At 34.0% G+C, this 144,179-nt stretch overlaps 2 protein-coding genes across 2 annotated transcripts; both read left to right on the forward strand.

The window, feature by feature from the left end:
- Nucleotides 1-35,698: 35,698 nt before the first annotated feature.
- LOC134690164 (uncharacterized) lies at nucleotides 35,699-76,892 on the forward strand. Its single transcript, XM_063550141.1, has 4 exons — nucleotides 35,699-41,137; nucleotides 72,429-72,500; nucleotides 74,003-74,024; nucleotides 76,594-76,892. Exons 1-4 carry the CDS (start codon nucleotides 35,699-35,701, stop codon nucleotides 76,890-76,892), a joined length of 5,832 nt encoding a protein of 1,943 aa, XP_063406211.1.
- Nucleotides 76,893-82,706: 5,814 nt separating this feature from the next.
- Nucleotides 82,707-105,101, forward strand: LOC134691311 (uncharacterized). Its single transcript, XM_063551762.1, has 8 exons — nucleotides 82,707-83,210; nucleotides 83,759-83,865; nucleotides 93,635-94,088; nucleotides 95,481-96,256; nucleotides 97,382-97,418; nucleotides 98,233-98,501; nucleotides 99,637-99,664; nucleotides 101,596-105,101. The coding sequence occupies exons 1-8, from the start codon at nucleotides 82,982-82,984 to the stop codon at nucleotides 101,982-101,984; spliced, it is 2,289 nt and encodes a 762-aa protein (XP_063407832.1). The 5' UTR covers nucleotides 82,707-82,981; the 3' UTR covers nucleotides 101,985-105,101.
- Nucleotides 105,102-144,179: the final 39,078 nt, after the last annotated feature.

Consider the following 144,179-nt stretch of genomic DNA (forward strand, 5'->3'; position numbering starts at 1 on the left):
AGTGGCAATGGGGGAAGGGTGACATCCGCTATTGCTTGCAATGGCAATTCTAGTTATGGCACCCTCAACGGAGTTGGGGTGACGTATTGTTATTCTACGTTTCTTTTTTTTTTCTTATTATTTTTCTTCCACCGATTTTGTCCAGCTTATTTCTCGGAATCCAATGGACCAATATTGGTTAAACTCTTCTATAATAAGGACCACCATAATAAGTTGTGCAGTAGACTTTTTGATGTGCATGATGTGCACCGTTACCATGGAAACTAAAAAAATGTAAAAAAAAATCAAAATTCCAAATCTTTCATTGTAAGACCCTACTTGATGAAACTTTATGGAAATGTTCCTTGGTAGGCCCTGATGTACCGACAATATTTAGAAATTCCAAAATGGCTGCCATTGCCATGGAAACAGGACGAAAGTTTAACATTAGCCCTATGGGAAAATACATAAAAGCTGCATTTTCTTGAAGAATAAAGCATCAATCCCAATGAAACTTTATAGACATGTAACATGGCGTGTACCAATGTGGCACCTGTCTTTGGAATTTTAGAAATGGTACCCGTTACCATGGAAATAGCAAAATTTTCAAAAATTTCAAAATGTTCCAAAATTAATAAAACTTTACAACATAGTTTATACACATCTGTATATGCGGTCTTTGACTTTGGATTTTTACAAAATGGCTGCTGCTCACCTGGCAATGGGGGAAGGGTGCCATCCGCTATTGCTTGCAATTGCAAATCTAGTTATATTTATTCTTCCACACTTTTTTGTCCATGCTATTTCTCGGAATTGGCTTCAACAATATTGATGGAACTATACCATAATGTAGACAAGAACATTCTATAGTGCAGTGGGGTATGGCACCGTCAAGATGGCTGCCGTTACCATGGAAACGAAACAAATGTGAAAAAATCCAGTTTTTTGTTTTTGTGAACTATTTGGATACTATTTAACTCAGAATCATTATATTTTAATACAATGTAGGTGCCCACTATATACAGGTGTTGGATGATTTTGGCACTCATTGGAACTACTATGTTGCCATGGGAACAACACCAAAAATTTCAAAATTCTCAAAATGCTCCAAACTTCAGGAAACTTCTCAGTAATGATGAGCAACATTGGAAGATGTGGAATTTGGCGTTGGAATTTCCAAAATATCTCTTGTTACCATGGAAACAATGCAAAAAGGTCAAAACTTTGAATTTTCACAGAACATTCTAGAACATTAATGTTTAATAGGCATTAAATGGTATATGATTGTATATGATTATGGAGGGACACAATTGCAGCGGGGGTTTGACTTTGGAATATTCAAAATGGCCGCCGTTACCATGGAAACAGCAAAAATACAAAAAACTTCAAAATGGTTCAAATTTATTGAAACTTATAACAAATGTTGCTCAGCTAATGTACACTTGACTTTTGAGTTTGGAATTTCCAAAATGGCCGCCGTTACCATGGCTACCGCTCACCTGGCAATAGGGGAAGGGTGCCATCCGCTATTGCTTGCAATCGCAAATCTAGTTATGTCACCCGATCGACAATGTCGGGTGACATATTGCTTTTCTTATGTTTCTTTGTTATGGCACCCTCAACGGAGTTGGGGTGACATATTGTTATTCTACGTTTCTTTTTTTATGGCACCCTCAACGGAGTTGGGGTGACATATTGTTATTCTACGTTTCTTTCAACGGAGTTGGGGTGACATATTGTTATTCTACGTTTCTTTTTTTATGGCACCCTCAACGGAGTTGTGGTGACATATTGTTATTCTACGTTTCTTTTTTTTCTTATTATGTCACCCGATCGACAATGTCGGGTGACATATTGCTTTTCTTATGTTTCTTTGTTATTATTATTATTCTTCCACCTTTTTTTGTCCGTCAGGTTTTTTGGAGTTAAAGGGAACCAATGTTGATGGAACTCTACTATAATGAAGACCCCCATCTGAAGTTGTGCACCTTGCTATGGAATGGTAAAAAATGGCCGCCATTACCATGGAAACGGAACAAATGTGAAAAATTCTACTTTTTAGTTTTGGTGAATATCTTGGAGATGCTTAAACTCAGAATCATTATATTTTAATACAATGGAGGTGCCGGCCATATACTGGTTTTGGATGATTTTGGCAATCATTGGAACTACTATGTTGCCATGGAAACTGCACCAAAAATTTCAAAAATATGAAAATGCTCCAATTGTTTTGAAACTTTAACATAACGATGAGCAACTTTGATAGATAAGAAATTTGGCGTTGGAATTTCCAAAATGGCTGCCGTTACCATGGAAATAATGCAAAAAGGTCAAAATGCTCCAATAACGTCTGGGTTTGGTGAATAACTTTGTTATCCTTGAACTTAAAAACATAAAATTTGTATACAATGTAGTTATCCACTATATACAGGTTTTTTATGATTTTGACAATCATTGGAACTACTATGTTACCATGGATACAGGATCAAAAATTTCAAAAATTGTAAAAATGGTCCAAAATTGATGAAACTTAATATGATTGGTGACTGGCAAGTCTGGATGAGACTTTTGGAGTTGGAATTTCCAAAATGGCCACCGTTGCCATGGAAACTGCAGAAATGTCAAATATTTTCAAAATCCTCCAAACTTAATGAAACTTGATATTATGATTAACTGGCAGGTGAAGATGAGACTCTTGACTTTAAAATTTTCAAAATGGCTGCCGTTGCCATGGAAACAGAAGAAATGTGAAACTTTTGACATTGCTCAAAAAATGAACTGAACAGTTACAGAAAGATATATTGTAATGCATTGACCTGCATTCACTGTTAAATTGTTTTCAAATGGATGCCGCTTAGTGGCAATAGGGGAAGGGTGACATCCGCTATTGCTTGCAATGGCAATTCTAGTTATTATTATTTTTCTTGCAACCAATTTTGTCCAGGTGATTTCTGGAAATCCAATGGACCAATGTTAATGGAACTCTACTATAGTAAGGACCCCCACATGCAGAGTTGCAGTAAGCATGGAATGGTTCAAGATGGCTACCGTTTCCATGGAAACAGAACAAATGTGAAAAAAACCTGTTTTTTGTTTTGGTGAACTGTTTGGATACTATTTAACTCAGAATCATTATATTTTAATACAATGTAGGTGCCCACTATATACAGGTGTTGGATGATTTTGGCACTCATTGGAACTACTATGTTGCCATGGAAACTACACCAAAAATTTCAAAATTCTCAAAATGCTCCAAACTTCAGGAAACTTCACAGTAACGATGAGCAACATTGGAAGATATGGAATTTGGCGTTGGAATTTCCAAAATCGCTCTTGTTACCATGGAAACAATGCAAAAAGGTCAAAACTTTGAATTTTCACAGAACATTCTAGAACATCAATGTTAAATATATTCTAGAGACATTTTAATGGTATATGATTGTATATGATAATGGAGGGAAAAAATTGCAACGGGGGTTTGACTTTGGAATATTCAAAATGTCCGCCGTTACCATGGAAACAGCAAAAATACAAAAAACTTCAAAATGCTTCAAATTTATTCAAACTTATAACAAATGTTGCTCAGCTAATGCAGACTTGACTTTTGAGTTTGGAATTTCCAAAATGGCCGCCGTTACCATGGCTACCGCTCACCTGGCAATAGGGGAAGGGTGCCATCCGTTATTGCTAGCAATTACAAATCTAGTTATGGCACCCTCAACGGAGTTGGGGTGACGTATTGTTATTCTACGTTTCTTTTTTTTCTTATTATTTTTCTTGCAACAAATTTTGTCCGCGCGAGTTCTTGGAATCCAATGGACCAATGTTGATGGAACTCTACTATAATAAAGACCCCCATGTGAAGTTGTGCACCTTGCTATGGAATGGTAAAAAATGGCCGCCGTTTCCATGGAAACTGAACAATTGTGAAAAAATCTAAATTTTGGTTTTGGTGAACTATTTGGATACTATTTAACTCAGAATCATTATATTTTTATACAATGTAGGTGCCCACTATATACAGGTGTTGGATGATTTTGGCACTCATTGGAACTACTATGTTGCCATGGAAACTATACCAAAAATTTCAAAAATCTCAAAATGTTCCAAACTTAATGAAACATCACAGTAACGATGAGCAACATTGGAAGATGTGGAATTTGGCGTTGGAATTTCCAAAATCGCTGTTGTTACCATGGAAACAATGCAAAAAGTTCAAAACTTTGAATTTTCACACAACATTCTAGAACATCAATGTTTAATTTATTCTAGAGACATTAAATGGTATATGATTGTGGAGGGAAATAATTGCAGCGGGGGTTTGACTTTGGAATATTCAAAATGGCCGCCGTTACCATGGAAACAGCAAAAATACCAAAAACTTCAAAATGCTTCAAATTTAATGAAACTTATAACAAATGTTGCTCAGCTAATGTAGACTTGACTTTTGAGTTTGGAATTTTCAAAATGGCCGCCGTTACCATGGCTACCGCTCACCTGGCAATAGGGGAAGGGTGCCATCCGCTATTGCTTGCAATCGCAAATCTAGTTTCTTATTATTATTATTATTTTTTTTCTTGCAACAAATTTTGTCCAGGTGATTTCTTGAAATCCAATGGACCAATGTTGATGGAACTCTACTATAGTAAGGACCCCCAGTTGTAGAGTTGCAGGAAGCATGGAATGGTTCAAGATGGCTACCGTTTCCATGGAAACAGAACAAATGAGAAAAAATCCAGTTTTTTGTTTTGGTGAACTGTTTGGAAATGCTTTATCTCAGAATCATTATATTTTGATACAATGTAGGTGCCCACTATATACAGGTGTTGGGTGATTTTGGTGATCATTGGAACTACTATGTTGCCATGGAAACCACCAAAAATTTCAAAATTCTCAAAATGCTCCAAACTTCAGGAAACTTCACAGTAACGATGAGCAACATTGGAAGATGTGGAATTTGGCGTTGGAATTTCCAAAATATCTGTTGTTACCTTGGAAACAATGCAAAAAGGTCAAAACTTTGAATTTTCACAGAACATTTCAGAACATCAATGTTAAATTTATTCTAGAGACATTAAATGGTATATGATAATGGAGGGAAAAAATTGCAGCAGGTTTTTGACTTTGGAATATTCAAAATGGCCGCCGTTACCATGGAAACAGCAAAAATATCCAAAATTTCAAAATGCTTCAAACTTAATGAAACTTTGCAAAAATGTTACTAGACATCTCTAGATGCACTATTTGACTTTGAAATTTTCAAACTGGCTGCTGCTCACCTGGCAATGGGGTAAGGGTGCCATCCGTTATTGCTAGCAATTACAAATCTAGTTATGGCACCCTCAACGGAGTTGGGGTGACATATTGTTATTGTTCGTTTCTTTTTTTCTTATTATTATATTTATTCTTCCACACTTTTTTGTCCATGCTATTTCTCAGAATTGGCTTGAACAATATTGATGGAACTATACCATAATGAGGACCACTATATGAAATTGTGCAATCGGGGTATGGCACCATCAAGATAGCTGCCGTTGCCATGGAAACGAAACAAATGTGAAAAAATAATGTTTTTTGTTTTGGTGAACTATTTGGATACTATTTAACTCAGAATCATTATATTTTAATACAATGTAAGTGCCCACTATATACAGGTGTTGGATGATTTTGGCACTCATTGGAACTACTATGTTGCCATGGATACTACTCCAAAAAATTCAAAAATCTCAAAATGTTCCAAACTTAATGAAACTTCACAGTAACGATGAGCAACATTGGAAGATGTGGAATTTGGCTTTGGAATTTCCAAAATATCTGTTGTTACCTTGGAAACAATGCAAAAAGGTCAAAACTTTGAATTTTCACAGAACATTCCAGAACATAAATGTTAAATTTATTCTAGAGACATTAAATGGTATATGATCGTGGAGGGAAAAAATTGCAGCAGGGGTTTGACATTGGAATATTCAAAATGGCCGCCGTTACCATGGAAACAGCAAAAATATGAAAAACTTCAAAATGCTTTAAATTTAATGAAACTTATAAGAAATGTTGCCTAGCTTATGTAGACTTGACTTTTGAGTTTGGAATTTCCAAAATGGCCGCCGTTACCATGGCTACCGCTCACCTGACAATAGGGGAAGGGTGCCATCCGCTATTGCTTGCAATCGCAAATCTAGTTATGGCACCCTCAACGGAGTTGGGGTGACGTATTGTTATTCTACGTTTCTTTTTGTTTTTATTTTTCTTCCACACATTTTTGTCCAGTCTGGAACTCTCATATGAATGGCCACAAGAAGATGGAACTATACCATATTGTTAACCACCAAATGAAGATTTGCTTTTTGGGGGTGGCACTTTCAAGATGGCTGCCGTTACCATGGAAACGGAACAAATGTGAAAAAATCCAGTTTTTTGTTTTGGTGAACTTTTTGGATACTATTTAACTCAGAATCATTATATTTTAATACAATGTAGGTGCCCACTATATACAGGTGTTGGATGATTTTGGCACTCATTGGAACTACTATGTTGCCATGGAAACTACTCCAAAAAATTCAAAAATCTCAAAATGTTCCAAACTTAATGAAACTTCACAGTAACGATGAGCAACATTGGAAGATGTGGAATTTGGCGTTGGAATTTCCAAAATCGCTGTTGTTACCATGGAAACAATGCAAAAAGGTCAAAACTTTGAATTTTCACAGAACATTCTAGAACATCAATGTTTAATTTATTCTAGAGACATTAAATGGTATATGATTGTGGAGGGAAAAAATTGAAGCGGGGGTTTGACTTTGGAATATTCAAAATGGCCGCCGTTACCATGGAAACAGCATCAATACAAAAAACTTCAAAATGCTTCAAATTTATTGAAACTTATAACAAATGTTGCTCAGCTAATGTAGACTTGACTTTTCAGTTTGGAATTTCCAAAATGGCCGCCGTTACCATGGCTACCGCTCACCTGGCAATAGGGGAAGGGTGCCATCCGCTATTGCTTGCAATGGCAAATCTAGTTATGTCACCCGATCGACAATGTCGGGTGACATATTGCTTTTCTTATGTTTCTTTGTTATGGCACCCTCAACGGAGTTGGGGTGACGTATTGTTATTCTACGTTTCTTTTTTTTCTTATTTTTCTTCCACACATTTTGTCCGCGCGAGTTCTTGGAATCCAATGGACCAATGTTGATGGAACTCTACTATAATGAAGTCCCCCATATGAAGTTGTGCACCTTGATATGGAATGGTAAAAAATGGCCGCCGTTTCCATGGAAACAGCAAAAATACGAAAAAAATCAAAGTGCTCCAAACTGGAAGAAACTCCACAGGATTGGTAACTGGCATGTGCTGATTTGCAGTTTGACTTTGGAATTTTCAAAATGGCCGCCGTAACCATGGAAACAGCAAAAATATATAAAATTTCAAAATGCTTCAAACTTAATGAAACTTTGAAAAAATGTTACTTAACATCTGTAGATGCACTCTTTGACTTTGGAATTTTCAAAATGGCTGCCGCTCACCTGGCAATAAGGGAAAGGGTGCCATCCGTTATTGCTAGCAATTACAAATCTAGTTATTATTATTATTCTTCCACCTTTTTTTGTCCGTCAGGTTTTTTGGAGTTAAAGGGAACCAATGTTGATGGAACTCTACTATAATGAAGACCCCCATCTGAAGTTGTGCACCTTGCTATGGAATGGTAAAAAATGGCCGCCATTACCATGGAAACGGAACAAATGTGAAAAATTCTACTTTTTAGTTTTTGTGAATATCTTGGAGATGCTTAAACTCAGAATCATTATATTTTAATACAATGGAGGTGCCGGCCATATACTGGTTTTGGATGATTTTGGCAATCATTGGAACTACTATGTTGCCATGGAAACTGCACCAAAAATTTCAAAAATATGAAAATGCTCCAATTGTTTTGAAACTTTAACATAACGATGAGCAACTTTGATAGATAAGAAATTTGGCGTTGGAATTTCCAAAATGGCTGCCGTTACCATGGAAATAATGCAAAAAGGTCAAAATGCTCCAATAACGTCTGGGTTTGGTGAATAACTTTGTTATCCTTGAACTTAAAAACATAAAATTTGTATACAATGTAGTTATCCACTATATACAGGTTTTTTATGATTTTGACAATCATTGGAACTACTATGTTACCATGGATACAGGATCAAAAATTTCAAAAATTGTAAAAATGGTCCAAAATTGATGAAACTTAATATGATTGGTGACTGGCAAGTCTGGATGAGACTTTTGGAGTTGGAATTTCCAAAATGGCCACCGTTGCCATGGAAACTGCAGAAATGTCAAATATTTTCAAAATCCTCCAAACTTAATGAAACTTGATATTATGATTAACTGGCAGGTGAAGATGAGACTCTTGACTTTAAAATTTTCAAAATGGCTGCCGTTGCCATGGAAACAGAAGAAATGTGAAACTTTTGACATTGCTCAAAAAATGAACTGAACAGTTACAGAAAGATATATTGTAATGCATTGACCTGCATTCACTGTTAAATTGTTTTCAAATGGATGCCGCTTAGTGGCAATAGGGGAAGGGTGACATCCGCTATTGCTTGCAATGGCAATTCTAGTTATGGCACCCTCAACGGAGTTGGGGTGACATATTGTTATTGTACGTTTCTTTTTTTTCTTATTTTTATTCTTCCACAAATTTTGTCCACGCTATTTCTCGGAATTGGTCAGACCAATGTTGATGGAACTATACCATAATATGAACCGCCATGTGAAGTAGTGCAAGAGACATTGGAATGGTAAAAAATGGCCGCCGTTACCATGGAAACTGCTAAAATACAAAAAAAAATCAAAATTCTAACTCTTTCGTTATAAGAGGCAACCTCTTGAAAGTTTATGTAAATGTTGGCAGTGGTGCCCTAAGTTACCAACAATACTTGGAATTTTCAAAATAGCTGCTATTGCCATGGAAACAGCAAAAATGTCCAAAATTTCAAAAAAATGAAAATGCTGCAAACTAGACGAAACTTTACAGGAATGGTCACTGGCATAAGCAGAGTTGACTTTTGAAGTTGGAATTTTCAAAATGGCCGCCGTAACCATGGAAACAGCAAAAATTTCCAAATTTTCAAAACGCTTCAAACTGAATGAAACTTAACCAAAATGATAATTTGCATGTGTAGATGCACTCTTTGACTTTGAAGTTTTCAAAATGGCTGCCGCTCACCTGCACTAGTAACCCGAATTTAACTTGATCGGACAAAAACGTGTTAACGCTGTTTAAATGAAATTAATCGTCATTTGATAAAGATTGACAAAAATTAAAAATCATTTTTAATTTATTTCAATGCATATCAAATCATTTTAATGCCAGTCAAATAGCTTCGCTTGCGGTCGTTCAATTTAATTCAAGTTGGCGGTAAGTTACGTCAAACAAATAGGCCACGCCCCCGTTAAACTATTTCAAACTGGTATCAATTCGTTTTAAACCGTGTTGCGACCCGAGCTTTTAACAGGTAAACCACTCAAGCAAAACAACATCGATGTATCTTTCGTTTATTTGTTTCAAACTTTATCGACTTATATATATAAATGCGTGTATTCTTATTAAAGTAATATACTTCACAATTTAAACAAATGAATGATCAATACACGTAACATATAAGGAATTTAAATAAAAACAATAAAATATTGGTGCACGGTTTAAAAAATTCAAAACTTGTGAATCTGTTAAAAATAAAATAGTTAGATGTTTAACATATTTTTAATTTGAACGAATGCAGTAGATCTTTATCTCACATATTCGTTTCAAAACTTGCTGAGTGCTATGAAAACTTGTGAATGTAAGTAACGTATGGTCCATTGCAATGACTTACAAACTTTAGGTATTCCTGTATATTTCCGTTTCTCTTTTTCTGTCTTACTATAGAGTACTCGTTAATTAAATATAGAATACACGGAAATTAAAGTATCTTACAAAAATTATTTATTTTTCACATAGTTTAAATCGATGTATCTTATAGTTTCGGTCAACAACAAATATTCCCTAGCTGTATATTGATATATGAAATAGCTTGTAATAAAAAGAATGTTGTGTTAAATAATAAAATGAATGAACATAATGTTAACATTTGTTGAATTTAATAGACAGTTAAGTCTTGAACAACATTGCAAATAAAGGAACAGCTCAAAAAACTTTTAAACTGTGTCAAATTGTAATATCGGTCACTGACGCGAAACGGGCGTTAATTGCGGACAAGCAGCACATTACGGTAATTGTGAATTGTGGTTCCGATCCTGTAAAGGGATTATTGTGCTGTCATTCACCGTGACATACAAAAACTCTTGTAAATAAAAATATATTCGGTATATATGAGATAAATTTTAGTCTGCGATAACGATGGGTTGGTTGATTTAAGTTTTACGACCTTGACTTGCTCTAAGTCGACATTCTCTTACGTCTAATGCATTTTATTTACGTTTAGGGCATATTATATAAGTCTACATACCAAATTGAAATCAACATAAACATTATTAAAATAAACAAGAATGGAAAAGAAACAATTATGCACTGTTGCTCTGATATAATTTTTATTAACTATATTTTAGCGGTAATGTCCAAATTAAAAACTAATTGTCGTACAAAAAAATAATTTATCTAGGTGCTTTCGTTGAAGTTCGCGTTACATATCAAAATGAATGTCATTGGTCGGAACGTTTGCAAACTTTCAATCCAGGTGTTCTCATCGAGGTCCGCGTTCATTTTTCAATTCAATACACAATATTTCATCTAGGTGCTTTCGTTGAAGTTCGCGTTACATAGTAAAACGAATTTCATTGGTCGGAACATTTGCAAACTTTCAATCCAGGTGTTCTCATCGAGGTCCGCGTTCGTGTTTCAATTCAATACACAATAAGAAGTCCAATATGGTAAAAAAAAAAGAATTTTAAACTGAAATTGAACAAAAAAGAAATAATAAAAAATATAGTCTATAATATGTAAATATTTATTTAAGAAAGCTAACAATAAGATGAAAGAAAAATATGTGATGCTTAAGAACATTGATCTGGGCCGTAACAGCCTTATGTTGGAAATTTTAAAACAAAGTTGAAACAAAGGCTTGTCTTCATATCAAATTGTTTTCACGGCCAATTTCTTGCAAGAAGCAAACTCCCATTACTTCAGTGTCGCCCCTGCATGTTTTTGCGTGATCCATGCATGTTTCTGATTTACTTGTCTTTTGTTCATTTACTGTCCTACTGTATGGCTATAGTCTAAGTGTTAATTGTCATTTGAAATACTTTAAACTTGCTTATACTGGTTGGTTCCACGTGAATCTTATGATAATAGTTCATGCATAAATCACCGGAGTTTGGTACACGTAAAATGCACGTAATTTTTAAAAATTACATTGTTAAAATAATATCTTTTTTCTAAAATTTAATTGAAATCATTAAAAATACCTTCATATTTTTGCAAAGTTCAAGTGAAAATAACATGAAAAATTTCACGTGTGATTCATTTGAATTACTGAGTTTTTTACTCCATCATTTAAGGCAATGGTGGTGTCGTTGCTTCATCCATGCAGAAATAGAGTACTTTAAAAATATGATTCAGTAAAAAGTTTTATAATTGCTCGGTTTTTGATGGTTGTTTTACGGCGGTACGTCTAAACACTGCTAAGGACTCCTTAGTGCACTAAGGACTATACAATGCCACTAAGGACTAGAAAGAGTACTGTTATACGTGTTATTTTTACATATTATGTTAAAGATTGATATTTAATGCATAAATTTCAAATTTTATAGAAAATTATCATAAATAAAAAAGATATTCAACATTTTCTAGGCACCTGCCCATTTTTCTTTGATATACCGAAAATCAATGAACCGATTGACACGTGCCAAATAATATAACAACTGATTAAACAATCATATATTCTTTAATCTAAGCAATAAACCATTGTATCGAAATGATTAATACTTGATTATTTTAATAAAATGTGTTGTTCTTATTTAAAAGTTAAAATTATTAAAAGGACAAATAATTTTGCTTTTGTTTCATTTATTTCCCGACATAGTTATTTGCCATAGGTTTTAATGTTGATGTGCGCCTAACTAATAAGTAAGAGTGTGGTCAGCTTGGTAAAATGTTTATGTGAGAGACATGAAGACAAAATGAATATATATATTTATAACTTTTTTGTTTTTATTTTAATTCCGACAAAGATGCGTTACAAATGGCTTCACTAAAACATGAGTAAATTCCGAAAAAAAAAACCCACCCTATAAATCATGATTTTTATTTGTCCACTTTCTATTATGAATGTTCCACAGTGTTTAGTACATTATTTACGAATAATTTCCTGCATTTGTCAATTTAAAGTAAAAGATATAATGTTGACAGAAAAAGAGAGTGCTTTGTAAAAATTACTCACTGTTGAAGGCCGTATGGGTAACTTAAAGTTATTAATTTCTGTGTCAGTTTGTCTCTTGTGAATAGTTGTCTCATCACCAACCCGGTTTTTGGACAATGAATAGAAGTTAAAAGCTACTACAAACTTTAAATTTGGAAGTACCCATGCAGCAGCAGTAAGAAAAACATGCTACAATGCCGGACCCAAGTCCGAATAAAGGGGTAGGGAAGTATAATTTTTCATTTAACTGGCACAATCGTATGTTTTATTTTTGGCGCAAATCATACCATCTAATTTTAAAACATGTGGCGCAAACGTAACATTTGAGAAAAAAGTTGTGGCGCAAAAGGACGCATTTTTGGCGCAAACGGATATCTCCCACCAATCCTACCACATCATTTTTTATATTGGTTGCAATTTTTTTTTATCGTATTGAAGTCGTATTTGTCCAGAAATATATTGCTCAAACGTGTTCTTCATATGATAATAAATTTTGAAAATGAACCATTATAGCATACGCACAAAAAAATAATTTCTGTTCAAATCCGTCTGTTTACTTGTAGCTGGCATTAAATAAGTTTGGTTACATGTAGTAATTTTTTTTATCAGATGGTTTATTTTTGTCCTGAAATACATTGCTCAAACGTCTTCATATGTAAATTAAAAAAACAGATAAAATTTTGAAAAAGTACCATAGCAAACGCACAAGGGTGGTTGCATGTAGTAAAAAGTTTATTTAAGAAATAATTCATGGGGGCTTGAATATATCGTTATTTTACCACGGGTTGGCCCTTTATGACAAATATTTTACCCTGAGCGATAGCGAGGGGTAAAATATCGGCATAAAGGGACAACCCGTGGTAAAATCTAGATATATTCAAGCCCCCATGAATTATTTCGATTCTAATAGGACAAATACGGCAATTTTTTTGGATTGAAGCGCTCTAGGTGGAGGCCATTATTTGCCGTTCCCACAAATTAACGCACGTTTAGATTGGCGTAAAAGAACGGAGGAAACAGAATAAGTGACATGCTCAAACTATTTACAACACTTATTTAGATAGATTAGGATGAATTTTAATGATAACTTATTTATATGTCTTATATGTATATAAAAAATGGGCTTATACCACATGTTATCATCGTTTGTTTACGTTTCATTGTTGTGATGATTTTCGATATCAAAAGCGTGTATTTTCCCGTAAAATGCTTAAATTATAACGTCATCATTCTATGACGTCGGGTACATCATTCATAAAAAACCATATGACGTGGGAGTACGATCGGAACAGCCAATGCAATATATTCATATTTTACCACGGGTGTGTACTCAAAGCGTTTGAAGGACGTCATGTTAGAATATCTTATTGATTACGTGTTGTCCAGTAATACATTGTATAACGTCTCCATATAAGAAAATAAATTTTGAAAAGTGCACCACAAGAAACAAAATAATGTGTTTCGGCTCCATATTCGCCCGTATTCTGTCATTTATTAATATGAACATCAAACTAAAAAACCTTCATTAGATATAATATATTGTTCTGGAGACAAATTTACTAGTTTCAAGAAATAATTACAAAATACACTTGAGAAAAAAATACTTCTTCATTCTGAAAAAAACACATTAATAGTATTTCAACAACAATTCATTTTTAAAAAGTATCCAACTTTACCAATCTTGTCCATTAAACACAACAAATAGCATGATTCCCGTGTAATCAGTAATGTAATTTGACACGTGTCAAACGGTTCATTGATTTTCGGCACATCAAAGAAATACGGGCACGTGTCTGAATAATGTTGAATATCTTATTCATCTAAGATTATTTTTCTACAAAAATTGAAATTTATACATTAAATATCATTCTCTACCATAATATGAAAAGAAATTACATGTAACAGCACCCCATCTAGTCCTTAGTGGCATTTAATAAGTCCTTAGTGCACTAAGGACTCCTTAGCAGTGTTTAGACGCACCCGTTTTACGGTCAGTGGCAAATAGTGCATGCATGTTCGAGACGATACAATACAAGCTCAGCAAGTCGGACAAACATTGCAAATTGTATGCAAAATTTCACAAAGTTCAACCGTGTCATTTGTGGAAAATTATTTACGAAACAAATCATGAGATCATACATGCATTCTTTAAGTAAACCAAACTGCAAATGCGAAATGTAAAAGGTCCAGTTTGAAATTCCACATGTAGGAGTCTGCGTGCCTTTTATATTTTATCAAAACGTCTAATCCAGCAACCTGTCATGAACAAAAAATAAAGGAAATCAAGACGATATGCGCACCTTTAATATGAGTACACTTTAGTAACACCAGGTACATAATTTAAACCTGAAGCAAAAAGACAGTACTCATTCTTTTTAATAATAAGCCGTATAAACCCTATATGTATACACCAAGTGCGCGATTGACGTTAGAACGGACACGGGTGAAACAGTATGAAGATACGTGCTCTTTTAGGATATTGGTGACAAAACATATTTTTGAATATGCAGTTCATATAATGGAATGGTAGTTTTGAGATATAAAATGAAGTACCAATGTAAGCAAGCTAACATTTCCGTCATTTTGTATTTGGTAGAAAGTTGATTAATTGTCAATTTTACCGCACCTCCTTATTTCATTATGGTTGAAATTTTCTCCAGAAGAACAAAAGTATTAGGACTTAAACAAATATGTACTAGGAGACTGAAATGTTACTGTGCTAATTATACTTTCCTTTTTAGGGAACCGTCGTTTAGTAAACTGACTACATGCAAATTAGAATTAAAAAGCTACTCGTCCAATTAGCATTAGTCACAATTTGCTTGGTGTTTTTGGTTTTGATGTCCAACAGTAGCTATCTTATAAATTGCATATCCCATATCTCTATTCATCATTCTAACAACAGACTGGTGTACAAATAACATGTTACATATATATATATTTTATTTTATTAGTACTTCTACTTTTTATAAATAAAGTCTCATGTAACCCCATTTCCATAATTAGCAAGCGGTAACGTATATATTTCTTTTTGTCTAAACGTTCGTAAAATTTGTCGATTTCTTTGAAAAAATTAGAGGCAATGATTTAAATTTTAACAACTAAAGTTTCAAGTGACGGTTGTAAATTGTAGGATTGATTGTTGGTTGCTTAACGTCCAGTGGCAAATATTTCCTGCATGTTCAGGACGAGAACAAGTTAACACTAACTTGAATACAATACTAGGTAGGTTTTGTAATAGAGCCGATCCGGGAAGATGTTTGAGAAAAATTTGAACTGACACTAGAAAATGAGGGTATATTATGAGCAATATGCCCCTCATGGCCTAAAAAGGCAACTATGTTAATGCTCTCTCAGTCGTTTTGTCTCCGAATTTGTACATGTTCATCATTTGCAACTCAAATCGCACACAAAAAAAACTTCACTACCAGCGAGTTCCCATGCAAGCGGAAATTAACACAAATAGAAAATCTAAATGATTTCAAGATCTAGCTATTTCAGTCTCTTTCTGCTATTTGAATACTAATACGTCAGTGCTTGTAAATTTCCAGAATTTTTTTGTAACGGAACCATTCTTACTTAGTGACTAAATCCAGTCCCAACTATTAGCTTGCGTTTATAGACGCAAGTGGATACTTGGGACTGGCTTTAATCAGACTCTAACGGGACCTGATTTTTTTTTTTTTTTTTTTCCGAATAAAGTTGCTTTGTATTTTCAGCCTACGGTAACCTTCTCAGGCCTGATTCCGATGTAACTGTATGTCCTGTGTATAGACTTGGTCTAGCTAGCACTTTATTTTTAAAATGTTTCCGAAACTATAACGGATTTATGAGACTGTTTACATTTGGAACACATAGAATGTTATTCAGCAAAATAACCAAGTTAAACCACTTTTTTACATTGAATTTCCATACTAACAAACTATTTTCTGTTTGAGTTTCAAAGTCTGCTTGTATTGTACTTTTTCGCCTTATTCTATCCGTATTCTCATCCAAATAAATTTCCTTTTTCCATTTTGCCCGAGCGGTGATTTTGACGACCATTTTAACACGAATTAATAGTTGTACGGATTCCCGTTTTTTTATGCATCATCCTAAGTTTCGATAGATACATATAAGATTTCTATTTAAAAAAAAATAATTCATGGGGATACGGCATGCATCATGAAAAGTATTTATTGCAAAATAAACTAAGAATGAAATAAAGTGATAAAACTCAGTCTGTTTTGCATAAGAACATATAGATAAATCGTGCAGATGCTTAAATATTAAAAAAAAGCAGAATATAAATTAAAAGTATATAGTAATTCATTTTTAAAGGTTAAAAATTAGCAGAAGAATTGCTGAAACACGACAAAGCAACCTATGTCAAAAAGTTAACCGTTACGTATTGCATAAAAACTTTCGACACTCTGCATCTAGAAAAAGTTACCATAAACATGTCAATTCAAATATGACGTCCTTATTACGCTTTGTTAACAAAGCCGTGTTCTAATGAGCACAAAAAATATGTTTGACACATGCGCACGTACTTTTTTATTAACATTATTTCCATCGATATCCTTTAAAATATTTACATTCAAGCAGCTAACATAAACTTTTATTATATATTTTTATCAAACAACATATATTTACCTTGCTCGTAGTTTTTAAACTTTTCAAATATGAAATGCAATAAACAGACTCCTCTCGGAGGAAACGGGAACAGCAAAACAGGCTTACGGTATTTTCGTACGCTTACGCTCAGTGTAAAATATAGACAAATATAATGCCTACCCATGTTAAAATGAGCATAGAGCATGACATGAAGGAATAATTTCTTAAATAGTTTCCAAAAATATTTTTGTTTGTTATTTAATCGCTTTGTGATTGCAGAACCTGCTGCATTGGCTTGTATGTGTGAACGTTATTCGATAACGTCAGGAACGATAACTCGTGGCGTAATGTCAACTAACTGTCAAGACAGACGCTTTTATAGAAAATAAAGGAATATGGAGTAAACGTATACGGAACCAGTAATCGCACACAAAGTCAATGCTTAACAAAAATACAAATAATTAATGGTCAGCGTTTTTATTCCTGTTCATCTTTATATTCCCTAAAGGGTCTTCAACAATGAAAGATTCACTTGTTAAGGGATGACATCAAAAGATCGATGTAGGATAAAAAAAACTTAAATCAAATAGTTTTGGGGGGGATCAACTTTGCTGCAAGTTTTGTTAATCTAAAATCGATTTTACATATATCCCTATTGGTCAATCAATTTTTACCAAATTAAGTTAAGAGGGGGGGGGTGTGGAGGTCAGTAAAAAACCTATGTGAATTCAGTTTTGTATCCTTCATTGAACTTTCGATGTCGTCCCTTACCAGAACAACAAAAAAACACTAGCTAAGAGTACTTAAGTTACTGACAGCTATAGTTCAAACTCTTACGTTTGAAGTCTTTCTGTCCATCATCCCGCAATCGTTATTTTTGAAGATCATATAAGTGAATGAATAATTCGATTTTCTGCCTCAGGACCTGCGCATATATGAAATACTTAACACTGAACATTGAACCTGGTTGTAATTTGCAATTTTTATTTGTAATTTTTCCTCACTAGGTAGGTGAAATTATGTATAACATCAAATGTATTGTAAATTGCGAAAATGCATTACGAGCATATTCTATAATTTTAAGTTTGAATTATAAAGAGTTTATTTTTTTTCAAATATTGAATACGCAACAAAATCTCTGTAATTTTATCCATGTATTATTTATGTTTATGTTAAAGGCGTTTGATTGGATATTAGTTAAAGGTAGGCGTGGTTTTCGGTAACTTTCCTCCAATCAACTGGCCTATTCGACAAACATGTGTGCGCTGATGCGTGCAAACTGGCTATTGTAACGGCACATGTCTTACATCAGAATCTATCGTGCGTGACCAATGTTTATTGTAAAATTTCTTGTCATGTGAGCAAATTATCAGACATACAAGTTCTAAAGGTTACAACTTGAATTTGCTTTTTGAAAGATTATTTTCGGCAGTGCCCCTGATATACGATGTAAAGTGTTTAAGAAAAACAAGACTTTAAATGAAGGATGCATATTACCAGAGAATATAATCTGGGACTATGCCAGATATTATACATGTATTTTATGGCTCGGATATTAACAATAAAATGTTCTGAAAAAATTAAGTGTCCGATAATTTGAATTATCTGATAAAGTTATCTCGATCACTGTCGACAAAATATTATTGCATGGATGGTAAACTGATTTTTATTTCTAGACATGGTTTGTGACTGTTATAATAGACAACTATATGCATTCTGGTTTACGTTTACAAAGAACACACTATACATTTTTCTGAAATATCAATCCTTTTTGGACAGACTTGCTTTTTCCTTGTATTTGTAAAAAATATAAGACGTTTCATTTTATTTGAATACTTCAAAAGTTGCTTCAAAATACTTTAGGCCTAGGGTCAATGACTTCCCCCCCCCCCCCCCCCCCCAAAAAAAAGTAGTAAAATAATTGTATATTTGATTTGAATAATTGTTTTAAAACGTAATAGAAATAAAGGTCAGCCAAACCCAAATTCAGCAATAAGGAGTGTCATTCACCGGTTTTAATTTCTTTTACCGGTTTTGAACTTCTTGTTTTGTTCAATAAATAATAGTAATCTTCTTATCTTGTTCAATAAAAGATAGTCAAATTTACTTTCCATACACATGTTTGACTTCCTAAATAACACTAGGAAATAAAATTTGTCACAATTTCGCTTTTGTCGTCTGCTCAAGTTAGTTTAATTTGGTATTGTAATATGCACATGAGATACTTGTCACTGAACGTTTAACAAACAGTAGCTATCCACCAATCCATCAGTGATTTTGAAACACAATTTTGTTAATTTGAGCGTGTCAACACCTAGTCTAGTAGTGATTTCGGTTTGTATGACCATACAACATATTTATATATTAGTATTACAGTAAGTTATTGTTTCATTTTACATGTTTACCATTGATAACATCAAATAAAATGTGTTGCAGGTTGAACTAAACCATAAAGGAAGGATCTAAAATTTAAACTATGTATGTTTAAACTATTATGAATGCGGAGTGGGGGTATTGCACGATAGCCTCAGTAGTAGTATGATACTTTGATATCAAATGGACTACAGTAAAAAAGTTGCATTTACTACCAATCCATGCACAATAGTAAGATGTATGTTCCTGAGCGTATTATGGACAAAGAAAAGGGTTGTGGTGTACTTTAAAATTTTGAACTAAGTATGGTAGAATGGTTGCCATACGCCTTCATATTACAGAAACCACCAGCGTACACTACAGCATAATTACGATTTCAGTTGTTATAGTTCACACACAAATTAATTGGGCTAGTTTAATCTCCTGCATGGTTTATTCCATTGGCAATCATATTCAAGAAAATTCATATTCTGTATGAAGCTTGATTGAGCCGTAGATTCACACAGATACCGATCATAGTTATCTTTCCTTCATTTACATAAATGAATGTCGGGAATTCGGAATATGGCAGTTATACATGTATCCTCAGTTTATATTTATTTTGAAGCATTATCGAACTAATACGACTTAAATTTCTCTTTAAAATTTTCTTTGCACTAAATATCTAGTAAATGACTTTACATGGGAATAACTTGGGGTGTATTCATGTATACTGGTATGTAATGATAATAAAATGAAACCAACAGCACTATTTGACGAAGACGAAATTAAGGATTGAAATTTAACGTCCAGTGACATATATTACAATGATGTCGAAACAGAACTTGAAATTGACAATAGGTATTCCGTCGCTTTTCCAAAGAATTCACGCTTAGTTGCGATTTCACGTGCTATTTTGAAGAGACATGTTTTGTCGAAATGCACATCTGGTGCAAGAAAATTGGTACCGTTAATTTTATTACAACTTCGGGTTCGCATTATAGTTATATTTGTACAAAATAACTAACAATAAAAAAATTGTGATGATTTCTTTAAATGTTCTTGAACGTTCTAGTTTTAATATAAATCTGTGATTTTTCTTTATTCGTACTTTCGACGAAGCAAAGCAAGTTCGATCTAGACCTGGACAATTTGATGCATTTAGCAATATTCAATCGTTGTACAAATTTATTGTAGAACATGTAGAAAATCCGTCTTTTTCGGATAAAAAAAATCTACTTTGTTAACTCGGATCGAAAACTTACAATATAGTTTATCCTATTGAAACATGAACGCGGACTACATTGAGAACATCTTGGATTGAAAGATTGCAAATCTACTGACCAATGAAATGCTTTAGATTTAGAACGCAGACCTCAACGAGAACACCTAGATGGATAACACACTGTAATCTTTAGACCGTCGAACAGATAGCGATAATTCCAGACTTCTTCTTCTTCTTCTTTTTCTTTTAGTTCAAATAAGGTCACAATATAGAAGAATACAAAGTCATACTGCCAAGGAATTGTATATTAGGAATTGTTTATCTACAATCCCTTGATGCTGCTGTACATGCCTGATTGACAAAGATTTAATAAAATTGAATTATTTATAAAAATGTGTATCACAATTTAAGTGTTTCTATATTAAGATTGTAATTAAAAATATGCATTTTATGTACTTGTTTTGGTTTGGATTTGTTTATTCAAAGCTCGCGAGAACAGCTGATCTCTTAAGGCCGTAACAGTGGTGGTAGATATTCACAGATTTTTTTTACATAAAAACACACTATTACATATTCATGTGACAATAATAATGTGTCTGTTTTTTAAACCAATTTAGAATTGGTGTATATATGTCTCCGCTGATAATAATTCTATGTTAGATAAACATAATTATTTGGAATTAAAAGTTGTATAGATACAATAAGTACATTTTCAAAATCATTTATTTATTTAGGCTTGATGAAGATCTACATGATTTAACGAATAAATGTAAGAAGATGTGGTGTACTTGCCAATGAATTAGATCACCGTACAGCCTTCAACAACGAGCAAAAACCTAACCGCATAAACGTTTATATCATTTCCCAAAATTACAAATATGAATTCAAACAATTCAAACAAGAAAACTATCGGCCTGATTGATGTACAACACTTATAGAAAAATATATACAAAAACGACAACCACTGGTCACTGGGGATTCAAACCATATGTCCCAATCGAAAAATAATTTCGTCAAACAAACGGGAGTTCTTATCTACAGAACAAAACCTGGATCCGCCATTGTACAGTCTCCTGGCTAGTATACCTGTAGGATAGTCAAAGATAATGGCGTTAAACAAATATTTTCTTTATTTATGCTTTTATTCCATTCAGATCTTCAATTTATCGATTGATTAATAAAAAAACGAAGCAAATATTTTAGTTAATCTACCAGTACTTAAATGTCAGTACGATCTTTCTGATAAGATTGTAAGACTATGTATTGCTATTTGGCTGTGAAATTTGGAGATTTAGTTTTATTGATGCATTAGAAAGTTAAACTTGAAAAAAATCAACCCTAGCTTTATGGTTTATGGAGAGCTAGGCGCTTATCCTATGTCAGTATATGTGGAACACCGTATGGTATATTGTTTGGTCTAACATTGTAAACAGTTCTGATAGTAAACTATATAGATATATTTATAAACTCAACGTAGATGGTGGATTTACTTAGCTATAGAAAGTGGAAGATTTTATGGTATAGCAAGAAATAATAGAATATGTACTTTTTGTAAAAATGATATAGAGGATGAGTTTCATTTCATCCTCAAATGTCCACGTTTTCAAGGTTTTAGAACAATTTATATGAAGCCATTGTATTGGAAAAAACCGTCGATGTACAAATTTATTAAACTGATGAGTACTAATAATGTAAAAGAATTGTGTAATTTAGGTAAATTTACATTTAGATCTTTTGAGCTTAGATCCGAAATGTGAAAATAATGTTTGTTTATTCTACAACACCTTCTGCTGTCACATAGTGTTTATGTATGTATTATATGTATTATTGCTGTTGATATAATTGTATACCTATAGTTTATATAGACTTTGGTAATAAAGATATATACTTTCGATTGGTTGATTTGTATCAAAAATATCTTGAAAAAATATGGATTTTAAAATATTTGGTTAAATCAGAGTAACTATAGTTTTAATCCAAACTATTAAACAGATTGTTTTATCATTTTCGGCAGACTTGGAAATCAGAAATGGAATATTCTCCAAAAGTATTATGTTTAAAACTGTTTAAAGAAAACTTGGAATTTGAAGAATATTTAGACGTATTACGTTATAAAGATAAGATAACGTTATGAAGGTTTAGAACTGAAAATCATCGGTTACCTATAGAAACCGGTAGATGGCGTAGAATTATGAGACAGGAAAGGTACTATGTACTTTGTAACTCTCAAGAGATTGGTTGATATATTTCACTATATTTTAAACTGCACAACTCTTACAGAAAGTAGAAGACCTTTTCTTATACCTAACTATGTAAGCAGAGTAAATGTTTCGAAATTGGGTACTTTATTTATTTAAAAAAATGTTGTGTTTTGAAAATTTTGTGTAAATTAATTTGAATCATATATAAATAAAAGTATGTTCTCAAGTCTGATCACCAATCGCTCATTCTTGTTGCTCGTTTCAAGTTGTGCAAATTGTCATACGCAAAATCTGTATGTTAATATTATATGTAAAAATATCTTTCTTTTTACCGTTAATTTGGTTTTATAAGAAATAAAGAATCTAAATTAAATAATACAATTAATTTTATTTAGTTTTTTGGATTAAATTACCTTAAATTAAAGGATGTGAAAAGGTATATAATTGTAACTTTTTCAAAGTTCAAGTTGATCAATTATTGATTTAAGTGAATAAATCAAATTTATTTTCTCGAGGAATAAATCAAATCAGGAACATATATATTGTAAGGTATACTGTTCCCAAATTGAATAGTATACAAATCATAGTAATAATTATTCATCAGCGAAAATGATAGTATTTGTATTGTGTTTGAAGAATCGTAAAAGTGTTTATTTTCTAAATTCTATTTATTCACTCGGACATCGTAGAGTTTAAAATTATTTTTTTTACCATATCGGACTTCATATTGTGTATTGAATTGAATCACGAACGCGGACCTCGATGAGAACACCTGGATTGAAAGTGTTCAAATGTTCCGACCAATGAAATTCATTTTACTATGTAACGCGAACCTCAACGAAAGCACCTAGATAAAATATTGTGTATTTAATTGAAAAATGAACGCGGACCTCGATGAGAACACCAGGATTGAAAGTTTGCAAAAGTTCCGACCAATGACATTCATTTTGATATGTAACGCGAACTTCAACGAAAGCACCTAGATGAAATATTTTATTTGTACGACAATTAGTTTTTTTTAGACATTACCCCTTATATATAGTTAATAAAAAATATATCAAAGCAACAGTGCATGATTGTTTCTTTTCCATTCTTGTTTATTTTAATAATGTTGATGTTGATTTTAATTTTGTAGGTAGACTTATATTATATGCCCTGAACGTAAATATACGTGGTTTTTTTTAAATGCATTAGACGTAAGAGAATGTCGACTTAGAACAAGTCAAGGTCGTAAAACTTAAATCAACCAACCCATCGTTATCGCAGACTAAAATTGATCTCAAATAAACAGAATATAAGTTCATTTATAGCAAGACTTGTTGTAAGTCACGGTGCATGACAGCACAATAATCCCTTTACAGATCGGAACCACAATTCACAATTTTCGTAGTGTGTACTTTTCCACAATTAAGTTATAACGCCCGTTTCGCGTCAGTGACCGATATTACAATTTGACACAGTTTTAAAAGTTTATTGAGCTGTTCGTTCATTTACAATGTTGTGTGCAAGACTCAACAAATGTCAACATTATGTTCATTAATTTTATTATTTAACACATCATTGTTTTTATTACAAGCTATTTCATATATCAATATGCAGCTAGGGAATATTTGTTGTTGACCGAAACTATAAGATACATCGATTTAAACTATGTGAAAAATAAAAAAAAATTGTAAGTTACTTTAATTTCCGTGTCTATATTCAATTAACGAGTACACTATAGTAAGACAGAAAATGTGAAAAGGAAATATACAGGAATACCTAAAGTTTCGTAAGACCTTGCAATGGACCATACGTTACTTACATGTCACAAGTTTCCATAGCACTCAGCGAGTTTTGAAACGAATATGTGAGATAAAGATCTACTGCATTTGGGCAAATCAAAAATATGTTAAACATCTAACTATTTTATTTTTAACAGATTCATAAGTTTTGATTTTTTTAAACCGTGCATCAATATTTTATAATTTTTTTATTTACATTCCTTATATGTTACGTGTATTGATCATTCATTTGTTTAAATTGTGAAGTATATTACTTTAATAAGAATACACGCATTTATATATATAATTTTAAGTCGATAAAGTTTGAAACAAATAAACGAAAGATACATCGATGTTGTTTTGCTTGAGTGATTTACCTGTTAAAAGCTCGGGTCGCAACACGGTTTAAAACGAATAGATACCAGTTTGAAATAGTTTAACGGGGGCGTGGCCTATTTGTTTGACGTAACTTACCACCAACTTGATTTAAATTGAACGACTGCAAGCGAAGCTATTTGACTGGCATTAAAATGATTTGATATACATTGAAATAAATTAAAAATGATTTTTAATTTTTGTCAATCTTTATCAAATGACGATTAATTTCATTTAAACAGCGTTAACACGTTTTTGTCCGATCAAGTTAAATTCGGGTTACTAGTGCTGGCAATGGGGGAAGGGTGCCATCCGCTATTGCTTGCAATGGCAAATCTAGTTATTATTATTATTCTTCCACCTTTTTTTGTCCGTCGGGTTTTTTGTAGTAAAATGGAACCAATGTTGATGGAACTCTACTATAATGAGGACCCCCATCTGAACTTGTGCACCTTGCTATGGAATGGTTAAAAATGGCCACCGTTTCCATGGAAACGGAACAAATGTGAAAAATTCCACTTTTTGGTTTTGGTGAATTATTTGGAGATGCTTTAACTTAGAATCATTATATTTTGGTACAATGTAGGTGCCCACTATATACTGGTTTTAGATGATTTTTGGCATTCATTGGAACGACTATGTTGCCATGGATACCACACCAAAAATTTCAAAATTATCAAAATGCTCCAAATTTAATGAAACTTCACAGTAACGATGAGCAACATTGGAAGATGTGCAATTTGGCGTTGGAATTTCCAAAATATCTTGTGTTACCATGGAAACAAGACAAAAATGGTCAAAACGCTTAAAAAAACCTTAAAAAGTGGCATTTACTTCCTTAAAATGGTAGGTCAAATCCATTGTAACTCTGCTGGTATGTTCCCTCCCATGTACCAATGTGGTATCTGCCATTAGAAATTTGGAATGGTCTGTGTTACCATAGAAACCAGCCAAAATGTTAAAAATTTCAAAAATTTCAAAAATGCTCAAAAAGTAATGAAACTTAATAGGATTGTTGACTGTCAAATCTGGATGAGACTTTTGGAGTTGGAATTTCCAAAATGGCCACCGTTGCCATGGAAACTGCAAAAATTTCAAAAAATTTCAAAATGCTCCAAACTTAATGAAACTTAATATTATTGTCAACTGACATGTATAGATGAGACTTTTGACTTTGGAATTTTCAAAATGGCTGCCGTTGCCATGGAAACTGCACAAAAGTTAAAAAAAATTATAATGCTCTGTATGTACTAAAAAATTACAGAAAGAAACTGCACAGAGATAATATTATGTACAACTGTGATTTAAATTTGAACACTTTGTCAAGGTGAGTATGAGTATTAGAGTGCTTACTATTAAATATAATAAATATTTCTGAGTTCAAAGGCCAATAACTCAAACAATAATATTGATGTTAATGATTTATTTGTGGACAAATATCCATATGAACATGATTAATTGTGCAAAATAACAACCAAAATAGAATGATTATAAAAAAAAATGTCAATAATAGCTTCATTGCCTAGTTGATACATAATCATAATTGAAGAGCTCAGACAACACTCGAAAACAAATATTAAAGAACAGTATTCCAATGTCCCTGGCCTGTAAATAAAATTTTCAGAGTTCAAAAGGCAATAACTGTTACAAAAACAATGGTCCAGGACTGAAATTAAAGATTCACAGAAGAAATACCAAAATACAATTGAGATATAAATCTAAATAAAATATGTTAATTTTCAGAGTTCAAAAGGCAATTACTGTTAAAAATAATGTTATATCACTGAAATTAAAGATTCACAGAAAAAATACCAAAAGGCAATTGATTCACAGAAGAAATACCAAAAGGCAATTACTGTTATAAAAATAATGGTATATCACTGAAATTAAAGATTCACAGAAGAAATACCAAAATACAATTGAGATATAAATTTAAATAAAATATGTTAATTTTCAGAGTTCAAAAGGCAATTACTGTTACAAAAATAATGGTCCATCACTAATACATTGTAAAGCATCAATCCTGATCAGAAATATTTTCATCAGATCTTCTTTCTTCCTCTGATTTTAGTTCCTGAGACACTGGACACTCTGTTTTAGTTTTTGTAGTTTGTTCAACCATTTGTTCTGTTATATCTTCAAACGACAACTGGGATACTCTCTGTTTCAGCTTTGTATTTTCTGTTTGTAAATCTTTAATTTTAACTTTCAATTCGGTAAGGTGGTGCATCACTGAAGATGTTTCTGCTTTTGCAGACACCATCTCTTCAATAATTTCTTTTATTTCTTTATAAAACATTTGCTGCAGCTCAACAGTTTCTGCAGATATCTCATTGAATTGTTTGTTTTTTATCCACGTATCAATTGCAATGCAACTTTTTGTTCCATTGTGTTTTAAATGTTCTAACTGATGAATTATTCTCATTAATTGGCAGTTGATTGTTCATCTGGAAAAGAATAACTATTTAATTAAGGTCACTGTAAAAAATATTTTGGTTTCAAAATCATACCTAAAAGTAGACACAGTGAGTAGGTAGGTTTGCAGGCATAAACATGCATATTTAAAGATGTGTGTTTGCTTTTAAGGGTATATATAGAAATGAACATTTTAAATGGCATTCAAGGTTTTCAATAAACATCAGACATGGTATGCAGTCATGGAACTTAAGTAGTTTTTTCTAAGAAATTGTTATTCCTCTTTTTTAACCCAATATTTAGCAAAGTTGTATGCAGGGTAATTGGCTTGCAAAGACATGGTAGGCAGTAATACTCATTACGCATGTTTTCTGTATTCATGGACGGATTTTGCCTCAACGACTTGATAAATACTTTCATTGGCCATCAAATTAAACATTAATGCTATTTTAAGATTTATAAATTAAGCTACATGTACATGAAGTATAAAGTTATAATTATCTGGTTTTGTATTTTTTAAAACTATGCAACAAAAGAATAGTATGGATGATGTGACACTCGTATTAATCTGACACATTAACTCAAAAATAAACATACCCTGTAAAGTGTGTGTTGACATGGTTGAGGTCATTGCAACAATCCCTGTTGTGTACTTTCTGAAAATAAATATCTAAGTTTTAAATCGAATCCATACTCAGCCTTACTGAAGTAAGCATTTCAGTTGTACACCCTCTTTGAAAATAAAAACTAGAGGCTCTAAAGAGTCTGTGTCGCTCACCTTGGTATATGTGAATTTTGGGGCCCTTTATAGGACACAGAGGCATGATGATTAATTTATTGTGGAAAGAAGAGAAGCGACACCCAAAATTAGGTCTTCTCGTTTAATAGTATAGATATTCAAGATAATAACCCAAAACAGCAAAATTTCCTTTAAATAATTACCAATTTAGGGGCAGCAACCTAACAACGAGTTGTCTGATTCATCTAAAAATTTCAGGGCAGATAGATCTTGATTAGATAAACAATTTTTTCTCTTGTCAGATTTGGTCTAAATGCTTTGGTTTTTGAGTTATAAGCCAAAAACTGCATTTTACCCCTATGTTCTATTTTTAGCAGTGGCGGCCATCTTGGTTGGTTGGCCGGGTCCAAAAACACAATTTTTAAACTAGATACATAGATATTGGCCAAGTTTGGTTTAATTTGGCCCAGTACTTTCAGAGGAGAAGATTTTTGTAAAAGTTAACACCAGACGACAGATGACGGACGACAGACGCCAAGTGATGAGAAAAGCTCACTTGGATGATTAATTTATTGTGGAAAGAAGAGAAGCGACACCCAAAATTAGGTCTTCTCGTTTAATAGTATAGATATTCAAGATAATAACCCAAAACAGCAAAATTTCCTTTAAATAATTACCAATTTAGGGGCAGCAACCTAACAACGAGTTGTCTGATTCATCTAAAAATTTCAGGGCAGATAGATCTTGATTAGATAAACAATTTTTTCTCTTGTCAGATTTGGTCTAAATGCTTTGGTTTTTGAGTTATAAGCCAAAAACTGCATTTTACCCCTATGTTCTATTTTTAGCAGTGGCGGCCATCTTGGTTGGTTGGCCGGGTCAAAAAACACAATTTTTAAACTAGATACATAGATATTGGCCAAGTTTGGTTTAATTTGGCCCAGTACTTTCAGAGGAGAAGATTTTTGTAAAAGTTAACACCAGACGACAGATGACGGACGACAGACGCCAAGTGATGAGAAAAGCTCACTTGGCCTTTTAGGCCAGGTGAGGTAAAAAATCAGTCAACAATTACTGCAGTTATTGCATACATTGTGCATTCCAGTAGAACCTTATAAAATTATGTAAAATTTATAACATTTAAAGACCACAATTTGTGTCTGGTATTAAATAACGAGTTTTGGGATGTTCTTTTTTTTCACTAATAAGTGTTGATATTTGTGTGGTAAACATGGTAAAAAGCAAATGGTCTGGATAAAACAAACATATGAAACTTTTTGGATTTTTCACTTTGGCTATATCAGATACATGTATATGTACAAGCGTTAACAATGGACATGATCTATATGTAGTAATTAATTTTCAAACGTACCAGGATTATAATTTAGTGTGCCAGACACACGTTTTGTCTACATAAGACTCATCAGAGACGCTCATGTAGTCTGTATGCAGTAAAATGGTCAATATTTGATGGATATTTTGTTTATATTTGTGTTAGTCATGTTAGTGTTATTTTGGATAAAAATATGTTTTATTTAGAGATAGAAAATTTAATGTTTGTGTTTTGTAAAAAAAATATTAACATGATTAATCTGTTAATTTTTTTTTTTACGAAATACAAACATTAAATTTCTTTCATTAAATATTTTTTTTTTTACCAAAATAATCGCTTCCTGCTCTGTTTGAGCTAGGTCTCCATCTCAAAGACCATACTTTGACCTACATGTATATTCATGGTATAATTGTTTACATTTCTAAATTTTGACTAGAATGGAAAGTTATCTCATTGGCACTCATTCCACATCTTTTTATATCAATTTAATATGATTCCGGTGCATAGGGTATTGACTTGGCTAAGACGGTATTGGATCCATTCGCCATATTTACATATTCACCAGTTCATTGTTAATTTGCTTTATAAGTTTCTCATTTCTAGACTTATATATAGATAAGACGGCTAGTTATCCAGTTTGAATGGTTTACACTTGTAATTTTTGGGGGCCTTTATCGCTTGCTGCTCTGTTTGAGCAAGGGCTCCTTCTTTTAAGGCCATACTTTGACCTACATGAATATTCATGATATTATTTACTTTTCTAAATTTTGACTTGGAGGGAAAGTTATCTCATTGGCACTCATAGGACATCTTCTTATATCAATTTGATAATATGAAAATGGTGCATAGGGTATTGACTTCGCTAAGGCGGTAGCAGGTCTGTTTGCCCTTATTACATATTCGCCCTGGGTCCGGTGCCCTAGGTTAACTCCCCAAGTTGAAAAAAAAAATATCAATATCAATATTAGCATGATTATGGCATACAAATTTTTATAAACTTAATCAAATGTAAAAAAAAAAATCAGGGCTGATGGACCCTGGGTGAAAATATATCTGGGCAATCAGTTCAATACTAGGGTGAACATGAATCAGAGGGAACAGACCTTTACACATAGTCGGTTAAAGAGCTCACCAGAGCTCATGTTTTCTCTGTTATTATGTATATACATGTATTTGCCAACTCTAAATAAAATTAACTTACTTACTTACTACACTTTATAATGTGCAAACCATGTTGAGTGCTTTGACTTGATCACTTTGATACATTCAACCCATGTTTGGTTTGACACGGCAAAATAAAAAAAGATATAATAGTCCTTTGACACCTTATAACTATATTTTTTTGGGACTACCTGTGACCAGGTGAACCTCCCCCTTTTTATTGGTACACCAAATCAGAAAGCTGTGTTTACACATGACTGGGGAAGATCAACTGCAATAGTATATGCCTTTTTCATTTTCACCCGAGTAACATGGTGGATGTTGTTTAATTGTTTAATTTAGCAATATGATACACTTACAATACTGTGAATGGAGGATCTTGTGCAGTTTCAGATTTCCCGGGAACATGCGCGGTCTTGGCTCCTTTCGTCCCAAACCCAATCCGTATCCTACACGTTCGCCTCTAAGTCCGTTCGTACCCTACACATTCGCATTCAATTTCATTCAAATACGTATAAATGAAAATGAAACATATCATAAATCAATACCATTTGGGTAATTATTATGCTGAAATGTTTTTTGAACAATTTAATGATAAATTATCTAATATTAATTATAATTTATGTATGATTACTGCTACTTGCTATTTATACACTGCACAATTTGGTATTATTGCCGTGTGTTTGAAAATCCCAATCGTTGTATTTACTAACTTATAGGTAAATACTGCATGTATTTCCTTTATAAGATTAAAACAAAATAGATTTAAAATAAAACCGAACGATAATTGTTTGCAACACCTTAATTATTGTTAATTCAGGTAAATTTCATCTCATCTTATATTGGAACAATGAAAAAAAAAAAAAAACACACACACAAAAAAAAAACCACATAGCAATTCATTTACCAAAAAATAGTGTCTTTATATTGTCTATTATCTATATTGGAATATCATTTTTTTTTTAATGAAAAATGACGTGTTCTGTCGGTTAAAAATGTCCTTTTGAAAGAGAAATTTCAGAGGACTTGCAGCTCATTAAAATCAGTCAAAGTTCATCATTTATTCCTTGAGGGGAGGACGGAAACTTCCATACAGAATTGATAACTCTCAGATCTGTTCACACTTAGGGTCTATTTGTTGTTGCGATGTACAAGTACCCTGCCACGTACACTCCGTGTAGTATTTGTATCTATCTGATGAGTTAAGCCTTTTCCAATTAATTTGTATAGTACCTTCTTATGTTGTACTGTTACACCACTTGCACCATGCAGGTTAGGGTAGGGTTAATTGGGATTCCGTTAATTGTTTAATCCCGCCATGTGATGTATGTATGTGCCCGTCCAAAGTCAGGAGCCTGCAATTTATTCAGAGGTTGTTGTTTGTTTATTTGTTTTTCGTTTAATTTGTATATAAATCAGATGGTTAGTTATCGACGGCTTGAATTGTTTTACATTTTCATTTCGGGGACTTTTAGCTGATTATGTGTTCGGGACTATAAATATCATTGAAGGCTGATTTATAGTTGTTAATTTCTTTGTCCTTGTATGATTCTATTTTGGAGAGTTGTCTCAATGTTAATCATACCACATCTGTTGATGAAAGAATGTATGAAAAGGCAGTATATTTTTTCGTAAATGGACATCAATCAAACGATGAATAAAACAATTCGGTCGCTTCTGTCTGTGAAACACACATCAACATTACAGTATCTACTTCGCCTTATGAACAGTCTAAATAAATTAAGCAGACACATTAGGTTACAATGAACAGTTTGATTTAAAATAACCACCTAGCTTCTTCCCTTTTTTTTCAATTAGCAATTAATCCCTCCTCTCAGTCACGTCGAACCTTTTTTGAATGTACAGATCGATGTCTAAAAACGTAGACATCCAAGTGTGGTCACAATCGGGACTTTGAAAGTTAGTAATTCCTTCTTTTCATTTGTGCTTTCAATTTCCTCTCAATCTTGACATGCCTGTAGTAATTTCAACAGGAAGTAAACCAAAAATAAATCCACAAATCAAAAAGATCAGGTTACTTCTAATTGGGTTATCGGGAATGCCAAATTTGAAATTCCTGCCCTTTGTATGTGTTATCAATGTCTTGTCATCCTGATCATGCATGTACCAATTGCCACTTGACTTTAAGAAACCAACAAATCTACAAGTTAAATCAATCTGGTCCCTTCCGACTTCATTCAACTTACAGTAAAGCCTCTGTCTAATTACGGGTACGGAATGTATAAGTACACACTCACGTGCAATAAGAAAAGTTTTCTTTGATGGCATTGACACGTTCCTTACTTTTCATACAATAATTTAAACAGTTCATTGAGTGAGGGCGTCTTTTTGGCTATACAGCCGATGTCTCAATGTGCAGCCACGTACTATAGAAATGCATACATGGAGAGTTGTCTCAATGTCAATCATATCACATCTGTTTATAAAAGAATGTATGAAAAGGCGATATATTTTTCGCAACTGGACATCAATCAAACGATGAATAAAACAATTCGTTCGCTTCTGTTTGTGAAACACACATAAAAAAAAATAGAGTATCTTTTTCGCCGTATGAATAGTCTAAATAAATTAAGCAGACACATAAGTTACAATGAATAGTTTGATTTTAAAATAACCACCTTCTTCCCTTTTTTTCAATTAGCAATTAATCCCTCCTCTCAGTCACGTCGAACCTTTTTAGAATGTGCAGATCGATGTCTAAAAACATAGACATCCAAGTGTGGTCACAATCGGGACTTTGAAAGTTAGTAATTCCTACTTCTTGTTTGTGCTTTCAATTTCCTCCCAGTCTTGACATGCCTGTAGTAATTTCAACAGCAAGTAAACCAAAAATATATCCACAAATCAAAAAGACCAGGTTACTTCTAATTGGGTTATCGGGAATGCCAAATTTGAAATTCCTGCCCTTTGTATGTGTTATCAATGTCTTGTCATCCTGATCATGCATGTACCAATTGCCACTTGACTTTAAGAAACCAATAAATATACAAGTTAAATCAATCTGGTCCCTTCCGACTTTATTCAACGTACAGTAAAGCCTCTGTCTATTTACGGGTACGGGATGTATAAGTACACACTCACGTGCAATAAGAAACGTTTCCTTTGATGTCATTGACACGTTCCTTACTTTTCATACAATAATTTAAACAGATCATTCAGTGAGAGCGTCTTTTTGGCTATACGGCGGATGTCTCAATGTGCAGCCACGTACTTTAGAAATGCATACCCCTTGTATTTAAACGTGTTATTATTTTTTCTCCTACTGAACATGCATATAGCAATTGTCACTGGACGTTTAGCCAACAATAAGACCACTAATTAAAACAATCTGGTCTCATCCGTGTTCATCTAAGTGGCAGTAAAGTCTTACATTGCTTTAAGGTACGGGAAGCTTAAGTACGCAACCACGTGCATTTAGAACGGGGATTTCTGATTTTAGGATAGACTCGTTTCTACCTTTTCCGATAAGCAGTGTATCCCTTGTATCAATGAGGATAGGCGTTTGTTTGGCTTTATTTTTGTGATAATATGCTGCCACGTGCATTCACAATTACGACTTTGAAATTAAGTAATTCCTACCTCTTGACGTTTGTGTTATCATCAATATGCTCTAGACTTAAATATGTATCTTGTACTTTAAGTAATTACCGCAACAGATGTTTACAGCAAACAACGAATTCACAAACATCAATCACCTTCTCACTTTCAATTTCATCCAACTGAATATTAAACCAGTCTCTTTAACGATACTAGATGTCTTAGTATGCAGCCACGCTTTGACATCATTGGGGCATTATAATTTAGGCATTCTATCCCCTTGAATGTACTATAAATTTGTTTTCGTTTACCACGTGCATGTTGTTATTGTCACAGGACGTTTAAAAAGCAAACCATAAATTGACAAATCAAAACAATATGATCACTTCTCCTTTTTTAATCCAATTGATAGTATTAGGGCCTCTCGTCTGTTTGAGTGTAATGGATGTATAATTACCTCGCCACGTTCGGTTACAAGGTGATGTTTAAGATAAAGTAGTTTCAGTTTTAGTTTTCACCTGTCATAGACAAAAGTCCTTTTATTGGACTCTATGTACCAACCCATGGCCACTGAACTTAATGTTAAACAATGTAATAAATCAAATCTTGAAATCCATACAAATTATGCAATAATCATTGTTACAAAGTTACAAAAAACATTTCACTTATATGTCGACGCACAATCGAAATACACATTATTGATTTCATCTATATATTTGAATGTCATATAAGAATTCATTTCGCATGTTGTCAAAGAAGTTACAAAGACCTCTGTAACACTTTGTGTAGTATTAACTTGTAACACTTTTGTCAAATGTATTGAAACTGATATTTATAGCTTTATTTCAACTTGAACAGAAATGATGCTACCCATTTAATATATTTGTTTTGAAGATCTTGTTATAAAGATCACAAAGGACAACTTATTTCATCACTTCCATATTGAAAGCTAAATAGTGCTATGGATTTGAAGCAAATTATCGAAGAAGTAAAGGAAAGCATAGCTATAAATTCTTATAATGAACATGAGTTTATACTTCCTGATAACTATCTAGTTGTTGAACATAACCAAACAGCTTCTTTCAATGCTAGCAGTATTAATTTAAAAAAATCGATACAAGATTTGAAGACAGAAATATTGTTACATTCTCACCCAGAACAAGATTTCCAACTACCATTTGAGTATCAACTGGTTCAGGATATCTCATCAAAGAAATTTCAATGTCATGATAAAGAAACCCAACATGTACGTTTGAGGTATTCAAGTTTGCATACACCTGAAAGTAATATTTTGAATAAAGCTGTATTAGCACTCAAAGATGAAGTACGTTATCAGAGTACACTCATACAAGACTTTAATCTACCATTCATTGATTTAATGGACCAAAGGAAGCAAGAAAAAGAAGATAACGAAAAGGGTCTTGATGCTGGCAAAATAATATCAATATATGAAAATAAATCTAAGATGCCACATAAGAAGAAAACAAAAACATCTGCCAGAAAGAAAAGAAAAAAAGATAAAGAACGTAAGAGAAAGCAACGAAATGTGGAAAAGATTACTAAGCAACAGTCTGAAACAAAATGGCAGAAGATGTACACCAAAACGCCGTCTTACAGACAAAGTAAAAAAAGATATAGCGCGGAGAAATACCATTTAAATATACCTTATAAACAAGGAAAGAAGAATAAGAGTAAAGAAAAGTATAGACTGAATAAGCTATTTCAAAAAGAAGTGAAGAACAGAAGTATTACCAAATATCATCTGAATATACCATTTCAAGAAGTAGTGAAACAAAAGAGCAAAACTAAGTACAGATTGAATATAAAATTTAGAGAGGCAGTAAAAAAAGCAAGTGTACACAAGTATGCATTCGACAGTGGCTTTCAGGAAAAATTGAAGAGGTTGAATTTGTTAAGGTATAGACAAAATGTGCTGGTCAAAGAAAAATACAAAGAAAGACTACGTAGGCAGTACAAACATGACCTGCTTATTAGACAAAAGAAAATATTGATGATAAAACAAAGACGTTTAAACAAAAACTACAATATGAATAATATTGCAACTTTCTTTAGACAGCAAGTTAGAGACGGGCCAACATATGTATGCTCAGTTTGTCACAAATTTAAGTTCAAGAAACAGGTTGTCGTATGCGACAAACAAAAGTACTCCAAAAAAGGCACAAAAAGCATAGCAATGGCAAATCACTGCATTACTGAACAATTCCTTTCTAGCTGTTCGGATCAATGCAAAAAGACCTGTGAAACTCTACATCACAAGCAATGGATATGTTTTACCTGCCACTTCCACGTTCTGAAAGGTCAATTACCAGCAGATGCTTATGTTAATGGTCTTCAATTGCCACATATTCCACATCAACTAAATTCCTTGAATAAATTGGAAAAACAACTTATCTCTATCAGGATACCATTTATGAAAATTATACAGCTTCCAAAAGGAAATCAGCGAGGTTTTGTTGGGCCATGTGTTTCTGTTCCTACAGATGTTGAGAAAACAACAAATGTGCTGCCAAGGTGTGAAACTGAAACAGAACTAATTAGATGTAAACTCAAAAGAAAACTGGAATACAAAGGGTATGATCAGTATGAATATGTGAGTCGAAAGAAAATTTGCAACGGTTTGAAATATTTACAGGAAATAAATCCATATTATCATGATAAGTTGTTGAATAAAAAATGGATAGACCAAACTCCTTCAGATTTTGAGGACTTAGTGGTCGAAGAGACAGAACATACTGATTTCGTACCACAGGAAGAAGATAAAATTGATAATCGCAATGATGAAGAACAGTCTGTAAAGGACAGAGGCTTACCTTCGGACACGTGCCTACAACCTGTGGATATGGGACAGGAAATTCTCGACCAGCATTTTGATCATATCTTCTGTGTTGCTCCAGGAGAAGGGAATACGCCTGTACGCATGTTGCAAGAAGAAGGAAATGAAGCAATGTCATTTCCTGTTCAATTTCCTGAAGGATCATTTGGATCATTTGATGCTAAGAGATCTATGCATCTTACACGTTCAAAATATTTCCATGCTAGACTTTTCAGTGCTGACTCCCGATTTTCAAGTGACACATCATACATTTTTTATGCTCAGTACTTGTCTGAACTTGAGCAGGTAATTTCGAAAGTGTCAATAGCATTGCGCAAAAGTAGTGGAAAAGATCAGACAGGAAACACCATAACAGCAAGTATGCTAACAGACAAGAACCAACTGAAAAGAATTTTGACCACTGACCAGGGATATAAATTCATGACACCGATCAGAGGAACACCTCCATACTGGCAAGCAACACTCCGTGATTTAATGGCTAGTATACGCCAACTAGGCATTCCTACTTGGTTTGCAACATTCTCTGCAGCTGACTTGAGATGGAAAGAAACACTTCAAGTTCTCCTGGAGCAACAAAAAAGCACACAATCTTTGGAAGATCTTGATTGGACTGGCAAATCCAAAGTATTACAAAACAATCCAGTAATGAGCGCTGTCATGTTTGATTATAGGTTTAACACCTTCCTTAAAGAAATCATAATCAAAAGAAATATCATTGGTAATGTCAAAGACCATTTTCATCGGATTGAGTTTCAACAACGCGGATCTCCACATGCACATTGTCTATTTTGGATTAAAGACGCACCATTACTCGACACCCATGACGACAAGACAGTGTGTGATTTTGTAGACAGATACGTAACTTGCGACCTACCTGGTGTTACTGTTGACCCTGAATTACATGAAATAGTTACCAGTGTGCAGCAGCACAGCAAAAATCACTCGAAATCATGTGCAAAGAAAGGGACAAAATGCAGATTTAATTTTCCACGACCGCCATCAGAAAATACGTTCATATCTCGTACTCCAAGTAAAACAGGACCAACAGTACAAAGATCATCAAAACAGACACATTCATTTGCAAAAGACGTATTAATAAAACTATGGAATACTATCAACACTGTAAACTTAGAACATGTTACAACAGAAAACCTTTTTACTGCAGCTGGAATAACTCAAGAAGAATTTGAATCAGCATCAAACATTGTAACAAAAAGAACCAACATCACTTTGAAACGTAAACCCACTGATATCTGGATTAATCAGTACAACCCAAGTCTACTCCGTTGTTGGAATGCAAATATGGATCTGCAATACATAACTGATGCCTATTCATGTGTTATGTATATCATCTCTTATATTTCAAAAGCAGAAAGAGAAATGGGTGTAGTTTTAGAAAATGCCAGAAAAGAAGCAGCAGAAGGTAATTGTGATGCCCAGGATGCCATGAAGCAAATAGGAGGTGCCTACTTCCGGCAGCGGGAAGTCAGCGCACAAGAAGCTACATATAGGGCATGTGGTCTTCACCTAAAGGAATCATCAAGAAAGGTCCAGTTTCTTCCTGTTGGTAATAATCCAGTAAAAATGAGCTTACCACTTAATATCATTCAAATGAAGGCCAATCAGTTAGATGATAGCATATGGATGCATTCTCTGTATGATAGATACAAGGCTCGCCCACTCAGTTCAGACTTTGATATTATCTGTTATGCATCATTTTCATCTGAGTATCGTGTTCTGTCACCTTCACAAATCCCAAAAAAACCTTCAGAATATGTTTTTAAACTGCAGAGCGATCTTGGATACATTCGTAAACATTCTCGGACAGAGGCAGCCGTTATAGCATATCCAAGATTTTCTAAAAACAAGAATCCAGAGCTATATTTCAAATCTAGTCTACAGCTTTTTTTGCCTCATAGAATGGATGGCCAACTGAAGCCACTTAAATTTAAAACCTATGAGGAAATGTATTTCAATGCAGCAGTTGCCCTTGACTTATCAAAAGAACCACAAAAAGTAAAAGAAATTGTAGAGTCAAACAGACAGGTATTTGAGCACAATGTAGACGAGTTAGATGACGCACAGGAGTTGTTAGAAAAACAAGGGCCCCTCGAGGATGCATGGGCATTGATCGCTCCAGAGTCAGAAGTTGAACGTATAGAAACACAGAGTGAGAAAGAACACCTTGGTCTTGAAGATAGCTTAGAAATACCTGATTTAGACACTACAAACAAAAAACACAGAGGAGGGATAGAGTTTGAAATTAGGCAAAGCTTATTCACTTCTCAAGAATTAAAACACCTGTTGCGACAACTGAATACAGAACAGAAAATGGTTTTTTATCAGATAAGACAGTGGTGCCTAGATAAAGTAAATGGCAAAAATCCAGATCCTTTTAAGATATTTATTAATGGGGGTGCGGGTACAGGGAAGAGTCACCTGATTAAGTGCTTGTGTTATGAGGCAAGCAAAATTTTGTCTCCACATGCACCAAATCCAGACGATATTGTCGTCCTTGTCACAGCACCTACAGCAACTGCTGCTTTCAATATCGGTGGAACAACTCTTCATCAAGCCTTTGCACTTTCTAAATCACTACCATTTCCGTACATTTACATGCGTGATGAGGAAATAAATAAGCTTCGCGGTAAACTTCAGAACCTTCATATTTTAATTATAGATGAAATATCCATGGTTGGTCAACGTGTCCTTCTCTATGTCAGTGAGCGACTACGCCAAATCAAGCAAAGTGGAAATGCTCTTTTTGGAAACATATGTGTTATTGCTGTCGGAGATTTTTACCAGCTTCCACCCGTGAAACAAAAGTGTCTATACGATTTAAGACCGGAAAACTTTTTCCCACTATGGAGTTCCAATTTTTCATTGGTTGAGTTGAATCAAATAATGCGACAAAAGGAGGGTTCCGAGTTTGCTCACTTATTAAACAGATTACGCGTGAAAAAGAAAACTGAGCATTTGCTACCTGGTGATTATTGTTTATTAAAAGCCTGTTTGACACATTCTGTTCCCGAAGAAAGTCTTCACATCTTTGCCACTAACAAAGAAATAGATTTTCATAACAGTAAGATGATAGCCAAAGTTTGCCAAGAAACAGAAATAGTACTGGCACAAGATTATGATCGAAATCCAACGACAGGCGAACTTATTCTCAAGACGTCACCATATGATACTTCACATGATTTCTTACCTCCACAGTTAATAATTGGACCGAAAGCTAGAGTTATGCTAATACGGAATATTGACATCACAATAGGCTTGGTCAATGGTGTAATTGGAACGGTGATTAGCATTTTACCTGGCCGCAAGGAGTCTTCTTTGCCATGTGCAGTAAAAGTACTTTTTGACAACAAAAGCATCGGGAGAAAACCTGTCTCATCATCACAGCCAAGAGAACATATACCAATTGACATAACGCCAATTGAGGAAAACTTGAAGAAAAATGCTGTCAGACATCAATTTCCGTTGCAGTTAGCATGGGCCTGTACTACTCACAAAGTACAGGGACTCACCACCGATAAAGCTGTTGTCTCAATGAAGAACATATTTGCTGCTGGTATGGCTTATGTTGCGCTCAGTCGTGTAAGATCATTGGACGGTTTGGTAATTCAAGATCTTAATGCAGACAAAATTTACTGCACTGAACAGATTTCAACTGCACTGCAAAGGATGCCAAAGTTTTTAGTCCAAAGACAAGATGAGTTGAACCTAAAGCAAAATCAATTACGTATATTGCTTCATAATATTCAAGGATTGGTCCCACATATTGAAGACCTGCAGTCAAATTGTGATATTCAAAATGTGAAATTTATCTGTTTAACAGAGACCTGGATGGAAAAAAAATCTGCTTTGCCGATTTTGGAACATTTTCATTTGATACATAAACCAAGATCGGAATCATATACATCAACAAAAGGTATCTTTAATGACCTCAGTAACAAAAAACATGGTGGTGTTGGTATGTATGTCAGAAATCAGCAGCAGTATACTCAACTATCATTACAATCTTGTAATATTGAATGTATTGGTGTGAATATTGATATCATCAAAACCAACATAGTTGTAATCTATAGACCAGCATCATACACTACATCTATATTTTTGGAACAGTTACAACATGTTCTTGATTCTTTACCACCTGAAGACGGATCAACAATAGTAATGGGTGATTTTAATGAGGACATTCTAAAATCAAAATCACCAATACAGTTGTTTATGGAACAAAATGAGTTCAAACAAATATTAAACAAAGCAACAACTGATGGAGATACTCTCATTGATCATGTATATGTTCGTGGAAAACTGTCAATTTCATATGACATGCTACAAACCTATTATAGTTATCACAACATGGTGCAGTTGAACATTCCTGTCAATTGAGATAACTAAATCGTGGTTGAAAATGTTTATCGTCTTTTTGAAAACATTTTCCATTGTTTTAACGGCTGCATGGTCAAGTGAATCATTTGATTCCACTTAAACATACTTGAAACAAATGTTATAAATTGTCCATAGCGTTAACTGTTGATCGAACATGTGAATGATTTGAGTTCACTAAATAGTGCTTAAAATGTAAATAGTATTTTTTCAAACCATTGCCCATTGTTTAAACTGTTGCTTGAAAATGATATTTGTTTTCAGTTCACTCAATCGTGTTTTAAATGTAAATAGATTTTTTGTTTTGAAACCATTGCCCATTGCATTAACTGCTGGTTGAAAATGTGACTGATTTGAGTTCACTAAATCGTGTTTCAAATGTAAATAGTCTTTTTGAAACCATTGCCATTGTTTATACGCCTGCTTGAAAATGTGAATGATTTGAGTTCACTCGACCGTGTTTTATATGTAAATAGACATTTTGAAACCATTGCCCATTGTTTAACCTCCTGCTTTAAAATGTTTTTTTTCAGTTCACTCAAACATGTTTTAAATGTAAATAGTCTTTGTTGGAAACATTCCCCATTGCTTCAACTGCTGGTTAAAATTGTAAATTATTTGTATCCAATAAATTGTGTTTGAAATGTACATAGTCTTTTTGAAACCATTGCCCATGGTTTAACTGCTGATTGAAAATGTGAATCCTTTAAGTTCACTAAATTACGTTTTGAAATGTAAATAGTCTTTTTTAAACCATTCACCATTGTTTTAACACCTACTTGAAAATGTGAATGATTTCAGTTCATTAAATTGTATTGAAATGTAAGTAGTGATTTTGAAACCGTTGCCCATTTTTTAAACACCTGGTTGATAATTTGTTTTTTGTCAACTCTTTCAATCGTCTTTTTGAAACCATTGTCCATTGTGTAAACTGCCAGTTGAAAATGTGAATGATTTAAGTTCACTAAATCGAGCTTGAAATGTAAATAGTCCATTTGAAAACAGTGCCCATTGTTTAACTTCTACTTCAAAATGTGAAGGATTGAAGTTCATTACATCGTGTTCGATATGAGAATATTCTTTTTGAAACCATTGCACATTGTTTCAACATCTGCTTGCAAATGTGAATGATTTCAGTTACCTACTAGTATTGGAAATATAAATAGTCTTTTTGAAACCATTGTCCATACTTTTAACTGCTGCTTGAAAATGTAAATGATTTGCGTTCCCTACTAGTGTTTGAAATGTAAATAGTCTTTTTGAAACCATTGTCCATACTTTTAACTGCTGCTTGAAAATGTGAATGATTTGCGTTCCCTACTAGTGTTTGAAATGTAAATAGTCTTTTTGAAACCATTGTCCATAGTTTTAACTGCTGCTTGGAAATGTTAATGATTTGAATACCCTACTAGTATTTGAAATGTAAATAGTCTTTTTGAAACCATTGTCCATAGTTTTAATTGCTGCTTGAAAATGTTAATGACTTGAGTTCCCTACTAGTGTTTGAAATGTAAATAGTCTTTTTGAAACTACTGCCCATTGTTTTAACACTAACTTGAAAATGTGAATAATTTGAGTTCACAAAATTGTGTTGAAATGTAAATAGTCATTTTGAAACCATTGTCCAGAGTTTTAACTAAACCTTGAACATGTAAATGATTTCAGTTCCCTACAAGTGTTTGAAATGTGAATAGTCTTTTTCAAACCAATGCATATTTTTTTTAAATTTCATAAAACTGTGATTGATTTGAGTTCACAAAATAGTGTTTTAAATGTAAATAGTCGTTTTGGGATCCAGTGCCCATTGTTTAACTGTTGCTTGAAAATGTGAATGATTATATTTCACTTCTTCGTTTTTGAAATGTAAATAGTTTTGTTTAACCATTGTCCATTTTTACGGCAGCTTCAAAATATGAAAGTTTCCAGTACCAGTATCGTAATTTCAAATGTATAAATTCGTTGTGTAACCATTCAAAATGTACATGTAATGAATTCACTTATAATGTTTAAAATGTAAAATAGTCTTTTTGAATCTATGACTCTTGGTTTTACCGAATGCTTGAAAATGTAAATGTAATGAATTCACTAATAGTTTTTAAAATGTAAATAGTCTTTTTAAAACCATTGCTCATTGTTTAACTCATACTTTAAAATGTCAATGTCTTTGAAATATGAATAGTATTTTATGAATCCATTGCCAATTGTTTTAACTGTTGCTTGAAATTTTTATGTTTTTTTTCAGTTAATAAAATCGTGTTTGAAATGTGAATAGTCTTTTGAACCACTGCCAATTTAACACCTGTTTGAACATGTGAATTGTTTGAGTTCACAAAATTGTGTTTGCAAAGTCGATAGTCTTTTTAAACCATTGTCTATAGTACTAACTGCTTCTTAAAAAATGTGAATGATTTGAGTTCCCTTCTGGTTTCTGAAATGTAAATAGCCTTTTTGAAACCACTGCCCATTGTTTTAACACCTGCTTGAATATGTGAATGATTTGAGTTCACAAAATTGTGTTTGAAAAGTTAAATCTTTTTTTAAACCAATGTCCGTTCGTTCAACTGTTGCTTGAAAATGTGAAAGATTATATTTCACTTTATCTTATTTGAAATGTAAATAGTTTTGTTGAACCATTCCCCGATATTTTTAGGCTCCACTAAAATATGAAAGTTTCCTGTGCCATTATCGTCTTTCAAATGTGAATAGTCGTTTTGTAATCATTGCCCTTTGTTAAAACTACTGCTTCAAAATGTAAATGTAATGAATTTAAAATGTGAATATTTTTTTAAACCATTGCTCTTTGTTTAAACGACTGTTTAAAACTGTAAATGTAATGAATTCACTTATAGTGTTTAAAATGTAAAAAGTCTTTTCGAACCATTGCTAATTGTTTACTGCTACTTGAAAATGTGAATGAATTGAGTTCACAAAATAGTCTTTGAAATGTAAATAACCTTTTTGAAACCATGAACCATTGTTTTAACTGCTGCTAGAACATGTGAATAATTTGAATTCACAAAATCATGTTTCAAATGTAAATAGTTTTTTTAAACCATTGTCCATTCTTTTTTTAACTGCTGCTCAGAAATGTGATTTATTTGAGTTCACTTATACTCTTTTTGAAACCAGTGTCTTTTAATTTTACTGCTACTTCAAAATGTGAATAACTTTAGTTCACTAAATCTTGATTGATGTGTATTAAAATGAATACTCTTTTTTGAAACCATTCTCCATTGTTTTATTCTCAGTTCTCAATATCTTTGAAATGTAAATAGTCTTTTTGTTATCATTGTCCATTGTTTTAAAGGCTGCTTTCAATGTGAATAAAATGTAATATTTTGTCTTTCTTATTTGTCTTTGAAATGTAAATAGTCCTTTTGTTACAATTGCCCATTGTTTTAACTACTGCTAAATATGTGATTAACTTCAGTTCACTTAATCTTTTTTTCAATTTTTCAAATTTTTCAATTTCCAAACATGCCTTTAATGTTATGAAAATTTAAATACTGTTTACCCATGCAAAAATATGCATCCCCTGTTTAAAAATTTCAAAATGGCTGCCGCTTAGTGGCAATGGGGGAAGGGTGACATCCGCTATTGCTTGCAATGGCAATTCTAGTTATTATTATGTCACCCGATCGACAATGTCGGGTGACATATTGCTTTTCTTATGTTTCTTTGTTATGTCACCCGATCGACAATGTCGGGTGACATATTGCTTTTCTTATGTTTCTTTGTTATGGCACCCTCAACGGAGTTGGGGTGACGTATTGTTATTCTACGTTTCTTTTTTTATGGCACCCTAAACGGAGTTTGGGTGGCATATTGTTATTCTACGTTTCTTTTTTTTCTTATTATTATTATTTATCTTCTTGCAACAAATTTTGTCCAGGTGATTTCTCGAAATCCAATGGACCAATGTTGATGGAACTCTACTATAGTAAGGACCCCCACGTGCAGAGTTGCAGCAAGCTTGGAATGGTTCAAGATGGCTACCGTTTCCATGGAAACAGAACAAATGTGAAAAAATCCAGTTTTTTGTTTTGGTGAACTGTTTGGATATGCTTGAACTCAGAATCATTATATTTTAATACAATGTAGGTGCCCACTATATACAGGTGTTGGATGATTTTGGCACTCATTGGAACTACTATGTTGCCATGGGAACAACACCAAAAATTTCAAAATTCTCAAAATGCTCAAAACTTCAGGAAACTTCACAGTAATGATGAGCAACATTGGAAGATGTGGAATTTGGCGTTGGAATTTCCAAAATCGCTGTTGTTACCATGGAAACAATGCAAAAAGGTCAAAACTTTGAATTTTCACAGAACATTCTAGAACATCAATGTTTAATTAATTCTAGAGACATTAAATTTTATATGATTGTGGAGGGAAATAATTGCAGCGGGGGTTTGACTTTGGAATATTCAAAATGGCCGCCGTTTCCATGGAAACAGCAAAAATACGAAAAACTTCAAAATGCTTCAAATTTATTGAAACTTATAACAAATGTTGCTCAGCTAATGTAGACTTGACTTTTGAGTTTGGAATTTACCAAATGGCCGCCGTTACCATGGCTACCGCTCACCTGGCAATAGGGAAAGGGTGCCATCCGCTATTGCTTGCAATCGCAAATCTAGTTTCTTATTATTTTTCTTGCAACAAATTTTGTCCGCGCGAGTTCTTGGAATCCAATGGACCAATATTGATGGAACTCTACTATAATGAAGACCCCCATGTGAAGTTGTGCACCTTGCTATGGAATGGTAAAAAATGGCCACCGTTTCCATGGAAACTGAACAAATGTGAAAAAATCCAGTTTTTTGTTTTGGTGAACTATTTGGATACTATTTAACTCAGAATCATTATATTTTCATACAATGTAGGTGCCCACTATATACAGGTGTTGGATGGTTTTTGCACTCATTGGAACTACTATGTTGCCATGGAAACTACTTCAAAAAAATCGAAAATCTCAAAATGTTCCAAAATTAATGAAACTTCACAGTAACGATGAGCAACATTGGAAGATGTGGAATTTGGCGTTGGAATTTCCAAAATCGCTGTTGTTACCATGGAAACAATGCAAAAATGTCAAAACTTTGAATTTTCACAGAACATTCTAGAACATCAATGTTTAATTTATTCTAGAGACATTAAATGGTATATGATTATGGAGGGAATAAATTGCAGCGGGGGTTTGACTTTGGAATATTCAAAATGGCCGCCGTTACCATGGAAACAGCAAAAATACAAAAAAAATCAAAATGCTTCAAATTTATTGAAACTTATAACAAATGTTGCTCAGCTAATGTAGACTTGACTTTTGAGTTTGGAATTTCCAAAATGGCCGCCGTTACCATGGCTACCGCTCACCTGGCAATAGGGGAAGGGTGCCATCCGCTATTGCTTGCAATCGCAAATCTAGTTATGTCACCCTGACGGAGGTCGGGTGACATATTGTTATTATGGCACCCTCAACGGAGTTGGGGTGACGTATTGTTATTCTACGTTTCTTTTTGTTTTTATTTTTCTTCCACACATTTTTGTCCAGTCTGGAACTCTCATATGAATGGCCACAAGAAGATGGAACTATACCATATTGTTAACCACCAAATGAAGATTTGCTTTTTGGGGGTGGCACTTTCAAGATGGCTGCCGTTACCATGGAAACGGAACAAATGTGAAAAAATCCAGTTTTTTGTTTTGGTGAACTTTTTGGATACTATTTAACTCAGAATCATTATATTTTAATACAATGTAGGTGCCCACTATATACAGGTGTTGGATGATTTTGGCACTCATTGGAACTACTATGTTGCCATGGAAACTACTCCAAAAAATTCAAAAATCTCAAAATGTTCCAAACTTAATGAAACTTCACAGTAACGATGAGCAACATTGGAAGATGTGGAATTTGGCGTTGGAATTTCCAAAATCGCTGTTGTTACCATGGAAACAATGCAAAAAGGTCAAAACTTTGAATTTTCACAGAACATTCTAGAACATCAATGTTTAATTTATTCTAGAGACATTAAATGGTATATGATTGTGGAGGGAAAAAATTGAAGCGGGGGTTTGACTTTGGAATATTCAAAATGGCCGCCGTTACCATGGAAACAGCATCAATACAAAAAACTTCAAAATGCTTCAAATTTATTGAAACTTATAACAAATGTTGCTCAGCTAATGTAGACTTGACTTTTCAGTTTGGAATTTCCAAAATGGCCGCCGTTACCATGGCTACCGCTCACCTGGCAATAGGGGAAGGGTGCCATCCGCTATTGCTTGCAATGGCAAATCTAGTTTTTCTTATTTTTCTTGCAACAAATTTTGTCCGCGCGATTTCTCGAAATCCAATGGACCAAAGTTGATGGACCTTTACTATAGTAAGGACCCCCATGTGCAGTGTTGCAGGAAGCATGGAATGGTTCAAGATGGCTACCGTTACCATGGAAACAGAACAAATGTGAAAAATTCCAGTTTTAGGTTTTGGTGAACTGTTTGAATATGCTTTAACTCAGAATCATTATATTTTAATGTAATGTAGGTGCCCACTATATACAGGTGTTGGATGATTTTGGCACTCATTGGAACTACTATGTTGCCATGGAAACTACTCCAAAAATTTTCAAAAATCTCAAAATGTTCCAAACTTAACGAAACTTCTCAGTAACGATGAGCAACATTGGAAGATGTGGAATTTGGCGTTGGAATTTCCAAAATCGCTCTTGTTACCATGGAAACAATGCAAAAAGGTCAAAACTTTGAATTTTCACAGAACATTCTAGAACATCAATGTTTAATTTATTCTAGAGACATTAAATGGTATATGATTGTATATGATTATGGAGGGAAAAAATTGCAGCAGGGGTTTGACTTTGGAATATTCAAAATGGCCGCTGTTACCATGGAAACAGCAAAAATACAAAAAACTTCAAAATGCTTCAAATTTATTGAAACTTATAACAAATATTGCTCAGCTAAAGTAGACTTGACTTTTGAGTTTGGAATTTCCAAAATGGCCGCCGTTACCATGGCTACCGCTCACCTGGCAATAGGGGAAGGGTGCCATCCGCTATTGCTTGCAATCGCAAATCTAGTTGTACGATTCTTTTTCTTTTCTTTATTATTCCACACTTTTTTGTCCAGACTATTTCTCGGAATTGTATGGACCAATGATGATAGAACTCTAACATAATGTTAACCCCCATGTGTAGATGTGCAATCGGGGGGTGGCACTTCCAAGATGGCTGCCGTTGTCATGGAAACAGAAAGAATGTGAAAAATCGGAAAATCTTCCAAAATGAATGAAACTTTGGGGAAATGTTACTTGGCATGTGAAGACATGCCATCCGTCTTTGGAATTTTCAAAATGGCCCCCGTTGCCATAGAAACAGTTCAAATATGAAAAATTTCAAAATGCTTTAATCTTTCTGAAAATTTGCAGATTGAAGTATTGTGAAGTATATATGTCAATTCAATATTATTAAATTTCGAAATGGCTGCCACTTAGTGGCAATTGGCGGACCAGGGTGACATCCGCTATTGCTTGCAATGGCAATTCTAGTTTTTATTATTATTATTATTCCACACTTTTTGTCCAGACTATTTCTCGGAATTGGATGAACGAATTATATTGAAACTATATAATATTGTTGACCTCCATGTGCAGATGTGCAATCGGGGGTTGGCATTTCCAAGATGGCCACCGTTGCCATGGAAACAGTAAAATTGTGTAAAAATGAGATTTTAGGTTTTAGTGATCAATTTAAGAATGCCTGAACTTTGGATCCTCAACTTTTAACACATTGTAGCTGTTCTCTATATACATGTTTTGGATGATTTTGGGAATCCTCAGATCTATAATGTTGCCATGGAAACTGATCAAAAATATCAAAATTTTGAAAATTCTTTAAATAATATTTATAATTATGCAGACCGGTTGCCTGGCAAATCTTGATGTGGATTTTCATTTTGGAATTTCCAAAATGGCAGCCGTTACCATGGAAACAAGGCAAAAATTTCAAAATACTCAAAACTTCATAAAACTTTACTAAAATGTTAAACAGTAAACATGAATGTACCTTTTGTCTTTGAATTTTCAAAATGGCTGTCGTTGCCATGGAAACAGCACAATTGTTTGAAATTGAAAAACGTACATAAAGCTATGAAAATTGACAGATAAATCTGTTTTAATGGATGTATATGCATTCACTGATGGAAAATTTCGAAATGGCTGCCGTTTAGTGGCAATTGGGGAACCAGGGTGACATCCGCTATTGCTTGCAATGGCAATTCTAGTTATTATGTCACCCGATCGACAATGTCGGGTGACATATTGCTTTTCCTCTGTTTCTTTTTCCCTATTATTATTATTATTTTTCTTCCACCTAATTTTGTCCTCCCGATTTCTCGGAGCTAAAGGAACCAATCTGAATGATGGTGCACTATAACAAGGAACCCTGATTTTCCTTTTGACTTTAAGACTTTGGAACTAAAAAATGGCTGCCGTTACCATGGAAACAGAACAATTGTGAAAAATTCCAGTTTTTGTTTTTGGTGAATTATTTTGAGATGCTTAAACTCAGAATCCTTATATTTTAATACAGTGGAGGTGCCAGCCATATACTGGTTTTAGATGATTTTGGCAATCATTGGAACTACTATGTTGCCATGGAAACTAAACCAAAAATTTCTAAAATATGAAAATGCTCCAATTATTTTGAAACTTTAGCATAATAATGAGCAAGTTTGATAGATAAGGAATTTGGCGTTGGAATTTCCAAAATGTCTGCCGTTACCATGGAAACAATGCAAAAAAGGTGAAAATGCTCCAAAAACGTCTTGGTTTGGTGAATAACTTTGATATGCTTGAACTTAAAATCATAAAATTTGTATACAAGGTAGTTGTCCACTATATACAGGTTTTGAAGGATTTTGACAATCATTGGAACTACTATGTTACCATGGATACAGGATCAAATATTTCAAAAATTTCAAAATGCTTCAAAATTGATGACACTTAATATGATTGTTGACTGGCAAGTCTGGATGAGACTTTTGAAGTTGGAATTTCCAAAATGGCCACCGTTGCCATGGAAACTGCAAAAATATCAAATATTTTCAAAATGCTCCAAACTTAAAGAAACTTAATATGATTGTAAACTGGCATGTACAGATGAAACTTTTGACTTTGGAATTTTCAAAATGGCTGCCGTTGCCATGGAAACAGCAAAAATATGAAATTTTCTTAAATGCTCTGAATGTACTGAAAATTTACAAAAAGATGTATTGCCATGCATATATGTGCATTCACTGTTTAACAATTTTGAAATGGCTGCCGCTTAGTGGCAATAGGGGGAAGGGTGACATCCGCTATTGCTTGCAATAGCAATTCTAGTTATTATTATTCTTCCACCTTTTTTTGTCCGTCAGGTTTTTTGGAGTTAAAGGGAACCAATGTTGATGGAACTCTACTATAATGAAGACCCCCATCTGAAGTTGTGCACCTTGCTATGGAATGGTAAAAAATGGCCGCCATTACCATGGAAACGGAACAAATGTGAAAAATTCTACTTTTTAGTTTTGGTGAATATCTTGGAGATGCTTAAACTCAGAATCATTATATTTTAATACAATGGAGGTGCCGGCCATATACTGGTTTTGGATGATTTTGGCAATCATTGGAACTACTATGTTGCCATGGAAACTGCACCAAAAATTTCAAAAATATGAAAATGCTCCAATTGTTTTGAAACTTTAACATAACGATGAGCAACTTTGATAGATAAGAAATTTGGCGTTGGAATTTCCAAAATGGCTGCCGTTACCATGGAAATAATGCAAAAAGGTCAAAATGCTCCAATAACGTCTGGGTTTGGTGAATAACTTTGTTATCCTTGAACTTAAAAACATAAAATTTGTATACAATGTAGTTATCCACTATATACAGGTTTTTTATGATTTTGACAATCATTGGAACTACTATGTTACCATGGATACAGGATCAAAAATTTCAAAAATTGTAAAAATGGTCCAAAATTGATGAAACTTAATATGATTGGTGACTGGCAAGTCTGGATGAGACTTTTGGAGTTGGAATTTCCAAAATGGCCACCGTTGCCATGGAAACTGCAGAAATGTCAAATATTTTCAAAATCCTCCAAACTTAATGAAACTTGATATTATGATTAACTGGCAGGTGAAGATGAGACTCTTGACTTTAAAATTTTCAAAATGGCTGCCGTTGCCATGGAAACAGAAGAAATGTGAAACTTTTGACATTGCTCAAAAAATGAACTGAACAGTTACAGAAAGATATATTGTAATGCATTGACCTGCATTCACTGTTAAATTGTTTTCAAATGGATGCCGCTTAGTGGCAATAGGGGAAGGGTGACATCCGCTATTGCTTGCAATGGCAATTCTAGTTATGGCACCCTCAACGGAGTTGGGGTGACGTATTGTTATTCTACGTTTCTTTTTGTTTTTATTTTTATTTTTCTTCCACACTTTTTTGTCCACTCTGGATCTCGGAATTGAATGAACCCAAGTTGATGGAACTATACCATAATGTTAACCACCATGTGAAGATTTGCTTTTTGGGGTTGGCACTTTCAAGATGTCCGCCGTTACCATGGAAACAGAACAAATGTGAAAAAATCCATTTTTTTGTTTTGGTGAACTGCTTGGATATGCTTTAACTTAGAATCATTATATTTTGATACAATGTAGGTGCCCACTATATACAGGTGTTGGATGATTTTTGCACTCATAGGAACTACTATGTTGCCATGGAAACTACTCCAAAAAATTCAAAAATCTCAAAATGTTCCAAACTTAATGAAACTTCACAGTAACGATGAGCAACATTGGAAGATGTGGAATTTGGCGTTGGAATTTCCAAAATCGCTGTTGTTACCATGGAAACAATGCAAAAAGGTCAAAACTTTGAATTTTCACAGAACATTCTAGAACATCAATGTTTAATTTATTCTAGAGACATTAAATGGTATATGAATGTGGAGGGAACAAATTGCAGCGGGGGTTTGACTTTGGAATATTCAAAATGGCCGCCGTTACCATGGAAACAGCAAAAATACAAAAAACTTCAAAATGCTTCAAATTTATTGAAATTTATAACAAATGTTGCTCAGCTAATGTAGACTTGACTTTTGAGTTTGGAATTTCCAAAATGGCCGCCGTTACCATGGCTATCGCTCACCTGGCAATAGGGGGAGGGTGCCATCCGCTATTGCTTGCAATCGCAAATCTAGTTATGGCACCCTCAACGGAGTTGGGGTGACGTATTGTTATTCTACGTTTCTTTTTTTTTTCTTATTATTTTTCTTCCACCGATTTTGTCCAGCTTATTTCTCGGAATACAATGGACCAATGTTGGTTAAACTCTACTATAATAAGGACCACCATAATAAGTTGTGCAGTGGACTTTTTGATGTGCATGATGTGCACCGTTACCATGGAAACTAAAAAAATGTAATAAAAAATCAAAATTCCAAATCTTTCATTGTAAGACCCTACTTGTTGAAACTTTATGGAAATGTTCCTTGGTAGGCCCTGATGTAACGACAATATTTAGAAATTCCAAAATGGCTGCCATTGTCATGGAAACAGGGCGAAAGTTTAACATTAGCCCTATGGGAAAATACATAAAAGCTGCATTTTCTTGAAGAATAAAGCATCAATCCCAATGAAACTTTATAGACATGTAACATGGCATGTACCAATGTGGCACCTGTCTTTGGAATTTTAGAAATGGTACCCGTTACCATGGAAATAGCAAAAATTTCAAAAATTTCAAAATGTTCCAAAATTTATGAAACTTTACAACATAGTTTATACACATCTGTATATGCGGTCTTTGACTTTGGATTTTTACAAAATGGCTGCTGCTCACCTGGAAATGGGGGAAGGGTGCCATCCGCTATTGCTTGCAATGGCAAATCTAGTTATTATTATTATTCTTCCACCTTTTTTTGTCCGTCAGGTTTTTTGGAGTTAAAGGGAACCAATGTTGATGGAACTCTACTATAATGAAGACCCCCATCTGAAGTTGTGCACCTTGCTATGGAATGGTAAAAAATGGCCGCCATTACCATGGAAACGGAACAAATGTGAAAAATTCTACTTTTTAGTTTTGGTGAATATCTTGGAGATGCTTAAACTCAGAATCATTATATTTTAATACAATGGAGGTGCCGGCCATATACTGGTTTTGGATGATTTTGGCAATCATTGGAACTACTATGTTGCCATGGAAACTGCACCAAAAATTTCAAAAATATGAAAATGCTCCAATTGTTTTGAAACTTTAACATAACGATGAGCAACTTTGATAGATAAGAAATTTGGCGTTGGAATTTCCAAAATGGCTGCCGTTACCATGGAAATAATGCAAAAAGGTCAAAATGCTCCAATAACGTCTGGGTTTGGTGAATAACTTTGTTATCCTTGAACTTAAAAACATAAAATTTGTATACAATGTAGTTATCCACTATATACAGGTTTTTTATGATTTTGACAATCATTGGAACTACTATGTTACCATGGATACAGGATCAAAAATTTCAAAAATTGTAAAAATGGTCCAAAATTGATGAAACTTAATATGATTGGTGACTGGCAAGTCTGGATGAGACTTTTGGAGTTGGAATTTCCAAAATGGCCACCGTTGCCATGGAAACTGCAGAAATGTCAAATATTTTCAAAATCCTCCAAACTTAATGAAACTTGATATTATGATTAACTGGCAGGTGAAGATGAGACTCTTGACTTTAAAATTTTCAAAATGGCTGCCGTTGCCATGGAAACAGAAGAAATGTGAAACTTTTGACATTGCTCAAAAAATGAACTGAACAGTTACAGAAAGATATATTGTAATGCATTGACCTGCATTCACTGTTAAATTGTTTTCAAATGGATGCCGCTTAGTGGCAATAGGGGAAGGGTGACATCCGCTATTGCTTGCAATGGCAATTCTAGTTATTTTTATTCTTCCACACATTTTGTCCATACTATTTCTCAGAACTGGTCATACCAATGTTGATGGAACTATACCATAATATGAACCGCCATGTTAAGTTGTGCAAGAGACAGTGGAATGGTAAAAAATGGCCGCCGTTACCATGGAAACAGAACAAATGTGAAAAAATCCAGTTTTTTGTTTTGGTGAACTATTTGGATACTATTTAACTCAGAATCATTATATTTTAATACAATGTAGGTGCCCACTATATACAGGTGTTGGATGATTTTGGCACTCATTGGAACTACTATGTTGCCATGGAAACTACTCCAAAAAATTCAAAAATCTCAAAATGTTCCAAACTTCATGAAACTTCACAGTAACGATGAGCAACATTGGAAGATGTGGAATTTGGCGTTGGAATTTCCAAAATCGCTGTTGTTACCATGGAAACAATGCAAAAAGGTCAAAACTTTGAATTTTCACAGAACATTCTAGAACATCAATGTTTAATTTATTCTAGACACATTAAATGGTATATGATTGTGGAGGGAAAAAATTGCAGCGGGGGTTTGACTTTGGAATATTCAAAATGGCCGCCGTTACCATGGAAACAGCAAAAATACGAAAAACTTCCAAATGCTTCAAATTTATTGAAATTTAAAACAAATGTTGCTCAGCTTATGTACACTTGATTTTTGAGTTTGGAATTTCCAAAATGGCCGCCGTAACCATGGCTACCGCTCACCTGGCAATAGGGGAAGGGTGCCATCCGCTATTGCTTGCAATGGCAATTCTAGTTTTTATGGCACCCTCAACGGAGTTGGGGTGACATATTGTTATTGTTCGTTTCTTTTTGTCTTATTATTATTATTATTATGTCACCCGATCGACAATGTCGGGTGACATATTGCTTTTCTTATGTTTCTTTGTTATGTCACCCTGACGGAGGTCGGGTGACATATTGTTATTGTACGATTCTTTTTTATTATTCTTATTCCACACTTTTTGTCCAGCTTAGTTCTCGGAACTGAATGGACCAATGTTGATGGAACTATAACATAATGTTGATCACCATGTCTAGTTGTGCACCTGACTTTGGAATTAAAAACATGGCTGCCATTGCCATGGAAACAGCAAAAATATGAAAAATTCAATGGAACATTCCAGAACATTAGTGTTAAATTAATTCTACAGCCCTTAAATGTTATATGATGGTATAATATTATCGGGAGCACAATATGAAGCAGCAGTATGACTTTGGAATTTTCAAATGTTGCCATGGAAACTGTTCAAAAATAGCAAAATTTTGAAAATTCTTCAAAAATGTATGAAACGTTATAGGAATGTTAACTTGTAATTCTTGATGCGGCATTCAACTTTGAAATTTCCAAAATGGCTGCCGTTACCATGGCTGCTGTTTATTGAAAATTGGTGGACCAGGGTGACATCCGCTATTGCTTGCAATGGCAATTCTAGTTATGTCACCCCTTTGAAAAAGGGGGGATATATTGTTATTCTACGAATTTTTTCTTCCACACTTTTTGTCCAGCCGATTTCTCGGAGATGCCTTGACATGTATTTATAAAATTGCACCATAATGACAATCCCCATGTGCAAAGTTGCAGGAAGCATGAAATGGTTCAAGATGGCCGCCGTTACCATGGAAACGGCAAAAATGTAAAAAACCGAAAAATGGTCCAAATTACATAAAACTTTCAGAACTAATAACTCATCGATAGAAGGCGTGACATCCATCTTGAGAACTTTCAAAATGGCTACCGTTGTCATGGAAACCGTCCAAACGTGAAAAAAACGAAAATAAATCCTTAATTAATTCATAGAAAATAAACCGCTACAGATACGACCAAAAAAAACCGTAAGTAGAAAACAGTAGTATAAACTGTACAATTCATTGCCGTTGGAATTTTTAAGATAGCTGCTGTTACCATGGAGATAACGCTTAAAGTGCACATGGGACCCATATGGTAAAAAACGTCAAAGTAACATTTTTGTACAGATTTTAACCTCATTCCCGTTAAAATTATATTGTATTGTCATCTGTCTTTGAAATTTTCAAAATGGCCGCCGTTGCCATGGAAACAGCTAAAAAAAAAAAAAAAAAAAAAAAAAAATCGAAAATTTGAGACAAAATTCTGTGATTAAGACTATGTGCAAAGCGCTTCTAGAATATGCTAGAAGAAAACTAATACATAATTCAAAGTGCTTCTATTCTATACGAAAATCGTGCTAAAGAGAGAAAATCGCCACTGAGAGAGAGAGAAACACGAAGAGTACACATAATTGACATTTCTGCACTTGCATTAAAGTACACATCCGTTAATTGAACACCTGCAAAAATAAACACATTAGCTGAAGTCAATCGATAAGCGTGTAATTAAATTGTACAAGATAAAATACATGTATCGTGTGATACGCGAGATATTGAAGAATAAAATGAACAGTTAGTATTCCGCTCCGTCAATATATACACATGTTGTCTGTCCAAGGTCCCCTCTAAAAAGAATAGTAATGTACTAACTCCACGATAATATACTTCAGTATCACGTGACACCACCTTTCTTCTTCGCGCGTGTGTCTAATTTAAGATTTTAAAGAGTTCCCCAACTATATATAGACATCACTCTTAGTCTACGAGAAGAGAAAAGGGGGGGGGGGGGGGGGTCAAAGGCATGTATACTATACGTGCCATGTGACTTTGGTACACTCGAACTGGTTGCTGATACTGTGACAAAGTCTAGAACGGGGTGACATCCTCCGCTATTGCTTGCAATGGCAAATCTAGTTATTATTATTATTCTTCCACCTTTTTTTTGTCCGTCAGGTTTTTTGGAGTTAAAGGGAACCAATGTTGATGGAACTCTACTATAATGAAGACCCCCATCTGAAGTTGTGCACCTTGCTATGGAATGGTAAAAAATGGCCGCCATTACCATGGAAACGGAACAAATGTGAAAAATTCTACTTTTTAGTTTTGGTGAATATCTTGGAGATGCTTAAACTCAGAATCATTATATTTTAATACAATGGAGGTGCCGGCCATATACTGGTTTTGGATGATTTTGGCAATCATTGGAACTACTATGTTGCCATGGAAACTGCACCAAAAATTTCAAAAATATGAAAATGCTCCAATTGTTTTGAAACTTTAACATAACGATGAGCAACTTTGATAGATAAGAAATTTGGCGTTGGAATTTCCAAAATGGCTGCCGTTACCATGGAAATAATGCAAAAAGGTCAAAATGCTCCAATAACGTCTGGGTTTGGTGAATAACTTTGTTATCCTTGAACTTAAAAACATAAAATTTGTATACAATGTAGTTATCCACTATATACAGGTTTTTTATGATTTTGACAATCATTGGAACTACTATGTTACCATGGATACAGGATCAAAAATTTCAAAAATTGTAAAAATGGTCCAAAATTGATGAAACTTAATATGATTGGTGACTGGCAAGTCTGGATGAGACTTTTGGAGTTGGAATTTCCAAAATGGCCACCGTTGCCATGGAAACTGCAGAAATGTCAAATATTTTCAAAATCCTCCAAACTTAATGAAACTTGATATTATGATTAACTGGCAGGTGAAGATGAGACTCTTGACTTTAAAATTTTCAAAATGGCTGCCGTTGCCATGGAAACAGAAGAAATGTGAAACTTTTGACATTGCTCAAAAAATGAACTGAACAGTTACAGAAAGATATATTGTAATGCATTGACCTGCATTCACTGTTAAATTGTTTTCAAATGGATGCCGCTTAGTGGCAATAGGGGAAGGGTGACATCCGCTATTGCTTGCAATGGCAATTCTAGTTATGTCACCCGATCGACAATGTCGGGTGACATATTGTTATTCCTCCGTTTCTTTGTTATTATTATTCTTATTCTTCCAATGATTTTTGTCCGGCAGCTTTTTTGGAGACAATGGAACCTGACTCTTGATGATAGTGAACTATAATGAGGAACAAAAAATTTCGGGTTGCAGTGGGTCTCAAGACCAAAAAAAATGGCTGCCGTTACCATGGAAACGGAACAATTGTGAAAAATTCCAGTTTTTGTTTTTGGTGAATAATTTGGAGATGCTTAAACTCAGAATCATTATATTTTGATACAATGAAGGTGCCAGGCATATACTGGTTTTGGGTGATTTTGGTCATTATTGGAACTACTATGTTGCCATGGAAACTACACCAAAAATTTCAAAAATATGAAAATGCTCCAATTCATTTGAAACTTTAGCATAACGATGAGCAACTTGAGTAGATGTGGAAATTGGCGTTGGAATTTCAAAAATGTCTGCCGTTTCCATGGAAACAGGGCAAAAATGGTAAAAACGCTTTAAAAACCATTAAAAGTGGCATTTACTTCATTAAAATGGTAGGTCAAATCTATTGAAACTCTGATGGTATGTTCCCTCCCATGTACCAATGTGGTATCTGCCATTAGAAATTTGGAATGGTATCTGTTACCATAGAAACCAGCCAAAATGTCAAAAATTTCAAAAATTTCAAAATGATCCAAAATTGGTGAAACTTAATATATATGTTGACTGTCAAGTCTGCATGAGATTTTTGAAGTTGGAATTTCCAAAATGGCTACCGTTGCCATGGAAACTGCAGAAATGTCAAATATTTTCAAAATGCTCAAAACTTAATGAAATTTAGTATTATTGTTAACTGGCATGTACAGATGAGACTTTTGACTTTGGAATTTCCAAAATGGCTGCCGTTGCCATGGAAACAGAAGAAATGTGAAACTTTTGACAATCCTCTAAATGAACTCAAAATTTACAAAAAGATATATCGCAATTCATAGATCTGTATTCACTGTTTTATTATTTTGAAATGGCTACCGCTTAGTGGCAATGGGGGAAGGGTGACATCCGCTATTGCTTGCAATGGCAATTCTAGTTATTATTATATTTATTCTTCCACACTTTTTTGTCCATAATATTTCTCGGAATTGGCTTGAACAATATTGATGGAACTATACCATAATGTAGACAAGAACATTCTATAGTGCAGTGGGGTATGGCACCGTCAAGATGGCTGCCGTTACCATGGAAACGAAACAAATGTGAAAAAAATCAGTTTTTTGTTTTGGTGAACTATTAGGATACTGTTTAACTCAGAATCATTATATTTTAATACAATGTAGGTGCCCACTATATACAGGTGTTGGATGATTTTGGCACTCATTGGAACTACTGTGTTGCCATGGGAACAACACCAAAAATTTCAAAATTCTCAAAATGCTCCAAACTTCAGGAAACTTCTCAGTAATGATGAGCAACATTGGAAGATGTGGAATTTGGCGTTGGAATTTCCAAAATATCTCCTGTTACCATGGAAACAATGCAAAAAGGTCAACACTTTGAATTTTCACAGAACATTCTAGAACATTAATGTTTAATAGGCATTAAATGGGATATGATTGTATATGATTATGGAGGGACACAATTGCAGCGGGGGTTTGACTTTGGAATATTCAAAATGGCCGCCGTTACCATGGAAACAGCAAAAATACAAAAAATTCGAAATGCTTCAAATTTATTGACACTTATAACAAATGTTGCTCAGCTAATGTACACTTGACTTTTGAGTTTGGAATTTCCAAAATGGCCGCCGTTACCATGGCTACCGCTCACCTGGCAATAGGGGAAGGGTGCCATCCGCTATTGCTTGCAATCGCAAATCTAGTTATGGCACCCTCAACGGAGTTGGGGTGACATCTTGTTATTCTACGTTTCTTTTTTTTCTTTTTATTATGGCACCCTCAACGGAGTTGGGGTGACATCTTGTTATTCTACGTTTCTTTTTTTTCTTTTTATTTTTATTCTTCCACACATTTTGTCCATGCTATTTCTCGGAATTGGCTTGAACAATATTGATGAAACTATGCCATAATGTAGTCCACTATCTGAAATTGTGCAAACGGGGTATGGCACCGTCAAGATGGCTGCCGTTACCATGGAAACGAAACAAATGTGAAAAAATCCAGTTTTTTGTTTTGGTGAACTATTTGGATACTATTTAACTCAGAATCATTATATTTTAATACAATGTAGGTGCCCACTATATACAGGTTTTGGATGATTTTGGCACTCATTGGAACTACTATGTTGCCATGGAAACTACTCCAAAAAATTCGAAAATCTCAAAATGTTCCAAACTTAATGAAACTTCATAGTAACGATGAGCAACATTGGAAGATGTGGAATTTGGCGTTGGAATTTCCAAAATCGCTGTTGTTACCATGGAAACAATGCAAAAAGGTCAAAACTTTGAATTTTCACAGAACATTCTAGAACATCAATGTTTAATTTATTCTAGAGACATTAAATGGTATATGATTGTGGAGGGAAAAAATTGCAGTGGGGGTTTGACTTTGGAATATTCAAAATGGCCGCCGTTACCATGGAAACAGCAAAAATACAAAAAACTTCAAAATGCTTCAAATTTATTTAAACTTATAACAAATGTTGCAGAGCTAATGTAGACTTGACTTTTGAGTTTGGAATTTTCAAAATGGCCGCCGTTACCATGGAAACAGCAAAAATACAAAAAACTTCAAAATGCTTCAAATTTATTGAAACTTATAACAAATGTTGCTCAGCTAATGTAGACTTCACTTTTGAGTTTGGAATTTCCAAAATGGCCGCCGTTACCAATGCTACCGCTTACCTGGCAATAGGGGAAGGGTGCCATCCGCTATTGCTTGCAATGGCAAATCTAGTTCTTTTTATTTTTATTCTTCCACACATTTTGTCCATGCTATTTCTCGGAATTGACCATACCCATGTTGATGGAACTATACCATAATATGAACCGCCATGTTAAGTTGTGCAATAAACATTAGAATGGTAAAAAATGGCCGCCGTTACCATGGAAACTACAAAAATGTAAAAAAAAAATCCAAATTTTTAATCTTTCGTTATAAGAGGCAAAGTCTTGAAAGTTTATGTAAATGTTGGCAGTGGTGCCCCGAGGTACCAACAGTACTTGGAATTTTCAAAATGGCTGCCATTGCCATGGAAACTGGACAAAAGTTTAACATTGACCCTATGGGAAAATGCGTTTTAGCTGCATTTTCTTTTAAAATATAACAACAATTCCACGGAAATCGTAATTAGGAGTATGTGCATATGGTCACATGCAATGCTGTACTGCTAACATGTACTAGAATATTCTAGAATAAAAAATATGTAATTTATTTAATGTGCTTTATAGAGAAAATCGCCACCGAGAGAACGAGAAACACTCAGAGTACAAATTAATGACATTTCTGCACTTGCGTTAAAGTACATATCCGTGAATGACACACCTGCTAAAATATACACATTAGCTGAAATCAATCGATAAACATGTAATTAAATTGTACACGATAAGTTACATGTATTGTATGATACGCGAGCTATTGAAGAATAAATTGAACAGTTAATACGCCGCTCCGTCAATATATACACATGTTGTCTGTCCAAGGTCCCCTCTAAAAAGAATATTAATATGCTAAGTCCACGATAATATACTTCAGTATCACGTGACACCACCTTCCTACTTGCGCGCGTGTCTAATTTTAGATTTAAAAAGGATTCCCAAACTATGTATAGAACTGAAACGTATTCTACGGAAGAGAAAAAAAAAGGGGGGGGGGGTGTTGTTTAGACATGCTGATTCCGACATGTATAATAGATATGCCATTTGACTTTTGTACACTCATAATTGTTGATGCTACTGTGACAATGTGCAATACGGGGTGCCATCGTCCGCTATTGCTTGCAATAGCAAATCTAGTTTATTATTATTTTTCTTCCACTATTTTTGTCCGGAGCAGTTCTCGGAATAGAATGGACCAAAGTTGATTGAACTATGGTATAATGTTAACCACCATGCGAAGTTGTCCCTCTGACTTTGGAATGGTCAAGATGGCCACCGTTATCATGGAAACAGCAAAAATGTGGAAAAACTTCACAGGAATGGTAACTGGCATATGCTGATTAACATTTCGACTTTAGAATTTTCAAAATGGCCGCCATTACCATGGAAACTGCAAAAAAAATTTAAATTTCAAAAAGCTCCAAAATTTATGAAACTTTAATTAAATGTTCATTTGCAAGTGTAGATGCACTCTTTGACTTAGGAATTTTCAAAATGGCTGCCGTTACCCTGGCAATGGGGGGAGGGTGCCATCCGCTATTGCTTGCAATGGCAATTCTAGTTATTATGGCACCCTCAACGGAGTTGGGGTGACATATTGTTATTGTTCGTTTCTTTTTTTCTTATTATTATATTTATTCTTCCACACTTTTTTGTCCATGCTATTTCACAGAATTGGCTTGAACAATATTGATGGAACTATACCATAATGTAGACCACTACATGAAATTGTGCAATCGGGGTATGGCACCATCAAGATGGCTGTCGTTGCCATGGAAACGAAACAAATGTGAAAAATTCTAGTTTTTTGTTTTGGTGAACTGTTTGAGTAGGCTTCAACTTAGAATCCTTATATTTTAACACAATGTAGGTGCCCACTATATACAGGTGTTGGATGATTTTGGCACTCATTGGAACTACTATGTTGCCATGGAAACTACTCCAAAAAATTCAAAAATCTCAAAATGTTCCAAACTTAATGAAACTTCACAGTAACGATGAGCAACATTGGAAGATGTGGAATTTGGCGTTGGAATTTCCAAAATCGCTGTTGTTACCATGGAAACAATGCAAAAAGGTCAAAACTTTGAATTTTCACAGAACATTCTAGAACATCAATGTTTAATTTATTCTAGAGATATTAAATGGTATATGATTGTGGAGGATAATAATTGCAGCGGGGGTTTGACTTTGGAATATTCAAAATGGCTGCCGTTACCATGGAAACAGCAAAAATACAAAAAACTTCAAAATGCTTCAAATTTATTGAAACTTATAACAAATGTTGCTCAGCTAATGTAGACTTGAATTTTGAGTTTGGAATTTCCAAAATGGCCGCCGTTACCATGGCTACCGCTCACCTGGCAATAGGGGAAGGGTGCCATCCGCTATTGCTTGCAATGGCAAATCTAGTTATTATTTTTATTCTTCCACACATTTTGTCCATGCTATTTCTCGGAATTGACCATACCCATGTTGATTGAACTATACCATAATATGAACCGCCATGTTAAGTTGTGCAATAAACATTAGAATGGTAAAAAATGGCCGCCGTTACCATGGAAACTACAAAAATGTAAAAAAAAATCCAAATTTTAAATCTTTCGTTATAAGAGGCAAAGTCTTGAAAGTTTATGTAAATGTTGGCAGTGGTGCCCCGAGGTACCAACAGTACTTGGAATTTTCAAAATGGCTGCCATTGCCATGGAAACTGAACAAAAGTTTATCATTGACCCTATGGGAAAATGCGTTTTAGCTGCATTTTCTTGAAAAATATAACAACAATTCCACGGAAATCGTAATTAGGAGTGTGTGCATATGGTCACATGCAATTGCTGTACTGCTAACATGTACTAGAATATTCTAGAATAAAAATATGTATTTTATTTAATGTGCTTTAAAGAGAAAATCGCCACCGAGAGAACGAGAAACACTCAGAGTACAAATTACTGACATTTCTGCACTTGCGTTAAAGTACATATCCGTGAATGACACACCTGCTAAAATATACACATTAGCTGAAATCAATCGATAAACATGTAATTAAATTGTACACGATAAGTTACATGTATTGTATGATACGCGAGCTATTGAAGAATAAATTGAACAGTTAATACGCCGCTCCGTCAATATATACACATGTTGTCTGTCCAAGGTCCCCTTTAAAAAGAATATTAATATGCTAAGTCCACGATAATATACTTGAGTATCACGTGACACCACCTTCCTACTCGCGCGCGTGTCTAATTTTAGATTTAAAAGGATTCCCAAACTATGTATAGAACTGAAACGTAGTCTACGGAAAAGAAAAAAAAGGGGGGGGGGGCTTGGTGTTAAGAAATGCTGATTCTGTCATGTATAATAGATATGTCATTTGACTTTTGTACACTCATAAGTGTTGATGCTACTGTGACAATGTGCAGTACGGGGTGCCATCATCAGCTATTGCTAGCAATAGCAAATCTAGTGTTAAAATAACTCAGTCGCAATTCATTTTTTTTTCGGATCTAAGAGTTGTTCTCAATACTACATGTAAAATTGTGCGTGAGATATTTGTCACTGAACAGCACGAAACATATAGACAATGAAAAAACCCATGCAAAATATGTCATTTTCGGCTATAGAAAGTATTGATCAATCAACCAAATCATGATCAGAGTGATCAAATCATGATAACATTGATTAAATCATGATTAGAGATCGATCAATCAATCAAGTGTTGATATCAAACAAGTAATCAATCAAGTGCAGAATCCGAAATAAACGTCCGGTCGCTATTTTTAAGAATCCGAAATAAACGTCCCATCGCTATTTTTACGAACTGTCAATCATTCGATCAATCAATCAATCAAACGATCGATCAATTGATTGATTGATCAATCATGATCACAAACCTTCAATCAACCAATACACGTATCTTCTCCGTTGAATTCATGAAAGAAAAAACCTTTAATTCGCTTCGCGTATCATTATGGCACCCTCAACGGAGTTGGGGTGACATCTTGTTATTCTACGTTTCTTTTTATGGCACCCTCAACGGAGTTGGGGTGACATATTGTTATTGTTCGTTTCTTTTTTTCTTATTATTATATTTATTCTTCCACACTTTTTTGTCCATGCTATTTCTCAGAATTGGCTTCAACAATATTGATGGAACTATACCATAATGAGGACCACTATATGAAATTGTGCAATCGGGGTATGGCACCATCAAGATGGCTGCCGTTGCCATGGAAACGAAACAAATGTGAAAAAATACTGTTTTTTGTTTTGGTGAACTATTTGGATACTATTTAACTCAGAATCATTATATTTTTATACAATGTAGGTGCCCACTATATACAGGTGTTGGATGATTTTGGCACTCATTGGAACTACTGTGTTGCCATGGATACTACTCCAAAAAATTCAAAAATCTCAAAATGTTCCAAACTTAATGAAACTTCACAGTAACGATGAGCAACATTGGAAGATGTGGAATTTGGCGTTGGAATTTCCAAAATATCTGTTGTTACCATGGAAACAATGCAAAAAGGTCAAAACTTTGAATTTTCACAGAACATTCTAGAACTTCAATGTTTAATTTATTCTAGAGACATTAAATGGTATATGATTGTGGAGGGAAAAAATTGCAGCGGGGGTTTGACTTTGGAATATTCAAAATGGCCGCCGTTACTATGGAAACAGCAAAAATACAAAAAAAATCAAAATGCTTCAAATTTATTGAAACTTATAACAAATGTTGCTCAGCTAATGTAGACTTGACTTTTGAGTTTGGAATTTCCAAAATGGCCGCCGTTACTATGGCTACCGCTCACCTGGCAATAGGGGAAGGGTGCCATCCGCTATTGCTTGCAATCGCAAATCTAGTTTTTCTTTTTATTATTATTTTTATTCTTCCACACATTTTGTCCATGCTATTTCTCGGAATTGACCATACCCATGTTGATTGAACTATACCATAATATGAACCGCCATGTTAAGTTGTGCAATAAACATTAGAATGGTAAAAAATGGCCGCCGTTACCATGGAAACTACAAAAATGTAAAAAAAAATCCAAATTTTAAATCTTTCGTTATAAGAGGCAAAGTCTTGAAAGTTTATGTAAATGTTGGCAGTGGTGCCCCGAGGTACCAACAGTACTTGGAATTTTCAAAATGGCTGCCATTGCCATGGAAACTGAACAAAAGTTTATCATTGACCCTATGGGAAAATGCGTTTTAGCTGCATTTTCTTGAAAAATATAACAACAATTCCACGGAAATCGTAATTAGGAGTGTGTGCATATGGTCACATGCAATTGCTGTACTGCTAACATGTACTAGAATATTCTAGAATAAAAATATGTATTTTATTTAATGTGCTTTAAAGAGAAAATCGCCACCGAGAGAACGAGAAACACTCAGAGTACAAATTACTGACATTTCTGCACTTGCGTTAAAGTACATATCCGTGAATGACACACCTGCTAAAATATACACATTAGCTGAAATCAATCGATAAACATGTAATTAAATTGTACACGATAAGTTACATGTATTGTATGATACGCGAGCTATTGAAGAATAAATTGAACAGTTAATACGCCGCTCCGTCAATATATACACATGTTGTCTGTCCAAGGTCCCCTTTAAAAAGAATATTAATATGCTAAGTCCACGATAATATACTTGAGTATCACGTGACACCACCTTCCTACTCGCGCGCGTGTCTAATTTTAGATTTAAAAGGATTCCCAAACTATGTATAGAACTGAAACGTAGTCTACGGAAAAGAAAAAAAAGGGGGGGGGGCTTGGTGTTAAGAAATGCTGATTCTGTCATGTATAATAGATATGTCATTTGACTTTTGTACACTCATAAGTGTTGATGCTACTGTGACAATGTGCAGTACGGGGTGCCATCATCAGCTATTGCTAGCAATAGCAAATCTAGTTATGTCACCCTGACGGAGGTCGGGTGACATATTGTTATTGTACGATTCTTTTTTTTATTATTATTATTCCACACTTTTTTGTCCAGACTATTTCTGAGAATAGGATGAACCAATTGTTATGGAACTTTACCAAAATGTTAAAGACCATGTGCAGAAGTGCAGTCGAGGGTTGGCATATCCAACATGGCTGCCGTTGTCATAGAAACAAAGAATGTAAAAGTGTAATGGAACATTCTAGAACATTAGTGTTAAAGTAAATCTACGGCCGTTAAATGTTATATAATGGTATTATATTATTGTGAGCACAATATAAGGCAGCAGTATGACTTTTGAATTTTCAAATGTTGCCATGGAAACTGTTCAAAAAAAGCAAAATTTTGAAAATTCTTCAAAAATGTATGAAACGTTCCAGAAATGTTGTTAATCTATATTTGGTTTTCAACTTTGGAATTTCTAAAATGGCTGCCGTTACCATGGCTGCTGTTTAGTGGCAATTGGTGGACCAGGGTGACATCCGCTATTGCTTGCAATGGCAATTCTAGTTATGGCACCCTCAACGGAGTTGGGGTGACATATTGTTATTCTACGTTTCTTTTTTTTCTTTTTTTTATTATTATTTTTCTTCCACTATTTTTGTCCGGAGCAGTTCTTGGAATAGAATGGACCAAAATTGATGGAATTATGGTATAATGTTGACCACCATGTGAAGTTGTCCCTCTGACTTTGGAATGGCCAAGATGGCTTCCGTTGCCATGGAAACGGGTAAAATGTGAAAATTTTCAAAATTTTCAAAATGCTCCAATCTTTCTAAAACTTTACAAAAATGGTAAATGGCATGTGCTGATGTGCTCTTTGACTTTGGAATTTCAAAAATGGCTGCCGTTGTCCTGGCAATTTGGGAAGGGTGCCATCCGTTATTGCTGGCAATTACAAATCTAGTTATTATTTTTATTCTTCCACACTTTTTGTCCAAGACAGTTCTAGGAATTGGATGGACCAATCTTGATGGAACTGCCGCTCACCTGGCAATAGGGAAAGGGTGCCATCCGCTATTGCTTGCAATCGCAAATCTAGTTGTATTTGTAATTGTTTGTAACTATATATTGTCATGAATGTGTATGCACTATGCCCCTTGTGGGTACCTCTTATGGAAATAAAAGATATTCTATTCTATATGTAATGACAAATGCAGCTCAATCCTCAAGAAACTAAAACAACCCCTTTCGACGGGTTTCAGACTTTCTGATCAACACTTAAACCAAAGTTGACCCACCGTCAACCTCACTGACAGTCTTAAACAGGGTTTCAAATTAGCGGTTGTTCGACCTTTTAAACCAAACTTATTATTCATGACTGCGATGTTTATTTTGTTCAACCGTTAAGATTTACACCGAAAATCTCTAAGGCAACAATATTAAAATCGTATCTGGTCCTCCATTTCAACTTCTGAAGCAAGGTTGTCGGCTCTCCGAACTTTCCCGAAGTCCTGCGTGTAACATGAAACGTTGACTGAACAGGGAACCGCCTTTCAACTGGTTCCTTTTCACCACATTAGATCATCATGAAACGTTCACTGAACAGGGAACCGCACGGGATTTCCGAGGGTATTCCGACTGGAAGAAGAAAGACCGATCTTTTTTAATCATGTTTTTATTTTTATTTGTACTTCTTCAAACAGAAAAAGGTCGGCGGAATTAAAAAAAATCTTCAAAATCGTTTTTATTTTTATTTCAATATCGTGAAAAACAGGGTCGGCGGATCCGTAAACCAACTAATAAAAAAAAAGTGGCCTTGTGGCAGTAGCCCAACATCATGTTTCAGCAAAAACTGAAGTTAAGAAAATAACAATTTTTCCTACCAAGGAAATTTCTGAGCAATGCATATCATTTTAAATGCATTCCCCATTTCCATTCTCAATTTTAATGACTCTTTAAAAGAATAATTTTTAATAAAAACATACAAGAAATAAAGAAAAATGACTTACATAATGTAATATCACTCAGTAACCATCGAAACCAATATAATTACACAGAGTGAAGTCAATATAAAGTGGGATGAAAGACATAACGAGACAAGAGCAGAAGATATTTCAAAACATATAAAATCAGTTGTCATATTGGCAATTATTCCACATGTATATTGATATATCCATCTTAAATGTGGAATAAATAAATCATTCATAAACAAGTTCTGAAGCTAAAAAATCTGAAACCGTGCAAGTTGCACCAACGCATCAAAGAGTTGCTAACTTTCAATTTAATTTATATTGAAAAACCACAAATTTCATTTTTGCATGAAGTTTAAGTTTACTAAACTTTGAATTGTTCTAAAAACTAAGGATTTTCTTATCCCAGGCATAGATAACCTTAGCCGTATTTGGCACAGCTTCTGGGATCCTCAATGCTCTTCAACTTTGTACTTGTTTGGCTTTATAAATATTTTGATATGAGCGTCACTGATGAGTCTAATGTAGACGAAACACGCGTCTGGCGTACTAAATTATAATCCTGGTACCTTTGATAACTGTTCAGTAGACTTCCAAATAGCTATTGTGGTTGTGCTGCTGGCTTGCTGTCTCATTAGAGTTTATCCCAATGCTCATATTTGAAATGCATAATAAAGGAAAAATAGAATTATTTCAATTTCAAGTAAAATGTTTATTAAGGTGGTACCCAACACTTCCACTAAAATAAATTTGGCTCGTTTAATTTTCATAAAATTTTGTCAAAGTATTAACTTTGACACTTAAACAAAAACATAAAAAATTTTAAATTTTTGAACCAACCGTTTTGTCAGAAAAATTACACTGGTTATATGGAACGGGGTCCCAATTATTTGCCCCTTTGGAACGCATTGAAAATCATAGTAAATACATAGGGTCCTGTTCAATAAAAAAATTTGATAGCCACCTTGGGACTTCTGGTTCATGTTAGGCATTAATTTTGAAGTGTCTAAGTACAATCTCAGTGCCTCATGACCGGCATTCCGTTGCAAAATTTTGTTTTTATTGACAACAGGGTCAGTCTGTCTACTTCCGGGGAAGAATAAAGGCTAGAATTTAGGCAATTTACTCTATGTACTGACGCCAGATTACATTTAAATCAATCAAAATTTTTACAGAAATTCAAACTAGAAAGCCTATACATTCAAATAAATCTACATTCAGTTACAGAACTAGTGAAATAATAACACTACACAATTTATAACAAAAGTTATATATTTTTTTTAAGAACTACATTCGTGGGTACCGGACTGGTTGCCCTAACTGGGATCCTATTCCATATAGCAATTTGACAAACACCAATTTTGATCATTGAGAAGCTTAATATTCCTTTTACAACACAACGTAATTAAAACGTTAAGCTGACTTTACAGAGTTATCTCCCTGTAGTGTTAGGTTCCACCTTAAAAAGATGACTCTCATTCTTTGTTCAATGTTGTTTCTTCCACTTCTACATCTGAATAAAACACAAATACCAAAAACAAAATTGTTGAAATTACTGTGTGCCGTTCGGTTATTTCTATATTTAAATATCTTAAGCTTACTGGTAGTTTAAAATCAAGACAACACATATTAAATGGATTAACAAAAAATGTTATGAGTAGCTGTGAGCTGTTAGCTGTTTTCATAGATTTTATGTTTTTTTCAACTGTGACTCTTCCATAATTGCTATCTTGCAATTTGTCTAGTCTGTTTTGTAAAATCTGAAATATTGATCAGTTTTTTCCAGTCATATGAACTAGTGAATACTTTCAGCATAATTCAACAACATACATGAATACATCTACTTAGTAATTGTTAATGCCATTTAAAGTTATTTATTTAAATATTACTATCAAATTGTTTTTAATTTTGATTATATGATCATGTTGTTTGGTTGCTGTCTCAACAATATATGACTTATTTCAATGGTTTCTCTATAACATAGTTGTTTCATGATATGTACGATTAACCACCTACCTGATACATTTTCCAACGTTATCAAGATCCCAAAATAAGACATCCGCATATCTATCATATCAGTAGAGCCTAGTCAACTAGTCAAGGATAATTCTACTTCAGAAATAAATAAAATACTTAATTGAAATAATACATATGTATCAAATGACTTTCAAAAATGTATATGAGGTTTTTTTATGTGCATGATTGTGTGTGTTCTCATTTACAGGTCTAAAAAAGGACAGGCAATAACCATATAAAAATGTTAAAAAAATGATCAATGATGGGTTAAATGATATTATAATAAATCAGTAATGAAGCAACTAAACAATAAAAATCTAAGAAGAAGGTGTCCATGTGTGTCCATGGTACATGGATGCCTCACTCACACTATTATGTTCTACACGTATGTTCAGTGGACCGTGAAATTGGGGTCAAACATCTTATTTGGCGTTAAAATTAGAAAGATCGTATCATAGGGAACATGTGAACTATATTTCAAATTGATTGGACTACAATTTCATCAAAAACTTTAAACTGAAAAGGGACAGATGGACAATCTTACAAACGGACAAACAGACCAGAAACATGATACCCCTCTACTATCGTAAGTGGGGCATATAAATTCTTGGGTTTTTTTGTTTGTCAAAAATATTGTAGGTGCAAAGCACAAACAAATTTATTTAGTTTTTGACACGATAAATCAGATTCTTTTTTTTTTTATTTATAACACTCCCTTATTCATGTTATTGTAATGGAAATGAAAAAAAAAGGCAAAATCTGACATTGAGAATAGTTTTTTTATACCCCCGCTTTAAAAAAGGGGGGTATACTGTTTAACCTCTGTCTGTCCTTCCTTCAGAAAGTCAGTCCGTCAGTCAGTCCGTCCTTCCGTCCCATGAATATTTTTCGTCGCATTTTTCTCAGGAACTACAATACAAGGATTTCTGAAATTTGGTTTCAGGGTTTATCTAAGTCAGCTATACCATGTGATGCGTTTTCAGATTGATTTTTATGGATTTAAATGCTGTACATATATTTTTATTTCGTCATTTAAGTATAAACAAAGTGCGTTTATCTTAAGTTTTTACTTCTTGATTTTAAGCAGGAGACAACAGTTAAATACATGATTGACAATTCTTAACATATGTACAACTGGCTAATGGAAGAGGTCTTTAATGATAAATGACATAACATTACAAGGATGGAGAGTTGTCTCATTGGCACTCATACCACATCTTCTTATATCATTTCACCTGTAATTTACCTGTAAAAAAATCGGCGCAAATGAAAAAAATAATCGGCACAAATGAAAGAAAAAATCGGCGCAAATGCAAAACGCCGGAATGATGTTGCATTAGTTATGCGTTTTAAACTAGACATTATAAGTTGAGCACATGTAAAATAACATTAAAGCACCACTCAACTATTATGGTCTTAGTTACTCATAATGAGATATGAGATATACAAGTCTTATTTGTAATTAACAGAGAAAAGCAATACAACATTTTTTTGTGTTTCAGGGTAAGACTCCGTATGATCTAGCGGCAGCAGAAAAAAAGGGACAGTATAAAAAAGTGATGGAATACTTACAGGTACACATGCTTTTAAATTACATATGCTTATATCAAGAATATAGCAGGTACACATCCAATTACAAAATGTAAAGTGATATAAAACCAAGTAAATCAAATGACACAAAACCAGGATACTCCAAGATAGTAGATTTCAAGCTTTAAACATTTTGTAAGGCTTGGAAAAATATCTTAAAATATAATGCAATCTATTTTTTATTACTAGTTTGATAAGACAACCAAGTTTGTTTGAGGCGCCACATTATAAGCTTTGTCCTCCTTCCACTAAGGCAATTTGCTATTTCTTTCAAGCGTGTACGATAAAGAACATGCACAGAAATAGAAATATTGTGCCCATTGTAACAACTCTTGCGATATACCTATTAAATTTTTTTTTCTGTAACTTTCTTTCTGTACAATGCGTACAATTTGAAAGAGAAATTAATCAAGTTCGAGGCAATGTTCATCAATTCACCATTCATTTTTGACTTTTCTTACCTATTTCTTAATTAATCTGGAATGGTTGTAGAAAATGTACCACCGACTATTGATAGCTGTGCTCAAATATCATGATAATAACAAATAAATACACACAAATTCTACCTTTTCTCTCTCTGTTGATGATCCGTCACGGTACCGTACATTATATAATATTGAGTTCATGCATGTTTCCCGGGATAGTTAAAGTGGTTAAGTTCAGGTTAATCATACCACATTCACAGTCTACAGAAGGCAATGGTATTGATACTTTTATATTATACTTCTCTAGGTAGTGTTATTATTATCCAAAGCCTTCACACTGCCTACAATTTCCATTTTTATCTTATTAGTATGGATATACATGGTTGATTTTCTTAGGTCCTCCAGCTTCTTTCAATTATGAAAAGAGGGACGAAAGATACCAGAGGGACAGTCAAACTCATAAATCGAAAATAAACTGACAACGCCAAGGCTAAAAATGAAAGGACAAACAGACAAACAATAATACACATGACACAACATAGAAAACTAAAGAATAAACAACACAAACCCCACCAAAACTAGGGGTGATCTCAGGTGTTTCGGAAGGGTAAGCAGATCCTGCTCCATATGTGGCACCCACCGTGTTGCTTATGAGATAACAAATCTTGTAAATAATCTAATTCAGTAGGTCACATTCATGAAAGGGAAGGAGATTGTATTGAAGTTACGACGTAAAGAACATAATATCAAATATAATTTGTGAAACGGTTATTCCATAACTATCAACCAACTCGTGATGGCGTGCGTAAAATTTACGAAGAAACATGACATGCAAGAAATAGGTCAGCGAGATGCATTTGCCACCAAAAATGAATCAATCACAATCAATTTGTTTTCCATTACAGACTACGTTTGGTTGTTGATGTTTATTTATTAAACTTTAACATTTCTACAAGTTTTATTTATTAAACTTTAACATTTCTACAAGTTTTATTTATTAAACTTTAACATTTCTACAAGTTTCCGAATATACACTCAATACATTTTACTGTTTATTTCAGACTGCAGTACTAAGGACGAAAGGTATTTTATTTTTTTTCATTATTAGATGTGACACATTATGTATTTAGTGTTACTTATGCCTTTTAATTATGATTATTTCTTTTTTAGCTCACTTGGCGTCTGTTGTCCGTCGTCGTTAACTTTTACAAAAATCTTCTCCTCTGAAACTACTGGGCCAAATAAAATCAAACTTGGCCACAATCATCATTGGGGTATCTAGTCTAAAAATTGTGTCCAACCAAGATGGCCGCCATGGCTAAAATTGAACATAGGGGTAAAACACAGTTTTTGGCTTATAACTAAAAAAACATAGCATTTAGAGCAAATCTGACATGGGTTAAATTGTTAATCAGTTCAAGTTCTATCTGCCCTGAAATTTTCAGATGAATTGGACAACTGGTTGTTAGGTTGCTGCCCCTGAATTGGTAATTTAAAGGAAATTTTGCTGTTTTTGGTTATTACCTTGAATATTATTATAGATAGAGATAAACTGTAAACGGCAAAAATGTTCAGCAAAGTAAGATTTACAAATAAGTCAACAGGACCAAAATGGTCAGTTGACCCCTTTAGGAGTTATTGCCCTTATAGTCAATTTTAAACCATTTTTCGTAAATCTTAGTTATCTTTTACAAAAATCTTCTCCTCTAAAACTACTGGGCCAAATTAAACCAAACTTGACCACAATCCTCATTGGGGTATTTAGATTAAAAATTGTGTCAGGTGACCCGGCCAACTGACCAAGATGGCAGCTATGGCTAAAAATAGAACATAGGGGTAAAATGCAGTTTTTGGCTTATAACTCATAAACCAAAGCATTTAGAGCAAATCTGATAGGGGTTGATATTGTTAATCAGGTCAAGATCTATCTGCTCTAAAGTTTTCAGATGAAGTGGACAACTGGTTGTTAGGTTGATGCCCCTGAATTGGTAATTTTAAGGAAATTTTGCTGTTTTTTGTTATTATCTTGAATATTATTATAGATAGAGATAAACTCTAAACAGCAATAATTTACAGCAAAGTAAGACCTAAAAATAAGTCAACATGACCAAAATTGTTGAAAACATGTGTTTATACTGAAATTGCAGATTTTTCAACATGTTGGGACTGGCAATGAATTCGTGTCACTTTGACACATTCAGTTAAAAGTAACACCCCTTGGAAATACGGATTTTGAATAAATTACTATGTTAGCATGTGCACTCTCATGTGTGCAATTCTTATAATTTATGTATGAAATTCCTTTATATCAACAATGAATCGAAATCAGTTCCTATCATTTCGGGGATGAACGTTTACCCTTATTATCTACATGTGTCCCTATATCCCGAAATTCTTGTGTTTTCTAAAATAAAGTGGTCCTGGAAAAAATAATAAGAACTTTTTACACAATATTTGTTACCAAAAAACACAGACCAAATTCCAATTTTGGATCACCGTTTTCGAGTTGATATCTTTTTAGAAATTTAAAATTTGCTGAATCTGAATTTATGTCTCAAGGAAGATTTGTTGCAGTTGTTATACACCTGTCTAAGACGGGACGTTTTATGGTATACCTTTGTCCGTCCGTTCCTTTATATCTATTGATGTCAACTCCCTTTCGATTTTTGTAAATTTTAAGATTTTTCGTTTCTATGTTATACATGTTATAAAGTTTTATCCTTGAAAAAGTGGGATTTTCCTTTTTTCGGACAATAACTCAACAACACTTACATCAACTTAAATGAACTTTTGGTAAATTTTTTATACTATTGACGTATACTCCCTTTTGATTTTTTATAATTTTAGATTTTACGTTTCCGTGTTATGAATTTTCATGCTTAAAAAGGGTAATTTTCCAGTTTTCGGACAATCATTCATAAACACTTTCACAAAATTTTATGAATTTTGATGAATTGTTTATATCTGTTGACTCAAACTACCTTTCAATTTATATAAATTTTAGATTTTCTGTTTTTCAGTTCAGATGTTATTTCGATGGGGGTTATCTTTTAATTAACTTTGAAAGATTCGCATAGTTGACATTTTAAAATATTGGCATTTTTATGCCCCACCTACAATAGTAGAGGGGCATTATGTTTTCTGGTCTGTGCGTCCGTTCGTTCGTCCGTCCGTCCGTCCGTCCGTCTGTCCCGCTTCAGGTTAAAGTTTTTGGTCAAGGTAGTTTTTGATGAAGTTGAAGTCCAATCAACTTCAAACTTAGTACACATGTTCCCTATGATATGATCTTTTTAATTTTAATGCCAAATTAGAGTTTTTATCCCAATGTCAAGGTCCACTGAACATAGAAAATGAAAGTGCGAGTGGGGCATTCGTGTACTGAGGACACATTCTTGTTATTTCAACATTTGAAATTTACCACCTATATTTTCAAAACATGTGAGGCATATCTTTTTTCATCGTCTTGATATGGTTTAGTCTTATGAATACTTTAAGCAATATATCAAATAGTAGAAGAAACAAAAACAGATATTCCTTATTACTGAAGAATATTATAATACCACATAGTCACTATTCCTAAAGAGTAACCACATATTTGTTAGACTTCAGCAATACGTCAATAATTAACAATTTAGGAAATTTCTATTAATAGATTCTATGTTGAACAAACTGCTTGGCAGCGGAAGCTACCAATCTTTTGACATGCGCTGCATGGTAACGGGCCAGTTCGCTGTTGGGAAATCAAGTCTAGTCAAGCTTTTAGTTGGGGATAATGTTCCAGAAGGGCGACATGCCACTGATGGCATTTCCCTCGTTGAAGGTCGTTGTGGACTTGATATAGAGACAAGAAATTGGATCATGATTGATCCAGATAAGAATACACATTTACATACATATGGTTTTAACACTACATTTATTAATGATATACATAGAGTATTGTTTTGCAGGTAGATGTACGCATGTTCTATTTTGTAATGAAATGGTCGAAATCAAAATGTTTTGTTGTATAACATTCAATCCTTATCCCGAACGTTCTGTGTGTGCCTGTCCTAATTCTGCAATTCAGAGTTGGCATAGGTTGCTTTCTGTTACATCTGTTTTTCATTAATTTTTTATCTTATAAGCTTGTTTGTTGCCTATGTCTCTGGTTTTAGATATCTGGTCAACATCTTTTTTTTAAATCTGGTCAACTTCACTTTACTGAGTAGTTGTCTATAATGCATCAGTTTTGAAAAAGAATAGAAATGATGAAAAAAAGGTTTTCTGCTAAAGTCAGTTTTTAAGTTACAGTAGAGAATTTTACGTTTCAAACAAAACTTACGTACGTTAACGCAAAAAACTTAGGCTAACAATTATACGGACTTATAAGACATAATATAAATTGTGGTTTTCTCCCTTCGCCGGTTCTGTATTTCAGGATAGGTATAGTTTTGTTTTAATTCTAAAATAACATTCATGTTACAGGCACGGACCCTTCGATTTTTTTGGGGTGGGGCCGTAGGGGGAGGGAATCGGGGTTGCTGGGAATTAAAAATCAAAATATTTCTGCCCATTAGATAATATTCAAAACAAAATTTCCACGTCAGACAGAGTCTCCCCCTCCACCATAATTTTTGTATCTAAATGATCGATGACTTAATTACAAATTAAATACAGAATAACCATACATTGTCTTAAAATATCAATGTTATTTGTATAGGCTTAGAAATAGGAAGAAAGCGAGGCTGTTTCTAAGCATTGATATTTCGAGACAATGTATGATTATTCTATATTTATGCGTTAAAAAAAAGGTTCTTTTCAAACAATAATATCTATTTGGTAGGGGGCTAGATCAAATTTGAAATAAATAGGCAGGACCCTCGGATTTATGATGACACCAAGTTTGGAAAAGTATTTACAAAATCAAAGGGCAGAACCAAAAAATGGCCGCAAAACAAGATGATTGGAATATAGAAAAAAAATCATAAGTCGACGAGCTTGGACAAAATAGGCTCAATAAAAATTTTGTCTTAACAGTTTATATATGCACCCCTCCCCTAAAAATAAAGGGGTTGCATCCTTATCAAAAACTATGGACGAAAGTAAAAGGTGTACAAAAAATAAAAAATAACACATTTACAGAAAAATAATTTACCACAAACATTTTTGGTATTTGAATGTCAATATTTTCTTTTTGTCCGTCTTCCTTCTTCTCAAGATTGAGCAAATTATCGACCTCACTATAACAGAATACAAATATGTCTGCATGGAAGGCATTCTATCGAACTGATGGAAAGGAGTTCAACTATTCGACCATACCTCATCATTGAAGTTCGAGACAATTCAGATAAACGGTACTGTAGTTCCATCGGTTTTATTAAAGAAGTAAATAGGTGTAGTCATGTTTGTACATAAGTTGACAGAGTAAAAGGTCGACATGTTTACACTAGAAAGGTTGACAAGTTGACCCAACAAAGTTCTAAAAGGTTGACAGGTGTTAAGGTCGACAGGTTGACAGGTCGACCTGTTGTAAAGACGATAAATGCATGATAGGTTGACCCGTTGACAAGTGTAAAGGTTAAAAGGTTGACAGGTCGACATGTTGAAAAGTCGAAAAATGCATGATAGGTTGACCCGTTGACAAGTGTAAAGGTTAAACGGATGACAGGTCGACAGGTTGACAAGTGTGAAGGCTCAATTTTAATAGATTGACAGGTCGACATGTTGAAAATCGGTAAATGCATAGGTCGACAGGTTGACAAGTGTAAAGGTTAACTCTCGTGTATTGTTAATGATGTGTTGGACTTGCAAAGAGTGGCAGAATTTATAAATAATCTTAGTGAAGAACAAGCTGCTCCTAAGGTTGCAGAATGAGGCCATGAAATATTTGTTTTTATTTCATTCTTATAAAATAAAATTGTCAATATTAAAAAACCTTTTCTGTCAATTATTAAAATTACAGTCCTTGCGGTAAAATAAGAAAGTACGATTCCTCTTTATTTTTAGCTCACCTGGCCCGTCATTTTGCGTCTGTCGTCGTTTACTTTTACTAAAATCTTCTCCTCTGAAAATAATGGGCCAAATTAAACCAAACTTGACCACAATCATCATTAGGGTATCTTGTTTAAATAATGTGTGGTGCGACTTGGTTAACCAACCAAGATGGCCGCCATGGCTAAAAATAGAACATAGTGGTAAAATATAGTTTTTGGCTTAAAACTCAAAAACCAAAGCATTTAGAGCAAATCTGACATGGAGTAAAATTGTTTATCAGGTCAAGACCTATCTGCACTTTAATTTACAACTGAACCGGACAACTCGTTGTTGGGTTGCTGCCCCTGAATTGGTAATTTTAAGGAAATTTTGCTGTTTTTGGTTACTATCTTGAATATTATTATAGATAGAGATAAACTGTAAACAGCAATAATAATCAGCAAAATTAGGTTTAAAAAAATGTCAACATGACTGAAATGGTCAATTGATCCCTTAAGAAATCATTGTCCTTTATAGTCAATTGTTATCAATTTTCCACTGAAACTACTGGGCCAATTTCATTATAGTTAGGAATAAATGTAAGCAGCAAAAATGTTCAGTAAAGTAAGATGTACAAACACATCACAATCACCAAAACACAATTTGTAATGAATCCATCTGCTTCCTTTGTTTAATATTCACAGAGACCGCGGTGAGCGACACAGGCTCTTTAGAGCCTCTAGTTTTTATACAAACTCGTGTAGGTGAGTGAGATTTGAACAGATTCAACTGATATACATTACAGCATGGACTGTGGTCTGAAAATTGGATTGTAAAAACTGAAAATTCTAAACATTTTTTTGTTTCACAGTCATTTAGCATGTTAAAGACTTTTCAGTCTGATTATTGGTATCTAGTGGCAAGTTTTACGTCGTCACTTCGAAAACATTTGTGTGCATCAAGTTTAATTTAAAACAAACATGTTAAACTGAACAAAAATGATATATTAGTAAAAAAATAATAAGATAATGACTCAGAAAAGAAAACCAACCTGAAAACTAAAAAAGGCAAAGGTCATCGTTTCACGAATGTGAATTTCCGAATTAAACTATTTACCGGATTTTTTTTATAACATAAGCAACACGATGGGTGCCACATGTGGAACAGATCTCTTACCCTTCAAGAGCACCTGAAATCACCCCAGTTTTTGGTGGGGTTCGTGTTGTTTATTCTTTAGTTTTCTATGTTATGTATTCTTCTGTATTATTATTTGTCATTTTGTCCTTTTGTTTTAAGACATGGCGTTGTCAGTTTATTTTCAATCTATGAAGTTGACTGTCCCTCTGGTATCTTTCGTCCCTCTTTTATCATTAAGCAGATATGGTCTGATAGCTACCCATATTGAAACGAAAGAAATTTTAAAGGAATCAAAAATGCTGCTCCATTGGGACTACGTTGTCGCTAAGGCAATGCAACAGGAAAAACATATAAAGATCACTATTTCTGAAAATCCTATTCGCCATGGTTCACCTATTATGATAATGTATTGTTTTGATTGACAGCTAAGACAGTACAACATTGCCTCTGACAGTCAATTTCTTAAGTTTATACGCTGATTGTCGTAAAAAGGTCCAATAATCTTAGCATCAAGTCACGCTTCGTTGACATAAGTGGTTGAGATATTATAACCCATTCTGCACCATTTCATACCGTATCTCGCGTTTTGATTTTTTATTCGAAACGCCGACCTTTTCTTTTCCCGCGACAGCTTTCTTTTTTCTAGAGTAATTACCTTTCACCAGGGATGCTCCGAAGGATAATAGTAACACAATGCTACCTTCAATCGCGCTGTCAGTCCGTAGGTCTGTCCCTTCGTAATAAACCTGTTGACACTCTCGAATCTGCATCCTTCAAAGGATTCTAAACATGGCCAATTTATCACACCGCGATATGTTTTTATGCCCCAGCTACGATAGTAGATGGGCATTATGTGTTCTGGTCTGTGCGTTCGTTCGTCCGTCTGTCTGTCCGTTCGTTCGTCCGTCTGTCCCGCTTCAGGTTAAAGTTTTTGGTCAAGGTAGTTTTTGATGAAGCTGAAGTCCAATCAACTTGGAACTTAGTACACATGTTCCTTTTGATATGATCTTTCTAATTTTAAAGCCAAATTAGACTTTTGACCCCAATTTCACGGTCCACTGAACATAGAAAATGAAAGTGTTAGTTTCAGGTTAATGTTTTTGGTCAAGGTAGTTTTTGATGATTTTGAAGTCCAATCAACTTGAAACTTAGTACACATGTTCCCTATGGTATGATCTTTCTAATGTTAATGCCACATTAGACTTTTTACCCAATTTCACGATCCATTGAACATAGAAAATTATAGTGTGAGTGGGCCATCTGTGTACTTTGGACACCTTATTGTTTTCTTCACTTACCATAATGAATTTTCTAGGTAAAAATTTTCTTGAGAGATTGTGGCACACACGACACAGATTATTAATAAAAAAAAAAACCAGATAAAAACTGAATCATAAGACAAAAAAAATATGTTTGGTATTCGAACAAGTATTAACAAAAAGCCTTTACTCATGTTAATGGCAATTAAATAATATAACACCCAAACCGATCTAATGATAAAATAATCCTGTTATTTTAATATGCCTTAATTTTAGAAAAAAAACACTACAACCTACATGTATATTTACCCAAATTACTGAACTTGTACAATGTCCTTCATCTTTGATCAACTTTATCCTTTTTAGAATAAATTTGTTCAAAAACTAATTTTTCCGTATACTCTCTCATCGCGGCACGCGATATTCACAAATTAGTTGAAAAGAAACTCTTTTAGTACGAAAATATGAAACATTGCTAACTGCATATCATTCAAAATATACCTGTGTCCCTTGCGAACAAAGTTGGCATTTTCTTTCGTTCGGATAAATTACTAGTGTAAACGTTCGGTCGTAAAATACGCTATTTTAAATAGATTTTAACTAAATGGAAAAAGGGAGACAAACACAATTTTACAACGACCAAGTTAAGGTGCATTACGTACGTCAAAGTATATGATTTTTGTTTAATTTACAAGTTAAATGGCCAACGGAAGATAACAATGAACATTTTTTTAAATGTTGAGGTATGTTACGTATTACGTACGTCAAAAACCTAAAATTCTCTACTGAGGGACTATTTGACTATATAGTATAGATATATCAAAGTTTATCTAGTTTGTATATATTGTAGATTATTTTATCTTGGTTAATATCAATGTTCATGGGTAGGGATAATTGATTGAGTGGTTTTGCTGTGTTTAGTTTAGTTTAAACATATTTATTTAGAGTGGATTGGGAAACAAGTTTTGCAACTTATATTAATCCCTTTCCACTTTGCGGGTGCGAGTGCTACCTTGTAGCGGCATTAGCCTACTCTTTTTCGAAATCTACAAGGGTGTCTTTAACGTGCAAGAGATATGGCTCTCTCTTAACACGGGTCAGCCATTTATCGTCCCCTTCCGACGGACTATCATCGTTTCCTTAAGACCATACTCGCAAATGGTGTCAAGAGAGAGCCGAAAATTGAGTTCCTGAAATTTTCATCCCAACGGGAATCGAACCAGGAACCTTTGAGTGGTTTTGCTAAAATCCTGTTTCAAGGCAATAGAACACTTGCAATGTGTTAAACGTTTAAATTTGTTGTGTGTAGGTTCCAGCGAAATCATTCTAACAAAAATATCACGAATAATATTGCAACAGTTATTTTTTTGTTATATACAGGAACATATAATGCCTTGGATGTAGTATACAATAAGGTTTTAATGACCTCTGTTGAAAAAGATGAAAGACAACAAACACAAACATCAGGAAAACATAAATCGGGTGCAAAACTTGTTGAAATTCCAAATAAAGACGATATTCGTTCTCAGAAGTCAGAAGCTAGCAAGTCAACAGCTTTCGTTGTGAACCTATCGGATGAAGCCTCTACACAGCCACAAGCAGCTCAATCTTTGTCACCACATATATCTTCTAGTGAGTCTTATAAACAGCAAACGAAAAAGAAAATGACCACTAAAATGTCCAAAAAAACAAATGAGAAAGAAAATGGAAAAGGTCCTCAAAACTGGGAAATATGAAATGAAAGTTGGCAGACTCATCTTCTGGGACTTTGGTGGACAGTATGTCTATTATACAACACACCAGACATTCATGACTTTCAGAGCGTTGTTTCTAGTAGTTTTTGATGGAAGTAAAGGATTGAAAGAAGAAATACCTGATGTACTGTGTTTTCCAGGGCAGCACATGACACCAACCCCAGCAGGTAATATATATCAATTACAATTGTAACACCTATATAATACTGAACATACTTCATTCAACAAAGAACATAGCATGCATAATGACAATTAAAAACCAATAGTCCAGAGAAACATCCTCATCTTGATCAAATGTCTAACTTATTTGTACGTCGTCTCAAACTTTGAAAGTCATCATTGACCTAAAAATTACCAAATAGAAATGCCGTAATATCGTCACAGGAAGCTTGAAAAGTCAATCGAATTAATGCAGATTTTTTATTCACGTTTTTGTATCACACTCCGTACAGTGTGATACGAAAAATGTATATTCTAGCAAGAAATTTATAACAGGCCACAACCATGAGAAAATGTAACACTAAACAGTTTTAAGAATCGTACATCTTTACAGTGAAATACTTCAATAATTATCGAGAAATTCAGGGAAAGTAATTTTTGTTCTTGACAAGAAGAATTTAATTTTACTAGCCAAGGGTAAAGTTTTTAAAACGAATATTTTCATACACCTGTTAATTAAAACACACATGTTATATTAGTTTTATTCTTCTTTCAGTCTTTTTATTGCACTGGGTGAACTCAATCCTGACCTATTGTAAGGTGGTGTATGCTGGTATTCCTAAGATATTGTTTGTTGCTACCCATAAGGACAAGGTACCAGCGGTAAGTAGTAAAGATAGATTAGGTCTTACTTAAAGACATCCCTACGATCTTGTTTGATGTTACCCATAGTAATAAGCCACCAGTGGTAAGTGAAAAAGATGTCAAAAGATCTTTTATATAGGAAATACTTTTTTTTTCCTACCATAAGGACAAGGTAACAGTAGTAAGTGAAAGAGATATAAATAGGTCTTTTATACAGGCATTCCTTTGATCTTGTTTATTGTTATCTCTAAGGACAATATACCAAGACAAGACAAGACCTTAACGGTCGTCCCTCCGTCTATATCACTCTGTTCAGCTCTTAATATTATTCCGTATCATGTCTTTGTGACGGCAAATACGTTGACCCGGCCTTAATAACTTTGACCCGGACATATCAGCGACGTCATAATGTTTGAACCGACGTTAATAACTTTGACCCGAACTTATCAAGTCATCTGTTGTGTGCTGGCGGAACAAAGAAAACACTTTCGAAACTTTCGCAAATATAGCCCGATAAATCGATTATCAGATTATCTGCATATTGATATTGTAAAATATCAGCTGCTTGGCATTATATGAAGGCTTTTTGATCTCGTTCGCTACGCTCACTCGACAAAAAGCTTCATATTATGTCTCGCAGCTGATATTTTACGATATCTACATGCAGATAACCTGATAATCGGTACTTATTTTGGTGATCTAGATGATAACTAATAGTATATACAGTCCTTGGATGGTGTAAACTTCCAAATAACACCGTACACCATAACACCATGCACGTTACACCTTTGCATCATACGGCTTACACATTACACCATACACCATTCCCCATTCTACCTACACGATCCGAAATTACCCATAATGCAATTAAATTTCAAAGAAAGCGTGCGACTACAAAATTATTTATTTGTTTTAAAAAACGAATTTTGATCACAATATTGCAAATTAATATATAAAATTAAGGCTTCCGTGATCATGGTCATATAAACAATACAGACAAATGACAGATCAAATACATATACATGTATTTGTAAATAAAGTATGCATAAAACTTTGCTTGTAATATAAATAAAGCCGTGATCTGCCTTTCTGTAGAGGCAGTGTCTGTGCGTACACGCGTAGCCGAATTGGCCTCCATTAATAAACAATGATATAGGATTCACTGCTTTTATTATTAAGTTCTGATCGGTTTTATTAATGTAGCATAAATTTCAAAAAAATTGGTTTTCAGATAAAATCGACAAATAATGCAAAAAAAACGAATAGTACTTAGATCATATAAAATATAATATAATCATGATAATTGAAAGCGATATTGGTGTACAGTTAACAGGTCTGGATGAACTCTGAAAATCAAGTATACTGGGTTTTGCGAGTTCAGGATCCCGTAATGCAATAAATAGTCATGCTTATGGCCAGCGTAATTATTTTTCCTCCCTTAAAATGTCAAGATTGAAAACGATTTTTCCCTTTTGAGTACTATATGATGTATTATTTTAAAATGAAACTTGATTTTTTTTTCCTCAAATATTGAAAAAAATCTCAATTTTTTTTTAAGTAATAATCCTTATAAGTTCAACATTCAAAGTTTTCGTTTTATGTTAATAAAATGTATGTATCTTTCACCAAGTTAGGACATTATGGAAATTCAAGTTTGGTCAGGTTTGAGTGTAAACGTTTCTCGGACCAACATATTTTTGGTCATGTCAAGTAATCCTTGATCCTTGATCCTGGACCTCCTATGGCATCCATTAGTTATTAAAAAGATTACATAAAAGAATATATAAACCTTTCAAATTTACCGTTTATGAAATAAAAATATTGCCAGTGGACCACTCCAATCTCCTTTTTTGGCGCTTACAATTTTCAACCCTCGAATTAAGCTTTCAATCTAACTTAAAAATTAAAAACTTGCTTTCTAACCGACCTTTTCATGTATCGGAAAGGCAACACTCGTTATTTTATACGAAAATCCTGCTATGGCCTTATACAAATGCATGTTGTTAACTTGGGAGTTTCTGCACTGTCACTTGACTCAGAATAAACATCAAGTATGGCAGTGAAACATTAGGTCCGAAGTCTCATAGAAGAATATTTTTTTCCAATAGTTGCCGGGGTTAATCCTTCCTGGGTTCAAAATATACATGAAATATCATAATGCCATGATTTTTTAATTTGTTGGTTTATGGATTTTCCCCATGAAAAAGTCGGGTCGGTCGGTCGAAAAAAAAAAGAAAAAAATATCTTTCAAGACAGAAAATATGCCAAAAAAAATGTATTTCACCTTTCTAACATTATGTTTGGTATGCTATTTTGTCATCATTTCTTAAATTTTAGTTGATAAAATATTCTTGCTCAGCTGTCATAAACATCGCATGACATTGTCTAATAATTTGAGTTCGTGAAAAGGGGGGGGGGGGGGGTGTCCACGGAAACATGCGAAATTAAATTGTCATTTCTCAAACAAGAAAAAAACCCAGATCTGTGTAGCTCTTAATCAATTTTTGGAAATTTTGTGATTATTGACCCTCAAGCACGAAAACTGATAAAGAAAAAAATGCCAAAACTTTTGCCAACACACGTGTCAAAAACGTAATAGACTGGTCCACTGGAAAAACGTGAATATCGGGTTCATCAGTTGTCAAGCATTCCCGTTTTTTGTGAGCTTTTCCCATCACTTTGCGCCCTGCGTTGTTAACTTTTACAAAAATCTTCTCAAAAACTACTGGGCCAAATTTATCCAAACTTGGCCACAATCATCATTGGGGTATCTAGTTTAAAAAATGTGTCCAGTGACCCGGCCAACCAACCAAGATGGCCGCCATGGCTAAAAATAGAACATAGGGGTAAAATGCAGTTTTGGGATTATAACTCAAAAAACAAAGTATTTAGAGCAAATCTGACATGAAGTGAAATTGTTGATCAGGTCAAAATCTATCTGCCCTGGAATTTTCAGATGAATCGTATAACCGATTGTGAGGTTGCTGCCCCTGAATTAGTAATTTTAAGGAAATTTTGCTGTTTTTTGTTATTATCTTGAATATTATTATAGATAGAGATAAACTTTAAACAGGAATAATGTACAGCAAAGTAAGACCAAAAAATTAGTCAACAATGACAAAAATGGTCAATTGACCCCCTAAGGAGTTATTGCCCTTCATAGACAATTTTTAACAATTTTCATAAAATTTGTAGATTTTCACTAACAATTTCAACTGAAACTACTGGTCCAAGTTCATAATAGATTGAGATAATTGTAAGCAGCAATATTGTTTAGTAAAGTAAGATCTACAAACACATCACCATCACCAAAACACAATTTTGTTATGAATCCATCTGTGTCCTTTGTTAAATATTCACATAGACCTAATATTCACATAGACCAAGGTGAGCGACACAGGCTCTTTAGAGCCTTTAGTTATTGTATATGCCAGAAAATAAATAGAATTAGAATATTGTTGACGAGAAAATACATATCCATGTGGAATTCGCCTCAGTTTGTTTTTTCAAGTTTGATATCCAACTTCTTAATCCCCAATCCACATTTACCCGAAAACCTTGTATATTGTATATTTTTGATTGACTACCATCATGCTCATTTGACCTTCAGGGACTGAGATAAATATGTACTGAGATAAATATGTTATGGTTTATACTCTGTCAAAGCCAAAATGATTGAATATATCTAATTTTAAATTCATTCATGCATGCAGTAAAACATTTCTTGAATGAGTGAAATTATATGAAACAATTTTTCAAACTTTTATCTTTATTGCGTTTAGCCTACATGTGAAAAAAATGGGAAAGGACTTGTGATAGACAAATGGACAACTATAAACACACATATGTATTGCCATTTTCTTTAGTTATGAAATGTAGAAAATCCCCCATTCAGATATCCTCATTACATATAATCTGTGTTGAAATGCGTTGAAAGCATGGGAGTTTGTATTTCTCGCTCCTATATTCGTGAATATTTTCTTCGCCTAAAATGTGATTGATGTTTATATTGTTCTTATTAGTCCTGAATATTATAGTACGAATCACACCTCTTAACACAATCGTAAGAAGAAATGGGGAAAACCATAAATGACACAGTACAAAACTCCCAGTATATTATATTTTATCATGGCCATTATAATGCTTAATCTATATATTGTTTACTACAAACATGAAATCGACATCCAAATTATACCACCAGCTATTTAATTTGCTGGTACTACTACTACTACTTTGCGTTACACAACATTCCTCAAAACAGGGACTTAGTATAGAATGTTCCTGCTCAAAATAAGGCAATTTTGATATTTCAAAGAACTCAGGTGTTTTTCGTTTTATTTTGCCTGGCATTGTCGGTATGTTTTCAGCTTATAAGTTTGAAATTCCCATTACACATACTATATTGCCTCCCTTAATGTGCAGCAGCAAATATTCCAGAAGTACGTAATAAATACTTAGGATCTCGTATCATGACTTAAAAATTAATAAAAGTAATGAATCCTTTTTTCAGACAGGATAATATGCTCACCTCTGAGCCTTTCATAGCTGACTTACTTTGGTCTCTTGTGGAGAGTGGTCTCATTGGCAATCATATACTATAGTATTACATCTCCTTTTAATGGACGCACTACGTTTGCACGTATATGGAAATTAAAATGTTTAACGTTTGCACTCAGCTTTTATTTAACAGGTTTATTCCAATCAATCTAGATTGCCATCATGTTCTCTTTTTATTCAAAAAAGTGTCTCTCTACACAATTTCAGTGATTTGATAGCTCAAGCTGACTTGTACATGTTGTATAATAAAATTATATCAACGCATCAACCAAAACACTTTATTATGTAAATCTATATATATAGCTGCATAGTAAATCAGCAATATTTTGATATCTGAATGCATTGCATTATATACAAACATTTTGACAAATGACAGCAACATTACAACACAATGACAACAACAATTTATTCCAATCAATTAAGATTGCCAGCATATCCTCTTTTTATTCAAAATAGTATCTCGCAACAAAATTTCAGTGATTTGATGCCTCAAGCTGACTCATATAATAAAATTATTTTAACTTGTCAACAAAATTTCAGTGATGTGATATTTTATAAACCTCAAGCTGACTCATATAATAAAATTATTTTAACACGTCAACCAAACCTAACCATATTTGCACTTTATTATGTAAATCTAGTGATGACTCATATAATAAATTATTTAAACATGTCAACCAAAACTGACCATATATGCACGTTATCCTGTCTATTATGTAAATCTATAAAGCAGCATAGCAAATCAGCAATGTTATGTTTCTTTTCTATTTAAGTAATATAAAACTGTCACTGAAGTCAGTATCTGTATCTGTATTTCCTACTTCTGAATATGGATGGGTATGTCACTGATTCATTTCGGCTATTGTGTGATTGGTGGGTCTGCGCATAAATAAGTCGTGTTTGCTAGGGTGTGCTGATTTAAACCCAGTGGTTCAGGATGTTTTGTATGATACACCTTATCGCTAATCCTGGCTAAGCCGGCTGCTTGAACTTTTGATGCATATAACAATCACTTTTCCATGTGGCGTCAGATATTTTGTTTTATGACGTCAAAATTTTACGGGAACCTGTGTGATATTTAGTAATGGCAGACAAATAGCGATAAGGTTTATAAAACAAAGCCAGTAGTACATCACCCAACACTGTGACTGACATGAGAGATTTCCTTTGTACTTAATAATGAAAAGTATGAGAAGTTCTCTTCTTGGAAAAGTATACTGTTACACGTAGTATATTATGTCGGTTGGTTGATTTTGTAGGTAGCTAAATTTCAAGTGACAAATATTTTATTCCTGTTTGCATAAGTATTTTTTCGAACGTTCACGATATCATTTATAATCCATAAAGACAAATCTTACACAATTGACGAGATTGTTCATAATTATACTGTCAATGTATCTTTGTTCCACCTCATAGATGTTCCAGTGGAAACTTTATTATAAACAATGTCATAATACCAGTACCTGATGGAACATTTATTCTATACTATTTATTCTGTAAGGAACATCTACTGTAATATTTTTTCCATTTGGAACTTATATTATAAAAGAACTTCTATTCCGTCACAATACAACACCTTATGTGCAATACATGTAACACTGTACAGTGTACAATTTTATTTTGAACATTTTCTGGAAAACAGAATCATAAATCCAAGGCAAACAAACACAAATTACGAAGGAATATTTATGAAGAGCCAGTCAAAAATGGGGAACGAAGCAACGTTAAAAATGATGTTGATAACCCATGATATAACACTAATGTTCCTATGCGTGGATAACCTCTTTTTACGGCTTCTTAATTTTAAACAAAATCATTTCTTGTATGATAGCTGCAAGTGATAACAAGTGTCCAATCTTATAGCCATTGTTCAATATAAATAAGAATATGAGAAAAATAATGTAATTACTTTAATATACACATTAAATTTTTTTTTTTTTTTTTTCGTATTCTCATCTATAATATATATAGTCTACCGAGTAATGTAATTTGCTTCTCTGGAAAAATATTAATGAAGATTATTATTATTGTTTATGTTTACAATCCGAAAATTAAGATAAAAAGAACTTCGATTTCAACCAATGAAATGTCGTACACCATTCATTCACACCATTCCAGATTGCACGTTACACAATCACACGATTCCTCATACACCATTACACCATTCCCCTTACACCATACACCATTCCCCTTACACCATACACCATTACACCATTCCCCTTACACCATACACCATACCACCATGCACCTTACACCATTGCACCCTACAGCTTACACCTTTACACCATACACGTTTTTTTGGAAAGTTTACACCATCCAAGGGCTGTAGTTGGAATTGTTTTATAACTCATATTCGAGAGGGGAGTAAACTAGTTTTAATCTGTTACCATCAAATCATGATTTTTTTTTAAATATGTTTAAAGAAGCAACAAATTAAAGTTCCCTCAAATTTAGAACCAAGCATAATGTATGCGTCTTATGGTCATATAACATGTATATAAATTTGATGACATAAACATTTCATACAGTGTCTTATGATTGGTATGCCCCCACCGAAGCGGAGGGGGCATTAAGTTTTACCCTTGTCTGTTCAAACGTCCATTCGTACGTACGTCTTAAAGTCGATCTCCGTTCTCTAACTTAAGTTTTCCTAAAGGAAATGGTATGACACTTATACACAATGCTTATCACTACAAAGCACAAATCAAGTTTGAATTTGGGTAGTGCCACTTTAACTTTTCTAGAGTTACAATGTATGACCCTTTACAAATGAAAAACGTGCTGAATTGTTCGTTTCTGTTCTCTTATTTTAGTTTGGTTTAACCAAATGCTATGACACTTATACACAATGCTTCTTACCACAAACAACAGATCAATTTTGAATTATGGGGGTATCACTTTTATTGTTCTAGTGTTATGCCTCTAACAAATATTATGAAACATATAACCCAAGTCAAAGTGAACTGCAGTTCTTTAGCAGTTCATTAGCATTCACAGTTCCCACTTGACAGCAGTTGTTTGGCAGTTTATTAGCATTCACAGTTTCCACATGACAGCAGTTCTTTTGCAGTTTTTTAGCATTCACAGTTACCAAATATAAGGCAATGAATAATTTGCATAAAGGCATTCCAATAGCATTCCATAGCTGTTTCTTAGCAGTTTATTTAGCCTTCACAGTTCTTTGGCAGTTATTTTTAACGAAAAATTTATATAAATGAGATTTGAATATTCATGAGAACTGCTATAATAACAGCTATCAAATAATGAATATTCATGAGTACTGCTATAATAACAGCTGTCAATAATAAATATTCAGGCCAACTGCTAAGTTTTACATCCTAATATGGTTTTATAAACTGCTAATAACCATTGTATAATGCTATCAGATCTGCCAAAAGTTGCAATACAAAGGTGACACATGAATAATCAATATACAGTGTACAAGATATGAAAGTAAAAATTATTAGAATTCTAATATTTTACTGCAAGTCTTCGTGAAATTTCAAAAAGTTGTACTTTTTGTAATTAGAGCAGAAACTATACAATCTAATAACAGACTTAATATTAAGGGAATGTAAAATAAATTGTGAGTAGCACTTACTTTAGCTGGTCTTAGACCCTTTATTAATTATGTAAGTTGCCGTAATGATATATTAACAATTAAAAATGCACTTTAATTATCAAGACTTTTAAAAAAGCAACTTATTTTAAAAGAGCTATTACTGCTAAGAGGCTAATTACTACCTTGACTAAGTGATTTTCAAATAAGAAGTTATTTCATTGTTATCATTATTTTATTACCAAACATGCCAAATGTACTGTTTTTATTATATTGAATGTAGACCAAAAGACAACAGTTATATCCTCTTTCTCTTTTGGATTTAAACAAATAAATTATTATGTTTCTTTTTTCTGATACAAACTAAAGTAAAATTATATATAATAACTTAATTTCATTAAATGGATTGTTTGAAAATTTTTAACTAATCAGCTATTTGCAGTCTAGGTTTACCTATGAATTCCCTCCCCCTTTTTTCAACTCTCGAATATGATTAGATTTGTTATTAAATAAAATAATAGATTAAAATAATCATATCTAAATTTTTTTCAAATAACATCTTGAACTGTAAGTATATATATGCTAGAATTCAAGTACAATCCTGTCAACATCAGATATTCTATTTAAATAAACAACTATCCCCCTTTTTGGGGGGCTTTATGTATGATTTCTGTTTCCCCCTACAAAGGTATGTCAGAATATACACAAGCACTATCTGTAACTTTCAACTTACTGTACTGCAGGTGTGTAAAAGTATTCAATTCATCCAAAGTTAAGCTTATAATTGACAAAAATACAGTTTTTCACGACACTTGTAAGTATTTCCACACAACGTGGAGCCAAAATGCACATTTGAAAATGATCAAACTATCTTCAAATAAATGTTTAACTTCAAGCTGAAAACATAGCCAGATCCAAGCATTTTTATAACAAAGATTTATAGGTCAACTGCTATCGAACTGCTGTCATAACTGTTGTCCCGACTGCTAAGTGGAATGCTAAGACGAATGCTAAGATGAATGCTAAGCTGAATGCTAAGAAATGGTGAAATGTGGCAGTTTTTCAACTGCTATTAGATTAAATGCTTAGAACAGCTAAAGGACTGCTAAAAATATGAAGAACTGGTAAAAAACAGCTAAAAAACAGCTAATATTATAGCAGTTCAGTTTGACTTGGGTATAAACAATACCACAAATATCAGATTATAAACAAATTTGGATGTCGTCACCTTAATAATTCTTCAGTTACATCCTTTTAAAATTGTATATATTATGTAAGCAGTCATATGTGTCCCATGAACACATCCCCCATTTATTTTTGAATCATTTCAAAATGAAAAATTCATCCCCATTTTCGGGTGAACGAAACTGTCACAATTATCAAAGGTACCAAAGGAGAGACTATAAGCACAAGTAATACATCATAACTATAATAGTTTTAAAGTATTGCATGTACATGCATGTAGAAACAAAGTTGTTAAAAAAAAAGTTACTAGTGTTGTTGGTACTGTCTGTATAATTTGATTATACAATGTATCAACAGTCTGTTATAAGCACTATCGCATTCTTTTGACTAGAAAAAAAAGAAATTAAGTATGACGTCAACCATTTTGTTTTACAACTTCATATTCAGCCTCCAAACCTGTTTTTAATGATGGTTATTTTTTGCCAGGAGAATGTGGAAACCAGACGTGCACTATTGTACAGCGAAGTAGAGGAATTATTTAAGGACCACGAAGGAAGAAATCATCTTGTCCTTGACAAACAAATATTTGTAAATGCAACTGATAAAGATGATCAAGAAATTGAATCCCTGAAGAAAGCCATCACTGAGCTTACTTTCGATCATCCATGTTGGGGGGAGGACATGCCGAATGCTTGTGTCCCCCTTGAACTGGAGATTGCTGAAATGGTAGCTGCAGGAAAGCAAATATTGTCATTGGTAGAACTTGAAGAATTAAATTCAATCAGCAAGGTGTCCGTTCTGGATTTAGAACAACTTAATGACTTCCTACACTTCCAACATTCTCTTGGGAAGCTAATCTACATTGATACTCTTCAGCTCCGGGATTATGTTATAATTAACCCACTTCTCATGGTGGAGGTTATGAGATCATTTGTAACAGGTAGTTATACATTTTAAATTATGTAACAGTCGATTTTTGTGTAAATGTTATTGGTGTCATCTGTGACATCATACAATATACAAAGAGAGAAGATGTGAACAATAATAATTAATATTAAAATAGACAATGCTTTGGTCAAAAAAACACTGACAAATCAAAATGTATTTTTAACTTTTTCATGTGTTTTCGTACTGATTTTTCCTCTGACTTTTCTATATGAATTTCATTGTAAGTTTGTTTGTTTGTAATTCAGATGTTTAATACACTTTACTTGACAACAGAGAATTGAAACTCGCATGTTTATGAACAAACACAAATAGCCAATCAAACAATGTTTTATCAATTTTACAGTTTAATTTTACTGGGTTTTTTTCAACTGAAATCTTGGTGTTTTGAAGATTATTAATGGGTCTTGTTAAATTGGAATAATCTTTTCATCTAGATGTTTTTTATCATTTTGTAGAAAATTCATATCAAAAGTTGTAGTCATCCTACTAGTTTTCTGGTTAAACATCAACATGTTTTGGTTAATTTGCAATGGGGATCTGGTTTTTTTTAACGCTTTTTTAAGATACAATTCCAAATTAATTTCTCGTGTCAATATTTACTACCTTAGTGTTAAATATCAATATAGCTCATGCCCCAATTTATAAATAAAATGACCAAAGAGATATAATTGGTATCAAATTGAAGAAGTATTTGTTTTTCTTGTGTACAATTTGGAAATTAGTATGGCGTTCATTATCACTGAACTAGTATATATTTGTTTAGGGGCCAGCTGAAGGACGCCTCCGGGTGCGGGAATTTCTCGCTACATTGAAGACCTGTTGGTGACCTTCTGCTGTTGTTTATTATTTGGTCGGGTTGTTGTCTCTTTGACACATTCCCCATTTCCATTCTCAATTTTAAATCTAAAAACATACACCAAAAAGCACAATATGCAATGTGTTGAGAACGAATTTCATTTTGTATTGGTATGTCCAGCATATAGGGCAATTAGAATATTGTTTTTGCCACGCTATTATTGTTCATGGCCTACTATTTTTAAACTATCTTGTTTGTTGAAAGCTAATTCTAGATCTCTAACAATTAAGCTCTGTAACTATTTAAAGAGTGCATGGAAAGCTAGATCTGATATTATTGGTTAGCTACATTATGTATGTTATTATTGTATTGTTCTCTGTTACCAGTCTTTTGTCACATTATGTATATATTATGTATTGCCATAGCATGTTCTATATGCTTTTGCAAATAAAAATTCATTCATTCATTCAATAAAACAAGGATGAGTATTGGATTGAAAAGTGTAAAACAAATGGATACAATACATGGTCAATCAACCAATATTTTTCGTCCTTAGTGGGTGATCTATCTCTGTATGTTTATTTTCAGACATAGGGTTTTGGCCAAAGAAAAGAAGAATGCAAGTAATTTTCAGTAGAATGTCAGAAAGTGGTATCATATGCCGAGAAGACCTTTATCAGATTTGGGAACAAAAGGACTTCCGTCCAATTTTACGATACAAAGAGTTTATATTCAATATCCTCATTCATTTGGATATTTTGGCAGAGCAACGGAGATATGACACAGCAACTGGCAGTCGGTTACCAGTAGAGAACTTCTTTGTTCCCTGTATGGTCACACAAAGAAATACCACCAGTTTCATGAACACAGAATGTACACCAGAGAAAGCAATATGTCTAGCCTTTGTTTTTAAAGGAACTGTCATACCACCAGCTTTGCCCAATCGTCTAATTAGTGCATGTTTGAGCATGTGGACTTTGAAGCAGTATGAAGGGAGGAAACTCCTCTTTTCAGGATTTATTGTAGTCTCCTTTGACAAGGCACATGATATTTTAGTATGTGTTGAAGGCAACAAAATTCTTCTTTACATAGTCCATAAAACCGCCGCTGGATTGATAGTACCAGATATAGCTACTGGAGTTAAGGAATGTTTGGTTACAACAATGGAGAGAATATCAGATTTCTATCAGTCCACAATCAATGTCAAACACAGCCAACAATCACCTTTCCATATTGAATATTCATGTTCAAATCTGAAATGCCTCATCAGTGAAAAAGAAGCTTTGCAGACCAACGAATGGGTTTGTGACGAACATAAACAAACACACAGAGCAGGACACTTCGCTGTTTGGAATCAAGATAAGGTATACATTCATTGGTATTAGGTGTATTATATGGTATTATTATTAGTTAATACTTTCTAAGGAAAATAACAGCAAGATAGAAAATTGAGAAATGAGTTTTTAAATCAGTTTCTTATGAAGTTAGCAGAATTATTACAAAAAAAAAAAAAAAAAAGAGTAGTGTTATTTTTAAATCTAAATTTCCCGTCAAATCACCGAGTAGTAAACAATCAAGTTTATGTTATAATTATTACATGAATGAGAAACAAAAAATCGGTGCATCATCAAATGTCTGTGTAATATAGAAACACATGCGTTCATAATATATGGTTATTGGCTATTCTGTTTTGGTCCTGTTTGATTTTTGTGACAAAAATGTCGGTTATTGATTTGGGGATGTACGGCGGGCGGGCGGGCGGGCGGCAACCAAATGTTGTCCGTGCATTTACTCATGAACCGTTCATCCAAAGCTTTTAAAATTTTAATATGTTGTTACTGACAACAAAATGAAGGTCAAGTTGAAGAATGACGATTTTGAACTTTACCGTTAAGGAGTTATGGTTCTTGAAAGATTGAAAAATGGTGTTTCCAGTCGTGTCCGTGCATTTACGCATGAACTGTTCAACCAAAGCTTCCCAAATTTTAATATGTTGTTACTGATGACAAAATGGAGGTCAAGTTCAAGAATGACGATTTTGACCATGACCGTTCAGGAGTTATGGTTCTTGAAATATTGAAAAATGGCGTTTCCAGTTGTGTCTGTGTATTTACTCGTGAACTGTTCAACCAAAGCTTTTCAAATTTTAATATGTTGTTACTGATGACAAAATGGAGGTCAAGTTCAAGAATGACGATTTTTACTTTTACCGTTCAGGAGTTATGGTTCTTGAAAGATTGAAAAATGGCGTTTCCATTCATGTTGTTGCATTTACTCATGAACCATTTAACCTAAGCTCTTTCAAATTTTAATATGTTGATACTGATGACAAAAGGGAGGTCAAATTTGATATTGACGATTTTCACTTTCACCGTTCATCAGTTATAGTTCTTGTGATATTGCCAGGACACAAATAAATGTAAATAAATCCGGTTTGCTGTCGTTGTGACAGCCTCTTGTTATTCATTTGTATATAATTCTTTTCACAGGAAAAAGAACAAGAACAGTGTGAACAGAACTGTCAAGGTAATATTTTTATTTGGTAAAATCTGTAACAGGTAGATAATTAGCATGGTGTGTTTGTCAATCAAAATCCAAAGGTGATAATGTGTTAATCGTTTGACAAAGGCATTGTGTAAAGGTAACTGTGTAATAAAGTTTTAAGACCATGTTAGCTATTTTAATCCTTTGTCATATGTTGTATTTCTGTACATACTTTTTAAATATATGTATTTGCAATTATAATGGCAATCTATTTAAAAGTTTCATCCAATATAAACATCTGTGTCAGTTTCTAAATAGTTGGATTGGTATTTGTTGAATATCTTTGTCACTGTTCAACACAGTTATGTTCCAATAACCCTTGTCCCCCTGTATATACATGATATATGTCCACAATTGGTTTGTTTTCCGTTTCTAACTTTGGTTGCCTCATCTGAATGTTATAAAACTGATACACTATGTGTATTTCCATTCATCACAAACCACGTTCTACTTTAGTTGGCATCACTTTTACCGTTCTCAGGTTATGCTGCTTTATAATTGTATATGCATCTGGGGCACCATCTGTGTTCCATGAACACGTTCTCTTTTTGTTATGCATACTGTTTTGAAGGGTGTTGTGTGTCTTTGTATTCTCCTAAGTTTTGCCATTTTTATGGCAGTTTCTCTTCCACTTATAATGCAAATTAAATGTCCTATTGATTTCGAATGCCTCCCTTTTAATTTTTTTTACCAAACTCTACAATATATGTAGTAAATGCATTTTCATCTGTTGATCCAAACACATATACTTTAAAGGACACAATTCACTATACTATGAAAGTTTGTATAATTATAGGTTTAGGAGATGATGCTTTGAATCAAATTCCAAGTGATGTTGAGCTTCAACGATTCTCATCAGGTTGTGACGAATCCACAATACAAAAGTTGGCCATACATCTTGGTATGACTTTGAAGGAATGGGAGAAACTCGTGACTGATTATCGTTGGATTGATATTGTTAAGTATAGAATACTAGTCAACTGGCGGGAAAAAAACTCAGGAAGATTCCGCAACCTAGCAAAAGCTTTAACAGATATGGATGTATCAACTCATTACCTTTGTCAGGTAAACTATTCTGATGCACTTAGGGAACAATCAGTTAAATGTCAGCCCTGGGGGGATACGTTTTTCTTTTCTAAAAAAATATCCTGATACCCAATTTGTCGAAACATCTTCTGGTCAAGCAGATGAAAATTATTGGTAATTAAGATTCTATTATACCTTATACTGTTAAATTTTGAAAAACATATTTTGATTGATACTGTCAAATATCTAAATAGAAAACAACCAAAAGACCCTCCCCCGAAAATGAAATAGTTGCTGTCTAGCATAACAAATTAACATTTTACGATAAAGAATTTCGTTCTGACTGACTGTTCTAAAATCAAACAATATGTTGACCGTTTTATTTTTTTTGAAGACCTCAGTTGTATATTATATTTAAAAGAAATTTATGGACCACACAATTCTTTAACAAATCATAGACATGGATTATGTTCGTAAAGAGTGCAAAAAGTATATCTGTTATAGCTTTGTGAAAGCTGAACCTTGATAGTGCAAGTAGTATATCTGTTATAGCATTGTGAAAGCTGAACCTTGATAGTGCAAGAAGTATATCTGTTATAGCATTGTGAAAGCTGAACCTTGATAGTGCAAGAAGTATATCTGTTATAGCATTGTGAAAGCTGAACCTTGATAGTGCAAGAAGTATATCTGTTATAGCATTGTGAAAGCTGAACCTTGATAGTGCAAACATTTTCTTTCTATTATTTAATTTTAACGGTAATGATGAATTTAACTAAAACATGCACATTGTTGAAATTGCAGGTGAATGATGCAGGCTCTTTAGAACTCTCAGCTTAATCTTAACTCAATCTCCGTCTCTTTTAAAACATTACATATAAAAAAGAAGATGTGGTGTAATTGTCAATGAGACTACTCTCCACAAAAGACCAAAATGACACAGACATTAACATGTAAAGGTCACACGCATGTTTTACACATATGGGTATCAAACAAAATCATTGTCATTTCTTTCAAAGATATGAGATATGTAATTTGAACGACCAGTGTAGAATTACTTCCCTTTGTTTGGAATATTTTTAAAATCAGTTGCTCAAAATAAAACACATTCAAATGTGACAAATTGAAGGGGAATTATTTAAAAAAAATGTAATTCGATTTTTATAAAATTTTGTAGGTTAAAAGAATAAGAAAAGGAGAGTACGGTATGTAGTACTTTAATATCTGTTTATTTATTCATAATTGTCTTTGACGGCAATTTATATACTACTACATTGAAAATAGATGTCTTATTTAGGATAATACATTCTGCCCTAACCGTTGTGTACTTGCAGTGATGTCTTAAACTGTATCTTATATATCAGAAATGAAATCACTATATATGCTATTTATTTTTTGCATGTGTCTTTTTTTTCCCATATTGAACAGAGGTCAGGCAGGGGTTGGGATCTAACAGAACATATTTAACCCCTTAGCATGCATTCACCAGTCATGAACCTCCAGTCTGTGTTAGTCATGTGTGCTTTTTTAGTCTTTGTTCATTAATGTTTTTCTGAGTTATGTGTGGGGTGGATTTGACCTTGTTTTAAGGGTACGGCGCAAGCTAGGTGTGGGAGTTTGTCACGACTTTGAAGAGCCATTCCATTCTTAATTTTTTATAATGATTTTTTGTCTTGCAATACAATACCTCCCTATGTTACCTTGGTTACTACATATATTCATTGATTGATTAATAACAAATGATAGTGCTCCAAGATATCAAATGTCTCTATCTGTAACTAGTCAACGTTCGGGCTGTTAGAAATAGTCTAGCATGGGTCAGGTGCTTTAAGACCTTGCATTTCAATAAATGTTTCACATGAGGCATAAAAGTACATACATACACATAAACAACAATTTCGTGACAAGAAACAAGTAGTGAGGTCGGCTTGTTATATACCTGGTTACTAACATTCCTATTTTTGTACAAAAACAAATTGTTTGAATTGGTTGGCATAGTGATATTAGATGGATCACTTGGTTTTCTGTATATTGTAATCAACACATTTTAGTCCTAAAACGAGAGTTGACAGCCACTGATGAGATATTAAAAAAATCGAAAACAAACTCACAAAACCATGGCAAAAATGAAAAAATGATGAACAGACACACTAAACACAAACCACAATTAGACTGAGCAACACGAACCTTACATAATCAGGTATACATACTCATGGTAACCCTGTAAATTATTTGTATTTGATATTTTCTTATATCGCAAATGTTCGGTATACATTTAGAACATAATGTAAATTACCAGATATTATCCAGAGCAACATACTAAACAAATTTGGTATGTTCACCACCTATTTGGAAAGGGACTTTTATTCGTACAGAAATTAGTTTTCACTCTTTAACTTCACGTTATAGAGTTATAATCTTATAAAAATGGAAACATTGCTAATCCTTTTCCCCTGTTCCTTTACTAAGTTTGCCTTAAAAAAAGTAATGAAACTTGTATACAGTATTTATTACCATAAAATACAGGCAAAGTTTGATTTTCGGTGAAGTCACTTTTAATTTAAGAGATGATCTATATACAGCGAATTTTGAAACTATATTTCTTATATCTTTTAAAGAAAGATGATTTAGTTTTTTGGGGTTAACATTTCAATGATTTGATTATTTTTTTGACGATTTAGTTTTTTGGGGTTAACATTTCAATGATTTGATTATTTTTTTATACAATATGTTTGTACACCTTTATGCATTGTTACAAAAAAAAACGTTAACAGAAATTTAGATTTTTTTTAAAATTCTGTATTTTGTTGATAAATTGACACATTTGCACTTAAAGCAGGGGTTATTCGAAGGCGACACAAGGAGTTCCGCAGAACCCTTTACAAACTGAGCTGTATAGTTAAAAATATTATAATGTATCCATTTAATCATTTTGATGACCTATCTACTATTGTCAAGTGCCCTTAAAAAACTGAATTTAATTGCTCGGTTCACCGTTGAGAACATTAAACCTTGTCAATTATAAATTTCTATTTAATTTTATGTTGATATGATGTGTTTTTTTCTAGATAATTTTGAAGACTCAGATGTCATAATAACTAAAGATTTATGTCTTCTTATTGTTATTTATTTACAGATATCAGCGAGGAATACCTGGATTTGATTCCAACCGATGAAATACTAGATGAACTGGCACAAGTAATAGGAGTTGTATCGTTCCAACTGGGTATAGAATTAGAATTACCAATAACATCATTAGATATTATACAGTATAACAATGATCGGAACTTAGTGGCACAATGTAAAGACATTTTATATGAATGGAGAGAGCAGGGAGTCAGGCCAACCATAGGTGTTCTCGTCAATGCTTTGGTAAATGTTGGGAGAGGTACTAAGTGTTTGGAGGAGATCATCAAAAGTAAAGGAGTGAAGAAATATATTTCACAAGAAAAGGTTGAAGAGGAGAAACAAGGAAAGTTAAAGACATTAATGAAAAAAATGAATCCTTTTCAGAAGAAGAAATAGTACTAAAACTATTCAGTCAATATGATTTAATATTGATGTATGTCATACCGTTGCATGTTTGTGTGTTGTTTCAGGGAACAATTGTTATCGTTTTTGGTGGGGTCTTAATGTAAATAATGTTAACATTCATCAGCACGAAATCAAGAAACAAAACATGGTTATTAAGCATGTTAAGACAGTACATAGCAAATTTACATAACAGTAGTGTAGCCTTATAAATTCAGGATAGCGACGCAGGCTCATTAGCTCCCCTAGTTCATACAAATATCAAAAATAATAAAAGAAATATAACATTGTTAACAAGACTGTACATAGAGAATTCATATAACAATAGTGTAGCATATAAATCCAGGTGAGCCCAAGTTTCTCCACAGGTTTATATGAGTTCATGTCACCTATATAGCTGTTCATCCACAGACTTAATGGAGTTCATATTACTTGTGGAACAGTTAGTTCTGACACAGGTAATAGGGAGTTCATATAACTTATGGAACAGCTAGTTCGTCAGTTTTTTTGGAGTTCATGTTCATCTTCTAATTTAAGGGAATTCATTTCATTAGTGGAATATCTAGTTTCTCCTCGGATCTTAGGGAGTTCATGTCACAAGTGAAGCAGTTAGTTTCTCTGCAGGTTTAATGGATTTTATGTCAAAAGCTAAGCAGATAGTTCCTCCACAGATTTAGGGAGTTCATACCGTATAGCGGGTTATTTTCGCGGGTGTAAAATTTCGCGATTTTCATTGAATAAGGTACTATACGAAAAATTTTGGCGGTTATTATTTTGGCGGATTCAATATTTTTAACATTACCTTTGCATGTACACTTTTAAAAATGCGTAATTTATTTTGGCGATTTTGTTCTATCCGCGAAAATAAGCGAAAATTTACACCCCGCGAAAATAACCCGTTATACGGTATCACTAGTGGAGCAGCTGGTCCTTCACAGGTTTAATGAAGTTCCTGTTCCAAATGGAGCATCTAGTTTCTCTACTGGTTTTAGGGAGTTACATACCTGTCAACCTCTGAATTTGAAAATGATCATAACGCGTATGAACTTTTTTCGGTCCAATTTTATTATTCAGTTTACGTCACTTATGGGGCAGCTGGTTCCGCCAATGGTTTTAGGAAGTTCATGCACTAGTGAAGCAGCTAATTCCTCCAAAGGTTTTGGGTAGTTTATGTCACTAGTGAAGCAGCTAGTTCCTCCACATGTTTAACGGATTTCCTGTCACAAGTAGAGCAGATAGTTCGTCCACTGGTTTAAAAGAATTCATGTTACAAGTACAGCAGCTACTTCCACTTGATTTAAAACTGTGCATGTCCTTAGTGCAGCAGCTTGTTCCTGCACAGGGTTAACAGATTTTCTGTCACAAGTTGAGCAGCTAGTTACTCCTTTGATTTAATGGAGGTCATGTCACTTGTGGAGCAGCTAGTTCTTCAACTGGTTTAAGGGAGTACATGTCAATATGCAATCGGCTAGTTCATCCACAGGTTTAAGGGAGTGCATACTGCTAGTGGTGCAGCTAGTTCCTCAACTTGTTTTAGGGAGTTTATGTCACTAGAGGAGGAGCAAGTTTCTCTTTTGATTTAAAAAGTTCGTGTCCATAGAGAAGCAGCTAGTTTCTCCACAAGTTTAGTAGTGTTTATGTCAAAAGTGGGACAGCTTGTTCATCTGCTGTCTTGAGGGAGTACATGTTAAGAGTGAGGCAGCTGGTATCTCCTATGCACTTACGGAGTCCATGTCACTTGTGGAAGAGCTAGTTATTTCTCGTAATTTAGGGAGTTCATATCACTTGTAGAGCAGCTAGTTACTCCTCTGATTTCAGTGACATGACCTCACTTGTGGAGCAGCTAGTTACTCCTCTGATTTTTGGGAGTCCATATCACTTGTGGAGCAGCTAGTTACTTCTCTGATCTTAGAGAATCCATGTCACTTGTGGAATAACTAAATACTCCTCTGATTTTAAGGAGATCATATCACTTGTGGAGCAGCTAGTTACTCCTCTGATTTTTTGGGAATCCATGTCACTTGTCAAGCAACTAATTGACAAGTGACAATTTAATTTTAATTTCTAATTTTAGGGAGTTCATATCACTTGTGGAGCAGCAATCTACTTCTCTGATTTTAGGGAGTTCATTTTACTTGTGGAGCAGTTAGTTCCAACTCTGGTTTAAGGGAGATCATGTCACTTGTGGAGAAGCTAGTTCCTGCTCTGATTTTATGATCATATCACTTGTGGAGCAGCTAGTTACTCCTCTGATTTAAGGGAGTTGATATCAATTGCGGAGAATATAATTACATATCTGATTTTAAGGAGATCATATCCTGGTAGAGCATATAGTTTCTCCTCTGAATTTAGAGAGATAATATCACTTGTGGAACAGCTAGTTACTCCTCTGATTTTAGAAAGATCATATCACTTGTGGAGCAGTTAGTTACTCCTCTGATTTTAGGGAGTTCATGTCCTCGTGGAGCAGCTATTTACTCCTCTGATTATTTGGGAATCCATGTCTCTTGTCGAGCATCTAGTTACTATTCTGATTTTAGGGAGTTCATATCACTTGTGGAGCAGTAAGTTACTTTCTGATTTTAGGGAGTTCATTTTACTTGTGGAGAAGCTAGTTCCTGCTCTGATTTTAGGAAGATCATATCACTTGTGGAGCAGCTAGTTACTCCTCTGATTTAAGGGAGATCATGTCACTTGTGGAGAAGCTAGTTCCTGCTCTGATTTTAGGAAGATCATAGCACTTGTGGAGCAGTTAGTTACTCCTCTGATTTAAGGGAGTTGATATTAATTGATGAGAATATAATTACATGTCTGATTTTTTAGAGATCATATCCTGGTAGAGCAGCTAATTTCTCCTCTGAATTTAGAGAAATAGTATCACTTGTGGAGCAGCTAGTTACTCCTCTGATTTAGGGAGTTCATGTCCCGGTGGAGCAGCTAATTCCCCCTCTTATTTCAGGGTGTTCAAGTCATGATGGAGCAGCATGTTTCCAATCTCTTGTTTCTCCTCTGATTTCATTTTATTTGTTAATTCCATCATTGTTGTAGATTGCTCACATATTTATAATCATCTCATTTCTGACTAATTGTGTCATTAAAATAAAAACATGTTCTTCTGTTGTTGGTTTACATAGTACTTAGTCCAGCTGAAAAATTCGAGTCAACAAAAACAATACAAAAGTAAAACAAACAAAACGAAAACCACAGTCTTCAAATACAACACAGAAAACTGAAGATTTAGCAACACGAACCCAATGAAAAGAATGGTTATGACTGTTGGTAAAATACAAAATAAGTTTGCCATGAGATTTTTTTTAAATGCATAAAAGGTAATAAATTACGCTTCAAAAAATTAGTATTTAAAAAAAAATTCAGCCTAAACTTTTCGTTTATGAATTAAGTAACTATAAAGGATACTTTTTTATGAAATGAAAAAAATAAGTAACTATCATTTAAATAGTCGAAACCCGCTTGTTATACTTTGTCTGAGTTGATATTACAGAAAAGTTTACTTCAAGATGCGGATCGAGGATTTTCAAAGGGTCTGGGTCCCCAAACTAGGCAATATTTGAAGTGGGAAGAATAAAAAATCTATGTTTTAACCATAGATGTAGCATAAGAGATGGAATAAAATTGTAAAAAACATTATCAGCATGAGAAGATCTACTAGCTTATTTAATATGAAACTTCAACTGTCATTAACAAAGAGATTGCTTTGTATACGACCGCAATTTTTTTTTTTTTTTATCGTAAAACGGTATGATGTCGTCGTCTGCGTCGTCGTCCGAAGACACATTTGGTTTCCAGACAATAACCTTAGTTTAAGTAAATGGAATTATTTTTAAGAAGGTTGGGATTGTTTGATGATTGGATGATGGTCCCAACCGTTAGGAATTAGTGGCCTAAAAGAGGTCCAAAACAAACATTTTTCTAGTTTCAGGATAATAACTTGTGTATAAGTATTTTGATCGGTCTAAAATTATTCCACAAAGTTTAAAACCACAAGTAGGAGGTTGGGATTTTTTTTGGGGGGTTATGTGCCAACAGTTTAGGAATTAAGGGCCAAAAAAGGGGCCAAATACAAGCATTTCTGTAGTTTCCGGACACTTGCTTGTGTTTGAGTGTATGGATCTCTTTGGCATTGTACCATAAGGTTCCATATCACTAAGGGAAGTCTGGGATTGAGTTTGGGGTAATTGTCCAAAACATGCAGGAATAAGGAGCCAAAAAGGGCCAAAAACAAGCATTTTCTAGTTTCCAGTAGATAACTTGTGTTTAAGTGAATGATCTCTCTGAAATTGTACTACAAGGTTCCATACTATACAGGAAAGACTGGGATTGAGTTTGGGGGTAATTGCGCCAAGGAGGGATACAAAAAGTTTGGAGGGTTCCAATTTTTTAAGGGGGTCAAATTTTTTTATTTTTCAAATTTCCAATGTTTAAAAAGTTTCAAAAAGAAAAAAGAAACCTTCAATTGCACAGTATTGCGCAATAGATTTGTAAGATCCTTGGCCACATTTATTTTGTTTCAGAAACCGATATTATGTCAAAAATTTGATCACAATCCAAATTCAGACAGTATCAATAACATTGAGAAAGGAAATGGGGAATGTATCAAAGCGACAACAATCCGACCATAGAGCAAACAAAAGCCGACGGCCACCAATGGGTCTTCAATGTAGCCATAAACTGCCGCACCCGGAGGCGTCCTGCAGCTGGCCTCTAAAGCTTGCATTTTGTGTCCAAATTTGCCCTAACTGTTCAGTGTCTCTCCTCTCGTATCAGGCTGCGCTCAGCGAAGCATTTTTATTAATAATGATTTTAGAGAAAACATGTCAGTAGTGGAACAGTTAGTTCGTCCATTGGATTTAGGGAGTTCATGTCACTTGTGGGACAGCTAGTTCCTCCTTTCAGAGTTCATGTCATTAGTGGAATGGCTAGTTCATCCTCTGATTTCAGGGAGTTCATGTCACTTTTGGAACAGCTAGTTCCTACACAGGTTTAAGAGAGTGCATATCCCAATTGAAGCAGCATGTCCTTCTACGGGTTTAAGGGAGTTCGTGTTTGAAGCGAAGCAGTTAGTTTCTCTACAAGTTTAGTTTAATGGCGTCCATGTATCTTGTAGAGCAGCTCGTTCCTATACTGGATTTATCGAGTTCGTGTCACTTGTGGATCAGTATTTCCTCCACAGGTAAAAAAAGTTCATGTCACTTGTGGAGCAGCCAGTTCCACCACTTCTTTAAAGGAGTTTATGGCACCAGGGGATCAGGATTACATTCAGATGCTGATGCACGATTTTGAAAGGGGCCAACGTTTTGATGGGACATGCAAAACGTCTATGCGTTAGCCATGAATGTAGCTCTATAAGGGAGGCTGATCCCCCCTTAACCTGTCTCTTTATAGAAGGTCCGAGTTGGCTGTCTGAATGGTCTTATTAGTAGATACTTTGTCCGAGTTGTCCTATATTCACTGACAAGGTTAACAATAGAAGATATGTGTTAACAGGAGTGTTGTCTATTACCTAGCAAACTGTAATAGGTAAAAATCTATCTGCTGCAGAGATGGTAAGAAAATTTCAGACGAAAGCTGTCAGACCACTTATTTTCCTTTAATACCTTTGTATAATTTTTGACAGATTTACATGTACACGTGTACATTTGAAAACTGTAATAGAAAATGAGCAAGTGTAAGAAACAAGAATGAGCAACAGGACAAGATCTGTCAAAAAGTCAAAAGACTAAAATCGGTTGTCGACTCCATTTTGCCCCTGAATGACAATTTTTACCCATTTTTCGTATTTTTGTGGTAACTAACTATCAGATAGAGCAAAACTGTAAAAATATTATCATCAGGAGAAGATCTATTCGTTGGTTAACGCGAAACTTCAGTCATCATTATAAGAGAGATTGCTTTTAAAAGATGATTTTATTTTGGCTAGAAACTGAAAAAAGTAAAAATAATCGGCAAAACTAGATGTACAAATAAATCAACGTAGCTTTAATATTCATTCAACTCATAGGTTTGGACTTTATCCCTTGAATGATATTTTTTTCCAGTAGTTTTCGGATTTTGTTTGCAGATGACTATAAATATATATGGAAGTGTTTAACGACCTTGACTGGCTTTTCAGCCCTCGTACTGTCAGTATGGTCGGTATGATGATGACTATAAAAAGAAAGTAAAGACCTATTTATGTGTCAACAAGGTTGAAATAGTCCGGCATCTCCTCACGGAAGTCAATGATTGCACATAACTGATGATCATTTACCATTTTTAGGAAAACTATTGTAGATGTAGATAAAAGTGTAAAAAAAACAAAAATAAGCAGGAAAAATCGACAAAAAATCACATGGAACAAATCATCAGTTGCCTCTTTATATGATAATTGACTTCATAATTTAATATTCAGTTTAGTTTTTTTTAAATAGTAACTTACCTTAATACAGATATACGCCAAAGATCAACACCGTTTTTCTAAAACAGAATATCTGTCTGTTAATTCTCTGTTTTGTTGAGTTGCTGTCTCATTCAGGTATAATAAACTGTCTGACGGGTCTATTACGACCTGTTACAATGAAACATTTTGTCTGTTTCAAACATTCCCGTCATTTTTCAGTGGCAGTCTAAATTTCCCGCTCTTTATCTTAGTCGATCTACATGTACCTTGCAGCACCTACCTATAGTATTAGTATGTCTTGCCCTTCATCCTGGATGAACTATTTGCCACTGGACATTAAGCAAACACAAATCAATCTTCCGATCAGTGACATATACCCTAGATCTACTTTTCAGTCAAATGTTTTATACATATATAACAACGTACTTATTTCATGGAACGTTTTGTTGATATCAGCTTACCGAATGAAGGTCAACTTCATCAATCCTTAATACCTCGTATTATCAGTATGTCAACTAGAAACGTATATGTTATGTGGGACCTGAAAGTACACACATGATGATGTACCACTATAAACTGTTATTACTATTGAAACTCCTCTTTTTGAAGCATAATCAAATGATATATAATTAATTCAAGACTCGAGGCAATGAAATACTCCACATATTGAAGAGAACTCTGCCAAATGTTTAACGTCCGGTTTTTTTAATTTTTTAGATTAGTTTGGTTTATGTCTAGTGTCTAGCGTTTTAGTCCTTATTATGATCTCTATAGATTGGTATAATTTCTGTGTAGTAGTGTCTAACGTTTTAGTCCGTATCTGATTTCTACATTAGTTTATTTTCTGTGTAGTTGTGTCTAATGTTTCATGCTATATTTTGATCTCATGATTGGTCTCATTTCTGTGTAGTTGTTTTAAATGTTTCAAGTCCATATTTTGATATCAAAATTGGTCTAATTTCTGTGTAGTTATGTCTAATGATTTAATTTCATATTTTGATCTCTATAGATTGGTCTAATTTCTGTGTAGTAGTGTTTAGTTTTTCAGTCCGTATTCTAGATTGGTTTGGTTTGTGTGTAGTTGTGTCTGATGTTTAAGGTCCACATTTTGATCTCTTTAGATTAAACTAATTTCTGTGTAGTTGTGTCTAATGTTTTAAGTCCGTATTTTTATCTCTAGATTGGTCTAATTTCTGTGTAGTTGTGTCTAATGTTTTAAGTCCATATTTTTATCTCTAGATTGGTTTAATTTCTGTGTAGTTGTGTCTAATATTTCAACTCGGTTATTTGATCTCAAGATTGGTCTAATTTCTTTATAGTTGAGTCTAATGTTTAAGGTCCGTATTCTGATCTGAAGATTGGTCTAATTTCTGTGTAGTTGTGTCTAATGTTTTAAGTTCATATTTTGATCTCTTTAGATTAAACTAATTTCTGTGTAGAAGTGTCTAATGTTTCAGGTCCATATTTTGATTTCTAGAATGGTCTAAATTCTTTGTAGCTATGTCAAATGTTTTAAGTCCATATTAAATTTTTGATCACTAGATATGTCTAAAGTTTTTGTAGTTGTGTCTAATGTTTTAAGTCCGTATTCTGATGTCTAGATTGGTTTAATTTCTATATAGTTGTGTCTAATGTTTTAAGTCCATATTTTGAATTCTATATTGGTTAAATTTCTGTGTAGTTGTGTCTAATGTTTTAATCTGTATTTTGATCTCTAGATTGGTCTAATTTCTATGTAGTTGGTCTAATGTTTTAAGTCCATATTTTGATCTCTAGATTGGTTTAATTTCTATATAGTTGTGTCTAATGTTTTAAGTCCGTATTTTGATTTCTAGATTGGTTTAATTTCTATATAGTTGTTGTTAATGTTTTAAGTCCGTATTTTGATCTCGTTAGATTGGTTTATTTTCTATATAGTTGTGGTTAATGTTGTAAGTCCGTATTTTGATCTCGTTAGATTGGTTTAATTTCTATATAGTTGTGGCTAATGTTTTAAGTCCGCATTTTGATCTCAAGATTGGTCTAATTTCTTTGTAGTTGTGTCTTTTGTATTAATTCCGTATTTTGAAATCAAGATTGGTCTAATTTCTGTGTATTTGTGTCTAATGTTTTAAATTCATATTTTGACCTCTTAAGATTAAACTTATTTCTATAAAGTTGTGTCTTATGTTTTAAGTCTGTATTTTGATCTCTAGATTGATTTAATTTCTATATAGTTGTGTCTAATGTTTAAAGTCCGTATTTTGATTTCTAGATTGGTCTAATTTCTATATAGTTGTGTCTTATGTTTTAAGTCCATATTTTGATCTCTAGATTGTCATGTGTGAGCTAGGTGTAGAATTGAGATTTGAAACGGGAATTATGTCAAAAAGAGAACAACCAGACCAAAGAGCAAAACATAGCCCAAGGCGAACAATGGTTCTTTAACACAGCGAAAAAATCTTTCACCCAGAGGCGGGCTTCAGCTGACCCTTAAATAATAATGTATACTAGTTCAGCAAAATGGACGCTACACTAAACTCCGAAACATACAAATAAACAAAAAAAAACAAAAAACACAAGACTAACAAAGTCTACAGGTTCCTGACTTGGGACAGGCACAAAAATGTGGCGGTTTTAAACATGTTTTGTGAGATCTTAACCCTTCTCTTTACTTTTATCCAATGTGGAATAAACAAATGCACAGCAATACGCACAGTAAAACTCAGTTTTAAAGAAGTCCGAGTCCGATTTTAAAAAAGGTAACTGAAGAAACTAAGCAAAATTACAATGATCAACATGAATTAACAAAAGACTAATGGCAGTTACTGACATGCCATCTCCAGACGTCAATAAAACGGATCGACAGATTAAGTCTTCATCATATGGGTTGCAGATGGTTAATCATCTTGGATTTTGAGAAAATTCTATGCAAAATTAAACTAGCTAAAATATTTATGTTCCAAAGTGCATAAACGTCTTAAGTATTGGTACATCTAGTATGTAAAAATTATGTTCGAGAAAAGTAAACATTTTGGATATAAGGCCGATGACACACGAAACAAGTAATTGAAATAGCGATCATCTGGGATCAACCATATGTGGAAAAAGAAATTGTAAACATTGGATAGAGCTATGTTATTTAGGTTTGGAAGTTTAGATATTTTTCTTCTCCAAGGACAAACTAGATCTCGGGGAGGATGTCTTCTTGAATATTGGAAAATTCCTTGTAAACTAAGTTTAGTAGCAGTCTACAACTTGAAAATTGAACTGATCCTTTGTAACCTAAGCTTAGGGTTAATAAACATCAGTAATAAATCATGGCAAACTATATAAACATTATAATAGAAGTGATAAACATATTTCATATTCGGCACATGTTCGTTAGTTTCAGGAACAGTGATGAAGATCGTACGTTGACCTCTAGATGTCTGAGTTTGTTTGGTCGCGTGGTTGCTGTCTTAAATTATTAACTTTCACCAAACTCTTACTTGTATGTATTATATGTAACGGTCAACATCGTATTTTAATTCTAAAATCATTGATTCTTACATTTAGCGAGATTAACTTTCAATCAGTCATTGACTGTTGTTTAAAAGGGTAAAATGCGAAAATGTGTTTCTTTCTAGATTTGAAGTACACACATGTATATGTATGCACAAGATTTTTTTTAAAATTTTTACGAAATACTTGTTAGAACAACCTTTTTTTTACATTTCTCATTTCCTTTGTGATATTTCTTACTTTCACCTAGACCTTGTCAGTTAGAAGTCGTCATTGCTCACTTTCAAGTTAACATTTCTCAGTTAAGGTTCATGTGGACCCTATGGCTAAAATGGCCGTATTTTCACCTCAAAATTTACTCTAAGTACAGACAAACCTGCGCATCTGTAACAAATTTCAGGCATAGCATGCCCTAGATAAATGAAGTTTAAGTATGTTTTATGTTTTAGAAAAATAATAAGTTACCAGGATTTTGACGTGCACTTTTTTTCATTCCTCCAGAAGGTGCCAAAATAAACTAAGTTAGGAAACAGGTTTGAGAACTTCCCCACAGGTAAAAATTAAAGTGAGCATTTTTAATTGACAATTCAATTCAATTCAATATTTTATTTAAGTCTCATCTCTCAATAATATATAATACAACATTACATTAAATGTAAAAATATATAAATATAAAAAGAGAGCCATTCTGTACAGAATTATAAGAGACTATAACATTAAAAATTATATAAAGAATGCATCTATTATAAAACATATTGACATTAACATTATTTACAGTATAAAACATTTCTACGTCTATTTAAAATAAGATTACAGGCTTTGGCACAGCTACGAATCATATTATTATCTGTAAATAAAAACACTAATTTCTGTTTATCATCATAAGACATAAAATCACTATTAAAATGTGTTGCTTCATCAAATAATGTTTTTCTAAAATCATCATACAAAGGACACGATAAAATAACATGGGCTTCATCTTCTAAAACATTCGTACAATTATCACATACTCGATCTTTTAAAATTAATTTTTCAAATCTCCCCGTTTCTATTCTTAGTGGTGCTACACCACATCGAAATTTGGCAAAAGAACTCCTTTGCGAAAATGGCATTGGAATTTTACAATAAGTTTCCGTTTCAAAACTGTTCTTAAACAAATTATATGTGCGAAGTTTGTTACCCCCTTTACCAGATAAAGCTTTCTCTGATTGTAAATTGCCTTGCCACTGTTCGACATATTTACTAAACATTTTAGACATAACAGTATTGACAACTGAGGTACTATCAACATAATCTGTAATGATACACAAATGTTCTGCATTATACTCAGAAAACGTTTTCTTTACATAAAAATTCCAATTTTTTATACCTTATGTTTTTTACTCATAATGTCTGCCCATATGAAAATTTTTCTGTTTAAACGCTCAGAACTCATATTGTTCAAACGGCACCATAGTCGAATTAAGCATTGCCATTGTTTTTGAAAGATAGGTATCCACCCCATATCCCCTGAAACTGCAGCATTTGGAGTATATTTACCCACTCCAAGAAAAAATCTGCAAGCTCTATTATGGATGGCATTTATAAAAGAAAAATTTTTGCAACCCCAAATACCAGCACCATATTCAACAATTGGAAGCACCAAACTCTCATATAATTTTGAAAAGACATTATGAGTAACACCACCTAAAATTTTGCACTTGGCTATAACAAGGCCAAGTGCTCTATTTGCAGAAGCTGCAACAGCTTTAGCAGTTACATTATAATCTAAAAATTCACTTAAAACTAAACCCAAATATGTATAAGTAGAAGAATATTCAATGATATCATTCCCACATTTAAATTCAACATGTGACTTATCAACAGAAGGTGTTCTAAAATGCACAATATTACACTTTTTGGAATTGATGGTCATACAATTATCTCCACACCATACATCTAGTGCATTTAACAAAATTTGTAATTCTTTTTCATCGTTTGCAAGTAAAACCACATCATCAGCATATAGCAAAATACAAACATGGACATGGACATTAGATGGACAATAGATACCTGACAATAATTGGTTATTTAAACTGTGTACCTGAGTGGACCATATCAAGGTAAACTCAACTGTTTGTTAATTTTATCATCTTCTGCAGAGACGAAAAAAAGTGTACGGCAAAATCCAGTTAACTTAAGGATTTTCTAAACCATACAATGCGTTTGAATTCTATTTATCTGGGGCATGCTATGTCTTAAAACTTTTCCAGATGCACAGGTTTGCATGTACATTTGAGTTGAAAATACGGCCATTTTAGCCATAGGGTCCACATGAACCTTAAAACTTTATCGGTTGTTTATCTGAGGAATCCATGACAGCTTCATCTGCATTAGGAACGGAACACATCGTGTTACTGCACGGGTTGTTTGTCTCGTCCATGATTGATAACTCTGTATTCGGAACACCTCGTATTACTGCATGGGAAGAACCTAATTGACAACTGCAATTCGTTCGTATCCATGACAACGCCCTCTGCATTAGGAACACATCGTGTTACTGTACGGGAAAAACCTTAAAACTGCGTTCGGATTCATGACATCGCCATCTGCATTAAGAACACATCGTGTTACTACTCGAGTTTGTCTCATACATGACAGCTCAATGGTGTTCCTGATACAGATGGAGCATCATTGGTTCCTGAAACAGACAACTATGCAGTTAAATGATGAGAACACAATGGATCTGTCATGGATGAGACAAACAGCTCATGCAGTAACACGATGTTGTCTTATTAATACAAAACCTTACAACTGCACTCCGTTCTGTCTATATGACATCGATATCTGCAAAAAGAACACACCGTGTTAGTGCATGGGTTATTTCTTTCATCCATGACATCTTCATTGTGTTCTCAAAAGAGACGAAGCTGTCATAGATGAGACTAACAACTCATGCGGTAACACGATGTGTTCCTTACACATAAAAGTGTCATGGACGAGATCAACCACAAATGTGTTCCTAATAAATGTGGAGCTGTCACGGAATCATGTAAGATACAACCTATTTGCCTATTATTCTCTATTCTTTATTATTTGGTCGATGTTGTCTTTTTTTTTTAAATATTATTTGCCATGTATTCTGTCCTTTTTGTCCATTATTCTCTATTCTATAAACCCAAACAGACCCTCATACAAGTGGGTTTGAATTGCACCACTGGCTCATGCCATGGTCAAATACCAAGTCAAATTTATCAATGGAGGGCCAACAAAGGAGTTCCTGTGTAAACAATGTTAAATAAGTACATGACGTGTTCCATATGAAGATTGAGCTGTCATGTATTACCCAAATAAGCCATAACATAATAATATGTTCCTTTTCGAGATGGAACTGTCATGGATTCGTGAAGTATACAACCAATTCAGTAGCACGATGTGTTCCTAATGCATGTGGAGCTGTCGTGGATGAGACAAATAACCCATGCAGTAATCCGATGTGTTCCTTATACAGAGGGGTGCTCTCATTGATTATGATGAGACAAACAACCCATGCAGTAGTACGATGTGTTCCTGAATGAATGAATGAATGATTTTATTCTCATAAACTAGTACATAGCTACAGAGATAATAACAGTTCATATATAATACATATCTTTGTTTCGCATGTGTGAAAATAATAAAATTATAATAATATTACAGTTCCTCTAACCAAGAGGACATACTTTCAATGATATATATATATATCGTATAAATCTACACATTTTTTCTAGATCTACAACATTTTCAGATGAGAAAACATTTTTAAATTTAATAATGTTTGCATTTTTGTTTCAATAGTGTGGTAAATATTTTGGTCTTTCTATGTTAAAACAATTGCATGACATAATGTAGTGAAAATCATCGCCAATATCTTTAGAGCTACAGAGATTACAAGACCTTTCGGATCTTGGAATAGTTTGCCACCTTCCTGTCTCCACTGGCAAACGATGATTTCCGCATCTAAATCCTTATACAGAGGAGTCTTCTCATTGATGAGACAACCAACCCATGCAGTAATACAATATGTTCCTTATACAGAGGAGTGCTCTCATTAATGAGACAAACAACCCACGCAGTAGTACGATGTGTTCCTTATGCAGAGGGGTGCTCTCATTGATGAGACAAACAACCAATGCAGTAATACGATGTGTTCCTTATACAGAGGGGTGCTCTCATTGATGAGACAAACAACCAATGCAGTAATAAGATGTGTTCCTTATACAGAGGGGTGCTCTCATTGATGAGACAAACAACCCATGCAGTAACACGATGTGTTCCTTATACAGGGGGTGCTCTCATTGATGAGACCAACAACCCATGCAGTAACACGATGTGTTCCTTATACAGAGGGGTGCTCTCATTGATGAGACAAACAACCCATGCAGTAGTACGATGTGTTCCTTATACAGAGGGGTTCTCTCATTGATGAGACAAAAAACCCATGCAGTAACACGATGTGTTCCTTATACAGAGGGGTGCTCTCATTGATGAGACCAACAACCCATGCAGTAGTACGATGTATTCTTTATGCAGAGGGGTGCACTCATTGAGGAAACAAACAACCAATGCAGTAGTACGATGTATTCTGTATGCAGAGGGGTGCTCTAATTGATGAAACAAACAACCAATGCAGTAGTACGATGTATTCTTTATGCAGAGGGGTGCACTCATTGATGAGACAAACAACCCATGCAGTAGTACGATGTATTCTGTATGCAGAGGGGTGCTTTAATTGATGAAACAAACAACCAATGCAGTAGTACGATGTATTCTTTATGCAGAGGGGTGCTCTCATTGATGAAACAAACAACCAATGCAGTAATACGATGTGTTCCTTATACAGAGGGGTGCTCTCATTGATGAGACAAACAACCAATGCAGTAATACGATGTGTTCCTTATACAGAGGGGTGCTCTCATTGATGAGACAAACAACCCATGCAGTAATACGATGTGTTCCTTATACAGAGGGGTGCTCTCATTGATGAGACAAACAACCAATGCAATAATACGATGTGTTCCTTATACAGAGGGGTGCTCTCATTGATGAGACAAACAACCCATGCAGTAACACGATGTGTTCCTTATACAGGGGGTACACAGATTTTCTTAACGATAACAAAAATGATGGCTGCTTGTATGTTATAAGTAATAACTTCAACTAAATCATGTTCAATAGATATATTTATTGCAGCAAGCCTCTTTAATAAAAATAATGAATGGAGTTCATGTCATTAGTGGAATAGCTAGTTCCTCCTCTGATTTTAGGGAGTTCATGTCATTTGTGGGACAGCTAGTTCCTCCTTTAGGAGTTCATGTCATTAGTGGAATAGCTTATTCCTCCACAGGTTCAATGGAGTTTCTGTCACCAGTAGAGCAGCTAGTTCCTCTTTCAGGAGTTTATGTCATTAGTGGAATAGCTAGTTCATCTTCTGATTTTAGGGAGTTAATGTCACTTTTGTAACAGCTAGTTCCTACACAAGTTTAACGGAGTTCAAGTCTTAATTGAAGCAGCATGTCCTTCTACGGGTTTAAGGGAGTTAGTGTTTCAAGCGAAGTAGCTACATGTAGTTGTTCCACCGGTTTAATGGAGTCCATGTTCCTTGTAGAGCAGCTCGTTTCCATACTGAATTTATCGAGTTCATGTCACTTGTGGATCAGCTATTTCCTCCACAGGTTAAACATAGTTCATGTCATTTGTAGAGCAGCTAGTTCCATCATTTGTTTAAAGGAGTTCATGGCACTAGGGGATCAGTATTTTTTCCACAGGTTAAACATAGTTCATGTCACTTGTGGATCAGCTATTTCCTCCACAGGTTAAACATAGTTCATGTCACTTGTGGAGCAGCTAGTTCCACCACTTGTTTAAAGAAAATCATGTCACCAGGGGATCATGATTACATTCAGATGCTGATGCACGATTTTGAAAGGGGCCAAAGTTTGGTGAGACATGCAAAACGTCTATGCGTTAGCCATATATGTAGCTCTATAAGGGAGCCTGCTCCCCCCTTAACCCGTCTCTTTATAGAAGGTCCTAGTTGACTGTCTAAATGGTCTTATTAGTAGATACTTTGTCCAAGTTGTCCCATATTCACTGACAAGGTTAACAATAGAAGATATGTGTTAACAGGAGTGTTGTCTATTACCTAGCAAACTGTTATAAATAAAAATCTAACTGCTGCAGAGATGGTAAGAAAATTTCAGACAACAGCTGTCAGACCACTTATTTTCCTTTAATACCTTTTTACCATTTTTGACAGATTTACATGCACACGTGTACATTTGAAAACTGTAATAGAAAATGAGCAAGTGTAAGAAACAAGAATGAGCAACAGGACAAGATCTGTCAAAAAGTCAAAAGACTAAAATCGGTTGTCGACTCCATTTTGCCCCTGAATGACAATTTTTACCCATTTTTCGTATTTTTGTGGTAACTAACTATCAGATAGAGCAAAACTGGAAAAAATATTATCAGCAGGAGAAGATCTATTCGTTGGTTAACACGAAACTTCAGTCATCATTATAAGAGAGATTGCTATTGCATGTATTAAATGATTTTCTTTCGGGCAGAAACTGAAAAAAGTAAAAATAATCGGCAAGACAAGATGTACAAATAAGTCAACGTAGCTTTAATATTCATTCAGCTCATAGGTTTGGACTTTTACCCTTGAATGATATTTTTTCCAGTAGTTTTGGGATTTTGTTTGCAGATGACTATAAAAAGAAAATAAACAAGACCTATTTATGCGTCAACAAGGTTGAAATAGTCCTGCATCTCCTCATGGAAGTCAATGATTGCACATAATTGATGATCATTTAGCAGGAAAAATTCTACAAAAAATCATATGGAACAAATCATCACTGGCTGACTCTTTATTTGATAATTGACTTCATAATTTTAACATTCAGTTTAGTTTTTTTTTAAATAGTAACTTACCTTAATACAGATATACGCCAAAGATCAACACCGTTTTTCTAAGACATACTATCTGTCTGTTCATTTTTTGTGTTGTTGAGTTGCTGTCTCATTTAGATATAATAAACTGTCTGACAGGTCTATAATGCAACATTTTTGTCTGTTTCAAACATTCCCGTCATTTTTCAGTGGCAGTCTAAATTTCCCGCTCTTTATCTTGGTCGAACTACAAATGTACATGTACCTTGCAGCACCTACCTATAATATTAGTATGTCTTGCCCTTCATCCTGGATGAACTATTTGCCACTGGACATTAAGCAAACACAAAACAATCAAACGATCAGTGACGTATACCCTAGATCTCTTTTCAGTCAAATGTTTTATACATATTATATAACAACGTAATTATTTCATGGAACGCTTTGGTGATATCAGCTTACTAAATGAAGGTCAACTTCATCAATCCTTAATACCTCGTATCATCAGTATGTCAACTAGAAACTTATATGTCACGTGGGACACTATGGTGTGAACCTGAAAGTACACACATGATGATGTAACACTACAAACTGTTATTACTATTGAAACTCCTCTTTTTGAAGCATAATCAAATGATTTATAATTAATGCAAGACTCGAGGCAATGATATACTCCACATATTGAAGACGGAACTCTGCCAAAAGTTTTACGTCCGTTTTTTTTAATTTTTAGATTGGTTTAGTTTCTGTCTAGTGTCTAGCGTTTAAGTCCTTATTTTGATCTCTATAGATTGGTCTGTGTAGACGTGGCTTATTTTTGAGTCCGTATCTGATTTCTAGATTGGTTTATTTTCTTTGTAGTTGTGTCTAATGTTTTAATTCCGTATTTTGATCTCATGATTGGTATAATTTCTGTGTAGTTGTGTCAAATGTTTCAAGTCCATATTTTGATATCAAGATTGGTCTAATTTCTGTGTTGTAGTGTTTAATTTTTTAGTCCTTATTTTGATTTCTATATTGGTTTGGTTTCTGTGTAGTTGTGTCCAATGTTTAAAGTTCATATTTTGATCTCTTTAGATTTAAACTAATTTCTTTGTAGTTGTGTCTAATGTTTTAAGTTCATATTTTGATCTCTAGATTGGTATAATTTCTGTGCAGTTGTGTCTTATGTTTTAAGTCCATAATTTGATCTTAAGATTGGTCTAACGTCTTTGTAGTTGTATCTAATGATTAAAGTCCGTATTTTGATATCAAGATTGGTCTAATTTGTGTGTAGTTGTGTCTAATGTTTTAAGTTCATATTTTGATCTCTTTAGATTAAACTAATATCTTTGTAGTTGTGTCTAATGTTTTAAGTCTATATTTTGATCTCTAGAATGGTCTAATTTCTTTGTAGCTGTGTCTAAGGTTATGTGTCCATATTTTAATCTCTAGAATGGTCTAATTTCTGTGTAGTTGTGTCTAATGTTATAAGTCCGTATTTTGATCTCTAGATTGGTTTAATGTCTGTGAAGTTGTGTCTAATGTTTTAAGTCCGTATTTTGATCTCTAGATTGATTTAATGTCTATGAAGTTGTGTCTAATGTTTAAGTCCGTATTTTGATCTCTAGATTAACATGTGTGAGCTATGTGTAGAATTGAGTATTGAAACGGGAACTATGTCAAAAAGACAACAACCAGACCAAAGAGCAAAAAATAGCCCAAGGCGAACAATGGTTCTTTAACACAGCGAGAAAATCTTGCACCCAGAGGCGGGCTTCAGCTGACCCCTAAATAATAATGTATACTAGTTCAGCAAAATGGACGCTACACTAAACTCCGAAACATACAAATATTTAAAAAAAAAAAAAAACCACAAGACTCACAAAGTCTACAGGTTCCTGACTTGGGACTAACAAAGTCTACAGGTTCCTGACTTGGGACTAACAAAGTCTACATGTTCCTGACTTGGGACAGGCGCACAAATTCGTCGGTTTTAAACATGTTTGTGGGATCTTAACCCTTCTCTTTACTTCTATTCAATGTGGAATAAACAAATGCACAGCAATACACACAGTAAAACACAGTTTTAAAGAAGTCCGATGTTAAAAAAGGTAACTGAAGAAACTAAGCAAAATTACAATGATAAACATGAATTAACAAAAGACTAATGGCAGTGACTGACATGCCATCTCCAGAGGTCAATAAAACGGACCGACAGATTAAGTCTTCATCATATGGGTTGCAGATGGTTAACCATCTTGGATTTTGAGAAAATTCTATGCAAAATTAAACTAGCTTAAATATTTATGTTCCAAAGTGCATAAACGTCTTAAGTATTGGTACATCTAGTATGTAAAAATTATGTTCGAGAAAAGTAAACATTTTGGATATAAGGCCGATGACACACGAAAAAAGTAATCAAAATAGCGATCATCTGGGATTTTAGGTCAACCCTATGTGGAAAAAGAAAATGTAAACATTGGATAGAGCTATATTATTCAGGTTTGGAAGTTTAGATATTATTCTTCTTAAAGGACAAACTAGATCTCGGGAAGGATGTCTTTTTGAATATTGGAAAATTCCTTGTATACTAAGTTAAGTAGCAGTCTACAACTTGAAAATTGAACTGATCCTTTGTAACATAAGGTTAGGGTTGATAAACATCAGTTATAAATCATGGCAAAATATGAACATTATAATAGAAGTGATAAACATATTTGATATTCGGCAGATCCTATGTTCGTTAGTTTCAGGAGCAGTGATGAAGATCGTACGTTGACCTCTAAATGTCTGAGTTTGTTTGGTCGTTTGGTTGTTGTCTTATTACCTTTCACTAAACTCTTACTTGTATGTATAATATGTAACGGTGAACATCGTATTTTAATTCTAAAATCATTGATTCTTACATTTAGCGAGATTAACTTTCAATCAGTCATTGACTGTTGTTTAAAAGGGTAAAATGCGAAAATGTGTTTCTTTCTAGATTTGTGGTACATACATGTATATATGTATGCACAAGATTTTTTAAATTTTTTTTACGAAATACTTGTTAGAATAATCTTTTTTTACATTTCTCTTTTACGTTGTGATATTTCTTACTTTCACCTGGACATTGTCAGTTAGAAGTTGTCATTGCTCACTTTCAAGTTAACATTTCTCAGTTTAAACTTTATCGGTTGTTTATCTCAGGAATCCATGACAGCTAACTGCTTCATCTGCATTTGGACCGTAGCACATCGTGTTACTGCACGGGTTGTTTGTCTCATACATGATTGATAACTCTGTATTCGGAACACCTCGTAACACTACCTGGGAAGAACCTAACTGACAACTGCAATTCGTTCGTATCCATGACAACGCCCTCTGCATTAAGAACACATCGTGTTACTGTACGGGAAAAACCTTACAACTGCGTTTGGATTTATGACATCGCATTGTGTTACTACTCGAGTTGTTTGTCTCATCCATGATAGCTCAATTAATTGTGTTCCTGATACAGATGGAGCATCAATGGTTCCTGAAACAGACAACTATGCAGTTAAATGATGAGAACACAATGGATCTGTCATGGATGAGACAAACAGCTCATGAAGTAACATGATGTGGTCCTTTTAATGCAAACCCTTACATCGGAAGGTACCAAGACCTTGTTGATAAATATTCATTATCAACTTCTCAAAAAATACACGATGGTCTTGATGTATAGATTCTGCGTACTGATGTTGTTTATCATCTTAACAACGTGTTTTATAGTTCTTTCATTTGTCTTTGTTCTATTATTAATATTACTTTTACTGTTGAATGGTTTTATGTCACACTGATATCCGTTTGACGTGGCTCGGTACCTATACATCTCGTCAATGTGTTTGTATTGGCTTTCAATTTTTGGATGTTTGTTTTGTATATGCGACTTTTTGTATTTCTTTTGTTCTTATAACGTGACTCTGTACTTTAAAAGATCCCGTCAGTATGTTATTGATATTGTTCTATAATATGTCATTATGTTATATTTTTATTATGAATTGCAATATACGTTGAACCACAAACGTCAAAATCATTCAATCACGTAGTGGAATGAACTATTTGTGGATTCTTATAAATTCTATATATGACTTTTGGACTAGTTTAAATCTCGGTCTATTTCTGAAATTTATTCTTACATACTTTTGATTTTTAACCCTGTATGCTAACATTGACTATGTAAATTTTAGAATTTTAAAATTGTTTGTATGCACATTGAACGACAAATTTATGGGACGTATACAATTTTCTTACGTCAGACACTCAAATCAATGAATGTGTTCGTACACAGTAGATGTTTTTGTGTTCTGTTAAATTGTTCCTTTTAAAATTGTTATACGATGATGACTGATGTACCCATGTTTTGACTATTTTATTTATTGTGTCTGTTTATTTAATGAGACTGTCATTAAAGTGAGAAGGTTAGCGTTATAGAACCAGGTTTAATCCACCATTTTCTACATTTGAAAATGCCTGTACCAAGTCAGGAATATGACAGTTCTTGTCCATTCGTTTTTTATGCGTTTTGTTATTTGATTTCTGGTCATGTGATTATGGACTTTCCGAATTGATTTTCCTCTAAGTTCAGTATTTTTGTGATTTTACTTTTTACAACTGCACTCCGTTCTGTCTATGACATCGCTATCTGCAAAAAGAACACATCGTGTTATTGCTCTCATCCATGACAGATCCAATGTGTTCTTAAAACAGATGGAGATGTCATCGATGAGACAAACAACTCATGCGGTAACACGATGTGTTCCTAAAGCAGATACAAGTGTCTGGGCGAGATTAACAACACATGTGTTTCTAATGCATGTGGAGCTGTCACGGAATCATGTGAGAACAACTCATTTGCCTATTATTCTCTATTCTTTATTAATTTTGCCTATTTTTTTTTTTTTTTTTTTTAATTTTATTTGCCATATGTATTCTGTCCTTTTTGCTCATTATTCTCTATTTTGTAAATCCAAACAGATCCTCATACAAGTGGGTTTGAATTGCACCACTGATTCATGCCATGGACATTTTCATATACCTCAAGTCAAATTTAACAATAGAGCGACAACAAAGGAGTTCCTGTGTAATCCATATTAAATAAGCATACGACGTGTTCCACATGAAGATTGAGTTTTCATGTATGACCCAAATAACCCATAACAACATAATGTGTTCCTTTTGGAGATGGAGCTGTCATGGATTCGTGAAACATACAACCAATGGCTGCAGTAACACTATGTGTTCCTAATGCATGTGAAGCTGTCGTGGATGAGACCAACAACCCATGTAGTAACACGATGTGTTCCTTATACAGGGGGTGCTCTCATTGATGAGACAAACAACCCATGCAGTAACACGATGTGGTCCTTATACAGGGGGTGCTCTCATTGATGAGACAAACAACACATGCAGTAACACGATGTGTTCCTTATACACGGGGTGCTCTCATTGATGAGACAAACAACCCATGCAGTAACACGATGTGTTCCTTATACAGGGGATGCTCTCATTGATGAGACAAACAACCCATGCAGTAACACGATGTGTTCCTTATACAGAGGGGTGCTCTCATTCATGAGACAAACAACCCATGTAGTAGAACGATGTGTTCCTTATACACGGGGTGCTCTCATTGATGAGACAAACAACACATGCAGTAACACGATGTGTTCCTTATACAGAGGGGTGCTCTCATTGATGAGACACACAACCCATGCAGTAGTGCGATGTGTTCCTTATACAGAGGCGTGCTCTCATTGAAGAGACAAACAACCCATGCAGTAACACGATGTGTTTATTATACAGAGGGTGCTCTCATTGATGAGACCAACAACCCATGCAGTAACACGATGTGTTCCTTATACAGGGGGTGCTCTCATTGATGAGACCAACAACCCATGCAGTAACACGATGTGTTTCTTATATAGGGGGTGCTCTCATTGATGAGACAAACAACCTATGCAGTATAACGATGTGTTCCTTATACACGGGGTGCTCTCATTGATGAGACAAACAACCCATGCAGTAACACGATGTGTTCCTTATACAGGGGGTGCTCTCATTGATGAGACAAACAACCCATGCAGTAACACGATGTGTTTATTATACAGAGGGTGCTCTCATTGATGAGACCAACAACCCATACAGTAACACGATATGGTCCTTATACAGGGGGTGCTCTCATTGATGAGACAAACAACACATGCAGTAACACGATGTGTTCCTTATACACGGGGTGCTCTCATTGATGAGACAAACAACCCATGCAGTAACACGATGTGTTCCTTATACAGTGGACGCTCTCATTGATGAGACAAACAACCCATGCAGTAACACGATGTGTTCCTTATACAGGGGGTGCTCTCATTGATGAGACAAACAACACATGCAGTAACACGATGTGTTCCTTATACAGAGGGTGCTCTCATTGATGAGACAAACAACCTATGCAGTATAACGATGTGTTCCTTATACAGGGGGTGCTCTCATTGATGAGACCAACAACCCATGCAGTAACACGATGTGTTCCTTATACAGGGGGTGCTCTCATTGATGAGACCAACAACCCATGCAGTAACACGATGTGTTTATTATACAGGGGGTGCTCTCATTGATGAGACCAACAACCCATGCAGTAACACGATGTGTTCATTATACAGAGGGTGCTCTCATTGATGAGACAAACAACCCATGCAGTAACACGATGTGTTCCTTATACAGGGGGTGCTCTCATTGATGAGACCAAAAACCCATGCAGTAACACGATGTGTTCCTTATACAGAGGGGTGCTCTCATTGATGAGACAAACAACCCATGCAGTAACACGATGTGTTTATTATACAGGGGGTGCTCTCATTGATGAGACCAAAAACCCATGCAGTAACACGATGTGTTCCTTATACAGGGGGTGCTCTCATTGATGAGACAAACAACCCATGCAGTAACACGATGTGTTCCTAATACAGGGGGTGCTCTCATTGATGAGACAAACAACCCATGCAGTAACACGATGTGTTCCTTATACAGGGGGTGCTCTCATTGATGAGACAAACAACCCATGCAGTAACACGATGTGTTCCTTATACAGGGGTGCTCTCATTGATGAGACAAACAACCCATGCAGTAACACGTTGTGTTCCTTATACAGGGGGTGCTCTCATTGATGAGACAAACAACCCATGTAGTAACACGATGTGTTCCTTATACAGAGGGTGCTATCATTGATGAGACAAACAACCCATGCAGTAACACGATGTGTTCCTTATACCGAGGGGTGCTCTCATTGATGAGACAAACAACCCATGCAGTAGAACGATGTGTTCCTTATACCGAGGGGTGCTCTCATTGATGAGACAAACAACCCATGCAGTAGAACGATGTGTTCCTTATACAGAGGGGTGCTCTCATTGATGAGACAAACAACCCATGCAGTAACACGATGTGTTCCTTATACAGAGGGGTGCTCTCATTGATGAGACAAACAACCCATGTAGTAACACGATGTGTTCCTTATACAGAGGGGTGCTCTCATTGATGAGACCAACAACCCATGCAGTAACACGATGTGTTCCTTATACAGAGGGGTGCTCTCATTGATGAGACCAACAACCCATGCAGTAAAACGATGTGTTCCTTATACAGAGGGGTGCTCTCATTGATGAGACCAACAACCCATGTAGTAACACGATGTGTTTCTTATACAGAGGGGTGCTCTCATTGATGAGACCAACAACCCATGCAGTAACACGATGTGTTCCTTATACAGGGGATGCTCTCATTGATGAGACAAACAACCCATGCAGTAACACGATGTGTTCCTTATACAGAGGGGTGCTCTCATTGATGAGACCAACAACCCATGTAGTAACACGATGTGTTCCTTATACAGAGGGGTGCTCTCATTGATGAGACCAACAACCCATGCAGTAACACGATGTGTTCCTTATACAGAGGGGTGCTCTCATTGATGAGACCAACAACCCATGCAGTAACACGATGTGTTCCTTATATATGGGGTGCTCTCATTAATGAGACAAACAACCCATGCAGTAGAACGATGTGTTCTTAACACAGACAAACATTACTACATGTATCTGCCATTACTATTATTAATGTAGACATGTTACGAAAAGGTATATTCTCGACGTTAACGTTGAGGTTGACAAATTAGACTTTAAATGTGGGGACTGTGTCAAAACATTGATTATCGAGTAAAACAGGTAAAATTAAATTTGAGTGATATTAACCAGGGGTCGTGTCAACGAAGCTGTCCTAGGACTAGGACATGTCTTAGGATGGTCTTAGGACACGTCTTAGTCCTAAGTCAGGTTAACGTAGGTGTCCTAAAATAAGATATGTCCTAAATTTGGTCCTAAAGTTAGGATATATAAATACATGTAGGTGTCTTAGGATAGTCCTAAAAGTTACGATGTCCTTAAACGAAATAAAGACAACAATGTGGCATATTAAAATCCATTAAAAAAAATACTAATACAATACTAAAGTAGTATAATGTTATGAAAAATAAACTAATTAAACAAAAATTTTCAATATTTGTTAAAGATTCAATTGTGTTACATACATTATTTTCAATTTGTAGACAAATTTGATATTTAAAATACTTCTAGATATATATTTAAAAGAAAATGCGTTCATAGTATTTAGTTTGAGTTTTTGGAATAATTTAAGCATATTACAAGACATTTGTGTTGATGTGCTAGAACTTACATTGAGATATTGCGGACTAGCCATTTGGTGAAATGCTTTACTATAAACTTAAATTGTTTTTTTCTGTACACAAATCTATATGAAAGGGACATCAATAGTAAATTTCCAAAAAGTATGTTTGACGATGCCATATCGTTACGCTCATACATCTATATAGAATAAATGGGGCTGTCCTTTTTGCTTAAAAAATACTATCATCATGAGTAACATTTTGTGCACCCAACCAACCGGTGCAATGTTAATTTAAATGTGGGAAAAATTACTTCTATTTACTTAATCCTTGTCCAATACATGCAATAAAATCGAGTGGACCCAAAGACAAAACAATTTACACACTAACTTTAGATTCTAGCACGAATATATCATAATAATTTAAGAAAGTTGTGTGACTATTTAGTTTTGTTGTCGTATGCAATTCATTTATATTTTGTTATCATGATTAATAACGTATCTACTAGTATTACGTTAAAACTTTTATTTTGCATAAATTGTTTTCCGTAAAAGAGTCACCCTTTCTTCCTTTACACATAAAGTGAAATACAATAAAATACAAATGTATATGTCATTGAATTCCCTACATATTTTTTCAATCAAATAAATGTGTTAGGATGGTCCTAGAACCATCGTAGTTAGAACTGTCCTAAGATAGCTTTGTTTTACATCATAAGACATGTCTCAGACACGTCGTAAGACCATTCTTAATAATGTCCTAAGACCTATCTTAGGACATATCCTAGGATACTTTCATTGACACGGCCCCAAATATCCTACGCACTTCTTGTTTATAAGAAATAATAAAAAAATATAAAATAATCATTTTCTGATATCATTGCTTGCATGTGGTTAAAGTACTGGAAAGGTCAGTGAACGTGTTAGCGGGGAAAGCAAACCGGAAAGCGGACGATTTTTTTAGTATGCATTTCTGAACAAAATCAAATACTAGTAATAAGCCAGTTTTTTACTATTTTAATTACGATATTAATCTGTCAATCCACTACTGACCCTCGTCCTGAAAAGTCATGAAATATTTGTCACTGGACGTAAGACAATCAACATTCAATCAATCTCTGCATATCCGCACAAAGTTGGGAAAGTCTCCATACTAGGCTTTTGTGTCTGCCCCAAGTCAGGAGCCTGTTTTTCAGTGGAACAGTCATTTAAAAAAAATGTACATTTTTCGGTTATTGTCTATTGTCTGTTTTATTTGTAAGTTTGACATATTTTTTCAATTTAATATAAGAGTTTACATATTGTGCAAGATAGTACATCCAAATATTACTGTGCAAAAAGTTTCATATTTTTTTTTATATTCGTCGAAGTATGAAAATTCGCCAATTTCCATGCGTTCATTTTTGATAAATAACATTTGCACACAAATTATCTGTACATAAAACTGCATTTAAAGGTAAACAGAATGATTTTTCTTCATTTAATAACATCATAATTAAAAATAAATAACTTTCCATGTTTCAAATCATGACAACTTTTATTCCACAGTCACTGGAATGTCTGTTCATCAATATGTGTCCTTCCTGTTACTATTTATTTGTTCACGGAATAAAACTAGTTTCTCCCTCAAATAACGGCTTTTTTTTTATGGTGACGTCGTAGGCGTGGATACAGGACGTAACGACATGGTGAATTTTTTTATTTGGAAAGATTTTGGTCATCAGAATCAAAAGATCGGTAGGTATTGATGTATGCGTACCTTTTTATAATGTCTTTAATGTTACCAGTTGATAGATAATTTTTAATTGCATAAGACTAATGAAACGCTTGTTACCGTAACTAAGGCATGGGCCGGAAATATCAAAACACTACATCAATTATTAGGGAGCGACTATTTTAAAACAAATTTAAGTTATGTACTAATTTTTCCATCCTGTTACTGTCCTTCCTGTTAAAAAAACAGTGGTAACAGGAGGGACAAAAATGGTAACAGGATAGACATACTTTGTAAGAAAACTCAAAATGCCTCTTACATTATCGCAAATAAATTTACACATATTTATTACCGTACGGTATATTAATTCATAACATGTACATTTGTATTGAGGTATTTCTACGACAAGTCTAGTGCAACCTTGACTGGTAACAGGATGGACAAAATTATTAATTGTGCAGCTATTATTTAAAATTCAGTTGCCAATATTATTGCACAGCTATTATTCAAGCGTGTCATATAGAATACACATTGTTTCTTTTCAATTCTCGTTGAATGCTTTACCCTTTGCAATTTGTACTTTTAAAAATGTTTTCTTAAGTACCTGAACCTAATTTTGTTTATTTTGTTCCGTGATGTGTTATTTTGTTCTGCTTGGGTTGTAAAACTATCATCATATTTTGCCAACTTTTGTACTGGTTTCTTAGAGACATGATACTTTCTCGTTACAGGCAAATAGAGATACAGACCTTGCGAGACGACAGCAACACTTATGACACAAAAGAATGTCTTTTATTCCAAAAAAGGGGGGTCGCACAACATATAAATGTTGGTATATTATACCTCCGGTTGTGGTTTGAACTCTCCTGCCCTTTTCATAAAATAACAATATGAAAATCCCTTCTTCGTCACATTTATATTTCACAGCAACCACTATCATACTTAAATGACATGATATTAGGAGATACAAATATTAGAGCACCAACTTTAGTCTACAGTAGGTGCACATCATGTACGTATGGGTCGACCCATTAATTGATATAAGAATTTCTACCCATTGATTTATTGCCTTCTTAAAGTTGCAGGGTCATTAATATATTTGCCATTCCAAATATAAATACGCACACCAGCGGCAAATCTGTGTTTATTATTCATTTTATAATTTTTATAATGACATACCCCCCCTTTTTTTTTTGACGCCCCCGTGCTTTTCTTTGCCAAAATCATTGAGAGACGCTGCTACAACTTCCAGAATATTGGCTATCATTCCGAATCCAATTAGAATTATAACCTCTTCGTGAACTTATGGAGATGATCTAAAAATACAAGAATGACAAGCCTTCAGTGTTAAAATGTGTCAGAATCTAGATACATGTAAATCAGAATCATTGACAATAAGAAAAAAAAATGAAGTACTAGTTCGTTCAGTTGTATTGTTGTTTTCTTTAAATTGTCCATATGTTTTTGAACATATGAAATTAGTTTAGCTTTTTACGCCTTTATCTTCAACCTTCTCTAAGACGATACGATGGGTGGTTGTTCTGGTGGTTGGTTAGCCTCCAATGGATACTTAAAGTCATATTCAGGAAGGGAATATGATAAATAAATAAGATCCAAAATGCTGAACTTGGTCTTAAAAGCGGTAGTTCACAGAAAGGCATGTCATCTTATGTACTGATTTTTACGACTTGCGGCAACCAAATCTTATTTCATACTTAGAGAAAAAAACAAAATAACACCAATACCAATTTTTCATTTGTTTTTGTTTTGTTTTGTTTGTTTAACCCGTACAGGGTTGATACACGTATAAATGGTTCGTGTATAATGTTTCGATACTTATATCTCCCGTTTGTAGTCTATGAAATTCAAAATCCAGTTTTTTGCTATTGATTTTCATGACTCAAAATATGTTTTGTCTCTACTGTTACCACCTTGTCCTCCCTGTTACTGCCTTTGTTCGTTCCTGTTACCCCAAAAAATGTGTCAAATAATTTTTACAATCAACATATCTGGGGCCGTGTCAATGAAAGTATCCTAGGATATGTCCTAAGATAGGTCTTTGGACATTATTTAGGATGGTCTTAGGACATGTCTGAGACAAGTCTTAGGATGTAAAACAAAGCTGTCTTAGGACAGTCCTAACTACGATGATCCTAGGACCATCCTAACACATTTATTTAATTGAAAATATATGTAGAGATTTGTAATACATACATTAAATTGTATTTTAGAACCTATATGTAAAGAGAGGGAGGATGACTCTTATATAGAAAACAATTAAGGCAAAATAAAAGTTAGTTTTTACGGAATACTAATAAATACGTTTTAAATATGATAAAAGATATAAATGAATTTAATACAAAAACAAAAGTAAATGGTCACAAAAATTTGTGATATTCGTGCTGTAATTTTAGTACATAAACTAGTTTTGTCCTTATGTCCACTCGATTTCATTACATGTATCGAATCAGAATTAGGTATTAAAAAAAGAAGTAAACTTTTCCCCATATTTACATTACTTAAAATATCAGTGTTGCTTATGCTGATAGTATTGTTTAGGCTTCAAAAAAGGCAGCACGAAATAATTTATTATGATACAATTAAATCTTTAACAAACATTAAACAATATTTTTTGTTATTAATTTTATCTAATGATAGTTAATATTGTATTAGTATTTTTAGTATTGAGTTTATGCCATATTTGTTGTTTTTATTACGTTTTAGGACGATGTAACCCTTAGGACTATCCTAAGACACCTAATTGTATATCATAACTTTAGGACCAAATTTTGGACGTATCTTATTTTAGGAGACTTTCGTTAACCCAACTTAGGACTAAGACGTGTCCTAAGACCATCCTAAGACATGTCTTAATCCTAGGACAGCTTCGTTGACACTGGCTTAGATCTATTGACTAAGTTTCCAGTTAGTATATATCTGAAAAGGGACATAAAAGTAAATTTTTAATGCCACTGTCTCCACAATATTTTTTTAAGAGTGTTTGAAAAATAAGAAATGTGATGATTTTCCTGAACGTACCGTACCGTACGACTATCTGCAGATTTTCTTTGGGTAATCTACGTAAATGATAAATGTAAATGTGATTTCAAATGAACACTGCTATGCAAATGTGAGCCACACTTTTCATTGGACATTTTCTTTTCTATTATCACTTCTACTTTCAGTTAAAAAAAAGTAACAGGATGGACAAAATCTGACACAAGCTGGCACACAATTTTAAAATAAAATTTTCTCAGGTGTTGGTAAGATTGCATATTTTGAAAAAATATTACCAAATCAATATGCTTTTGGTTTTTTAAATTAATTTGCATTTATTTTAACTTTTTTTTTGGAAAAGTTCAGATTCCGAATTTGTACTTTATTTTGAAATGACTGAGTATGTGTTACATATTTGTTTTTTGTTCATTTCTTTTACATAAATAAGGCCGTTTGTTTTCTCGTTTGAATTATTTTACATTGTCATTCCATGGCCTTTTAACGCGGACTATGCGGTATGGGCTTTGCTCATTGTTGAAGGCCCTTTGGTTGCCTATAGTTGTTAATTCCTGTATCATTTTGGTTTCCTGTGGAGAGTTGTCTCATTGATATTCTACCACATCTTTTTTTTTTTATAGTTACAGTGTCTTATAGCGTGTTCCACGAACGGAAATTGCAAGATTATTGCTTACATTATATTTTTTCTCCTCTTGTCCTATACACTTAGCTCCCGGTTGAAGTTTATGGCATAAAAGAAGAATACTGGACGGGGAACGAAGCGCGGTATATTTATTTGACATAAAATGGAAAAATCCCGGGAAAATCTAATGTCAAACCTGGCCGATTAACAAAACATCAGTAAATTAATCTGTTGAGCATCATCATGCTGTGCTAGGAAACTGCTATGATCCATAGTGTCCACAAAATACTGCATACATATGCAATGCCGGTATTTTGGGCAAAGTTGTGCCCGAGACTCCGTGTTTTGTCTATAAACGGCACGATAATTGCTGTCAATTACCGCTTACGCTTCTGGCATTTTATGTCACTCCTATGTGTATTTGTCGAGGATGTGCAACAGGCAAAAAGCGGGTTACATTTGACATAGAGTCCCTATAACTATTTAACAGATTATCATATATTAAATAATTTCCAACAATTACAAGGGCGAGTGGGGCGAGCGGATACCTCTTCTCCTGTTCGCTTGCACGCCCAGCCTTTCGCCAGTTGAATTTCGTAATGTTGTTTGAGTTGGTTCTGCATTGAATACCACCCGTCCAAAAGTTCTGACCATGGTTAAACACACCTTTAATTAAATGTCCGTCACTACTGAGTTCGAAACAATTGAAAAATAGTAAATTTCTTTAATTTCGAAGAATTGGCGCTGGATTTTTTTCTCTCCCATCCATCACTCCTTTTTTTCTGGGATTTTATATCCATTCTCCTATATTCTCTCATATGTCAGATTTTCAAAATATAAAAACGTAGAAATAGTAGGGAGCAACCAATTCACTTCATTTAAATTCAAAAGGGGGGTCGTCCTGAATATGCATGAAATATTTTCCATTGGTTAAGTGGTTAAATTAGTGGATGGTGAAAAATCTCAATTTTTTAAATGGAATAAAGAATTTAGAGACTTGTGCTATAATGCCCTACTAGTTAATGCTGATGATTTAAGTTCAACGATTGCTAATATGGACATAGCGTCTCAGGATGGTATGGACTTGTGCATAAATAACTTCACTCAGTGCTTAGCAAATGTGACAGCTCCTTTTTTCAAACAAATGCCAAAAGTAAAAGCAAAATTAAAGCGAAATTCCCAAAATCAGAGAGTACATACTAATAAACCATGGTTTGACCAGAATTGTAAAGAGCTATATGCCAATTATTGTAAAAAATTACATGCTTTTAATGGTAAAAAAACATTTAATAGTCATATAGATTTGAACAGTGCCAAAAAAGCTTACAAGAAGTATGAATGCAAGCTCAAACGTAGTTACAAACGACAGGAAGGTTATATGTTGTGTAAACTTAAGAAAGACAATCCAAGAAAATTTTATTCATTATTTAGGAAAAAAATCAGAGGAAATGTGATTTAAACATTACTGACTTTTTTGAATATTTCAAAGAACTTGTATCAAGTGCGCCGAATAACAATAAGAGACCTGAAGTGATTGATAATGAATGTGTTTTTGATGAACTAGATGCAGATATTACAGCTGATGAGATTATAAAGGCAATTAATGATCTTAAAATGGACAAAAGCCATGGTCCAGACTGTTTGCTGAATGATTTTTTTATTGAATACAAGGATTTTATTATACCACATGTATGTGCTATTTTTAACGCCGTATTGAATAGTGGATATTTCCCGTCATCATGGTCAGATGCTATCCTGGTACCAATTTTCAAATCTGGTGATGCTAATGATGCAGCAAACTATCGTGGCATAAGCCTTGTCAGCAATCTAGGTAAACTTTTCACCACAATTCTTAATAAAAGATTGTTAAATTGGGCAACTGTTAATGATATTTTATCTGATGCACAGTTTGGTTTTCGAAACGGGTATAGTACAGTTGATGCTGTTTTTTGTTTATACTCTGTTATTCAAAATACACTCTGTAAAAATAAAATATTATATTGTTGCTTTGTAGACTACTTAAAAGCTTTTGATTCAATTGATCGCTTATGTTTATGGTACAAAATCTCCAGATTAGGTATTCGGGGAAGACTATTAACTGTTTTAAAATCTATGTATAATAATGTTAGAACCTGTATTAGATTCAATGGGCTAAATTCTGATTACTTTTGTAACAACCTTGGTTTAATGCAAGGGGAAGTTCTTTCTCCAATTTTATTTTCTTTCTATGTGAATGATTTTGAAAATGAATTTATTGCTAATGGCAATTGTGCCTTAGAGTTTCAAGATATAACATTATTTTTGTTAATGTATGCTGATGACACGATTTTGATGTCTGAAACAGTAGAAGGTTTACAGGAAATGTTGAATACTTTGTCAATTTACACAGAAAAATGGGGCTTGTCTGTTAATACAAAAAAAACAAAAATTGTTGTTTTCAGGAAAGGTGGAATTGTACGGCCTAATGAGACATGGGTCTATAACGGTCAAACAATGGATATTGTGGAACAATTTTGTTATTTAGGAGTATTAATAAGATATAATTGTAAATTTCTTAATACACAGAAACATTGTGCAGAACAAGGTAGAAAAGCTATGTTCAGTATGAAAAGAACTACATCATCATTATGTTTAAATGTATTTACAATGCTTAGTCTTTTTGATACTTATGTTAGTAGCATATTAATGTATGGGTGTGAAATATGGGGAGTACACAAATCTCCTATGATAGAAAAGGTCCATTTGGACTACTGCAAAATGTTATTGGGTGTCAAAAGAACGACCTCAAATGTGATGGTCTATTATGAATTAGGTAGATTTCCACTGCAGTATGAGCGTAATTATAGAATGCTTAAGTTTTGGTTCAAAATTTTAAATAGTGACAATTGTATATTAAGGTCTTGTTATAAAGAACTTGTGTTAAATTGTTTAAAATGTATGAATTGGGCAACATATGTAAAAAGATTGATATATAGTCTTGGTATGGATAATTTGTGGGATAATCAGTGGTTGTTAAATGTAGACAGCTCATATTTGCCTTTGATAAGACAGCGTTTGTTTAATCAAGCTAACCAAGAGTTACAATTTTTATTAGATTCTTCTTCAAAGTGTAGATTATATAAGTATATTGTAACAAATGTAGTTTTGCAATTTTATTTACAGAAATGCATTCCTGTACTTTTTCGTAAATGTATAACAAGAATTCGTTTGTCTTCACATAATCTTTGTATTGAAACTGGACGTTATGTTGGTACTAATAGAAATGAAAGAAATTGTATTTTTTGTGATTTAGGGGTAATAGAGGATGAATTTCATTTTATTCTTCAATGTAGAAGATATACTGATTTGCGAAAAAAATATATAAAAAAATATTACTGGTCTAGGCCATCAACTTTTAAATTAATAGAATTATTATCTGGTGAAAACACAAAACAGCTTTGTAACTTGGGAAAGTATATACATTTCTCTTTTAAATTAAGAAACAGTTTATTGTAATAAAAGATAGTTTGTATTGATGAAACTTCTGACGTCATCTATTGTTTATTATGCGTATTGTTTATATTGTTTGTAATATGCCATATGTATACATTGTACATGTAATTGATTATACTGATGAGCCGTAAGGCTCAAAGTTAATAAAGAATTTGAATAATTTGAAAGTATCCAACAATCAATTAACTGATGAAAACAAAAGAGGGAGGATCCCCAAGCCCGAAACTCTTTTTTGAGTTTTTCGACGCTTTCAATCAAATTTTTTCTCGATTTTTTTTATTTGGAAAAATATACCCCCACTTTCATTTGAAGTTTAATGGTCGTTCTCTTAATGATTCTTCATTCTTTACGGAATAAACATTATTAAATTCTTGTTCCATAAGGAGTATTTATAAAGAGACTATCTAAGATAAGTTTTCGAAAGGACGTTTGTTATAAGAAATAAATATACTCGGACATGTGCAGTTAAAACACGAGATATGATTGACACACAGGTGATTTAAATTTTTAAATCCCTTTTGTGTTTTGATACGACACCCAACATTTAAAGTCTGATTTGTCAACCTCAGCGTCGAGTATCATGTCTATTTAGATGCATATAATTTTTTTCAGGATCCTCACTTATTCTTTGACGGCCAAAATGAACATCAGCGGGAAAAATGGCAAAATTTCATTTGGTGCCTCAAAGTTGTTCAAAATAAATCTTGGAAAGTTGCAATATTTTAAATTCTACATTAGCAAGTAACTTGCACAAGTCACTGGAAAACAAATTTGAAACCCTGTCCATCCTAATCAGCTCCAAGACTACTTTTGACTTATTCATTATCCTCAGAGTAGCTGTATGAACCTTTTATAAGAAATGATTTTTTTTTGGCTTTCTGTGTTTCAACTGTTGCTATGTTTTTATTACAAACAGATTGTGTGTCAGAGTCTCATCATGAGTCAGCTGACGCAACAGAAACTGTGATGAAGAGTGTTTTAAATATTGCTATGTTTTTATTACAAACAGATTGTGTGTCAGAGTCCCATCCTGAGTCAGCTGACGCAACAAAAACTGTGATGAAGAGTGTTTTAAATATTGCTATGTTTTTATTACAAACAGATTGTGTGTCAGAGTCCCATCCTGAGTCAGCTGACGCAACAGAAACTGTGATGAAGAGTGTTTTAAATATTGCTATGTTTTTATTACAAACAGATTGTGTGTCAGAGTCCCATCCTGAGTCAGCTGACGCAACAAAAACTGTGATGAAGAGTGTTTTAAATATTGCTATGTTTTTATTACAAACAGATTGTGTGTCAGAATCCCATCAGGAGTCAGCTGACGCAACAGAAACTGTGATGAAGAGTGTTTTGACTGTTGCTATGTTTTTATTACAAACAGATTGTGTGTCAGAGTCCCACCCTGAGTCAGCTGACGCAACAGAAACTGTGATGAAGAGTGTTTTAACTGTTGCTATGTTTTTATTACAAACAGATTGTGTGTCAGAGTCCCATCCTCAGTAAGCTGACGCAACAGAAACTGTGATGAAGAGTGTTTTAACTGTTGCTATGTTTTTATTACAAACAGATTGTGTGTCAGAGTCCCATCCTGAGTCAGCTGACGCAACAGAAACTGTGATGAAGAGTGTTTTAACTGTTGCTATGTTTTTATTAAAACAGATTGTGTGTCAGAGCCCATCCTGAGTCAGCTGACGCAACAGAAACTGTGATGAAGAGTGTTTTAACTGTTGCTATGTTTTTATTACAAACAGATTGTGTGTCAGAGTCCCATCCTGAGTCAGCTGACGCAACAGAAACTGTGATGAAGAGTGTTTTAAATATTGCTATGTTTTTATTACAAACAGATTGTGTGTCAGAGTCTCATCATGAGTCAGCTGACGCAACAGAAACTGTGATGAAGAGTGTTTTAACTGTTGCTTTGTTTTTATTACAAACAGATTGTGTGTCAGAGTCTCATCATGAGTCAGCTGACGCAACAGAAACTGTGATGAAGAGTGTTTTAAATATTGCTATGTTTTTATTACAAACAGATTGTGTGTCAGAGTCCCATCCAGAGTCAGCTGACGCAACAGAAACTGTGATGAAGAGTGTTTTAACTATTGCTATGTTTTTATTACAAACAGATTGTGTGTCAGAGTCCCATCCTGAGTCAGCTGACGCAACAGAAACTGTGATGAAGAGTGTTTTAACTATTGCTATGTTTTTATTACAAACAGATTGTGTGTCAAGAGTCCCATCCTGAGTCTGCTGACGCAACAGAAACTGTGATGAAGAGTGTTTTAGCTGTTGCTATGTTTTTATTACAAACAGATTGTGTGTCAGAGTCCCATCCTGAGTCAGCTGAAGCAACAGAAACTGTGACGAAGAGTGTTTTAACTATTGCTATGTTTTTATTACAAACAGATTGTGTGTCAGAGTCCCACCCTGAGTCAGCTGACGCAACAGAAACTGTGATGAAGAGTGTTTTAACTATTGCTATGTTTTTATTACAAACAGATTGTGTGTCAGAGTCCCATCCTCAGTAAGCTGACGCAACAGAAACTGTGATGAAGAGTGTTTTAACTGTTGCTATGTTTTTATTACAAACAGATTGTGTGTCAGAGTCTCATCCTGAGTCAGCTGACGCAACAGAAACTGTGATGAAGAGTGTTTTAACTATTGCTATGTTTTTATTACAAACAGATTGTGTGTCAGAGCCCCATCCTGATTCAGCTGACGCAACAGAAACTGTGATGAAGAGTGTTTTAACTATTGCTATGTTTTTATTACAAACTGATTGTGTTTCAGAGTCTCATCCTGAGTCAGCTGAAGCAACAGAAACTGTGATGAAGAGTGTTTTAACTATTGCTATGTTTTTATTACAAACAGATTGTGTGTCAGAGTCCCATCCTGATTCAGCTGACGCAACAGAAACTGTGATGAAGAGTGTTTTAACTATTGCTATGTTTTTATTACAAACAGATTGTGTGTCAGAGTCCCATCCTGAGTCAGCTGACGCAACAGAAACTGTGATGAAGAGTGTTTTAACTGTTGCTATGTTTTTATTACAAACAGATTGTGTGTCAGAGTCCCATCCTGAGTCAGGTGAAGCAACAGAAACTGTGATGAAGAGTGTTTTAACTGTTGCTATGTTTTTATTACAAACAGATTGTGTGTCAGAGTCCCATCCAGAGTCAGGTGAAGCAACTTTAACTATTGCTATGTTTTTATTACAAACAGATTGTGTGTCAGAGTCCCATCCTGAGTCAGCTGACGCAACAGAAACTGTGATGAAGAGTGTTTTAACTATTGCTATGTTTTTATTACAAACAGATTGTGTGTCAGAGTCCCATCCTGAGTCAGCTGACGCAACAGAAACTATCATGAAGAGTGTTTTAACTGTTGCTATGTTTTTATTACAAACAGATTGTGTGTCAGAGTCCCATCCTGAGTCAGCTGAAGCAACAGAAACTGTGATGAAGAGTGTTTTAACCATTGCTATGTTTTTATTACAAACAGATTGTGTGTCAGAGTCCCATCCTGAGTCAGCTGACGCAACAGAAACTATCATGAAGAGTGTTTTAACTGTTGCTATGTTTTTATTACAAACAGATTGTGTGTCAAGAGTCCCATCCTGAGTCAGCTGACGCAACAGAAACTGTGATGAAGAGTGTTTTAACTGTTGCTATGTTTTTATTACAAACAGATTGTGTGTCAAGAGTCCCATCCTGAGTCAGCTGACGCAACAGAAACTATGATGAAGAGTGTTTTAACTGTTGCTATGTTTTTATTACAAACAGATTGTGTGTCAAGAGTCCCATCCTGAGTCAGCTGACGCAACAGAAACTGTGATGAAGAGTGTTTTAACTGTTGCTATGTTTTTATTACAAACAGATTGTGTGTCAGAGTCCCATCCTGAGTCTGCTGACGCAACAGAAACTGTGATGAAGAGTGTTTTAGCTGTTGCTATGTTTTTATTACAAACAGATTGTGTGTCAGAGTCCCATCCTGAGTCAGCTGACGCAACAGAAACTGTGATGAAGAGTGTTTTAACTATTGCTATGTTTTTATTACAAACTGATTGTGTGTCAGAGCCCCATCCTGAGTCAGCTAAGGAAAAAACTAAAATTAGAATTTAAACCATTTAGGTGTCCTTATTTCCAGTCAAAGGATAAGAGAATAACACTTAATGTTAGGTTGAAGTATATAAATTGGAATTTAAGACACTAAGCTGACACATTTTAGAAGATAACACTTTAATCATCTGGTGCAAAAAGGTATGTGTCAAAAAACTTATAACTTGTACAAAACCCCTGTACAAATTATAATTTGTACAAAATTACATCATGTACATGTACGCAACATATATATATAGTGAAGTATACAGGCAACTTCGTTTACAAAAATATATACACATTTAATCAGTAATATATTGTCATGCTTCTGCATATTCACTTTTATTTATGCTGAACTTTAGTCAAATTTAGTTTTATACAAATTTTATTACGTAAAGCAGTAGTAGTAAGAATATTTTTAGCGCCATTTTAACCAGCTTCATCGCCATAATCAAAATTATTTATCGTTTTAATTGTGAAATTTCACTTGCATAGGGTTTATTAATATAGCGTAATTTTGGTAAGTATGGCTTATTAATTATAAGGTTCTCGAGATGTGCTTCTCTAGAAATTTTTGACGGTCAGTTTAATCCCATTTATCTCAATATTATCCCCGATGACAGAAATGTCAACCAGACCTATTCGTGTCAAAATCTATTTGATGAACTAATTTCTTCTAAAACTGTACATGCATTAATTCTGTATTATTTGATAACCAATCACATTCACGTTACATGTTTGCATGATAATGGGTTCTGTATGAGTGAACTGTAGTGTATTGCAAGATCAGTGCAAATTGTGACGTCAGTGCGCCTTCACGTGACATAATTATTTGTAAACAAACCGGCTCTTCATGTAAGACTCATGTAACACGTGTCTGAATTATACATTTAAAGTGCAATCAATCTTTCAATCACTATTTTATGTTATGTATGTGTCCGTTTTTAGCTTTGCACATCAGCTGATCAGTAGTCGAAGTAAATCAGACATAGTGTCAATTTTCCTGTTCTGAGTTGCGATTTTTTATATAGAATTAGAAGGTAATTCTAAATAAGTCATTATTAAGAGTGGGATCGGAGTTGTCCTGATCACGAAATCCTGACTTAAAAAACATAAAATCCTGAATTCCCAAATTTAAAAAATATCAAATCCCGACATCCAGATTGAGAAATTCAAAAAAAGACACACCCCGGACTCCGAAAGGGTCAATAGAACATGTGTTTTTATGTCAGGTTTGAACGCATGAAATCTCTAGTCTAAAAATGCCAGTGATAGAAAGATAACAGATAAGCAACTGTCTAGGGCTAAGTAAGGGAGCTAGGGAAAAAAACAGTATTAGTACTAAACAGATGCATAGACAGACCAAGGGGGTGGGGGATATAAAGTTGATTATATACACGTAGGAAATCATTGAACAATGACGGGAGTGGGCAACCATCTGGTCAGTCAGAACCCCCACCCCTTTATGAAAAGTTATGGATCCGCCACTGAGATTTGCAGGTTTTCTTGGTAAAGATACCTTAAAATATCACCAACTCTGACTGAGCACACAGTTTGATTCATTTTAGCTCATTAGCTGTGCTCACTTGCTAAAAATGTTCATTGCAGTTCACTCGCAAATATTTTATGATATTCATGTGTAGGTAAGCTGATAACCTATACATGTGTGTGAGATAGAATGATTAACAGATAATCAGGTTTTCTTCTTATAGATCCCTTAATATATCCCCCACTGAGGACACAATTTGATTCACATTAGCTCATTAGCTACACTCACTCGCCATTAAATTCATTGAGGCTCACTGGCTTATATGAAGAAAAGCTGATAACATGTACATACATGAGGGTGGTAATGCCCTTTAGTGTCAGGCGTCAAACAGTCATTCTCGGCTACCGTTAACTTCAAATTAGTTTAAATTTAACTCACTGTGATTAGTCAAAATATCCTAAAGGTGATTTGACAGATGTTTCAAATAATTATCATTACTGTTATTTTTGGAAAACAAATAGCGTGATTTGTCAAATTCAGCTGATTTTTTTATCGTCTGAAAAAAGTGTACATTTTATCGTCATGTCTAAAAATTACCGTTATCTTCATTTGGCAAGAATAATTCAATAAGGTACCCCATTGCTACCCTCATACATGTACATGTACATGTATATGGTCAGATCATATCTTTTCGTATGTCATTTGAATTTGTACTTTGCATGCCTTTTCAAATGAAATTGTGACGCCAGAATGCATTCTTTATAGCACAATAACCGATGAGAAGAGGCCACATATGTCCACCAAAATTTTTGCAGCCACGTCAAAATGTGTGAGGACAAGCTTGCGTTCATGTTGTGGAAGCTGTTTTTAGGAAGCTGAAAAATACCAACAATAGAACAAGAAATAGATAATCGGTATTGAAAAATATCAATGCGTTGACAAGCCAATGATCTACATACATGTACAAATGTATATTATATGTATTATACATAAATATGTCAACCATAAAATACAACTGATTTAATTTACACCACAGCTGTTGGAAAAAAACTTAAAATTTATGTCTATATAACTTATCTCATTCTAGTCCATTCAACTGACTGAATCGGTGTAAATTTCATGAATTCTTTAATAACATGTATATTCATGGACTATTCTCTATAGCAATATCTGTTAGCCATTTAGGGGTCTTTTGCATTTAAAGTTCAGTTTTAGTGGGTTTATTTTGCGAAAAAGAACTCAATTTCCAGATCATAGTTTTACATTTTTTTTTAAAATTTTGCTGTGTCAAAATGACCTAAATATTAAGGACAGTATATAGACCCAAAAATGGTACAAATGTATATCACATTCTACACATAATATTTTAGCAAGAAAGACTTCCATTGGAGTATTTAACCATTGCGACTTTTTAATTTGATATCCTCCACTAATTAAAGTCGTTGAAGTAGAATATATAATGTAGGTTTGTCCACTGAACCGTCCACATGGTTCATTCAACCTATGCCAACATTTTGAAATTTAGGTATAAAATTGTGTGAAAAAATGTTGGCATAGGTTGAATAATTTGTTACAGATTAAGTGTTATAAAAACATAAATGAATTAGGGGCTAATCAATCTACAACCAGTTTAAACCTAGCGTTGATGTTTACTCAATATACAATTTCTTTCACAAGTACTAGTGAAAATGTAGGTAATTGTGTGTGTTGAGGATCTCTATTTCATAAAGGAATATGTTTAAATTTAGTATAATGAAATAATTGGAGGAAAAAAGGATTTTATGATTTTTTATTTAACCCCTTCCCGTTCACACCGGTACAGCTTACCGGTGAAGCCAATTTCAATATTTTTTTGGGGCATTTAGACTGGTTCCATAGCCATTTGTTGACGTACAGATGTGGTTAAGGGCTCAAATTAATCCTCAGATAACCAGCAATGCGATTTAATGTGCAGCAAACCTCTATCGTTATTAGTTAATAAATAAGTCGCCTCTTACTGATGTGTAATTCTTCTGTAAAAACCATTTATTTTTCTTCGAATTTTTAGGAAAATTCTCAAAAAGAAGGGCAAAGAAAACTGCTCTTTTAAGAGGAGTTATGACTTTTCTCAATAACTGTGCAGTGAGTTTTGGAAGAATAGTTTTAAACTAATAGTTCTAACTTGTACACTAGTTGCAAATGTTATTTTTAGAGTAGAAGCGCACTCACAAACTTGAAATGCGCTAAAAATTCGAAGTCATTTCTTAGAGATATTATGAGAAAAGAGACAAAAACCACTTAAATATTCTAAAA

The sequence above is a fragment of the Mytilus trossulus genome, chromosome 11 (assembly GCF_036588685.1).
Source record: "Mytilus trossulus isolate FHL-02 chromosome 11, PNRI_Mtr1.1.1.hap1, whole genome shotgun sequence".
NCBI lineage: Eukaryota > Metazoa > Mollusca > Bivalvia > Mytilida > Mytilidae > Mytilus > Mytilus trossulus.

What these genes read in the sequence shown, in the direction of transcription:
- LOC134690164 (XM_063550141.1), top strand. Translation starts at nt 35,699, where the DNA reads ATGTACACCAAAACGCCGTCTTACAGACAAAGTAAAAAAAGATATAGC. An exon ending in CTGAAGACGGATCAACAATA is followed by an intron (nt 41,138 to 72,428) that starts GTAATGGGTGAT and finishes TTTGTGTTTCAG; the next exon opens with GGTAAGACTCCGTATGATCT. An exon ending in AAGTGATGGAATACTTACAG is followed by an intron (nt 72,501 to 74,002) that starts GTACACATGCTT and finishes TGTTTATTTCAG; the next exon opens with ACTGCAGTACTAAGGACGAA.
- LOC134691311 (XM_063551762.1), top strand. Translation starts at nt 82,982, where the DNA reads ATGAGAAAGAAAATGGAAAAGGTCCTCAAAACTGGGAAATATGAAATG. An exon ending in CTGTTTGGAATCAAGATAAG is followed by an intron (nt 96,257 to 97,381) that starts GTATACATTCAT and finishes TTCTTTTCACAG; the next exon opens with GAAAAAGAACAAGAACAGTG. An exon ending in CAACTCATTACCTTTGTCAG is followed by an intron (nt 98,502 to 99,636) that starts GTAAACTATTCT and finishes AAAATTTTGTAG; the next exon opens with GTTAAAAGAATAAGAAAAGG.